Source organism: Psittacula echo (assembly GCF_963264785.1).
Source record: "Psittacula echo genome assembly, chromosome: 19".
Lineage (NCBI taxonomy): Eukaryota > Metazoa > Chordata > Aves > Psittaciformes > Psittacidae > Psittacula > Psittacula echo.
The window spans coordinates 3,793,942-3,925,297 of NC_137755.1; the positions used below are offsets into that span (position 1 = coordinate 3,793,942).

Here is a 131,356-nt window from a genome sequence, read left to right on the forward strand (position 1 = left end):
AGGCCTCCTTAGAATTAAATCTGGCGAGAGGGGTCAAGGACTGCAGAAAGAGCTTTTTCAAATACATAGCTGATAAAACTAACACCAGAGGCAAGGTTGGCCCACTGGTGAACAGTGATGAACTGGTGAACTGGTGATGGGTGCCCTGGTGACAGAAGATACAGAGATGGCAGAGTTATTGAATGCCTTCTTTGTCTCAGTCTACTCTGCCGGAGGCAGTCCTGAAGAGTGCAAACTGGCTGAAGGAGAGAAGCCAGAGAGTTGTAGTCTATGGGGCGGGGTCTAGTTGGAGGCCTGTATCTAGTGGAGTGCCTCAAGGGTCAGTACTGGGACCAGTATTATTTAATATATTCATCAATGATTTAGATGAGGGAATTGAGTGTACTATCAGCAAGTTTGCTGATGACACTAAGCTGGGAGGAGTGGCTGACACGCCAGAAGGCTGTGCTGCCATCCAGCGAGACCTGGACAGGCTGGAGAGTTGGGCAGGGAGAAACTTGATGAAATATAACAAGGGAAAGTGTAGAGTCCTGCATCTGGGCAGGAACAACCCCAGGTTCCAGTATAGGTTGGGGAACGACCTGTTAGAGAGTAGTGTAGGGGAGAGGGACCTGGGGGTCCTAGTGGATGGCAGGATGACCATGAGCCAACACTGTGCCCTTGTGGCCAAGAAGGCCAATGGCATCCTGGGGTGTATTAGAAGGGGGGTGGTCAGTAGGTCGAGAGAGGTCCTCCTTCCCCTCTACTCTGCCCTGGTGAGACCGCATCTGGAATATTGTGTCCAGTTCTGGGCCCCTCAGTTCAAGAAGGACAGGGACCTGCTGGAAAGAGTCCAGCGCAGGGCAACTAAGATGATTAAGGGAGTGGAGCATCTCCCTTATGAGGAAAGGCTGAGGGAGCTGGGTTTCTATAGTTTGGAGAAGAGGAGACTGCGGGGTGACCTTATTAGTGTATATAAATATATAAAGGGGGAGTGTCATGAGGATGGAGCCAGGCTCTTCTCAATGGCAAACAATGATAGGACAAGGGGTAATGGGTATAAACTGGAACACAAGAGGTTCCACTTAAACTTGAGAAGAAACTTCTTCTCAGTGAGGGTGACAGAACACTGGAACAGGCTGCCCAGGGAGGTTGTGGAGTCTCCTTCTCTGGAGACATTCAAAACCCGCCTGGACACATTCCTATGTAACCTTATCTAGGTATTCCTGCTCTGGCAGGGGGATAGGACTAGATGATCTTTTGAGGTCCCTTCCAATCTCTAACATACTGTGATACTGTGATACTCTGTGCCCTGGGCAACCCATTCCAGTGCCTCACCACCCTCACAGTAAAGAACTTCTTCCTTAGATCCAATCTAAACTTTCCCTGTTTATGTTTGAGCATGTTACCCCTTGTCCTATCACTACAGTCCCTAGTGAAGAGGCCCTCTCCAGCATACTTAAGGCCCCCTTCAGATACTGGAAGGCTGCTCTGAGGTCTCCACGCAGCCTTCTCTTCTCCAGGCTGAACAGCCCCAACTTTCTCAGCCTACCTTTATATAGGAGGTGCTCCAGTACTCTGATCATTCTCGTGGCCCTCCTCTGGACTTGTTCCAACAGTTCCATGTCCTTTTTATGTTGAGGACACCAGAACTGCACACAATACTCCAAGCGACTGCACACAGCCGGCTCATGTTCATTTTCTCATCAAAAATCATTTTGTCTGTGTTATTTATTTACCAGTATAACACTGCTGATATTTTTCCTTAGGTGTATAAAATATTCTACGGATGACTGAAAATCGGAAGAGTATTTATACAGTTGGAAGTTCTCAGCTCTTTCTAGCTTAGTGCAGAGCCACTAAGAGTCCTTTCCCATTCGACCACTGCTTACACTTGCACTGCCTTTAAGTTGCCTTCTAACACAGATTGATCTTAAGAACAACCAACCATCCTGTGCTGAGAGCAAGGGAGCAATGTTTCAAGGAGCAGATCACGGAGCTCTCATGGGGAGAAGCAAAGGACTGTGCCCAGCAGAGCATGGCCAGCAGCCACCTCCAGTGCCAGACACCAAGAGAGCTGCCTGAACGCAGCCTCCCCAGGCCTGGGCTGCACTTTCCCCCCACTCCCTGCCCATGTCTCTGCTGCCTGGAGCTGTCCCTGCCAGGAGCTGCTGCTCTGGGCCCAGCTCTGCTCCCTCTCAGTGCTCCCAGAGCCCATCCCATGGGCTGTGTGCTCAGCTCTGCCCTGCACACTGCTCCCGGCAGCAGGGCTCTGCCCAGGGGCAGCTCTGCCTCTGCAGGGGCTCAGCAGCAGCTCACACAAGTCCTGACAAGACTCTCGGTGCCTTCTCCAAAGCAGAGAAGGAAATTCCCAGCTCCCACTGCCCAACCTGCCCACCAAGAGTGGAAAACATCAGAGCTCAGGATCCTTCCCTATCAGGCAATCGCTGCCTCAGTGTCTTTCAGAAGGACCCTCTGAACTCAGAGTGATGTGGAGCTCTGAGCAGCCCTGACTCACACAGCACCCTCTCCAGTGCACAAGAACACTTTTCCTTCCCTGCCAGGTGTTGTTCCTTCCCCCCTAGCTTCTCCCCCAGCGCCGTGGGGAGCTCCCGGGCAGGCTGAGTGTGGGGGCTGGAATGCATCGAAACTGTCAGAGACCATGGGAAGGAGGAACTACAGCAGGCAATTAGGAGTGACCCGTCCCTGACTGGTACTTGGAAGATGTTGGAACTGGCAAGGAACAAGGACGTCGGAACTGGAAAGAGGATGTTGATAGACCTTTCGCCTGATGTAATTGCAAGGCAAACACAGATGTGCTTGGCTAATTGCTTGGAAGGATACAAATACCGTGTAACCTTTGCAATAAATGATCCAGCTTGTACTCTACCTCTGGGTCCGTGCCTTTCATCTTCATAGCTGAGTGCTGACCCTGGCAGGCAGCAGAGTCCCGGCCCCTGCACACAGCCCCTGGGCTGCAGGCACTCTGCTCGCAAGGACAGCGCTGGGCACCCCTGGCTGCACACCCACATTCACAGCCTGCAGCCAGCCCCGGGACAAAGGCCTGCCTTACACTGGCCATCGCACAGTGCATAGTGAAGCCCTGCTCTGCAGAACATCATCCTCCTCGTTATCGACATAGAGAACCCAAGAAAGTCCACCTGACAGATCCCATGGACTGTCCGAGGCTGCAGGCTCTGACAGGGAGGTAGAAGTTCTCCTGCCCTGACACCTTCTCAGCACCTCTGACACCAGCAGCTCCTGCACACAGAAGGCTCCTGCTTCGCCCCCAGCACCTCTGCAGGCAGAGCTGAGCTCCAAGCACAGGAACAAGCCCAGCGCCTCCTCCTCACCCAGCCCCTGCTCCTACAGCTGGGATGGCACCAGCACATCTCCTGACAGCTTCTCCTCCCTTTAGAGCACGCACCCACCATGTGTTTCAAGCCAACACTAAAAGAGGATTGCAAAGTCAAAGAACATGTACCTGGATGCGCAGGGCAGGCACGGGAGATGCAGCCTCCCGAGGGAGGGGTCTCCTCTGCACTGGTTCCTGCAGGGCTCTGGCTCCTTCAATAGCCCACGCTCAGCGTGGGGGTCCAGTGATGGCTGGAGAGAGCATGGAACTCTGTCTGCAGACAGGTGAGCAGTCAACAGAGAGTTTGTGTTCAGGGTTAAAGGAAGAACAGCTATGGGAGACATTACTGTGTACATCTGTATATATACATATATATATATATGTATATACCTTATGTTCTGGTACTGCATGGTAAGCATGATAGGTGTTCGATGAATGAGTATGAGCAGGCAGTACTTTTGTTAAGCAAGCAAAATTCTTTTAACCCCCCTGTACGAACCCCCTGTACATAAGCTAAAGCTCTGTATCAGAGACATCAATTTGATAGGTGGACCACTCGGTGGATAAAGAACTGGCTGGATTGTTGCACGCAAAGAGTTGTGGTCAACGTCTCAGTGTCCGGCTGGACACCAGTAACAAGTGGTGTCCCTCAGGGATGGGTGTTGGGACTGACCTTGTTCAACATCTTTGTTGATGACATGGACAGTGGGATTGAGTGCGCCCTCAGCAAACTTGCCAATGACACCAAGCTGTGTGGTTCAGTTTATACGCTGGAGGGAAGGGATGCCATCCAGAGCGATCTTGACACGCTTGTGAGGTGGGCTGATGCCAACCTCATGAAGTTTAACCATGCAAGGTCCTACACCTGGGTGGGATCAATCCCAGGCACAGCTACAGGTTGGGCAGAGCAGAGATCCAGAGCAGCTCTGTGGAGAAAGACTTGGGGGTGTTGGTCGATGAGAAAATGAACATGAGCCAGCTTCAGCTTGAGCTTGCAGCCCAGAAAGCCAAGCGTATCCTGGGCTGCATCAAGGTGAGCGTGGCGAGCAGGATGAAGGAGGTGATCCTGCCCCTCTGCTCTCGTGAGACCTCACTTGGAGTATTGTGTGCAGTTCTGGTGTCCTCAACGTAAAAAGGACATGGAACTGTTGGAACAAGTCTAGAGGAGGGCCATGAGGATGATCAGGGGACTGGAGCACCTCCCGTATGGAGAGAGGCTGAGAAAGTTGGGGCTGTTCAGCCTGGAGAAGAGAAGGCTGTGTGCAGATCTTACCCCGGCCTTCCCGTATCTGAAGGAGGGCTATAAGGATGCTGGGGATGGACTCTTCATTAGGGACTGTAGTGATAGGACAAGAGGCAATGGGTTAAAACTTAAACAGAGAAATTTAGTTTGTCTCTAAGGAAGAAATTTTTTACTGTAAGGGTGGTGAGGCACTGGAATAGGTTGCCCAGGGAAGTTGTGAATGCTCCATTCCTGGTGGTGTTCAAGGCCAGGTTGGATGAGGCCTTGGGTGGCATGGTTTAGTGGGAGGTGTCCCTGCCTGTGGCACGGGGGTTGGAACTAGATGATCTTAAGGTCCTTTCCAACACTAACTATTCTATGATTCTACGATTCTATGATTCTATTATTATTACTGGTGGGAGCGGCGGTGGTTTGTGTTATTCCTTAGTTACTGGACTGTTCTTATCTCAAACTGTGGGAGTTACATTTTTTTGATTCTCCTTCCCATCTCTCCAGGAGCTCGGAGGAGGAAGTGGGGGGAGTGAGCGAGCGACTACGTGGTTCTGAATTACTGACTGGACTTAAACCACGGCACCGCGGCAGCACATCGGGGCTACTGGAAGGCGGCGAAGGCCCTGCTGGGAAACTGGAAGGTTCCAGCAATGCCCATGGAAGTGCTTCCACCAGCACGCTTGGAAGGACACCCACCATTGCAGAACATGGCAGGGCCCTGGCAGTCTGCACCAACCCTGCAGAATCTCCTCAAGCATTCTAGATGGAGGCAGAGGCCTCAGCAGGCTCTGGCAAGACTGCGGAATAACAGCGGCCATTCCAGAATGCGCAGGTGCTCTGGAACTGTGCTGAAGCCCTCAGGAGCCTGACCGGCATTCAGGAAGGTGGCAAAAGCCCTGGAGGACCTTGGAAGCCCTCCAGGTATTCCAGACTCAGGGATCCTTATCAGACTTGCTCATGCTCCTTCACCATCAGAGCCACTTCCCATGGGAACTCCTGGAATTGTCACCAAGTGAGTCCAGAGTCTGTTCTCTGCTGCTGGCCTTCCTCATGCCCTTTAGCATCTGAGTCCCCACTACTGCATGCTCATGACAGCCAAGGCTGACACTGATGATCACATCCTGACCAGCTTTTCCAGGGGAGCGTCACCCTTGTTGGCCTGCCCTGCACCTGTGTTAACCGGTTGTGCCAAGACCCTCCACACTGTTGCACCCTGTTGCTTTGCATGGCCAGGGACTGCCAGGGCAATTACCTGCAAGGTACCTGCTCATTAGCCTGCAGGCTTCCTCAGGTGCTGACAAAAGACCTTTTCTGTTTCCCCTCCCTGAGGAAGTAGTTTGTAACTCTGAGCACAATGTCCCTCTTATCCATTCCTCTGATCCTCAGTCACAAAAGCCAACCCAACCTGTTCCCTGTCACACAGAGGACCTCCAGAAATCCGAGTTTCCCCTTCATGCAGGGGGCATCCACCCTCCTCATCCTTCTTGTCTCCATGCTACACCTCTTGGGCTTCCAGCCGTCAAAGGGACATGAGACTACCTGTACAATTCTCTCCTTACAGAGCTAGATCTAGGGAACAGCATTTTAAACAATGCCTCACAGAGTCCAGTGCATTTTTTCCTGGGACAGCAACAGACCAGGAGGTCCTGGTGAAAAACATTCTCTCAGCACCTTGGATGCTGCCCCTTTGGTCTCATGGACTGGTAAGGCTGTAGTCTGCAAAGACCCTAACCCCTGACTTGATCCCCATCCAGTGCCGGTTGTTCCCCTTTCCCATCCAGTGTCTTTTCTCAAAGCACAAAGTCCTGAGAGATCTTGCTGGTGGTAACTGAGGCAAAGAGGAGATAGGGTATCTGAGATCTACCTGCATGTACTCTTGCTTTATTTAGTGGTGGTCCTGTGTTACCTTGTTTCTTCTTTAACTGTTCCTGAAGTAGGAGCATCTCATCCTGGTGCTCTTCAATTACTGTTTGAGCTTGTCTGGGATTTGCTGTGACCCATCGCTGTGCATAAAGGATGCTGTCCCTGAAAGCCAGATGTAGCCAAGCACACAGTTAAAATGCTTGGGCTGTTCCTTAGCTGAATCATCAAGGGAGTGAGTAAAGACCCTGCAGTGATGTACTTTGTGTTCACTCAATGCCTGCAGCTAAAGGGTGGCAGAAAGGACAGACCTGGCATCACTGATAGCAACTGATGCCTGATGCCTCTGAGCGCTTACAAGAATATTCCCAACGATATTGTCTTGTCTCTATATCAGCCTGCACGTATCTTTGGCCTGTCTCTATAACTTGCATGTAACTTTGACCAGCCCTGTAATGCCAAATGTCACCAGAGATTTGCACCCAGACACCTCACTCCTGGCCCCCATCAATGTTAATGCTGAGACAAAGAGCTCCCTCATGTAGGTGCCTTTTCAAGGAAGACCTGACCAGAGGCAGGAGGAATCCTACCTCCTGTGGGTTTGTGGTTTTCATGGGAGGGAGCTGAGTCCCCTTCCAGTCCCAGGCCTACAGACTGAGGAGGACATGCCTCAACTAACCAGGGGGAATCCACTCCATCAGCAAGGGTAAAGGAGATCTCAGCCTGTTTTTGTCTGGCTGTCCAAATGATGGGACAAGAAACAGGCTGCCCACAGAAGTGGTTGTGTCACCATTCCTGGAGGCCTTTAAAAGACATGGAGATGTGGCACTTGTTGACATGGGTCAGTGGTGGACATGACAGTGTTTGGCTAATAGAGTTAAGAGTTAATCTTACGGGTCTTTTTGAATCTAAATGACTCTGTAATTTTGAGAAACTTTGTTTACACCAAACTCCATCTCTCATCAGAGAAATGACACTGCAGGCAGGCAGTGTGTCTGCCAGCTGAGGGAGGGAACAGCAGTGCTTGCTTCAGGCTGTTAACCATGGGGTTCCTCTAGAGCTCCAGGGAGCCCTGGAGGGAGCCCAGTGGGACAGAGGCAGAACCACCTTGGGCTGGGCCTCTCCTGATGAGCTGGGAGCAAGGGGAGACCTGCGAGCCTCAGAGAGCTTAAAGGCACTTGGCAGTGGAGGATGCTGAGAGCTCCCTGCAGGAGAAACCTTCCCAGCCCTGTGCATGGTAAGGCTCTGGGTGCAGGGCAATACAGCCGCAGTTCCTGGAGGGATCTGCTCAAGCTGCTGCCTCGGACAGTCCATGGGATCTGCCAGGAGGACTCTCTTGGTTTCTCTGTGTAGATAAGGAGCAGGATGTGCTGCAGAGCAGGGCTTCCCTCTGCACCATGCGAGGGACAGGACAAGGCAGGTCCCTTGTCCCGGGGCTGGCTGCAGGCTGTGAATGTGGGTGTGCAGGCAGGGGTGCCCAGCGCTGTCCTTGCCAGCAGGGTGCCTGCAGCCCAGGGGCTGTGTGCAGGGGCAGGGACTCTGCTGCCTGCCAGGGTCAGCACTCAGCCTGCCCGGGAGCTCCCCACGGCGCTGGGGGAGAGGCGCTGGAGGTAAGCAACAACCCCTGGCAGGGAAGTAGAAGCGTTCTTGTGCACTGGAGAGGGTGCTGTGTGGGTCAGGGCTGCTCAGAGAGATGTGGATCTCATCTCTCTGAGCACGTTTGCAGAGGGTCCTTCTGAAAGACACTGAGGCAGCGATTGCCTGATAGGGAAGGATCCTGAGCTCTGATGTTTTCCACTCTTGGTGGGCAGGTTGGGCAGTGGGAGCTGGGAATTTCCTTCTCTGCTTTGGAGAAGGCACCGAGAGTCTTGTCAGGACTTGTGTGAGCTGCTGCTGAGCCCCTGCAGAGGCAGAGCTGCCCCTGGGCAGAGCCCTGCTGCCGGGAGGGGTGTGCAGGGCAGAGCTGAGCACACAGCCCATGGGATGGGCTCTGGGAGCACTGAGAGGGAGCAGAGCTGGGCCCAGAGCAGCAGCTCCTGGCAGGGACAGCTCCAGGCAGCAGAGACATGGGCAGGGAGTGGGGGGAAAGTGCAGCCCAAGCCTGGGGAGGCTGCGTTCAGGCAGCTCTCTTGGTGTCTGGCACTGGAGGTGGCTGCTGGCCATGCTCTGCTGGGCAAGGAGCTGACTTTCCCTCTAGAAAGTGCAGGGCAACTGAGAACCAGACTGATGGACTCTGCAGCAACCTTGAGTAGGCACAAACCCACAGAAAGTTGTGCCCTTTTTTCTGCCCAATGCTCAGACTCTTCACAGTTGCCTTCAAAATACTTCTTAGCAAATTTATCCCTAAAATGTCACTTGTCAGCTGTGACACTGGGAAAACAAACAAACCAACCAACCTCAGAGATAATCACAACCAACTCACACTGAGCCTCTCTTCTGTAGCCTGAAAGTGTTCACAGTTGTGAGTGTGTAAATTGAACTTCTGTATCTGACATCCCTCCTGTCCTAACCTGTCACTGCCTTTTTCTCCTGTGACAGTGCCCCATGCCCAGAGGCAGCAGATGTCCAACGGCAGCTCCATCACCCACTTCCTCCTCCTGCCATTCGCAGCCAGGCGGGAGCTGCAGCTCTGGCACTTCTGGCTCTTCCTGGGCATCTTCCTGGCTGCGCTCCTGGGCAACGGCCTCATCATCACCAGCACAGCCTGCGACCAGCACCTCCACACCCCCATGTACTTCTTCCTCCTCAACCTCTCCCTGCTGGACCTGGGCTGCATCTCCACCACTGTCCCCAAATCCATGGCCAATTCCCTGTGGGACACCAGGGCCATCTCCTACACAGGTTGTGCTGCACAGCTCTGTTTCTTTCTCTTTTTCATGTCAGCAGAGTATTTTCTCCTCACCACCATGTCCTACGACCACTACGTTGCCATCTGCAAGCCCCTGCACTACGGGAGCCTCCTGGGCAGCAGAGCTTGTGTCCACATGGCAGCAGCTGCCTGGGGTGCTGGGTTTCTCACTGCTCTGCTGCACACAGCCAATACATTTTCACTCCCCCTCTGCCGAGGCAATGCTGTGGAGCAGTTCTTCTGTGAAATCCCTCAGATCCTCAAGCTCTCCTGCTCACATTCCTACCTCAGGAAAGTTGGGCTTCTTGTGCTAAGTTTCTGTTTGGCACTTGGCTGTTTTGTGTTCATTGTGGGGTCCTATGTGCAGATCTTCAGGGCTGTGCTGAGGATCCCCTCTGAGCAGGGACGCCACAAAGCCTTTTCCACGTGCCTCCCTCACCTGGCTGTGGTCTCCCTCTTTGTCAGCACTGGTACCTTTACCTATTTGAAGCCCCCCTCCATCTCCTCCCCATCCCTGGATCTGGTGCTGTCAGTGCTGTACTCGGTGGTGCCTCCAGCAGTGAACCCCTCATCTACAGCCTGAGGAACCAGGAGCTCAAGGATGCTGTGAGGAAGCTGCTGACTGGATGTGTTTCAGCAGCCATACACTGCCTGCTGTCCTCTCCAAAAGGCTTCCATTGTAGGTCATGACAGGCCAAGTCTGTCTTTCCTGCTTTACAGTTGTTTTCCTGTTTCAATTTTTTATGATGTTGTGTTCATAGAAATGTCAGTTTTTATCTCCTCCTGCTTAAGTAGCCGCCCGTGTTGTGTGACCCACAGACTTTGTGTCAGTGAAGGTCTCTCATTGTATTCAAGGGAAATAAATGATCCTGCAGCAACTTCTTCTCCGTGCTATTTCCTCCCATGGCAGGAATGAAGGGGAATGAAATCAGCTTTCTGGCTGCTCCAGCTCTGGGATGGCTGCTCTGTGCCTGGAGCAGGAAGAGCTCTTGAGGAGCCCAAGGGCCGGGGCTGTTGTGCTGGTGTGGGGAGATGGGATGGCATGGGGGGGCTGCAGAGCTCTCAGGGTGTCCTGGGCAGGAGAGCAGGGGACACAGGGGTCCCTGCAGGGGACTCCCCTGCAATGGCCCAGGCTGGGGCTGCCTGGCTGGGAGCAGCCCATGGGAAAGGTCTGGGTGGGCAGGAGCTGGACAGGAGGCAGCGTGTGCCCTGGCAGCAAGGGAGGACAGCACCATGGCGGGCTGTATGACCAGGAGCATGGCAGGAGAACAAGGGAAGGGATGCTCTGGAATACTCCATCCAGGTTTCAGATCCCCAATTCAGGAACGCTATTGGTAAGCAGGAGGTTGTTTATCAGTAGGCCCTGAGGACAGGCAGGGACTGGAGCAGGGTGCCTGTGGAGAGAGGCTGGGGGAGCTGGGCTTGTCCATCCTGGAGAAGGGAAGGCTGATGGGGACCTGAGATCTTGGGAAGGGAAGGCTGTCGGGGACTGGCTGCCTGTACCGGCAAGGAGGTCATGGAGAATACAGAGCCAGGCTCCTGACCATGGTGCCTGGTGGGAGGACAAAAGGCAATGGGGGATAGTGACAGAGGAGAGGTTGAGCCAGGACATAAGGAAATCTTGTTCCCATAGGCTCAGGCAAGTGTTGCATCAGGGCACCCAGAGAGGCTGTGCAGTCTCTGGCCTTGGGGACTTCCAACTCAGAGTGAATCAAGCCTTGAACCACTTTCCCTGACCCTGTTCCTGACAGGTTGGACTTGAGACCTCCTGGGGTCCCTTCCAACCTCTGATTTCTTATGATCTTACAATAATGGGCTTATGAAGGGTCTGAAAGATGCTCCAAGGGCTGGAGCACATCTCCAATCGTGACAGCTGAGAGAGCTGAGGGTGCCGAGCCTGGAGAAGAGAAGGCTCCAGGGAGATATCTTAGCAATCTGCCTATACTTAGTCAGGGCCTACAAGAAACCTGGAGAGGGGCTTTCTACAAGGGTGTGCAGTGACAGGACAAGGGGGAATGGCTTTACATGAAAAAAGGGAGATTTGGCTTGGACATTAGGAGGGCGTTTTTCCCTGTGAGGGTGCTGAGGTGCTCACAGGGGGTGCCCAGAGAAGCTGTCACTGCCCCATCCCTGGCAGTGTTCAAGGCCAGGTTGGATGGCAGTCAGGTTTCTCTGAAGCAGTGCTTTGCCCAGCTCTGACGTTCACAAGGGATGTCAGAGGAAATCCCAGAATCCTTTCATTTGAAAAGACCCTTGAGAACATCGAGTCCAGGCATTAACTGCTGTGCTCTAAGGGCTGGAGCACGTCTCTGATGAAGACAGGCTGAGAGAGATGGGGGTGTTCAGCCTGGAGAAGAGAAAGTTCCAAGGAGACATCTTAGCATCTGCCCATAGCTAAACAGGGCCTACGAGAAATCTGGAGAGGGGCTTTTTAGAAGGGTGTGCAGTGACAGGACGAGGGGGAATGGATTTAAGCTGAAAAAAGGGAGATTTAGCTTGGACATTTGGAGGAATTTTTTCTATTTGAGGGTGGTGGAACACTGGCACAGGGTGCCCAGAGGATCTGTGGCTGCCCCATTCCCAGCAGTGTTCAAGGCCAGGTTGGTTTGGAGTCATCTTATGTGTGAAGCAGTGCTTTGTCCAGCTCTGATGTTCACAAGGGATGTCAGATGAAATCCAACTTGATCGTAAAGTTCTCTGCATGTACTCATGACTCAGGTGAGTCTGGTCTGCACAAGAGAGGCTCAGCATGGCCTTAGAGTCACTTTGACTGTGTTATTTATTTACTGGTTTAACACTGATGAGTTTTCTTTTTTTGGGGGTGTGTTATAACACATTCTCTGTATGACTGAAAACCTGAAGAGTATTGAAACAGGGAGAAGTTCTCAGCTTTTTGCAGATTAGTGCAGAGCCAGGAGAGCTGCAGTGTCCATCAGTCCTTTCCCATTTGCCCTCTGCTCAAACTTCCACTGCCTGTAAGATGCCTTCACACACACATGGATTTCAAGAACCCTCACAAACACCTGTCCTGTGCTGAGAGCAGGGCAGCACGGTTTCAAAGGGCAGATCACGGAGCTCTCATGGGGAGAAGCAAAGGACTGTGCCCAGCAGAGCATGGCCAGCAGCCACCTCCAGTGCCAGACACCAAGAGAGCTGCCTGAACGCAGCCTCCCCAGGCCTGGGCTGCACTTTCCCCCCACTCCCTGCCCATGTCTCTGCTGCCTGGAGCTGTCCCTGCCAGGAGCTGCTGCTCTGGGCCCAGCTCTGCTCCCTCTCAGTGCTCCCAGAGCCCATCCCATGGGCTGTGTGCTCAGCTCTGCCCTGCACACCCCTCCCGGCAGCAGGGCTCTGCCCAGGGGCACCTCTGCCTCTGCAGGAACCTCACACCTGGCACTCCATGGATCCATCAATGGTCAATGGAGAAACATGGTCACCCCCTGAGGAAAGCCTGGAGAGCTTCTGAACTCTTCAGGGAGTTACTGGTGGCAATGAGCAGTGTGCAGGGAGGTGAGGGAGGGTGGAGGGAAGTCAGCAAGAAGCAAGGTGATGGTTCAGGGCTTTAACCAATCCTTACAAGCAGGACGGAGCCCAGCAATGGAGAGCAGTTGATGGCTGTAGGTGGAGGAGGAGGAGGTGCTCCTGGAGTGTGGCTGCAGAGCCTGGACAAACCAGAGGCTGTCTGAGAAGTTTCCCTCATGGGAACATGCCTCAGCGTGGCACATGGGGCATGCCCACTGCTGGGGGTGCCTGAACACTGCTCCTCATGCCCCATGAGCCGACCTTCCTGTCTGCCTCTCCTGCACTACCCAAACTTGCCTGGAATGCAGGATCCATCCCTGAGCCTGCAGAATGCAGGAACCTCCTGCAGTGAGGGGTCACTGCTGCAGGGGAAGTGCAAAGCTTCTGTGAGACACTTGTGAGTGTGGGCAGAGAGAGGGGTGTGCACAGCAGAGAGGGTGACACAGGCAGGAAGCTGTCCCAGATGGGGTGCCCTGTCCCCACAGCATGGGGTACCTTGCACCCAAGGACACCACCTTTCCTTCTGGCTCTTGCCAGGAAGTTCTCAATCCAGACCATTCCCTTTTCCCACTGCTCTCCCATGGTGCTTAGTTCTCTATCCTGATGGCATCACCCATTCCTCTAGAAGCCTCCTTTAGATGGCCTTGCTGAGGGATATTCACTCCACCTGCTGAATTGACACTATAGTAGCAGCCTACAACTACTTGAAATGTGGCTTCAGAGATGATGGAGGTTTTCTTGCTAGCTGGAAGAGAAGGAAACCTCTGCAAAGTGCAGCTTGGAAGGTTCAGACTCAAAGTCAGGAAAGAGAAATATCTGTCAAAAGGTGGAGTTGTGGTGCAAGAGGTCACCCAGAGGGAGTCTGGCTCAGCCCATGGCTTTGTGTTTCAAGGAGCAGACAGCGATGAGTGCAGAGATGTGACTGAAAGTACAGAAATGCCAGGTGAGAGCCAGGTGGGAAAGCAAGATGGGTGTCAAGAGCCTGAAGGGAAAGAGGTGCAGGCATGGGCCAGTGAAGGACAGCCTGCAGCAGAGATGAGTGAGGATTCTGGCAAGGCTGAAAGGCCCAAAAGAACAAAAGGTCTCTGTGCCCTGGGCTATGGCAGTTGCCTCTTTCATCAAGGCCTATCAGGAGAGCTTTCATTCTCAGGATTTCAGGCTCTACTTCTCCAAGGGCTCTGGTCAGGGCTTGGCCTTTCTGCTTCATCAAACAAACCAAGGGTTTTCTCACCACCAGACACCTGCATTTTGCCTTTGTCTCCCAGTAGTCACAGCCTGCAGTTACTTGCTTTAAGGAGTCCCTGGGGAGGCTTTGTCAGTAACAGCCCTCAGTGGGGCCCATTAATGCTGAAGGGACTTGGGGCTTTGTTTCTGACTTGGACTTCTTGAGAGGTTTCCTCAGCCTCCTCTCAGCACCTGAGGTTCATGGACTCAGCCCAAATACACCATGGGGCTCATTAAAACCTTTGGGTTTTGTCAAGCCTTGCAGATTGCACAGCACATTGGAGGTTTCCCAAGTGCAGGAAGATTGCAAAGAGCAACTGATAAAAGTTACGTGAAAGTGTTTATTTTCTTACTTTTCAGTTTAGGAATTTCTGTGACTTCTGCAATGCCTGGCACAGGGATCACTGGAACCTGCCAGGGCCCTGCCGCGTTCCGCAATGCCCGGGGGGCTTGCGCGGGCCTTGCCGGAGCCAGGCAGGTCCCCTTGTGCTGAGCTCCCAGGGACAGCACCAGCAGCTGCACTGCCCAGGGGCTGCTCCTGCCCTGACACCTTCTCAGCACCTCTGACACCAGCAGCTCCTGCACACAGAAGGCTCCTGCTTCGCCCCCAGCACCTCTGCAGGCAGAGCTCAGCTCCAAGCACATGAACAAGCCCAGCGCCTCCTCCTCACCCAGCCCCTGCTCCTACAGCTGGGATGGCACCAGCACATCTCCTGACAGCTTCTCCTCCCTTTAGAGCACGCACCCACCATGGGTTTCAAGCCAGCACTAAAAGAGGATTGCAAAGTCAAAGAACACGTACCTGGATGCGCAGGGCAGGCACGGGAGATGCAGCCTCCCGAGGGAGGGCTCTCCTCTGCACTGGTTCCTGCAGGGCTCTGGCTCCTTCAATAGCCCACGCTCAGCGTGGGGGCCCCGTCACAATGGGCGTCTCCACAGCGACCACCACGGCTTTGTGATGGCGGCAGCATCGTGCCCATGGCACTGGGCACCCAGGGGTGCTGCGGGAGTCACCATGGGGGACCAGCCTCTGCCCAGCCGGCTCGGGGACGCCCCTCTCAGGCTGCTCTTCCTCAGTGCCTTTGGTCCAGAGGTGGAGCATGCGAGGGGTCACAGCTCAACCTGGGTAATGGAACAGGGCATCACGGCCACCTACGAGAACTGGAGAGTGACCGACATTGGCACAGCAGAGAATCATGGAATCCCAGACTGGGTTGGGCTGGAAGGGACCTTAAAGCTCATCCAGCTCCAACCCTTGCCATGGGCAGGGACAGCTTCCACTAGAGCAGCTTGCTCCAAGCCCCTGTGTCCAACCTGGCCTTGAGCACTGCCAGGGATGGGGCAGCCACAGCTTCTCTGGGCAAGAGTCTGCCCCGTCTCACTACCTTGAATGTGAGGAATCTTTTCCTACTATGAAATGAAATTAAATGAGATAAATGAAATGAAATGAACTCCTGTTTCCACTTGGAACCATTGTGTATCCTTAAAAATTAATCTGGACCTGAAAAAACATTTGACATTTTAGTCAAATAACAGGCTCATCCTTATTTGACTGATTATCATTGCAGGGGTTAAATTGAAATAGCACAGCACAACACAGTACTGCACAGCAGAGCAGAGAACAACACAGCTATGGAGATCCTCCTGCCCTGATAGCTCAGTATCTGCCATTCTTCATTTCTTTTAAAAAGGAAGAAGTCCCAACAACTTGCTTTCTTAGCACAGGGAAAGTTCAACAACAGTTGTGCAAGGGAGCATTTGAAACCGATGGTTTGGGAGTCACAGCAGCAACGTGCTCAGCAGTAAACAACATGAATGTTTTCTGTCCTTTTCCTGCTTTCAAATCCATCTCCTACCAAACAAACCACAATCCCCACATGGCAGCACAGCAGCTGTGACTGACTTCACTGTGCTTGACAGGATACACTGAATATTGTTGATACGCTATCAGGAGGTGTGCAAGGATGGCTGCTTATTGTGAGCCAAACCCTTCAGGTGCGCTAAAAGAATCAACTGCCTTGAAAACAGAAGAGATTGGGAAAGAAAACAAACCCTGCTGCTGTTATTTTAAAAGGCAAGAGGAAAAGGATGAGCACCAGACAAAAATCAGGCAGCCCATGCCTTGGTGAATGTCTGGAGGGTCTCTGGGGGGTCACTTGGCAGGCAGATGTGGCTCGATGGGGGTCACTTGGGGGGTATTTGTGGGTCTGGGGAGTGTCATGGTTTAGCCCAGCCGGTAACTGAGAACCACGCAGCCGCTCGCTCACTCTCCTTCCTCTCCCCCCACCTCCCTCTGACCTCCATCCCCACCCCCCCCCCAGGCTCCAGAGGGAAGGGGAGGAGAATGGAAAGAATGTAACTGCCATGGGTTGAGATAAGAGCAGTCCAGTAACTAAGGGATAACTGAAACCCACTGCTGCTACCGCCAGTAACAATAATGGTGAGGGGAAGAACAAGGGGGGAGAATACAATTGCTCACCACTCGCCGACCAATACCCAGCCTGCCCCGAGGAGGGATCTGGGCGTCACGAGTGACTCCCCCCAGTTTCCCCCTGGGGCGGCTGCGGGGTCTCTCTGCCACCCTGCGGGATGGAGGGATGTGGGCAGGGGAGGGAAGGGCAGCGCAAGGGACGTGACCACGTTTGATGCCTACAGGAAAGCTGGAGGGGGATTCTTTACAAGGGTGTGTAGTGGTCAGACAAGTGGGAACGGCTTTAAGTTGACAGGGGGGTGAATAAGATGAGACCTTAGGGGGAAGTTCTTCCCTGTGAGCGTGGTGGGACACTGTCACAGGCTGCCCAGAATGACATTCATTCGGCAGCGGGTCTTTCCTGGTTCAAGGCAAGCAGAAAGGCAGCTTTTCCTGGATTTACCACAGATTTAATATAGATTGGATGAGAGGGAGAGAAATTCTATTGAATAAGGGTCAGGATGGAGAAAGTGCTCCCTGCTCATGGCAAGGTTGGAGTAAAAATCCAATAAACCCCAGGTTTGCCAGATTTGGGAGGGATTTGGTCTGTGGTGACACCCAAAGCACCCCCAGAGCATCCTCAGGATGCCCAGAGCAACCCAGGGATGCCCCTAGAGATGCCCAGAGAGTGCCTGCAGCACCTCCAGAGCACCCCATGGACCCAGTCAGGGTTCATGCATCACAATGACCTTGGGGGCATGGGGACCACAGGGGTGGCTGATTCTGGAACTCTCCGTATTCAGGTGTGCGAGGCCACGGAACCCCACGGAACCCTTCAGGAAGCCTTCAGAGTGCCCAGTGCCATGGGCACGATGCTGCCGCCATCACAAAGCCGTGGTGGTCGCTGTGGAGACGCCCATTGTGACAGGGCCCCCCCGCTGAGCGTGGGCTATTGAAGGAGCCAGAGCCCTGCAGGAACCAGTGCAGAGGAGAGCCCTCCCTCGGGAGGCTGCATCTCCCGTGCCTGCCCTGCGCATCCAGCAGCACGAGGCCGATGTGAAGCTGCTGCAGGGGCAGCAGCGCCGGGACCTGAAGGAGCAGCACAAGAAGCACCTCAAGAGGCTTTTGGCTCTGCATAAGCACCTGCAGCCAGGTGGGACCCCAGAACCCGGCACCCCAGGACCCAGCCCCCCCTGCACCCCAAAATCCCAGCGGGGAGCCCCGAATCCCCCAAACCCAAACCCTGCAGCTCCAAATCCGCCCCGGCTCAGCGTAGCTGCCAGGAGGTCCCTGAAAAAGGGGTGGTCTGAAAAGTGGGGTCCCCCCAGCACGTGCCCTGGGGTCCCCCCAGATGCTGTGGGGCCTCAAATCCACTGGGGGGACCCCATCATTGCTTTGGGCTCAGTAGTGAATTCAGGGTGTCGGGGGGCTTGGACCCTCCAAGAGTGGCACCCCAATAAAGGGCCCTGGAGGCAGCCAAAGCAATCGTGGTGCCCCCTAGAATCCTAGGGGACCCGAAATCTCCTTGAAGCAACAGACAAGCAGGCAGGACCCCCAAATGGGTGGCCTGTAGCACCTCCAAAGTGAACTGCACCCCACCATCACCATGGGCCCTGCCAAATGAACCCGAGGACCGAAAATCCTGGAGAGGCCCCACCAAACACCCCCACCCCCAACTGGAGGTGCCCCTAGAAAGCTGCTCCCTCCCTCCAATGCCACCCAGGCCCAAATTGCTCCTTGTTGCCCCCAAATCACACCCCATGGGGCACCCCAACTCCCCCCCTCTCTGCTATCAGGGAGTCGTCAGGGCCAGCCCCAGAGTGGGGGTTGCCTAATTTGGGGTGTCCCCCTGAAAAAGACCAAAGAGGTCATGTGGGGGATGAGCAGGAGCACCTGTGGCAGGGAGTGGGAGCACTGGGAGGGACTGGGAAGGACTGGGAGCACCTGCAGCAGGTAGTGGGAGCATTGGGAGGGACTGGGAGTTGAGCACAGCTGCAAGGGGGAAGACCTGCAGCAGGGACTGGGAACACTGGGATATTGAAACCCCAGCAGTATCTGGGGCCATAGTGGCCTATGTTGGTCTGTACTGGTGCAAACTGGTCCATACTGCTCCATACTGGGATGTGTAAATTTGCGGCCAACACCACGTTGGGTGGGAGCATTGATGTGCTGGTTTTTACTTGGTTTCTGACATTGCTCAGGTGGAACTTTGACATCCTGTAGTGTTTCCAACACTGCTGTTGCTGCTTCCCCTACCTCTGTGAGGTATCTCCTCTGATTAAGACATCTCTAGAATGGTACATTTTCACCTTCTGAGGAAGTGAGATCTCCTGTGGGTTTGTGGTGTTCATGGGAGGGAGCTGAGTCCCCTTCCAGCCCCAGGGCTACAATCCCGGGAGGAGATGCCTCAACTGAGCAGGCTGAATCCCTTCCTTCAGCAGGGGTAAAGGAGATCCCAGCCTGTCCTGGCCTGCCTGTCCTCTCTGATGATGGGACAAGAAACAGGCTGCCTGCTGGAGTGGTTGTGTCATCATCCCTGGAGGTATATAAAAGACATGTTCTAATGGACATGGTTCATGTGTTGACTTGCCAGTGTTCGGTTAATGGTGGACTCAATGTTCTTAAGGGTCTTTTCCAACATAAATGTTTCCATGATTCTACAAACTCTCATTGTTCAGACCAACCTCTGTCTCTCCTCATAGCAATGACACTGCAGGCAGGCAGTGTGTCTGCCAGCTGAGGGAGGGAACAGCAGTGCTTGCTTCAGGCTGTTTCCCATGGTGTTCCCTAGAGCCCCAGGCAGCCCCGGTGGGAGCTCAGCAGGGCAGAGGCAGAGCCACCTTGGGCTGGGCCTCTGCTGCTGAGCTGGGCCTGGCTCCTGGGATGCAGAGAGATGCTGGCAAGCGGGCAGCCCTGCAGAGAGACAGCTCTGGCCAGGAGCAGGGCTGGGGCACTGCCTGCAGGCACCCAGGGGAGACCTGCGAGCCTCAGAGAGCTTAAAGGCACTTGGCAGTGGAGGATGCTGAGAGCTCCCTGCAGGAGAAACCTTCCCAGCCCTGTGCATGGTAAGGCTCTGGGTGCAGGGCAATGCAGCCGCAGTTCCTGGAGGGATCTGCTCAAGCTGCTGCCTCGGACAGTCCATGGGATCTGTCAGGAGGACTCTCTTGGTTTCTCTGTGTAGATAAAGAGGAGGATGTGCTGCAGAGCAGGGCTTCCCTCTGCACCATGCGAGGGACACTGTTACAGGCCACCGGATCAGGGTGAGGAAGTTGACGAGGCCTTCTACAAGCAGCTGAGAGCAGCCTCACAGTCACAGGCCGTGGTCGTCGTGGGGGATTTTAATTTCCCTGATGTTTGCTGGAAGGACTACACAGCAACCCAGCCACAGTCCAGGAGGTTCCTCCAGTGTGTGGATGATAACTTCCTCATCCAAATGGTGGATCAGCCAACCAGGAGAGGAGCGCTGCTGGATCTCATCCTCACTAACAAGGAGGGTCTGGTCGAAGCAGTAAATGTTGAGGGCTGCCTTGGTTGCAGCGACCACGAGATGGTGGAATTCAGGATCTTGTGTGGTAGGACCAGTACAATAGCAAGTAGAATTGCAACCCTGGACTTCAGCAGGGCAAACTTTGGCCTTTTCAAGCAATTGCTAGGGGAAGTCCCATAGGCAAGGCTGCTTGAAGGTAAAAGGGCCCAAGATAGTTGGTTGGCATTCAAGGATTGCTTATTCCAAGCTCAAGAGCTGAGCATCCCGACACGTAGGAAGTCAAGGAAGAGGGCCAGGAGACCTGCGTGGCTGAATAAGGAACTGCTGGGTATGCTCAAGTGGAAGAGCAGAGTTTATAGGTCATGGAAGGAGGGGCTGGCCACTCGGGAGGAATATAAGGCTGCTGCTAGAGGATGTAGGAAGGCAGCTAGGATGGCTAAGGCCTCCTTAGAATTAAATCTGGCGAGAGGGGTCAAGGACAACAGAAAGAGCTTTTTCAAATACATAGCTGATAAAACTAACACCAGAGGCAAGGTTGGCTCACTGGTGAATGGGATGGGTGCCCTGGTGACAGAAGATACAGAGATGGCAGAGTTATTGAATGCCTTCTTTGTCTCAGTCTACTCTGCCGGAGGCAGTCCTGAAGAGCCCTGTACTCCTGAGACCTCAGATGAAGTCAGGTCACTGGAGCAGTTTGCCTTAGTCCATGAGGAATGGGTTAGGGACCAGTTGAGCAATCTGGACATCCATAAATCCATGGGTCCAGATGGGATGCACCCGCGGGTGCTGAGGGAACTGGCGGAAGTCATTGCTAGACCGCTCTCCATCATCTTTACCAAGTCTTGGGAAACGGGAGAGGTGCCTGAGGACTGGAGGAAAGCAAATGTCACTCCAGTCTTCAAAAAGGGCAAGAAGGAGGACCCGGGTAACTATAGACCGGTCAGCCTCACCTCCATCCCTGGAAAAGTGATGGAACACCTTATCCTTGATGCTATCTTAAGGCATGTCAAGGATAAGAGGGTTATGAGGGGCAGTCAACATGGCTTTACCAAGGGGAAGTCATGCTTGACCAACCTCATAGCCTTTTATGAGGAAATAACATTGTGGATGGATGATGGCAGAGCGGTGGATGTGGTCTACCTTGACTTCAGCAAATCATTTGACACAGTCTCCCACAGCATCCTCATAGCTAAATTGAGGAAGTGTGGCCTGGATGATCAGGTAGTGAGATGGACTGCGAACTGGCTGAAGGACAGAAGCCAGAGAGTTGTAGTCTATGGGGCGGAGTCCAGTTGGAGGCCTGTATCTAGTGGAGTGCCTCAAGGGTCAGTACTGGGACCAGTATTATTTAATATATTCATCAATGATTTAGATGAGGGAATTGAGTGTACTGTCAGCAAGTTTGCTGATGACACTAAGCTGGGAGGAGTGGCTGACATGCCAGAAGGCTGTGCTGCCATCCAGCGGGACCTGGACAGGCTGGAGAGTTGGGCAGGGAGAAACTTGATGAAATATAACAAGGGAAAGTGTAGAGTCCTGCATCTGGGCAGGAACAACCCCAGGTTCCAGTATAGGTTGGGGAACGACCTGTTAGAGAGTAGTGTAGGGGAGAGGGACCTGGGGGTCCTAGTGGATGGCAGGATGACCATGAGCCAACACTGTGCCCTTGTGGCCAAGAAGGCCAATGGCATCCTGGGGTGTATTAGAAGGGGGGTGGTCAGTAGGTCGAGAGAGGTCCTCCTTCCCCTCTACTCTGCCCTGGTGAGACCGAATCTGGAATATTGTGTCCAGTTCTGGGCCCCGCAGTTCAAGAAGGACGGGGACCTGCTGGAGAGAGTCCAGCGCAGGGCAACTAAGATGATGAAGGGAGTGGAGCATCTCCCTTATCAGGAAAGGCTGAGGGAGCTGGGTCTCTATAGTTTGGAGAAGAGGAGACTGCGGGGGGACCTTATTAGTGTCTATAAATATATAAAGGGGGAGTGTCACGAGGATGGAGCCAGGCTCTTCTCAATGGCAAACAATGATAAGACAAGGGGTAATGGGTATAAACTGGAACACAAGAGGTTCCACTTAAACTTGAGAAGAAACTTCTTCTCAGTGAGGGTGACAGAACACTGGAACAGGCTGCCCAGGGAGGTTGTGGAGTCTCCTTCTCTGGAGACATTCAAAACCCGCCTGGACACATTCCTGTGTAACCTTATCTAGGTGTTCCTGCTCTGGCAGGGGGATTGGACTAGATGATCTTTTGAGGTCCCTTCCAATCTCTAACATACTGTGATACTGTGATACTGTGACAGGACAAGGCAGGTCCCTTGTCCCGGGGCTGGCTGCAGGCTGTGAATGTGGGTGTGCAGGCAGGGGTGCCCAGCGCTGTCCTTGCGAGCAGGGTGCCTGCAGCCCAGGGGCTGTGTGCAGGGGCAGGGACTCTGCTGCCTGCCAGGGTCAGCACTCAGCCTGCCCGGGAGCTCCCCACGGCGCTGGGGGAGAGGCGCTGGAGGTAAGGAACAACCCCTGGCAGGGCAGTAGAAGTGTTCTTGTGCACTGGAGAGGGTGCTGTGTGGGTCAGGGCTGCTCAGAGCTCCACATCACTCTGAGGGTCCTTCTGAAAGACACTGAGGCAGTGATTGCCTGATAGGGAAGGATCCTGAGCTTTGACGTTTTCCACTCTTGGTGGGCAGGTTGGGCAGTGGGAGCTGGGAATTTCCTTCTCTGCTTTGGAGAAGGCACCGAGAGTCTTGTCAGGACTTGTGTGAGCTGCTCCTGAGACCCTGCAGAGGCAGAGATGCCCCTGGGCAGAGCCCTGCTGTCGGGAACCTCACACCTGGCACTCCATGGATCCATCAATGGTGAATGGAGAATACCAGAATCACAGAATCCCAAGGGTTGGAAGGGAGCTCAAAAGCTCATCTAGTCCAACCCCCCTGCAAGAGCAGGGTAACCTAGAGTACATCACACAGGAACTTGTCCAGCTGGGCCTTGAATATCTCCAACGTAGGATTTTCCACAACCCCCCTGGGCAACCTGTTCCAGTGCTCTGTCACTCTCACAGTAAAGAAGTTTTTCCTGATGTTCACATGGAACCTCTTATGCTCCAGTTTACACCCATTACCCCTTGTCCTATCCCTGGACATCACTGAGAAAAGCCTAGCTCCATCATCCTGACACTCATCCTTTACATGTTTGTAAACACTGATGAGTTCACCCCTCAGTCTCCTGTTCTCCAAGCTAAAGAGACCCAGCTCCCTCAGCCTCTCCTCATAAGGGAGATGTTCCACTCCCTTAATCATCTTAGTTGCCCTGCACTGGACTCTTTAAAGCAATTCCCCGTCCTTCTTGAACTGAGGGGCCCAGAACTGGACACAATATTCCAGATGCGGCCTCACCAAGGCAGAGTAGAGGGGGAGGAGAACCTCTCTTGACCTACTAACCACACCCTTTCTAATGCACCCTAGGATGCCATTGGCCTTCTTGGCCACAAGGGCACATTGCTGGCTCATGGTCATCCTCCTATCCACCAGGACCCCCAGGTCCCTTTCCCCTTCACTACTTTCCAGCAGGTCAACCCCCAACCTGTACTGGTACATGGGGTTGTTCCTCCCCACATGCAAGACTCTACACTTGCCCTTGTTGAATGTCATCAAGTTTCTCCCCGCCCAACTCTTCAGCCTGCCCAGGTATCGCTGAATGGCAACACAGCCTTCTGGTGTGTCAGCCACTCCTCCCAGTTTAGTGTCATCAGCAAACTTGCTGAGGGTACATTCAGTTCCCTCATCCAGGTCGTTGATGAAAATATTAAACAGCACTGGTCCCAGCACCCACCCCTGAGGGACTCCACTAGTCACAGACCTCCAGCTAGATTCTGCCCCATTGACCACAACTCTCTGCCTTCTTCCTTTCAACCAGTTCTTGATCCACCTCACTACCTGATCATCAAGCCCACACTTCCTTAGCTTATCTATGAGGATGCTGTGGGAGACAGTATCAAATGCCTTACTGAAATCAAGGAAAACCACATCCACCGCTCTACCATCATCCATCCACCTAGTTACTTCCTCATAGAAGGCTATAATGTTGGTCAAACATGACTTCCCCTTGGTAAAACCATGTTGGCTACTCTTAATGACCCCCTCATCCTTGATATGTCTAGAGATGGTGTCAAGACTAAGTTGTTCCATCACCTTTCCAGGGATGGAGGTAAGGCTGACTGGTCTATAATTACCCGCGTCCTCCTTTTGGCCCTTCTTATAGACTGGCATGACATTTGCCATCCTCCAATCCTCAGGCACCTCTCCTGTTTCCCACGACTTACCAAAGATGATGGAGAGTGGCCTAGCAATGACCTCCGCCAGCTCCCTCAGCACTCGTGGGCGTATTCCATCCGGACCCATCGATTTATAGATGTCCAGATTGCTTAACTGATCCCTAACCCAATCCTCATCTACCAAAGCAAACTCCTCCTTTATCCTGACTCTTTCTGGGGCAATGGGAATCTGGGGCCCCCGGGGAGAGTCTGCAGGAGTAAAGACAGAGGCAAAGAAGGCATTCAGCACCTCTGCCTTCTTTATATCCTCTGTCTCCAGGGCACCCTCCTCATTCAGCAGTGGGCCTATATTGCCTCTTGTGTTAGTTTTATCCGCTATGTATTTGAAGAAGCCCTTTCTATTGTCCTTAACCTGACTTGCAAGATTAAGTTAAAAGGAGGCCTTAGCTGTCCTAATTGCCTCCCTACATCCTCTAACAACAGTCCTATATTCCTCCCAAGCGGCCAGCCCCTCCTTCCATAATCCATAGATTCTCTTTTTCTGCATGAGTTTGCCCAGCAGTTCCTTGTTTAACCATGCTGGTCTCCAGGCTCCCTTACTTGATTTCCTACCCATTGGGACGCTCTGATCCTGAGCTTGAAAGAAGTGGTCCTTGAATGCTGACGAACTATCTTGAGCCCCTGTACCACCTAGTACCCTTTCCCATGAGACTTCCCTTAGCAATTGATTGAAGAGGCCAAAGTTGGCCCTTCGGAAATCCAGAATTGTGGCCTTGCTAGGTATTCTATTCCTCCCACACAGGATCCTAAACTCCACCATCTCATGGTCACTGCAGCCAAGGCTGCCATTGACCATCACCACTTCAACCAGACCCTCCTTGTTGGTGAGTACTAGATCCAGCAGCGCTCCTCTCCTAGTTGGTTTGTCCACCATTTGCATTAAGAAGTTATCAGTGCACTGGAGGAACCTGCTAGACTGTGAATGACTGGCTGTGTGAGTCTTCCAGCAAATATCGGGGTAGTTAAAATCCCCCATGAGGACCAAGGCATGTAGTTGAGAGGCTGCATTCAGTTGCCTGTAGAAAGCCTCATCAACTCCTTCATCCTCATCAGGAGGTCTATAATAGACCCCCACGACTGTATCACCTGTACCAGCCTGTCCCTGTTTCCAACTCTTTGAATCTAGAAGGTAAAGGAAATCTTCATCATGAGCAGACCATCATTACGCACAGCTTGACTTAAAGGTGCAATCACAGTTTCCCCTCATTTTCCCCTAGTTTGCCCTGCTGAAGGGCAAAATCCTTCAGCCAGCCCCTCCCCCCCCCAATATCTCTGGTGCCTGTGCTGGTGCTTGTGCTTGATTCTCATTGTCAGCACCTTCAGCCCCATTATTCACAGTACCCCTTCTCTAGGGAGCTGCCATCAAATCCAAATCCTCCTCTGCATTCCGCAGACGTTTAGTATCCTATGGTGCACAAAGAGCAACAGCATTTAAGCGACTTTCACTGTCTTTCTCCAAGGACAATACAGACAGGTCCTGGAGTGCAAAATTAAAACTGCAATCCTTTTGCCGTTCCAGATGATATCTCAAAGTGAAACACATTTCTGCATAAGATACTTCATCCCACTTTCCTTCTCCTCTCAAGGATAACATTCACCTCTGACCACCGCATTTTAGCAGAGTCTCCTGAGTAACCAAACCCCTCGGGGGTCCACCACTTTGTTCCAAAGTCTCCTGAGTGACCGAACCACGCGGGGGTTCACCGATTTGTTTCCAGTGTTGTGAAATGCAACCCAATGGGGATTTCTTCAACCACCCCCATGGAGGCAGTGGTTCTGACCTCCACCCAGATTGTTACAAAATGCAACCCAGTGGGGACCTTTTCAGGATGCCCCCTTTGGAGGCAGTGGTACCCATGATCCTGACCTCCACCAAATATCAAAATCCGGACGACCAAAACTAAACAGCCTTTTACCCACCGCGCAGGGCGTCCCTCTGTGCCTTACGTGGAAAGAGACCAAAAAGGATGCCCTTTTAAAGAAATTAAATCAAGGTCTCACCAAGGTCCTGAGATTGGTTCTGGGTTTCAGGAAAACTCCCCCAATGCTGGCGTGAAGGTCCCAGAGACTCCCCAGATCCATGGGAAACACGGCTGAGTGTCCCTGTTCAGGATTGTTACCATCAAAGTCAGTCAGAGAAACTCTCTAAGGCTCAATTTGGAGTTTCAGAAAGCAGCATTCTTTATTGCAGCACTGGGCGCACACGTAATCATTTCACAAAGGTGAGCACACCCGGTACTTGCCGACAGCAGCTCTATATTTAGCATAGTCATGCGTATTCACAGCTTTTTCAGGAACTAGTTATAATATTTGCATCCTGGTTACGCATGCGCTTTCTTGCTGAGTGGGCACCGATAGTCTTCCTCTGTGTTTACTGAATGACCTCAGTGGTTGCGCACGCTCGCAATGTCCTAGTGCCCAGTTAGCAGTTGGCATGTCCTTGCTTCTGCTCTGTTCCAGTCTCGCTCCACGCTGGGCGCCACTCTGCTATCCTGAAGGCTGGCATCCTTGGTGGTATTTACTGTCTCCTTAGCTGGTATCAGTCCCATGATGTTCCTTTCCCCATCAGCCAAACATTCCTTTCTCTCTACACATTAGTAAGAACAGTTTGGCCTATTCTACTATGCTAAAGGCACACGCACTATTGTTGGTTTAAGTTTTAAAGTTACAACACAGTGAGCACAGGGACGCGCTGGGGTCATGGGGACAGGGTGACCATAGGGATATGGTGGGTCACATGGGGACCATGGGGACACAGACATCACAATGACCATGGAGACATGGGACCACAGGGTTGGCTGATTCTGGAACACCCCATGTTCAGGTGTGCAAGGCCACAGAACCCCACAGAACCCTTCACCAGAGGCACATGGAGACGACAACTGCTCCTTGGAACACAAGCTACCGGTGGAGGAGGCAAGAGCAGCTCCTCTGGTGGTTCCGATCTTGGTGCCTGGGCACGCAGCGGGGCTGCTCTGACACACTGTGACATCACCTGCCACACACTGTGACGTCACCTGCCATGCACTAGGACATCACCGCTCCCACTGCTTATATTGCATGCAGTGACTCCCCAGGGCAGTCACTGTGCAGAGACGACTCTGAGAACTTCCCAAAGCAGCACCTGCAGCATCCTCGGGCAGCATCCAAGAGGAGGGACCTTCTGCACTGGCAGTGCCAGCATCCCCAGGTGCATCAACCCTACACGATGGCGCAAGGGTTCATGGGGAGCTTCCAGCCTCTCTCTGGGAGTCCCTGTTCCAGAGGCACCCACAGTTCCTCCGGTCGCTGCAGCCCTGTCTTGTCGTGGGAACTGGAGCAGTTCTTTGGTGTGAAGGGTTTGAAGGCTGCCTGGGCAGGCAGTGGGGCTGGTGCTGGCCTCAGGGCTGAGCTCTCATCCCCTGGTCAGGCAGCGGGATTGGCGCTGGCCTCAGGGCTGAGCTCCCATCCTCTGTTCAGGCAGCGGGGCTGGTGCTGACATCGGGGTTGAGCTGCCAGCCCCCTGGGTGGTGTTTTGGCTGAGATAGAATTAATTCTCTTTCCTGTAGCTGTGTTCTGGCTTTATTCTGGCAATAACACTGGTAACACACTGATGCTTCAGTTGTCGCTCAGTAGCTCTTACCCTGATCAAGGACTTTTCAGTCTCTCACGCTCTGCAGTGAGGAGGGGCACAAGAAGCCAGGAGGAAGCAGACAGGACACCTGACCCAAACTAGCCAAAGGGGTATTCCATCCCACAGCACGTCATGCCCAGGATAGAAACTGGGGGAGTCACCCTGAAGGGATGGGATTGGGTCAGGCTGGGTATCGCTCAGTGGGTACTGAGCAATTGCATTGGGCATCACTGCTGGTTAGTATTATACTCTCTCCTGTCTACTTTTATGCTCTGTTCCTTTTAAACCACAATAGCTCTACAGGAGCAAAGTTTGCTGTACAGCTCTTCATAGTGATTTTAGTGATAGAAGATTTTACCTTTTCTGTTGTTGTTGCTCCAGGTTTGGTTTTTCACTTCTTTTCATGACTTTGTTCTTGCATTTTTAAAGAGCTCTGGCTGGTGGGTGAGTTATTTCTCTCTCTATAATTCCTGCGGGTTTCCAACCCGCACCTTGCTCCTTCACCTGCTGATTGCCAGGTTTTCCATGTGGGTCCTTCTCTCTGTGTGCGTCCCATGCCCATTCCAGGACCGTCGCATTCCCGTCAGCAGCCTGGCAGAGGTGCGGAGCGGATCCTGCTCCCCAGCTCTCTGTGGTCACAGTTGTGGTCGCTGCCGTTTCGCTGGCACGGGCAGATTCTCAGTCTGCAGCTGAGGGTTGCTTTTCTGTGGGGGGGTCTTGTCTGGGGCTGGGGCAGGGTGGGGGCTAGCTCCAGAGGTCTCTGCTGTCAAGTCTGGCCATAGGACCACGTGTTGAGTTGGTGGGATTTGTGCTCACAGGAAATAGTGCACAGTGTAGGGAACGCAGGAATCTGGTTTGTTTTCCACGCGGATTAAAGTAAAAGGAAGCACTTGATGGGATGGAGCCATCCATTTCTTGTGAGGTTGCGGGATGAAGGATGCTGTGAGCGTGCGGGGTGCAGGGGAGCCCAGCATGGCTGCTGCGGGGCTGGAGGTTTGTCTCTTACTGAGACTGACTCTGCGGCTCTAGCAGCAGAGGGCAGAGGCTGGTCCCCCCACGGCCACTCCTGGAGCACCCCTGGGTGCCCAGTGCCATGGGCACGATGCTGCCGCCATCACAAAGCCGTGGTGGTCGCTGTGGAGACACCCATTGTGACGGGGCCCCTACGCTGAGCGTGGGCTCTTTAAGGAGCCAGAGCCCTGCAGGAACCAGTGCAGAGGAGACCCCTCCCTCGGGAGGCTGCATTTCCCGTGGCTGCCCTGAGCATAGAATCATAAAATCATAGAATAGTTAGGGTTGGTGCAGAGAGAAGCCCTGCTCTGCAGCACATCCTGCTCCTTATCTACACAGAGAAACCAAGAGAGTCCTCCTGACAGATCCCATGGACTGTCCGAGGCAGCAGCTTGAGCAGATCCCTCCAGGAACTGCAGCTGCATTGCCCTGCACCCAGAGCCTTACCATGCACAGGGCTGGGAAGGTTTCTCCTGCAGGGAGCTCTCAGCATCCTCCACTGCCAAGTGCCTTTAAGCTCTCTGAGGCTCGCAGGTCTCCCCTTGCTCCCAGCTCATCAGGAGAGGCCCAGCCCAAGGTGGTTCTGCCTCTGCCCCACTGGGCTCCCTCCAGGGCTCCCTGGACGCCAGAGGAACACCATGGGAAACAGCCTGAAGCAAGCCCTGCTGTTCCCTCCCTCAGCTGGCAGACACACTGCCTGCCTGCAGTGTCATTTCTCTGATGAGAGATGCAGTTTGGTGTAAACAAAGTTTCTCAGAATTACAGAATCATTTAGATTCAAAAAACACCCTCAACATCAACTCTTAACTCTCTTAACCAAACACTGTCATGTCCACCACTGACCCATGTCAACAAGTGCCACATCTCCATGTCTTTTAAAGGCCTCCAGGAATGGTGACACAACCACTTCTGTGGGCAGCCTGTTTCTTGTCCCATCATTAGGACAGCCAGACAAACACAGGCTGGGATCTCCTTTACCCTTGCTGATGGAGTGGATTCACCCTGGTTAGCTGAGGCATCTCCACCTAAGTCTGTAGGCCTGGGGCTGGAAGGGGACTCAGCTCCCTCCCATGAACACCACAAACCCACAGGAGGTAGGATTCCTCCTGCCTCTGGTCAGGTCTTCCTTGAAAAGGCACCTACATGAGGGAGCTTTGTCTCAGCATTAACATTGACGGGGGCCAGGAGTGACGTGTCTGGGTGCAAATCTCTGGTGACATTTGGCATTACAGGGCTGGTCAAAGTTACGTGCAAGTTATAGAGACAGGCCAAAGATACGTGCAGGCTGATATAGAGACAAGACAATGTTGTTGGGAATATTCTTGTAAGTGCTCAGAGGCTTCAGGCATCAGTTGCTATCAGTGATGCCAGGTCTGTCCTTTCTGCCACCCTGCAGCTGCAGGCATTGAGTGAACACAAAGTACATCACTGCAGGGTCTTTACTCACTCCCTTGATGATTCAGCTAAGGAACAGCCCAAGCATTTTAACTGTGTGCTTGGCTACATCTGGCTTTCAGAGACAGCGTCCTTTATGCACAGCGATGGGTCATAGCAAATCTCAGACAAGCTCAAACAGGAATTGAAGAGCACCAGGATGAGATGCTCCTACTTCAGGAACAGTTAAAGAAGAAACAAGATAACGCAGGACCACCACTAAATAAAGCAAGAGTACATGCAGGTAGATCTCAGATACCCTATCTCCTCATTGCCTCAGTTACCACCAGCAAGATCTCTCAGGACTTTGTGCTTTGAGAAGGGACCCTGGATGGGAAAGGGAAACAACCAGCACTGGATGGGGATCAAGTCAGGGGTTAGGGTCTTTGCAGACTACAGCCTTACCAGTCCATGAGACCAAATGGGCAGCATCCAAGGTGCTGAGAGAATGTTTTTCACCAGGACCTGCTGGTCTGTTGCTGTCCCAGGAGAAAATGCACTGGACTCTGTGAGGCATCATTTAAAATGCTGTTCCCTAGATCTAGCTCTGTAAGGAGAGAATTGTACAGGTAGTCTCATGTCCCTTTGATGGCTGGAACCCCAAGAGGCGTAGCATGGAGACAAGAAGGATGAGGAGGGTGGATGCCCCCTGCATGAAGGGGAAACTTGGATTTCTGGAGGTTCTCTGTGTGACAGGGAACAGGTTGGGTTGCCTTTTGTGACTGAGGATCAGAGGAGTGGATAAGAGGGACATTGTGCTCACAGTTACAAACTACTTGCTCAGGGAGGGGAAACAGAAAAGGTCTTTTGTCAGCAGCTGAGGAAGCCTCCAGGCTAATGAGCAGGTACCTTGCTGGTAATTGCCCTGGCAGTCCCTGGCCATGCAAAGCAACAGGGTGCAACAGTGTGGAGGGTCATGGCACAACCGGTTAACACAGGTGCAGGGCAGGCCAACAAGGGTGATGCTCCCCTGGAAAGGCTGCTCAGGATGTGATCATCAGTGTCAGCCTTGGCTGTCATGAGCATGCAATAGTGGGGACTCAGATGCTAAAGGGCATGAGGAAGGCCAGCAGCAGAGAACAGACTGGACTCACTTGGGGACAATTCCAGGAGTTTCCATGGGAAGCGGCTCTGATGGTGAAGGAGCCTGAGCAAGTCTGATAACGATCCCTGAGCCTGGAATACCTGGAGGGCTTCGAAGGTCCTCCAGGGCTTTTGCCACCTTCCTGAATGTCGGTCAGGCTCCTGAGGGCTTTAGCACAGTTCCAGAGCACCTGCGCATTCTGGAATGGCCCGTGTTATTCCGCAGCCTTGCCAGAGCCTGCTGAGGCCTCTGCCTCCATCTAGAATGCTTGAGGAGATTCTGCAGGGTTGGTGCAGACTGCCAGGGCCCTGCCATGTTCTGCAATGTTGGGTGTCCTTCCAAGCGTGCTGGTGGAAGCACTTAAACTCTGTTTAAGTTTGAACCCATTGCCCCTTGTCTTATCACTACAGTCCCTAATGAAGACTCCCTCCCCACCATCCTTATAGTCCACCTTCAGATACTGAAAGGCTGCTATGAGGTCTCCACGCAGCCTTCTCTTCTCCAGGCTGAGCAGCCCCAACTTTCTCAGCCTATCTTCATACGGGAGGTGCTCCAGTCCCCTGATCATCCTCGTGGCCCTCCTCTGGACTTGTTCCAACAGTTCCATGTCCTTTTGATGTTGAGGACACCAGAACTGCACACAATACTGCAAGTGAGGTCTCACGAGAGCAGAGGAGAGGGGCAGGATCACCTCCTTCGACCTGCTGGTCACGCTCCTTTTGATGCAGCCCAGGATACGCTTGGCTTTCTGGGCTGCGAGCTCACACTGCAGCTGGCTCATGTTCATTTTCTCATTGACCAACACCCCCAAGTCCTTCTCTGCAGGGCTGCTCTGAATCTCTTCTCTGCCCAACCTGTAGCTGTGCCTCGGATTGATCCCATCCAGGTGTAGGACCTTGCACTTGGCATGGTTAAACTTCATAAGGTTGGCATCAGCCCAACTCACAAGTGTGTCGAGGTCCCTCTGGATGGCATCCCTTCCCTCCAGCGTATCAACTGAACCACACAGCTCGGTGTCATCGGCAAGCTTGCTGAGGGCGCACTCAATCCCACTGTCTATGTCACTGAATAAGATGTTGAACAAGGTCGGTCCCAACACCCATCCCTGAGGGACACCACTCGTTACTGGTGTCCAGCCGGACACTGAGACATTAACCACAACTGTTTACATACAGCCATCCATCCAGATTTTTATCCACCGAGTGGTCCACCCATCAAATTGATGTCTCTCCAATGTAGAGACAAGGATGTCGTGTGGGACAGTGTCAAACGCTTTGCATAAGTCCAGGTAGATGACATCAACTGCTCTACCCCTGTCCATCAGTTCTGTAGCCCCATCATAGAAGGCCACTAAATTGGTCAGGCAGGATGTCCCCTTAGTGAAGCCATGCTGGCTGTCACCAACCACCTCCTTGTTTTTCATGTGCCTTAGCATGCCTTGCAGGAGAATCTGCTCCAAGATTTTGCCAGGCACAGAGGTGAGACTGACTGGTCTGTAATTCCCTGGGTCACCCATTTCCCCCTTCTTGAAAATGGGGGTTATATTTCCCTTTTCCCAGTCATCGGGAACTTCACCTGACTGCCATGTTCTTTCAAATATGATGGACAGTGGCTTAGCAACTTCATTTACCAGCTCCTTCAGGACCCATAGATGGATGTCATCAGGTCCCATGGACTTGTGCACGTTCAGGTTCTTAAGATGGTCTCGAACCAGATCCTCTTCTTCAGTGGGCCCAAGGTCTTCATTCTCACAGTCCCTGCTTCTGCCTTCCAAGACTTGGGTGATGTGGTCATGGACTTGGGGACAGTGAAGACTGAGGCAAAGAAGTCATTAAGAACCTCAGCCTTCTCCAAATCCCGGGTAGCCAGTTCTCCTACGTTGTCCCTAGCCTATCTTTCATTTGCAATGTAACTATAGAATCCCTTCCTGTTATGTTTCACACCTCTAGACAAGTTTAATTCTAACTGGGCCTTAGCTTTCCTAACCTGGTCCATAGCTTCTCAGACAACATCCTTGTATTCTTCCCAGGCTGCCTGTCCTTGCTTCCACCTTTTATAAGCCTCTTTTTTCCTTCGAAGTTTCCTCAGCAACTCCTTTTCCATCCAGTCAGGTCTCCTGGCCCTCCTGCTGCACTTCCTTCTAGTTGCGATGCAGCACTCCTGAGCTTGTAGTAGGAGATCCTTGAATATCAAGAACAGCCTTGGACCCCCTGCCCTCTAGAGTTATATCCCATGGAACCTTACTAAGCAGGTTCCTGAAGAGGCCAAAGTCTGCTCTCTTGAAGTCCAGGGCAATGAGCTCGCTGCACGCTCTTCTCACTGTCCTGAGGATGTCAAATTCGACCATTTCATGATCGCTGCAACCAAGGCTGCTCTGGAGCGTCACATTTCCAACCAGCCCTTCCCTGTTGGTGAGCACGAGGTCAAGCATGGCACCTCTCCTTGCTGGCTCCTCTATTACTTGCAGAAGGAAGTTGTTTTCCACATAATCGAGAAACCTCCTGGATTGCTTGTGCTGGGCCGTACCGTCCCTCCAACAGGTATCAGGGTGGTTGAAGTCCCCCATGAGAACAAGGACCTGTGAGCGTGAGGCTGTTCCTATCTGTCTGTAGAGTGCTTCATCCACAGAGTCCTCTTGATCAGACGGTCTGTAACAGATGCACACAGTAATGTCTCCCATAGCTGTTCTCCCTTTAAACCTGACCCATAAACTCTCTGTTGACTGCTCACCTGTCCAAAGGCAGAGTTCCATGCTCTCCAGCCATCACAAAGCCGTGGTGGTCGCTGTGGAGACGCCCATTGTGACGGGGCCCCCACGCTGAGCGTGGGCTATTGAAGGAGCCAGAGCCCTGCAGGAACCAGTGCAGAGGAGACCCCTCCCTCGGGAGGCTGCATCTCCCGTGCCTGCCCTGCGCATCCAGGTACGGGTTCTTTGACTTTGCAATCCTCTTTTAGTGTTGGCTTGAAACACATGGTGGGTGCATGCTCTAAAGGGAGGAGAAGCTGTCAGGAGATGTGCTGGTGCCATCCCAGCTGTAGGAGCAGGGGATGGGTGAGGAGGAGGCGCTGGGCTCGTTCATGTGCTTGGAGCTGAGCTCTGCCTGCAGAGGTGCTGGTGGCGAAGCAGGAGCCTTCTGTGTGCAGGAGCTGCTGGTGTCAGAGGTGCTGAGAAGGTGTCAGGGCAGGAGCAGCCCCTGGGCAGTGCAGCTGCTGGTGCTGTCCCTGGGAGCTCAGCACAAGGGGACCTGCCTGGCTCCGGCAAGGCCCGCGCAAGCCCCCCGGGCATTGCGGAAGGCAGGAGGGGTGCCGCGGGGCTCTGGGAAAGGCCAGGCCAGCGCCGGGCATTGCGCAAGGCTCCAGTGCTCTGCTGGGCTCTGCCAATGCATTCTGGAAGGTGACAAAGGCCCTGGCAGGCGCAGGCACAGCCCAGAAGCCCAGCGGGCATTGCGCAAGGTGGGAAGGAGCTGGTGGGCTCTGGGCACACCTGGGCAATCCTGACTGCGGCAATGCCCGCGGGAGCCCCTCTGCTCCCCCAGCAGCAGGGCCAGGACAGGAGCTGTTGCTGCGCCTTCCCTGCCCTTGGCAAGCACTGCCCCAGCCCCAGCAACACTGGGGAGCTGCGCTTCCTGAGCCAAGGAATGCTGCTTCCAGCTGCGTGCCCATACAAAGAGCCCAGCTCCAAGAGTGCAAACGTCCAGCCCCTGCTGCCACAGCAAAGGGGCCAGGACAGGGGCAGTGTTGAACCCCAGCCGGGAACTCAGCACCAGCAGCCGCTCGCTCAGCACCCGGGTGGGATGGGGAGGAGAACGGGAACAGTGTGAAACCCACAGGTGGAGATGAGAACAGGTCAGGAACTGAAATCAAGCACAATGTAATATTAGTGTTATTGTTATTAACAAGAATGGAAAGAAGAAGGGGAGAGATACAGAACCAAAAGGGGAAAGAAAAGACCTATAGCGAGCAGTGATGCCCAGTGCAATTGTTCAGCATGTTCTGAGCGACACCCAGCCTGAACCAAGCAGCAACTCATCCCTTCAGGACAGTTTCTATGGCCTGAGGTGTCATGGGCCCACTGGACTGAAAAGCATTTATATTAGTGTATAATTTATAATAGTTATATAGATAGACAAGCATTTCTATTAGTATAATAGATAATTTAGTTACATTCTATTACAATATTATAACATTATAAAAATCAGTGAGGGTTAAAATTAGGGTCAAGAACAGGGATTTCGTGTTTAGGGTTTGATTTATGCCACGGCATCACAGCAGGGGGAAGACAAGGACCTGAATGGTTTGGGGGATGCCAATGGTGTTTCGGGGGCTCTGGGGATGTTTCAAGGTGTCCTTCAGAAGTTGTAGGAGTGGTTTGGGGTTATTTTTGAGTTGTTTCACAGGTGTTTCTGGGTGTTACAGAGGTGTTTTATGGTGGTCCACTAGAGCAGGTTGCTCCAAGCCCCTGTGTCCAACCTTGCCTTGAACATTGTCATTGACGGGGCAGCCACAGCTTCTCTGGGCACCCTGTGCCAGTGTCCCACCACTGTCACAGGGAAGAATTCCTTCCTAATGTCTGATCTAAATCCCCCTCTTTCAGCTCAAAGCCATTCCCCCTTCTCCTGTCATTTCACACACTTGTAAAAAGCCCCTTTCCAGATTTCTTGTAGGCCGTGTTTAGAAATGGGCAGATTGCTAAGATGTATCCCTGGAACCTTGTCTTCTCCAGGCTGAACATCCCCAGCTCCCTCAGCCTGTCTTCGTCTGCAGGTGAAGTTGTCTGGACACGAGCTCCAGCCCTTGGAGCATCTTTCTGTAGCCCTTCATAAGCCCGTCATTGTAAGATCTTAAAAAAACCCCTCTCCTCTGCAGATGAGGGGGTTTCCTGCTGGAGGCACCACCGAGTACAGCACCACCATAGCCAGATCCTGGGAGGCGGAGGAGACGGAGAGGGGCTTTAGGTAGGCAAAGGTACCAGTGCTGACAAGCAGGGAGAGCACGGCCAGGTGAGGGAGGCCCTTGGAAAAGGCTTTGTGGGGTCCCTGCTCAGAGGGGATCCTCAGCACAGCCCTGAACATCTGCACGTAGGACCCCACAATGAAAACATAACAGCCAGATGTGACACAGGCACTAACCAAAAGAAGCCCCGTTTCCCTGTTTTAGGTATGTGAGCAAACACTTGGGTGACTTCCCATCTGCTTACCAGGCTAAGGACAAAATGAAGAGCCTTCACATTTCAGGGCAGGCCTGAAGTGCAAAAGGGCATTAATTCAAGGGAGAGTTTTTATTGGTTACTGTTCACTGGGTGCAGTTGTCCTGCCCCTTGTTTGGCTGGAAATAAAGACAGCTCCAGTGACAGTATGTCAGGGCACTGAGAGCTTTGGCTGTCAGAAGGTATTGCCAGCCTACTGGCACAAAAAGGCAAGAAGGAGAAACTCTCTTGAGTCGTGCGTGCACCTCTTTTGATTACACAGCTGATCTGTTCATTTGGTTTTAACATCTCAGCAACAATCTGGATCTTTTGATTCGCTCGAGATAAGTAAAAGAAATAATTCTAAAAATCTTCTTGACCATTTTTCCCCTCTTTCTTTTGGAAGTAGCACTTAAAGGCTGGAGTTCAGATTTATTCTGAGCCGTGTTTGCACAAGAAGCCTTCTTGTGGAATAAATCTGAGTGTCTTAGAGTCCTTCCTACGATTCCATTTCTGTTTTCATACATTTGTGTTTACAGAGCATTAAGCCTATTCAGGAGGGAGCTTCTGCCTTTTACCACCTCACCTCATCAGAATCTTCACTTCTGCAGAGTGCAAACCTCTGTCTCTGTATACAAAGAGGCGAGGATCTTGACTTCAAACTGATCCAAGAAGCAAACTAAATAATCCCAGCCTTCTGGCTAGGCAAAAGTCATTTCAATTTCCTAACAGAGGAAAGCAGCTGCAAGTCTACTGCCTGAGCAGCATGGTCTGAGCGGTTTCTTTGAGGTCACTGGGGGGCAGTTGTGGGTCTGGAGGTCATTGGGCAGTAGTTGTTGGTCTGGGGAATCACTTTGGGGTCATGTGGGCGGCACTTGTGGGTCTGGACGGTCACTTGGAGGGCAGTTGCAGGTCTGGGGTATCATTTCGGGGGCAGTTGTGGGTCTGGGTGGGTCACTTGGAGGGCAGTTGTGGGTATGGGGAGTCACTTGGGGAGGATGTGGGTCTGAGGGATCTCCTTCGGGTAACTGGGGAGGCAGTTGTGGGTCTGGGGTGTCGCTTTGGGGGGCAGTTGTGGGTCTGGAGGGTCACTTGGGGGGCAGTTGTGGGTATGGGGGGTCACTTGGGGCGGATGTGGGTCTGAGTGATCTCCTTCGGGTAACTGGGGAGGCAGTTGTGGATCTGCGGTGTCACTTTGGGGGGCAGTTGTGGGTCTGGAGGGTCACTTGGTGTCACTTGGTGCTGTCCTGGTTCAGCAGTAGCAGTCAGTTTTTCTCCTTAGTACCTGGTGCAGCGCTGTGTTTTTGACTTTCAGCCTGGGAACGGAGCTGATAACACCGATGTTTGGTCTGACCAAGGACTTTGTGAGTCTCAGGCTCTGCCAGGGAGGAGGGGAAGCCGGGAGGAAGCAGGGACAGGATACCTGACCCAACCTAGCCAGAGGTATTCCATACCGCAGCACGTCATGCCCGGGAGGTAACTGAGAGTTACCCGGAAGGGCTGGATCACTGCTGGGTGGGGGTGAGTTATCGGGCGGCGGGTGGTGAGGTGTTGTATTCTCTTCCCTTGTTATTTCCTTTATCACTATTATTATTGGTGGTAGCAGTAGTGATTTGTGTTATACCTTAGGTACTAAACTGTTCTTACCTCAACCTGTGGGAGTTACATTCTTTCAATTCTCCTTCCTATCTCTCTGGGAGCAGGGGGAGGGAAAGAAGTGGGGGGAGAGACTGTGTGGCTGATTGATGGCTGACTGGGTTTAAACCACGACAGTTCTTTTTTGGTGCCCAACGTGGGGCATGAAAGGTTGATGGGTGGACCACTCGGTGGATAAAGAACTGGCTGGATGGCCGCAAACAAAGAGTTGTGGTCAATGTCTCAGTGTCCGGCTGGACACCAGTAACGAGTGGTGTCCCTCAGGGATGGGTGTTGGGACCGACCTTGTTCAACATCTTATTCAGTGACATAGACAGTGGGATTGAGTGCGCCCTCAGCAAGCTTGCCGATGACACCGAGCTGTGTGGTTCAGTTGATACGCTGGAGGGAAGGGATGCCATCCAGAGGGACCTCGACACACTTGTGAGTTGGGCTGATGCCAACCTTATGAAGTTTAACCATGCCAAGTGCAAGGTCCTACACCTGGATGGGATCAATCCGAGGCACAGCTACAGGTTGGGCAGAGAAGAGATTCAGAGCAGCCCTGCAGAGAAGGACTTGGGGGTGTTGGTCAATGAGAAAATGAACATGAGCCGGCTGCAGTGTGAGCTCGCAGCCCAGAAAGCCAAGCGTATCCTGGGCTGCATCAAAAGGAGCGTGACCAGCAGGTCGAAGGAGGTGATCCTGCCCCTCTCCTCTGCTCTCGTGAGACCTCACTTGGAGTATTGTGTGCAGTTCTGGTGTCCTCAACATCAAAAGGACATGGAACTGTTGGAACAAGTCCAGAGGAGGGCCACGAGGATGATCAGGGGACTGGAGCACCTCCCGTATGAAGATAGGCTGAGAAAGTTGGGGCTGCTCAGCCTGGAGAAGAGAAGGCTGCGTGGAGACCTCATAGCAGCCTTTCAGTATCTGAAGGTGGACTATAAGGATGGTGGGGAGGGAGTCTTCATTAGGGACTGTAGTGATAAGACAAGGGGCAATGGGTTCAAACTTAAACAGAGTTTAAGTGCTTCCACCAGCACGCTTGGAAGGACACCCAACATTGCAGAACATGGCAGGGCCCTGGCAGTCTGCACCAACCCTGCAGAATCTCCTCAAGCATTCTAGATGGAGGCAGAGGCCTCAGCAGGCTCTGGCAAGGCTGCGGAATAACACGGGCCATTCCAGAATGCGCAGGTGCTCTGGAACTGTGCTAAAGCCCTCAGGAGCCTGACCGACATTCAGGAAGGTGGCAAAAGCCCTGGAGGACCTTCGAAGCCCTCCAGGTATTCCAGGCTCAGGGATCGTTATCAGACTTGCTCAGGCTCCTTCACCATCAGAGCCGCTTCCCATGGAAACTCCTGGAATTGTCCCCAAGTGAGTCCAGTCTGTTCTCTGCTGCTGGCCTTCCTCATGCCCTTTAGCATCTGAGTCCCCACTATTGCATGCTCATGACAGCCAAGGCTGACACTGATGATCACATCCTGAGCAGCCTTTCCAGGGGAGCATCACCCTTGTTGGCCTGCCCTGCACCTGTGTTAACCGGTTGTGCCAAGACCCTCCACACTGTTGCACCCTGTTGCTTTGCATGGCCAGGGACTGCCAGGGCAATTACCAGCAAGGTACCTGCTCATTAGCCTGGAGGCTTCCTCAGCTGCTGACAAAAGACCTTTTCTGTTTCCCCTCCCTGAGCAAGTAGTTTGTAACTGTGAGCACAATGTCCCTCTTATCCACTCCTCTGATCCTCAGTCACAAAAGGCAACCCAACCTGTTCCCTGTCACACAGAGAACCTCCAGAAATCCAAGTTTCCCCTTCATGCAGGGGGCATCCACCCTCCTCATCCTTCTTGTCTCCATGCTACGCCTCTTGGGGTTCCAGCCATCAAAGGGACATGAGACTACCTGTACAATTCTCTCCTTACAGAGCTAGATCTAGGGAACAGCATTTTAAATGATGCCTCACAGAGTCCAGTGCATTTTCTCCTGGGACAGCAACAGACCAGCAGGTCCTGGTGAAAAACATTCTCTCAGCACCTTGGATGCTGCCCCTTTGGTCTCATGGACTGGTAAGGCTGTAGTCTGCAAAGACCCTAACCCCTGACTTGATCCCCATCCAGTGCTGGTTGTTTCCCTTTCCCATCCAGGGTCCCTTCTCAAAGCACAAAGTCCTGAGAGATCTTGCTGGTGGTAACTGAGGCAATGAGGAGATAGGGTATCTGAGATCTACCTGCATGTACTCTTGCTTTATTTAGTGGTGGTCCTGCGTTATCTTGTTTCTTCTTTAACTGTTCCTGAAGTAGGAGCATCTCATCCTGGTGCTCTTCAATTCCTGTTTGAGCTTGTCTGAGATTTGCTATGACCCATCGCTGTGCATAAAGGACGCTGTCTCTGAAAGCCAGATGTAGCCAAGCACACAGTTAAAATGCTTGGGCTGTTCCTTAGCTGAATCATCAAGGGAGTGAGTAAAGACCCTGCAGTGATGTACTTTGTGTTCACTCAATGCCTGCAGCTGCAGGGTGGCAGAAAGGACAGACCTGGCATCACTGATAGCAACTGATGCCTGAAGCCTCTGAGCACTTACAAGAATATTCCCAACAACATTGTCTTGTCTCTATATCAGCCTGCACGTATCTTTGGCCTGTCTCTATAACTTGCACGTAACTTTGACCAGCCCTGTAATGCCAAATGTCACCAGAGATTTGCACCCAGACACGTCACTCCTGGCCCCCGTCAATGTTAATGCTGAGACAAAGCTCCCTCATGTAGGTGCCTTTTCAAGGAAGACCTGACCAGAGGCAGGAGGAATCCTACCTCCTGTGGGTTTGTGGTGTTCATGGGAGGGAGCTGAGTCCCCTTCCAGCCCCAGGCCTACAGACTTAGGTGGAGATGCCTCAGCTAACCAGGGTGAATCCACTCCATCAGCAAGGGTAAAGGAGATCCCAGCCTGTGTTTGTCTGGCTGTCCTAATGATGGGACAAGAAACAGGCTGCCCACAGAAGTGGTTGTGTCACCATTCCTGGAGGCCTTTAAAAGACATGGAGATGTGGCACTTGTTGACATGGGTCAGTGGTGGACATGACAGTGTTTGGTTAAGAGAGTTAAGAGTTGATGTTGAGGGTGTTTTTTGAATCTAAATGATTCTGTAATTCTGAGAAACTTTGTTTACACCAAACTGCATCTCTCATCAGAGAAATGACACTGCAGGCAGGCAGTGTGTCTGCCAGCTGAGGGAGGGAACAGCAGGGCTTGCTTCAGGCTGTTTCCCATGGTGTTCCTCTGGCGTCCAGGGAGCCCTGGAGGGAGCCCAGTGGGGCAGAGGCAGAACCACCTTGGGCTGGGCCTCTCCTGATGAGCTGGGAGCAAGGGGAGACCTGCGAGCCTCAGAGAGCTTAAAGGCACTTGGCAGTGGAGGATGCTGAGAGCTCCCTGCAGGAGAAACCTTCCCAGCCCTGTGCATGGTAAGGCTCTGGGTGCAGGGCAATGCAGCTGCAGTTCCTGGAGGGATCTGCTCAAGCTGCTGCCTCGGACAGTCCATGGGATCTGTCAGGAGGACTCTCTTGGTTTCTCTGTGTAGATAAGGAGCAGGATGTGCTGCAGAGCAGGGCTTCTCTCTGCACCAACCCTAACTATTCTATGATTTTATGATTCTATGCTCAGGGCAGCCACGGGAAATGCAGCCTCCCGAGGGAGGGGTCTCCTCTGCACTGGTTCCTGCAGGGCTCTGGCTCCTTAAAGAGCCCACGCTCAGCGTAGGGGCCCCGTCACAATGGGCGTCTCCACAGCGACCACCACGGCTTTGTGATGGCGGCAGCATCGTGCCCATGGCACTGGGCACCCAGGGGTGCTCCGGGAGTGGCCATGGGGGGACCAGCCTCTGCCCTCTGCTGCCAGAGCCGCAGAGTCAGTCTCAGTAAGAGACAAACTTCCAGCCCCGCAGCAGCCACGCTGGGCTCCCCTGCACCCCGCACACTCGCAGCATCCTTCATCCCGCAACCTCACAAGAAAGGGATGGCTCCATCCCATCAAGTGCTTCCTTTTACTTTAATCCGCGTGGAAAACAAACCAGATTCCTGCGTTCCCTACACTGTGCACTATTTCCTGTGAGCACAAATCCCACCAACTCAACACGTGGTCCTATGGCCAGACTTGACAGCAGAGACCTCTGGAGCTAGCCCCCACCCTGCCCCAGCCCCAGACAAGACCCCCCCACAGAAAAGCAACCCTCAGCTGCAGACTGAGAATCTGCCCGTGCCAGCGAAACGGCAGCGACCACAACTGTGACCACAGAGACCTGGGGAGCAGGATCCGCTCCGCACCTCCGCCAGGCTGCTGACGGGAATGCGACGGTCCTGGAATGGGCACGGGACGCACACAGAGAGAAGGACCCACATGGAAAACCTGGCAATCAGCAGCTGAAGGAGCAAGGTGCGGGTTGGAAACCCGCAGGAATTAGAGAGAGAGAAATAACTCACCCACCAGCCAGAGCTCTTTAAAAATACAAGAACAAAGTCATGAAAAGAAGTGAAAAACCAAACCTGGAGCAACAACAACAGAAAAGGTAAAATCTTCCATCACTAAAATCACTATGAAGAGCTGTACAGCAAACTTTGCTCCTGTAGAGCTATTGTGGTTTAAAAGGAACAGAGCATAAAAGTAGACAGGAGAGAGTATAATACTAACCAGCAGTGATGCCCAATGCAATTGCTCAGTACCCACTGAGCGATACCCAGCCTGACCCAATCCCATCCCTTCAGGGTGACTCTCCCAGTTTCTATCTTGGGCATGACGTGCTGTGGGATGGAATACCCCTTTGGCTAGTTTGGGTCAGGTGTCCTGTCTGCTTCCTCCTGGCTTCTTGTGCCCCTCCTCACTGCAGAGCGTGAGAGACTGAAAAGTCCTTGATCAGGGTAAGTGCTACTGAGCAACAACTAAAGCATCAGTGTGTTACCAGTGTTATTGCCAGAATAAAGCCAGAACACAGCTACAGGAAAGAGAATTAAATCTATCCCAGCCAAAACACCACCCAGGGTCTGGGTGCTCAACACCGATGTCAGCACCAGCCCCGCTGCCTGACCAGAGGATGGGAGCTCAGCCCTGAAGCCAGCGCCAATCCCGCTGCCTGACCAGGGGATGAGAGCTCAGCCCTGAGGCCAGCACCAGCCCCACTGCCTGCCCAGGCAGCCTTCAAACCCTTCACACCAAAGAACTGCTCCAGTTCCCACGACAAGACAGGGCTGCAGCGACCGGAGGAACTGTGGGTGCCTCTGGAACAGGGACTCCCAGAGAGAGGCTGGAAGCTCCCCATGAACCCTTGCGCCATCGTGTAGGGTTGATGCACCTGGGGATGCTGGCACTGCCAGTGCAGAAGGTCCCTCCTCTTGGATGCTGCCCGAGGATGCTGCAGGTGCTGCTTTGGGAAGTTCTCAGAGTCGTCTCTGCACAGTGACTGCCCTGGGGAGTCACTGCATGCAATATAAGCAGTGGGAGCGGTGATGTCCTAGTGCATGGCAGGTGACGTCACAGTGTGTGGCAGGTGATGTCACAGTGTGTCAGAGCAGCCCCGCTGCGTGCCCAGGCACCAAGATCGGAACCACCAGAGGAGCTGCTCTTGCCTCCTCCACCGGTAGCTTGTGTTCCAAGGAGCAGTTGTCGTCTCCATGTGCCTCTGGTGAAGGGTTCTGTGGGGTTCTGTGGCCTTGCACACCTGAACATGGGGTGTTCCAGAATCAGCCAACCCTGTGGTCCCATGTCTCCATGGTCATTGTGATGTCTGTGTCCCCATGGTCCCCATGTGACCCACCATATCCCTATGGTCACCCTGTCCCCATGACCCCAGCGCGTCCCTGTGCTCACTGTGTTGTAACTTTAAAACTTAAACCAACAATAGTGTGTGTGCCTTTAGCATAGTAGAATAGGCCAAACTGTTCTTACTAATGTGTAGAGAGAAAGGAATGTTTGGCTGATGGGGAAAGGAACATCACGGGACTGATACCAGCTAAGGAGACAGTAAATACCACCAAGGATGCCAGCCTTCAGGATAGCAGAGTGGCGCCCAGCGTGGAGCGAGCCTGGAACAGAGCAGAAGCAAGGACATACCAACTGCTAACTGGGCACTAGGACATTGCAAGCGTGCGCAACCACTGAGGTCATTCAGTAAACACAGAGGAAGACTATCGGTGCCCGCTCAGCAAGAAAGCGCATGCGTAACCAGGATGCAAATATTATAACTAGTTCCTGGAAAAGCTGTGAATATGCATGACTATGCTAAATATAGAGCTGCTGTCGGCAAGTACCGGGTGTGCTCACCTTTGTGAAACGATTCACGTGTGCGCCCAGCGCTGCAATAAAGAATGCTGCTTTCTGAAACTCCACATTGAGCCTTAGAGAGTTTCTCTGACTGACTTTGATGGTAACAATTTGGTGCCTGAACAGGGACACTCAGCCGTGTTTCCCACGGATCTGGGGAGTCTCTGGGACCTTCACGCCAGCATTGGGGGAGTTTTCCTGAAACCCAGAACCAATCTCAGGACCTTGGGGAGACCTTGATTTAATTTCTTTAAAAGGGCATCCTTTTTGGTCTCTTTCCACGTAAGGCACAGAGGGACGCCCTGCGCGGTGGGTAAAAGGCTGTTTAGTTTTGGTCGTCCGGATTTTGATATTTGGTGGAGGTCAGGATCATGGGTACCACTGCCTCCAAAGGGGGCATCCTGAAAAGGTCCCCACTGGGTTGCATTTTGTAACAATCTGGGTGGAGGTCAGAACCACTGCCTCCATGGGGGTGGTTGAAGAAATCCCCATTGGGTTGCATTTCACAACACTGGAAACAAATCGGTGAACCCCCGCGTGGTTCGGTCACTCAGGAGACTTTGGAACAAAGTGGTGGACCCCCGAGGGGTTTGGTTACTCAGGAGACTCTGCTAAAATGCGGTGGTCAGAGGTGAATGTTATCCTTGAGAGGAGAAGGAAAGTGGGATGAAGTAGCTTATGCAGAAATGTGTTTCACTTTGAGATATCATCTGGAACGGCAAAAGGATTGCAGTTTTAATTTTGCACTCCAGGACCTGTCTGTATTGTCCTTGGAGAAAGACAGTGAAATTTGCTTAAATGCTGTTGCTCTTTGTGCACCATAGGATACTAAACGTCTGCGGAATGCAGAGGAGGATTTGGATTTGATGGCAGCTCTCTAGAGAAGGGGTACTGTGAATAATGGGGCTGAAGGTGCTGACAATGAGAATCAAGCACAAGCACCAGCACAGGCACCAGAGATATTGGGGGGGGGAGGGGCTGGCTGAAGGATTTTGCCCTTCAGCAGGGCAAACTAGGGGAAAATGAGGGGAAACTGTGATTGCACCTTTAAGTCAAGCTGTGCGTAATGATGGTCTGCTCACGATGAAGATTTCCTTTACCTTCTAGATTCAAAGAGTTGGAAACAGGGGCAGGCTGGTACAGGTGATACAGTCGTGGGAGTCTATTATAGACCTCCTGATGAGGATGAAGGAGTTGATGAGGCTTTCTACAGGCAACTGAATGCAGCCTCTCAACTACATGCCTTGGTCCTCATGGGGGATTTTAACTACCCCGATATTTGCTGGAAGACTCACACAGCCAGTCATTCACAGTCTATCAGGTTCCTCCAGTGCACTGATAACTTCTTAATGCAAATGGTGGACAAACCAACTAGGAGAGGAGCGCTGCTGGATCTAGTACTCACCAACAAGGAGGGTCTGGTTGAAGTGGTGATGGTCAATGGCAGCCTTGGCTGCAGTGACCATGAGATGGTGGAGTTTAGGATCCTGTGTGGGAGGAATAGAATACCTAGCAAGGCCACAATTCTGGATTTCCGAAGGGCCAACTTTGGCCTCTTCAATCAATTGCTAAGGGAAGTCTCATGGGAAAGGGTACTAGGTGGTACAGGGGCTCAAGATAGTTCGTCAGCATTCAAGGACCACTTCTTTCAAGCTCAGGATCAGAGCGTCCCAATGGGTAGGAAATCAAGTAAGGGAGCCTGGAGACAAGCATGGTTAAACAAGGAACTGCTGGGCAAACTCATGCAGAAAAAGAGAATCTATGGATTATGGAAGGAGGGGCTGGCCACTTGGGAGGAATATAGGACTGTTGTTAGAGGATGTAGGGAGGCAATTAGGACAGCTAAGGCCTCCTTTTAACTTAATCTTGCAAGTCGGGTTAAGGACAATAGAAAGGGCTTCTTCAAATACATAGCGGATAAAACTAACACAAGAGGCAATATAGGCCCACTGCTGAATGAGGAGGGTGCCCTGGAGACAGAGGATATAAAGAAGGCAGAGGTGCTGAATGCCTTCTTTGCCTCTGTCTTTATTCCTGCAGACTCTCCCCGGGGGCCCCAGATTCCCATTGCCCCAGAAAGAGTCAGGATAAAGGAGGAGTTTGCTTTGGTAGATGAGGATTGGGTTAGGGATCAGTTAAGCAATCTGGACATCTATAAATCGATGGGTCCGGATGGAATACACCCACGAGTGCTGAGGGAGCTGGCGGAGGTCATTGCTAGGCCACTCTCCATCATCTTTGGTAAGTCGTGGGAAACAGGAGAGGTGCCTGAGGATTGGAGGATGGCAAATGTCATGCCAGTCTATAAGAAGGGCCAAAAGGAGGACGCGGGTAATTATAGACCAGTCAGCCTTACCTCCATCCCTGGAAAGGTGATGGAACAACTTAGTCTTGACACCATCTCTAGACATATCAAGGATGAGGGGGTCATTAAGAGTAGCCAACATGGTTTTACCAAGGGGAAGTCATGTTTGACCAACCTTATAGCCTTCTATGAGGAAGTAACTAGGTGGATGGATGATGGTAGAGCGGTGGATGTGGTTTTCCTTGATTTCAGTAAGGCATTTGATACTGTCTCCCACAGCATCCTCATAGATAAGCTAAGGAAGTGTGGGCTTGATGATCAGGTAGTGAGGTGGATCAAGAACTGGTTGAAAGGAAGAAGGCAGAGAGTTGTGGTCAATGGGGCAGAATCTAGCTGGAGGTCTGTGACTAGTGGAGTCCCTCAGGGGTGGGTGCTGGGACCAGTGCTGTTTAATATTTTCATCAACGACCTGGATGAGGGAACTGAATGTACCCTCAGCAAGTTTGCTGATGACACTAAACTGGGAGGAGTGGCTGACACACCAGAAGGCTGTGTTGCCATTCAGCGATACCTGGGCAGGCTGAAGAGTTGGGCGGGGAGAAACTTGATGACATTCAACAAGGGCAAGTGTAGAGTCTTGCATGTGGGGAGGAACAACCCCATGTACCAGTACAGGTTGGGGGTTGACCTGCTGGAAAGTAGTGAAGGGGAAAGGGACCTGGGGGTCCTGGTGGATAGGAAGATGACCATGAGCCAGCAATGTGCCCTTGTGGCCAAGAAGGCCAATGGCATCCTAGGGTGCATTAGAAAGGGTGTGGTTAGTAGGTCAAGAGAGGTTCTCCTCCCCCTCTACTCTGCCTTGGTGAGGCCGCATCTGGAATATTGTGTCCAGTTCTGGGCCCCTCAGTTCAAGAAGGACGGGGAATTGCTTTAAAGAGTCCAGTGCAGGGCAACTAAGATGATTAAGGGAGTGGAACATCTCCCTTATGAGGAGAGGCTGAGGGAGCTGGGTCTCTTTAGCTTGGAGAACAGGAGACTGAGGGGTGAACTCATCAGTGTTTACAAATATGTAAAGGATGAGTGTCAGGATGATGGAGCTAGGCTTTTCTCAGTGATGTCCAGGGATAGGACAAGGGGTAATGGGTGTAAACTGGAGCATAAGAGGTTCCATGTGAACATCAGGAAAAACTTCTTTACTGTATGAGTGACAGAGCACTGGAACAGGTTGCCCAGGGGGGTTGTGGAAAATCCTACGTTGGAGATATTCAAGGCCCAGCTGGACAAGTTCCTGTGTGATGTACTCTAGGTTACCCTGCTCTTGCAGGGGGGTTGGAGTAGATGAGCTTTTGAGCTCCCTTCCAACCCTTGGGATTCTGTGATTCTGGTATTCTCCATTCACCATTGATGGATCCATGGAGTGCCAGGTGTGAGGTTCCCGACAGCAGGGCTCTGCCCAGGGGCATCTCTGCCTCTGCAGGGTCTCAGGAGCAGCTCACACAAGTCCTGACAAGACTCTCGGTGCCTTCTCCAAAGCAGAGAAGGAAATTCCCAGCTCCCACTGCCCAACCTGCCCACCAAGAGTGGAAAACGTCAAAGCTCAGGATCCTTCCCTATCAGGCAATCACTGCCTCAGTGTCTTTCAGAAGGACCCTCAGAGTGATGTGGAGCTCTGAACAACTCTGACCCACACAGCACCCTCTCCAGTGCACAAGAACACTTTTCCTTCCCTGCCAGGGGTTCTTCCTTCCCCCACAGCTTTCCCTCTGGCACCATGGGGAGCTCCCGGGCAGGCTGAGTGCTGACCCTGGCAGGCAGCAGAGTCCCTGCCCCTGCACACAGCCCCTGGGCTGCAGGCACCCTGCTCGCAAGGACAGCGCTGGGCAACCCTGCCTGCACACCCACATTCACAGCCTGCAGCCAGCCCTGGGACAAGGGACCTGCCTTGTCCTGTCCCTCGCATGGTGCAGAGGGAAGCCCTGCTCTGCAGCACATCCTGCTCCTTATCTACACAGAGAAACCAAGAGAGTCCTCCTGACAGATCCCATGGACTGTCCGAGGCAGCAGCTTGAGCAGATCCCTCCAGGAACTGCAGCTGCATTGCCCTGCACCCAGAGCCTTACCATGCACAGGGCTGGGAAGGTTTCTCCTGCAGGGAGCTCTCAGCATCCTCCACTGCCAAGTGCCTTTAAGCTCTCTGAGGCTCGCAGGTCTCCCCTGGGTGCCTGCAGGCAGTGCCCCAGCCCTGCTCCTGGCCAGAGCTGTCTCTCTGCAGCACTGCCCGCTTGCCAGCATCTCTCTGCGTCCCAGGAGCCAGGCCCAGCTCAGCAGCAGAGGCCCAGCCCAAGGTGGCTCTGCCTCTGCCCTGCTGAGCTCCCACCGGGGCTGCCTGGGGCTCTAGGGAACACCATGGGAAACAGCCTGAAGCAAGCACTGCTGTTCCCTCCCTCAGCTGGCAGACACACTGCCTGCCTGCAGTGTCATTGCTATGAGGAGAGACAGAGGTTGGTCTGAACAATGAGAGTTTGTAGAATCATGGAAACATTTATGCTGGAAAAGACCCTTAAGAATATCGAGTCCACCATTAACCGAATGCTGGCAAGTCAACACATGAACCATGTCCATTAGAACATGTCTTTTATATACCTCCAGGGATGGTGACACAACCACTCCAGCAGGAAGCCAGTTTCTTATCCCATCATCAGAGAGGACAGGCAGGTCAGGACAGGCTGGGATCTCCTTTACCCCTGCTGAAGGAAGGGATTCAGCCTACTCAGTTGAGGCATCTCCTCCCGGGATTGTAGCCCTGGGGCTGGAAGGGGACTCAGCTCCCTCCCATGAACACCACAAACCCACAGGAGATCTCACTTCCTCAGAAGGTGAAAATGTACCATTCTAGAGATGATGTCTTAATCAGATGAGATACCTCACAGAGGTAGGGGAAGCAGCAACAGCAGTGTTGGAAACACTACATGATGTCAAAGTTCCACCTGAGCAATGTCAGAAACCAAGTAAAAACCAGCACATCAATGCTCCCACCCAACGTGGTGTTGGCCGCAAATTTACACGTCCCAGTATGGAGCAGTATGGACCAGTTTGCACCAGTACAGACCAACATAGGCCACTATGGCCCCAGATACTGCTGGGGTTTCAATATCCCAGTGTTCCCAGTCCCTGCTGCAGGTCTTCCCCCTTGCAGCTGTGCTCAACTCCCAATCCCTCCCAACGCTCCCACTACCTGCTGCAGGTGCTCCCAGTCCTTCCCAGTCCCTCCCAGTGCTCCCAGTCCCTGCCACAGGTGCTCCTGCTCATCCCCCACATGACCTCCTGCTCATCCCCCACATGACCTCCTTGGTCTTTTTCAGAAGGACACCCCAAATTAGGCAACCCCCACTCTGGGGCTGGCCCTGACGACTCCCTGATAGCAGAGGGGGGGAGTTGGGGTGCCCCATAGGGTGTGATCTGGGGGCAACAAGGAGCAATTTGGGGGTGGGTGGCTTTTGGGGGGGGAGCAGCTTTCTAGGGGCACCCCCAGTTGGGGGTGGGGGTGTTTGGTGGGGCCCCTCCAGGATTTTCCGTCCTCAGGTTCATTTGGCAGGGCCCATGGTGATGGTGGGGTGCAGTTCACTTTGGAGGTGCTACAGGCCACCCATTTGGGGGTCCTGCCTGCTTGTCTGTTGCTTCAAGGAGATTTCGGGTCCCCTAGGATTCTAGGGGGCACCACGATTGCTTTGGCTGCCTCCAGGGCCCTTTATTGGGGTGCCACTCTTGGAGGGTCCAAGCCCCCCGACACCCTGAATTCACTACTGAACCCAAAGCAATGTTGGGGTCCCCCCAGTGGATTTGAGGTCCCACAGCATTTGGGGGACCCCAGGGCACGTGCTGGGGGGACCCCACTTTTCAGACCACCCCTTTTTCAGGGACCTCCTGGCAGCTACGCTGAGCCGGGGCGGATTTGGAGCTGCAGGGTTTGGGTTTGGGGGATTCGGGGCTCCCCGCTGGGATTTTGGGGTGCAGGGGGGGCTGGGTCCTGGGGTGCCGGGTTCTGGGGTCCCACCTGGCTGCAGGTGCTTATGCAGAGCCAAAAGCCTCTTGAGGTGCTTCTTGTGCTGCTCCTTCAGGTCCCGGCGCTGCTGCCCCTGCAGCGGCTTCACTCGGCCTCGTGCTGCTGGATGCGCAGGGCAGGCACAGGAGATGCAGCCTCCGAGGGAGGGCTCTCCTCTGCACTGGTTCCTGCAGGGCTCTGGCTCCTTCAATAGCCCACGCTCAGCGTGGGGGCCCCGTCACAATGGGTGTCTCCACAGCGACCCCCAGGGCTTTGTGATGGTGGCAGCATCATGCCCATGGCACTGGGCACCCAGAGGGGCTTCCTGAAGGGTTCCGTGGGGTTCCGTGGCCTCGCACACCTGAATACGGAGTGTTCCAGAATCAGCCACCCCTGTGGTCCCCATGTCCCCAAGGTCATTGTGATGCATGAACCCTGACTGGGTCCATGGGGTGCTCTGGAGGTGCTGCAGGCACTCTCTGGGCATCTCTAGGGGCATCCCTGGGTTGCTCTGGGCATCCTGAGGATGCTCTGGGGGTGCTTTAGGTGTCACCACAGACCAAATCCCTCCCAAATCTGGCAAACCTGGGGTTTATTGGTTTTTTTACTCCAACCTTGCCATGAGCAGGGAGCACTTTCTCCATCCTGACCCTTATTCAATAGAATTTCTCTCCCTCTCATCCAATCTCTATTAAATCTGTGGTAAATCCAGGAAAAGCTGCCTCTCTGCTTGCCTTGAACCAGGAAAGACCCGCTGCCGAATGAATGTCATTCTGGGCAGCCTGTGACAGTGTCCCACATCGCTCACAGGGAAGAACTTCCTCCTAAGGTTTTATCTTATTCACCCCCCTGTCAACTTAAAGCCGTTCCCACTTGTCTGACCACTACACACCCTTGTAAAGAATCCCCCTCCAGCTTTCCTGTAGGCATCAAACGTGGTCACGTCCCTTGCGCTGCCCTTCCCTCCCCTGCCCACATCCCTCCATCCCGCAGGGGGGCAGAGAGACCCCGCAGCCGCTCCAGGGGAAAACTGGGGGGAGTCACTCGTGACGCCCAGATCCCTCCTCGGGGCAGGCTGGGTATTGGTCGGTGAGTGGTGAGCAATTGTATTCTCTCCCCTTGTTCTTCCCCTCACCATTATTGTTACTGGCGGTAGCAGCAGTGGGTTTCAGTTATCCCTTAGTTACTGGACTGCTCTTATCTCAACCCATGGCAGTTACATTCTTTTCATTCTCCTCCCCTTCCCTCTGGAGCCTGGGGGGGGTGGGGGTGGGGATGGAGGTCAGAGGGAGGTGGGGGGAGAGGAAGGAGAGTGAGCGAGCGGCTGTGTGGTTCTCAGTTACCGGCTGGGCTAAACCATGACACTCCCCAGACCCACAAATACCCCCCAAGTGACCCCCATCGAGCCACATCTGCCTGCCAAGTGACCCCCCAGAGACCCCCAGACACACAACTGCCCCCCATGTGACCCCAAATTGACTCCCCAGACCAACCACTGCGACCCAAGTGACCCTGAAGTGACCCTGCAGACCCACAACTGCCCCCAAATGACCACCAAGTAACCACCTAGACCCCCAACTGTCCCCAAATTGACCCCCACGTGACCCCCATCGAGCCACAGCTGTCCCCCAAGTGATGCCAAATTGACTCCCCAGACCCACAACTGCCTCACAAGTGACCCCCCCCATGTGACCACCCAGAGCCACAACTGCCCCCCAAGAGACCTGAAGTGACCACCCAGACACACAACTGCTCCCCAAGTGACCCCAAATTGACTCCCCAGACCCACAACTGCCCCACAAGTTACCCCAAGTAAGCACCCAGACCCACAAGTGCCCCACATGTGACCCTCCAGACCCACAAATGCCCCCCCAAGTGACTCCAAATTGACTCCATAGACCAAAAACTGCCCCTCAAGTGACCCCCCAGTGACTTCCAGAACCACAACTGCCCCCAAGTGACCCTAAAGATATCCCCATAGAGCCAAAAACTGCCCCCCAAGTGACCCCAAATTGACTCCCCAGACCCACATCTGCCTGCCAAGTGACCACCCAGGCAAACAACTGCCCCCCCAAGTGACTCCCCAGACTCAAAACTGCCTCCCAAGTGACACCCTAGACCCACAACTGCCCCCTAAGTGACCCCTGAGTAAACCCGCAGACCCACAACTGTCATTCAAGTGACCCCCCAGGTGTCCACCCAGACGCACAACAAACCCAAGTGACCCCCAAGTGGCACGTCAGACCTACACCTCCACCTCCAGTGACCTCCCAGTCACCCCCAAACCCACTCCTGCCCCCCAAATGACTCCCCAGACCTGCAACTGCCCAGCCAGTCACCCCCCCGACCTACAACTGCCCCTCAAGTGACCCCCAAGTGACCCCCAGACCCACAACTGCCCCCCAGGTTGGGGGTCAGAGAATCCTGGCATCCCGGAGGCACGGATGGGTTTGGGGGGAGCAAACTTTCCCGGTTGGTTCCATTTCAGCCTGAGCAGCGCCAGCAGGAACATCCAAAGAGCTTTTTGCTCCTCTTGTCCTGAGCCCTGCTCTGCGGGGCTGTCAGAGCCATGGCAGTGCAGCGCTGAGCTTCCTCTGCTGCCCCCTGCCGGCAGGCTGTGCACAAGGGCAGTGCCCATCAGCTCTCGTGGCTCTGCAGCAGCAGCAGCGGTGCTTTGGCTCCGCGCTCCGGTGAGCACAGGGTTTACACAGCTTGTCTGAACCGGAGCCCGTTGTGAACAGGAAGAGACCATTCGGGAGGAAAAAGGGGGTTAAACAGTGCCCGCATTGCCTTCTTCTCTGTGAGGCCGTGTTCTGCTCCTGCAATCCAGTCAGGCCGTGGTTGTGCTGATGACCTTCACCAAGGCATGGGCTGCCTGATTTTTGTCTGGTGCTCATCCTTTTCCTCTTGCCTTTTAAAATAACAGCAGCAGGGTTTGTTTTCTTTCCCAATCTCTTCTGTTTTCAAGGCAGTTGATTCTTTTAGGGCACCTGAAGGGTTTGGCTCAGAATAAGCAGCCATCCTTGCACACCTCCTGACAGCGTATCAACAATATTCAGTGAATCCTGTCAAGCACAGTCAAGTCTGTCACAGCTGCTGTGCTGCCATGTGGGGATTGTGGTTTGGTTGGTAGGAGATGGATTTGAAAGCAGGAAAAGGACAGAAAGCATTCATGTTGTTTACTGCCAAGCACGTTGCTGCTGTGACTCCCAAACCATCGGTTTCAAATGCTCCCTTGCACAACTGTTGTTGAACTTTCCCTGTGCTAAGAAAGTAAGTTGTTGGGACTTCTTCCTTTTTAAAAGAAATGAAGAATGGTGCAGAACTTCCAAGTGAACTGTTTGACCTGAATATGGATCTGGTTCCAGTGCTGTTATCCAGGAGATAAGAAACAGCTTCTTTTGTTCGACTAATTTTTACAAGTGGTGAACCGGTTCAGAATTGTGTGTTTCCTTCATAATTTTTTGGTCTGCTTTCCTTTATGGTTGTTTTTGAATGGTGTTCCCTAGGCCACAGTGGTGCTCAGTAGCTGTGCAGTAGTGTGCTTGCCTTGCTACAGGAAAAATCTTCCTCCTCCTGTTGTTTCACTCCAGAATAGGAAGGGTGAGCACCAGCTTCTGTCATCTGGATGAATGTGTCTGTGTGCTTACGCTTTTAAGATAGCTGGGTGATGTAGTTTCTCGCTACTCGTGTGATGAGGGACAGAAGCACTAGTTCCCTCCGAACTAGGGTCAAGACATAGAGCATTCACGGAATGCGGGTCAACAACGATTTATTGCGCAGTTACAATCCTTGTATCTGTTGCCCAAGGACCTCCCCAGAGTCAGCTGGTTCCTGTCCCTCCTGGCAACTTCCCTCACATCACGTGATCTTCCGTGCGCCAATCCCTACATCTCCCCCGCCTCAAGACTAGAAAACTCAGGGTTTTAACAGCTATTCCAGATAACAACTTATAACTCTAATTAACTAAGTAAGGAAGGTTCGTGTAACTAAGTATTCACACATGGTGCGTAACTCATAACTCTAATTAACCAAGTAAGAAAGGTTTGTGCAACTAAGTATTCACACACGGTGTGTATTACATAATCAAGCGAGAAAGAAACAAACATAAACACAGAGCGTCAGCCTAAAGGGACCTAGACGCAGATGTTTCCGGCCTGAGAGTTGTCATATTCAACGGCCGGCTACAAGGTTCGTAAGGCACGTTGTGACTGGATCCGTGAGTGAAGTCATCTGGACACACAAGGGCCAGGGATGTCATTTCGCACCTCTTTCCATCACTCTCTCCCAGATACAGCCCAGCGCCAGTCACCACCTGTGAAATATAGCTCAAATACAAACTTACAGGCACAACTACAAGTACGGTAATAACCATTTTGCCGGTACCCAGCGTAGCCCAGTCTCACCCTCTACACAGGCATAGCCCCACCCGTGAGCACGTAGGGCAAATGGACCTATCTTACCCTTTTCCGGATCTTTCACCCGTACCTGTGGATACGGGGGTTTGTCTAGAGGTGGGGCAAAGTGCGAGCTCATCGGGGATTGTTCACTTGATCCACGCGAGAATTGATTTAAACTAGTCAGAGCAGAAAGCAAAAGTCGGCGCACACGGCTTGCGGGATTTTCTCCGGGCACGGACTCCCCCGCCTCAAGACACACAAGGCGAGCTTTCAGAGTCCGGTGTGCACGTTCAACGATAACTTGGCCAGTGCTGTTATGAAGACAACCGGTCTTATGCTCAATGCCCCACTGTCGTAAAAACGAGGCCACCAGTTGACTTGAATATGCTGGGCCGTTGTCAGTCTTGATCTGGCTAGGGACTCCCAAAATCACCATGACCTCACGCCAATGCAAAATGGCCGCTTTGGCGTCTTGCTTGCGTTGTGCCGTAGCCAAGATGACACTGCTACAGGTATCAACCGTGACATGTAAATAGCGCATAAAAACTGGAGCGCAACAGTCAGGGACTGGCAGACCTTGTGCAACACGGTCTGCACTATTGTTACCTTCAGTTAGGAGTCCAGGGATGTGCGAATGACTATTACAGTGTTTTGGGCAAATTTCAGCAGCTCGCTCAGACAAAGCCTGAAAAAGGACTTGCGCACACTCCATCGTAGTCTCAATGGCTAATGGGGTCCGCAGACCACTGTCGTAGCACAGTAGCTACAGTATATGCTTCCAGAAATCGAACTGCTATTGGCTAGACGTAACCAGTATAGATTGTGATTGGCTCAGAAGTGCAGTCCACACATTTTGAAGCAGATAACAAGCTAGCTAAAATTATCCATTCGCTACCTTTCTCACATAACTTGCAGTTTCACCATCCCGCTCCCACATCTTGTTAGCCTTGAGCAAACGCCAGGTTCCTTATTCTACTGCACGTAACTGTCCTTTAGTAACCTAAGGCTAGGCCTTGCAGCCTGGGTAACTTGAATTCAGACCTTGCAACTTAACTCAGAGTTTGGCTAAGACCAAACTGCTGGGATTGCTCACATGTCGATTGTTCAGCTGTATTCTTCATAACCACCATCTCCTAAGGTTAAGACGTCTGGGTTGGTCACAAAATGTCCACCATCCCTTAGCGACTCCACAATTCCCTCTTTTTGTTTTTGAGCAAACCAGACGGATGTTTCTTAACCATAGATATCACACACCGCAACATATAACTTGCTACTAATACAAATAAAACTAACACACGTAATAAAAATATACAGAAACAAAATCAAAATCGTTAAAATGACAATAAACACCATTAGTCCACCTTTTACTGGAGCAACCAGCCAACCTGTCAGTCCCCATTCACCTAACAAATTGTCCAGCCAAAAGGCTTGCCCATCCTCATACACCATGTGTAAGATCTTAGCATGTTTCCATATTTCTTCAACATAGGCCAATCACAGGCTGCTGGGTCTGCCATTTTTCTCCTGGATGGCTCTCTGATAACAGGGGAGGCCATCCCCTCACATCAAGGTCTGGCATGGCATGTGTCCCCACCGCTCCACGCCTGCTGGGTTGCAGCCAGCAGCGGAGCTAAAGGTTCTTCTTGGTGGCAAACACAGAGGCCAACCCAGTCTTGCCCTTGACTGTGGCAGCAGGCATTTGGTCAACCTCAGTTCTTGTACCTTGTTGTCAATGCAGAGTTTCACCTGCTTCATCCAGTAACAAGTTGGTATTGTGGCTAAGCACACACAGATTGACATTACCAGAGTAACTATTACAGGTTACAACAGCATGTTGAAAATGCTGATGGCAGTGAGAAACCAGCCAAAGAACTTTCTTGCCAGTGGAGTTCTCCCTCCCTCTTAATTTGTTCCATTACCTGCTTTATAACACTACCATTGTATTAGAATCTTTCTAGCTTTTGTCTTAGCATTTTCTAGCAGCTGCTGCAAATTTGCATGCTCTAACATCTCTTTTACAAGTAACAAATCAACACAATACAAGGTATAGTTTCTCATTAGCAACTGGCTAGTAAATACAGGTGGTTTTATACACAAAATCACAGCCTCTAATAATAGCTACGTTACAAGCACACATATTCGAGTTGTTACTTTTCAGTTGCCCCCAAGTGATGTCCTGCAATCATTCATTTTTCTCCTCCTCTATCTCATTCTGCTCGGGGTATTCACTGTCAGCTCCTGTAGCTGAGGCATCGGGTTCCTCCACTTGTCTGTCCAGCTCATGGCAAGGCTTGACAAACTTTGCAGGCAGCTGCCATGCACCTGTAGGTAGGAGGACACAAACATACCCCCTCTCCCAGGCTATCAGCTCTTGAGAAGGAGTTGGGTTAAAGTGATTCAAAGACATCCTGATGGGAAAGGAATGTGAAGCTACAGCTGCCTGCCTGCTTAGCAGCAGCCATAAATACCTGCCAGCAACAGCACCTTGCATTAACCCTTTCTTGTCCAAAATGTTAATCTGCTACCCATTAAAACTTTTACACAAACCCAACAACAAAAAATATACAGAACACTGTCCGCCCTCAACACACACACACACACACACACACATATGGGATCCCACAAGCAAACTCTATACAATTACAATATTTGAAACACAAAACCCAGTCAATCACCTCTCCTACTACACGCAACGTGGCGTAAGGACCCTGTGAAGACAATCAAAAATCAGTTCCAAGCAGCATCATCGCAGTGTGAGGTGGCAGGCTCAACTTCAGCAGGCGTCCCCAGAGGCTCTGCCTCCCCCACATCGCATGAGCCTTGGGCTTTTACACTGACCAAAATGCACACTCGTTCCAATGCAGGTGGCCAGCCTACATCGGAAGAAGTGGTATCACAGTATCACAGTATGTTAGAGATTGGAAGGGACCTCAAAAGATCATCTAGTCCAATCCCCCTGCCAGAGCACGAACACCTAGGTAAGGTTACACGGGAATGTGTCCAGGCGGGTTTTGAATGTCTCCAGAGAAGGAGACTCCACAACCTCCCTGGGCAGCCTGTTCCAGTGCTCCGTCACCCTCACTGAGAAGAAGTTTCTTCTCAAGTTTAAGTGGAACCTCTTGTGTTCCAGTTTATACCCATTACCCCTTGTCTTATCACTGTTTGCCATTGAGAAGAGCCTGGCTCCATCCTCATGACACTCCCCCTTTATATATTTATAGACACTAATAAGGTCCCCCCGCAGTCTCCTCTTCTCCAAACTATAGAGACCCAGCTCCCTCAGCCTTTCCTCATAAGGGAGATGCTCCACTCCCTTAATCATCTTTGTCGCCCTGCGCTGGACTCTCTCCAGAAGGTCCCTGTCCTTCTTGAACTGAGGGGCCCAGAACTGGACACAATATTCCAGGTGCGGTCTCACCAGGGCAGAGTAGAGGGGAAGGAGGACCTCTCTCGACCTACTGACCACCCCCCTTCTAATACACCCCAGGATGCCATTGGCCTTCTTGGCCACAAGGGCACAGTGCTGGCTCATGGTCATCCTGCCGTCCACTAGGACCCCCAGGTCCCTCTCCCCTACACTACTCTCTAACAGGTCGTTCCCCAACCTATACTGGAACCTGGGGTTGTTCCTGCCCAGATGCAGGACTCTACACTTTCCCTTGTTATATTTCATCAAGTTTCTCCCTGCCCAACTCTCCAGCCTGTCCAGGTCTCGCTGGATGGCAGCACAGCCTTCTGGCGTGTCAGCCACTCCTCCCAGCTTAGTGTCATCAGCAAACTTGCTGACAGTACACTCAGTTCCCTCATCTAAATCATTGATGAATATATTAAATAATACTGGTCCCAGTACTGACCCTTGAGGCACTCCACTAGACACAGGCCTCCAACTAGACTCCGCCCCATAGGCTACAACTCTCTGGCTTCTCTCCTTCAGCCAGTTTGCAGTCCACCTCACCACCTGATCATTCAGACCACACTTCCTCAGTTTAGCTATGAGGATGCTGTGGGAGACTGTGTCAAATGATTTGCTGAAGTCAAGGTAGACCACATCCACCGCTCTGCCATCATCCATCCACCCACCGTGTTATTTCCTCATAAAAGGCTATGAGGTTGGTCAAGCATGACTTCCCCTTGGTAAAGCCATGTTGACTGCCCCTCATAACCCTCTTATCCTTGACATGCCTTAAGATGGCATCAAGGATAAGGTGTTCCATCACTTTTCCAGGGATGGAGGTGAGGCTGACCGGTCTATAGTTACCCGGGTCCTCCTTCTTGCCCTTTTTGAAGACTGGAGTGACATTTGCTTTCCTCCAGTCCTCAGGCACCTCTCCCGTTTCCCAAGACTTGGTAAAGATGATGGAGAGTGGCCTAGCAATGACTTCCGCCAGTTCCCTCAGCACCCGCGGGTGCATCCCATCTGGACCCATGGATTTATGGATGTCCAGATTGCTCAGCTGGTCTCTAACCCATTCCTCGTCGACTAAGGCAAACTGCTCCAGTGACCTGACTTCATCTGAGGTCTCAGGAGTACAGGGCTCTTCAGGACTGCCTCCGGCAGAGTAGACAGAGACAAAGAAGGCATTCAATAACTCTGACATCTCTGTATCTTCTGTCACCAGGGCACCCATCCCGTTCACCAGTGGGCCAACCTTGCCTCTGGTGTTAGTTTTATCAGCTATGTATTTGAAAAAGCTCTTTCTGCTGTCCTTGACCCCTCTTGCCAGATTTAATTCTAAGGAGGCCTTAGCCATCCTAGCTGCTTTCCTACATCCTCTAGCAGCAGCCTTATATTCCTCCCAAGTGGCCAGCCCCTCCTTCCATGACCTATAAACTCTTCCACTTGAGCATACCCAGCAGTTCCTTATTTAGCCACGCAGGTCTCCTGGCCCTCTTCCTTCACTTCCTACGTGTCGGGATGCTCTGCTCTTGAGCTTGGAATAAGCAATTCTTGAATGTCAACCAACTATCTTGGGCCCCTTTACCTTCAAGCAGCCTTGCCCATGGGATTTCCCCTAGCAATTGCTTGAAAAGGCCAAAGTTTGCCCTGCTGAAGTCCAGGGTTGCAATTCTACTTGCTATTCTACTGGTCCTACCACACAAGATCCTGAATTCCACCATCTCGTGGTCGCTGCAACCAAGGCAGCCCTCAACCTTTACTGCTTCGACCAGCCCCTCCTTGTTAGTGAGGATGAGATCCAGCAGCGCTCCTCTCCTGGTTGGCTCATCCACCATTTGCATGAGGAAGTTATCATCCATACACTGGAGGAACCTCCTGGACTGTGGCTGGGTTGCTGAGTAGTCCTTCCAGCAAACATCAGGGAAGTTAAAATCCCCCATGACGACCAGGGCCTGTGACTGTGAGGCCGCTCTCAGCTGCCTGTAGAAGGCCTCGTCAACTTCCTCACCCTGATCTGGTGGCCTGTAACAGACACCCACAACAGTATCACCCCTGCCAGCCTGCCCCTTAATTCTCACTCACAGACTCTCAACTCGCTCGTCCTCTGCCCCTGGACAGAACTCAGTACATTGCAGCTGGTCTCGCACATAAAGAGCAACCCCACCACCCCGCCTGGCTGGCCTGTCTTTCCTGAAAAGGACATAGCCCTCCATGAGTATATTCCAGTCATGTGAGCTGTCCCACCACGTCTCTGTAATTGCCACCAGATCATAATCTCCTGACTTAACACAGGTCTCCAACTCCTCCTGCGTATTTCCCATGCTGCACGCATTGGTGTACAGGCATTTCAAGGAGGGAGCTGAGCTCACCGATTCCACCCTAGGATTATAGGAGGCCTCCCAGTCTTCATCAATCCTAGAGTGCTGCCCCACTGGGGCAAGCCCAACTACAACCCCATCCCCCTTCGAATCTAGTTTAAAGCTCTCCAAATGAGCCCTGCTAATTCATGCCCCAGCATCCTTTTGCCTCGGTGAGTTAAACCTTTCCCACATGCCATCATCCGGACTGGAGCCTTATAAAACCAGCTGTTATCAAAGAATCCAAAGCCCTGCCTGCAGCACCAGTCTCGTAGCCAATTGTTTATGGACTGAATTTTCCCATTCAATCCCACATCATCACCGGAAGATGGAAGAAGTGAGGAGAAGATCACTTGAGCCCCAGACTCTTTCACCATCCGCCCCAAGGCCCTGTAGTCTTTCTTCATCCCCCTCAGACTGCGGGAAGCAGCTTCCCCCCCACCTGTCTGGAAGACCAGCAGCGGGTAGTAGTCTGTCGGGTGCACCAGGCTGGGGAGCGCCCTGGTGATATCCCTGATCGGGGCTCCAGGCAGACTACACGCTTCCCTATGATGAGGGTCAACTCTGCATATCGGGCCCTCTGTTCCTCTCAGAAGGGAATCGCCTAAGACAATGACCTTTCTTTCTTTCTTGTCAGAGGCAGTCTTGAGTCGTGAAGTCAACCGCCTTTTCTTATGTGACCTTGTAGTCTGGCCTTGCACCACATCCTCACTTACCTCTCCAGCAAGATCCAGGGCCTCAAACCTATTACAGAGGGGCACCTGGGGAAGCAGGGCAGGAAGGGAGGAAGGTTGCCCACGGTTCCGAACTGGAACTTGCTTCCAGCCCTCATCGTCTTTTTGGTCCCTTACCTCTGCGCGACAGCTACAGGGCAGGGGCTGTCTTGGGCCATCCCCCTCTGTCTGAGAGGACAGGGGGTCCATCCCCTTTTGGGGGGTATCTCCCTGGAACCGTTCCTGCTGGCATGCTAAGGAGTTACTCCACCAGTCGATCTCCCTTTCACACTCCCTGATGGTCCTCAGCGTCTCGACCTCCTCCTTAAGTTCTGCCACCAAGCTAAGCAGATCTTCTACCTGCTCACACCTCACACAGGTGAAATGCTGGCCTCCCTCCCTCGGCAGCAGCAGGCTCTGGCACTCCCTACAGCCAGAGACCTGAACAGCCACGGTTTGGGGCAGGGTCTCTGTCTGAGTTGCTACAGTCTCCTTACTGCAAGCTCTCCTTCTGGAGGCGACCATATTGGTCAGCAGTCTGGGACACCAGCAACAGGGCTCACAACACGACCGGCTTGTTCCTCCCTGTACCTGGTGCCCTCTCAGAGGCTCTTTCAAGGCAAGGGGCAGGGGTGCGGTCGCCGTTACTGTGGGAACGCCCCCTGCCACGTCAGCCGCTCTCTCGCAAGGGCTGCTGGGGCTTCGGGGATCGGGAGATGTCGGGAATCGCGATGTCTCTGCGCTGTCCCCTCTGATTTTCCTAATCTCTTCTGACCCTCGTGGTCTCTGCAGCGTGCCGGCTCCGGCTCTAGCTGTGCTAGCTCCGATCAGCTGACTGGTGTGGGTAGCCAGGGTCTGACGATCGGAAGATATCGCGCTGTACGGAAAGATAGGGCCCCTCTCCTAGTAGCCAATAGCACTTGATTTATGATGTAAGCAGACGGATGTGACGTTGTAAACCAAAGCTATATAACACCGTGCCATCAAGCAATAAACGCCATTTGCCGTCCACCACATTGGTGTTAGTGAGCTTATGGCCCGAGCGGCCCAGGGCTGGTCGCCGTGTCGTTCCTGAACCAGGTCGCTAAGTCTACGCGAAGGCAACAAGTGGTGCCGAAACCCGGGAACATCGCCTGGACGGGTGAACGTCGGCCGGAGCAGCGAGAGTAGCCCGGCGGGGAGGACGCTCCCAGACCCACAAGGAGGATGGAGTCCATTGTGAAGGTCGTATCCGAAATACATAAACAATGGGGTATTAGTTGTAAGCCCAAAGATTTTACTCTCGCAGTAGCGAGGCTTTTACAGCTCGGGGTCGTCGAGCAGCCGGTGGATATTCTCCACCCGGAGGTGTGGGATAAATGCACCAAAGCCTTAGCTGAGGAGACTATATCCTCGGGCTCTGGCAAGAGCCTTAAATCATGGGGGAAAGTTATGCAGGCCCTGCGGAAAGCCATACATGAGCAGGAAACCTGGCAGGCTGCGAAATCCTGCCTCCGAGACACCCCAAAACTGGGGATTGGAGCAGCCACGCAGAGTCCACACCCCCCTGACATTCCCCTCCCTGACATTCCCGGCTCTCCTGAGCCTGCTGTATCTCGGGAGGGCGACACCCCCCCCCAACTCTCGAACCCCGACACGTCTTCTAACCAACGGACAAATGCAGAATCTTTTTGGGGTGGGCTGGCCGAGGAAGCAAGAAATGCTGCACGGAATGCTGAGGCCACAGCAGGCTGGGCTGGGCCTCCACCCTATGCACCCCAAGATGGCGCCGAGCGCAAAGGCGGGGGGCGGGGCGAGGACATCTTTGGCGGGAACGGGGAGGAAAAGCCAGCTTTAACAAGCAAGCAGGAACAGGAGGGGGAGGAGAAAGCGAATGAGTGGGTATCCTGGGCTCCTTATGGGTGTAAACCCCCACCTATAAATAGAGGTGAAGAACCTTACTCTCTTTACGCCATGCCGGCATTTTATGGTACAAATTATTGCAAGCACCTCTATTTGAATGTAAGTAATCCTCAACATCCAAGTTGGCTCTTGGGAAAGATGTGGGGAGTTCGATATTATCAAACAGGAAAAGATAGAGGCGCCCGCATTCGTATCCAAAAAACATTGATTCCGGCTGATCCATTCCCAGTACACCCTAAACTAACATTTGCTGGTAAAACACTCCTACCAACCCCCGGTCAAAATCATATAGTCAGAAAACTAACTGAACCTGATGTACCTACAGCAAAATTTAGCACCGCATCCACAGTAATATGTAACACAGTGAGACCACACACCAATACAATTCCTTATGAAGATCCTCTCTGGGGAATGATGCAGGCCAGCTATCGAGTATTAAACAAGACCCATCCGAACTTTACAGAGCATTGCTGGCTATGCTATGGAATAAAACCACCCTTTTATGAGGCTGTAGGAGTAAGTGACATACCTATTCTAGCAAATGGTACAAATCCGCCCCAATGTACATGGGAGATGGAAAAACAAAGCATAACACTAGCACAGGTAGTAGGAAGCGGTGTATGTCTGGGTGCTGTCCCAGACAACAAACAACAGTTGTGTGTCAGTAAGATACAGGATAATATCTCAGCAAAATGGTTAATACCAGTCACCAATGCTAAATGGATCTGTTCTATTATTGGAGTCACACCCTGTTTATCCTTAGACAACTTTAACAAATTGGCGGAATACTGTGTCCAAGTGTCTATAATTCCCAAGATAATTTACCATCCTGAAGAATTTGTTTATCGCTCACATCTTACCCCGGAGCACCATTTGTTAAAACGAGAACCCCTTACAGCTATAACAATAGCCACCCTACTATTAGTAGGAGGTGCAGGATTAGGTACAGGCGTAACATCTTTAGTGCAACAGAGTTCAGAATTTCACGCTTTGAGAATGGCCGTCGATGAGGATCTAGCCAGAATCGAACAATCTATAACTGCATTAGAGCAATCAGTTAGATCATTATCTGAAGTAGTGCTACAGAACCGTAGAGGTCTAGATCTGATGTTTCTTCAACAAGGAGGAGTGTGTGCTGCATTGAAAGAAGAATGTTGCGTATATGCGGACCATACTGGAGTGGTAAGAGACACCATGGCAAAGTTACGAGAGGGTTTGGAAAAACGAAGACGGGAACGAGAAGCACTGCAAAGTTGGTATACATCCTGGTTTACCCAATCGCCATGGTTGACTTCCTTAATATCTACCCTGATGGGACCAATCATAATAATTCTCCTAGCTCTGATCTTCGGACCCTGTATATTGAATAAGCTTGTATCATTTGTTAAGAGCCGGTTAGAAACGGTTAATATTATGCTCGTAGAACGTCGACAATTACTTTAGTACTGTCTTTAGTTAATGATACCTCAAGTTATTATGTTTCACTTTAGCTGTTCGGACAAATCTGAACCTCTGGGAGACCTTTTTAGTCACTGTCATTTCCTCTTACCGCGTAGACTGGCCCCCTACGTGGTAACAGGTGTGCACTTTTTAAAACAATTGAAACACCTGAACCTCGCGCTGAGTGAAGGGAACATAAACTCATCACGGTCAGGTCAACGTTACCTGCGCGGGGACGCCCGCTAGGGTTGAGTCTGTCACCTCACACAGCAGTGATGCCTTTCGGAGCTACAGAGCATATAGGTTCAAGTTCAACTTTATCACAGAGATCTTGTCTTTTTAGTTACCTTTAACTCTACCTCGTTCTTTCAGTATACCTCTTCATTATCTACTACCTAATGTGCCTTCTGTCTTTACTCAGGAGTGTGCTTTATAGCGTAGACTTATTTTAAGGTGTGCAATCTAAATAAGATTCCTTTTTGATATAGTGTTCTTAGTGTTCTTTAAACTTATTGTTTAGGTTATATACTTATGCATAGGGAGGGGGGAAATGTGGGTAGCCAGGGTCTGACGATCGGAAGATATCGCGCTGTACGGAAAGATAGGGCCCCTCTCCTAGTAGCCAATAGCACTTGATTTATGATGTAAGCAGACGGATGTGACGTTGTAAACCAAAGCTATATAACACCGTGCCATCAAGCAATAAACGCCATTTGCCATCCACCACATTGGTGTTAGTGAGCTTATGGCCCGAGCGGCCCAGGGCTGGTCGCCGTGACGTTCCTGCACCAGGTCACTAAGCCTACGCAAAGGCAACAAAGCGGTCAGCAATATCCATAAGAAGTCTCCAAGGGCTAATAGAAAGATGGATATACTTATATTTGCCAACCTCTAGTACATGTGGATCACAGAGAAACTATCAAATGAGTTGCAGATGGGGTCCCAAGTCCACAGTCCGCCACGGCACTCACACAACGTTTTCAAAAGGCTGTAAGGGTACATTAAATTGCTGTGGGGCTTTTTTTTGTTTGTTTGTTTGTTTGTTTTTTCCTAGAAAATCAAAAACAAACTGAACACTCCGGCCTGGTAGCCAAGAATAAAGACAATGTCCTTAGTAGGGAGGATTCCCCCAGCGTAGGCTTTGAGGGTTGCTGTCGCTCGGTGTGGGGAACCCCCCTGTCCCCTGCCCTGTCGCACAAAGGGGAGTGTTACCAGGGCTCACAACGCTCCACTTCCCGTTTCCTTGCTGCTGCCGTTGTTGCTGTTGCCGCGGCTGCCGTTTCTGGCAGTCGCGCTGCAGCTCCAGCGCTGCCCGCTCGGCCGCGCGGCCCGGCGGCTCCGGCCGCGCCTCCCGGGGCACCTTCCTCCACAGCTCCTGCGCAAAGGTCTGCAGCCGCGGCTCCTCCACTCGCAGCGCCTCCGTGTCCCGCAGCCGCTCCAGCAGCTCCTCTCCTGGAGACAACTTTCTCAATGGCACCCCACGTCTCCCCTAGATCTCCTGCTTTCTTTTCCCCAGCCAAGACCGCTTCCAAAAGCTCTTGGCGGATCCATCCCCATCGGGAGGTATCTAATACGTCCACGGGGGCCTCCACCGTCCCCCGGCCTCCGAACCATTGGATGCAGTGGCCCGCTGGCCCCAAGTATATCGCCTTCGGCAACCCAGCTTGCTGCGCGAGGGCCTCCAGTACCTGTAGCACGTGGCTCACATCCATCGCTATCACGTCGGGGTCACCACTTGTAGTTTCTCGCTACTCGTGTGGTGAGGGACGGAAGCACTAGTTCCCTCCGAACTAGGGTCAAGACATAGAGCATTCACGGAATGCGGGTCATCAACGATTTATTGCGCAGTTAGAATTCCTTATATCTGCTGCCCAAGCATCTCCCCAGGGTCAGCTGGTTCCTGTCCCTCCTAGCAGCTTCCCGTCCATGCACCAATCCCTACAGTGCACAGCTCCTGAGGGGCAGCTTCTGCCACCCAGCAGTACTGAGGACTTGAAGATGTCACAGAAGCACGCAATGGTTTGGGTTCGGAGGAACCTTAAATTCATCCAGCTCCAATCCCTGCCATAGGCACGGACACCTTCCACAAGAGCAGCTCGCTCCAAGCCCCAGCCAACCTGGCCTTGAACACTGCCAGGGATGGGGCAGCCACAGTTTCTCTGGGGACCCTGGGCCAGTGTCCCATCACCCTCATAGGGAACAACTTCTAAGATCTCACCTCAATCTCCTCTCTGTCAGATTAAAGCCCTTCCCCCTTGTGCCATCCCCACAGGCCCTTCTTCTCTCCACAAGAAATGAGGCCAGATCCCAGGATTTAAGGCAGCTTCAGTGCTCCGCTGCCGGCTCAGCCAGCACAACTCACACACCGAGTCCGAAGCAGCCACTCTGGGGAAGTCACTTGAGGTGTTCTTGGCAACTCCTAAAGCACCCCAAGATCGCCATCGCCACCCACCTCGTTCCATGCTCCTGTGTCCACAGGTGTCACCGGCTTTCACACACCAAGACAGGAACCACCAGAGGAGCTGCTCTTGCCTCCTCCACTGGTAGCTTGTGTTCCATGAGGCAGCTGTTGTCTCCCGGTGCCTCCACTGAAGGGTTCCATGGGGTTCCGTGGCCTCGCACACGTGAACACGGGGAGTTCCATAATCAGCCACCCCTGAGTTCCCAATGTCCCCATGTTCATTGTGATGCATGAGCTCATTTTGGGCCCATGGATACTCTGGAGGTTCTGTAGGCATTCTCTGGGATTCTGTAGGGGTATCCCCGGGATACTCCGGGAGTGCATAAAGACACAGGGCCTTGGAGCAAGCTGCTCTAGTGGAAGGTGTCCCTGCCAGTGGCAGGGGCTGGACCTGGATGAGTTTTAAAGTCCCTTCCAGCCCAACCCAGTCTGGGATTCCATGATTCTCTGCTGTGCCAATGTCGGTCACCCTCCACTTGTCGTAGGTGGCCGTGATGCCCTGTTCCATTGCCCAGGTTGAGCTGTGACCCCTCGCATGCTCCACCTCCGGACTAAAAGGCACTGAAGAAGAGCAGCCCGTGAGGGACTTCCTTGAGCTGACTGGGCAGAGGCTGGTCCCCCTGAGGCCACTCCCAGAGCACCCCTGGGTGCCCAGTGCCATGGGCACGATGCTGCCGCCATCACAAAGCCGTGGTGGTCGCTGTGGAGACGCCCATTGTGACGGGGCCCCCACGCTGAGCGTGGGCTATTGAAGGAGCCAGAGCCCTGCAGGAACCAGTGCAGAGGAGAGCCCTCCCTCGGGAGGCTGCATCTCCCGTGCCTGCCCTGCGCATCCAGGTACGTGTTCTTTGACTTTGCAATCCTCTTTTAGTGTTGGCTTGAAACACATGGTGGGTGCATGCTCTAAAGGGAGGAGAAGCTGTCAGGAGATGTGCTGGTGCCATCCCAGCTGTAGGAGCAGGGGCTGGGTGAGGAGGAGGCGCTGGGCTTGTTCATGTGCTTGGAGCTGAGCTCTGCCTGCAGAGGTGCTGGGGGCGAAGCAGGAGCCTTCTGTGTGCAGGAGCTGCTGGTGTCAGAGGTGCTGAGAAGGTGTCAGGGCAGGAGCAGCCCCTGGGCAGTGCAGCTGCTGGTGCTGTCCCTGGGAGCTCAGCACAAGGGGACCTGCCTGGCTCTGGCAAGGCCCGCGCAAGCACATCAAGCATTGCGGAAGGCGGCAGGGCCCTGGCAGGTTCCAGTGATCCCTGTGCCAGGCATTGCAGAAGTCACAGAAATTTCTAAACTGAAAAGTAAGAAAAAAACCCCTGTCAAAATAACTTTTATCCATTGCTCTTTGCAATCTTCCTGCACTCAGAAACCTCCAATGTGCTGTGCAATCTGCAATGCTTGACGAAACCCAAAGATTTTAATGAGCCCCATGGTGTATTTGGGCTGAGTCCATGAACCTCAGGTGCTGAGAGGAGACTGAGGAAACCTCTCAAGAAGTCCAAGTCAGAAACAAAGCCCCAAGTCCCTTCAGCATTAATGGACCCCACTGAGGGCTGTTACTGACAAAGCCTCCCCAGGGACTCCTTAAAGCAAGTAACTGCAGGCTGTGACTACTGGGAGACAAAGGCAAAATGCAGGTGTCTGGTGGTGAGAAAACCCTTGGTTTGTTTGATGAAGCAGAAAGGCCAAGCCCTGACCACAGCCCTTGGAGAAGTAGAGCCTGAAATCCTGAGAATGAAAGTTCTCCTCATAGGCCTTGATGAAAGAGGCAACTGCCATAGCCCAGGGCACAGAGACCTTTTGTTCTTTTGGGCCTTTCAGCCTTGCCAGAATCCTCACTCATCTCTGCTGCAGGCTGTCCTTCACTGGCCCATGCCTGCACCTCTTTCCCTTCAGGCTCTTGACACCCATCTTGCTTTCCCACCTGGCTCTCACCTGGCATTTCTGTACCTTCAGTCACATCTCTGCACCCATCGCTGTCTGCTCCTTGAAACACAAAGCCATGGGCTGAGCCAGACTCCCTCTGGGTGACCTCTTGCATCACAGCTCCACCTTTTGAGAGACATTTCTCTTTCCTCACTTTTGAGTCTGAACCTTCCAAGCTGCACTTTGCAGAGGTTTCCTTCTCTTCCCGCTACAAAGAAAACCTCCATCATCTCTGAAGCCACATTTCAAGTAGTTGTAGGCTGCTACTATAGTGTCAATTCAGCAGGTGGAGTGAATATCCCTCAGCAAGGCCATCTAAAGGAGGCTTCTAGAGGAATGGGTGATGCCATCAGGATACAGAACTAAGCACCATGGGAGAGCAGTGGGAAAAGGGAATGGTCTGGATTGAGAACTTCCTGGCAAGAGTCAGAAGGAAAGGTGGTGTCCTTGGGTGCAAGGTACCCCATGCTGTGGGGACAGGGCACCTCATCTGGGACAGCTTCCTGCCTGTAGCACCCTCTCTGCTGTGCACACCCCACTCTCTGCCCGCACTCACAAGTGTCTCACAGAAGCTTTGCACTTCCCCTGCAGCAGTGACCCCTCACTGCAGGAGGTTCCTGCATTCTGCAGGCTCAGGGATGGATCCTGCATTCCAGGCAAGTTTGGGTAGTGCAGGAGAGGCAGACAGGAAGGTCGGCTCATGGGGCATGAGGAGCAGTGCTCAGGCACCCCCAGCAGTGGGCATTCCCCATGTGCCACGCTGAGGCATGTTCCCATGAGGAAACTTCTCAGACAGCCTCTGGTTTGTCCAGGCTCTGCAGCCACACTCCAGGAACACCTCCTCCTCCTCCACCTACAGCCATCAACTGCTCTCCATTGCTGGGCTCCATCCTGCTTATAAGGATTGGTTAAAGCCCTGAACCATCACCTTGCTTCTTGCTGACTTCCCTCCACCCTCCCTCACCTCCCTGCACACTGCTCATTGCCACCAGTAACTCACTGAAGAGTTAAGAAGCTCTCAAGGCTTTCCTCAGGGGGTGACCATGTTTCTCCATTGACCATTGATGGATCCATGGGGTGCCAGGTGTGAGGTTCGGGCAGAGGCAGAGCTGCCCCTGGGCAGAGCCCTGCTGCCGGGAGGGGTGTGCAGGGCAGAGCTGAGCACACAGCCCATGGGATGGGCTCTGGGAGCACTGAGAGGGAGCAGAGCTGGGCCCAGAGCAGCAGCTCCTGGCAGGGACAGCTCCAGGCAGCAGAGACATGGGCAGGGAGTGGGGGGAAAGTGCAGCCCAGGCCTTGGGAGGGTGCGTTCAGGCAGCTCTCTTGGTGTCTGGCACTGGAGGTGGCTGCTGGCCATGCTCTGCTGGGCACAGTCCTTTGCTTCTCCCCATGAGAGCTCCCTGATCTGCCCTTTGAAACCGTGCTGCCCTGCTCTCAGCACAGGACAGGTGTTTGTGGGGGTTCTTAAGATCAATTTGTGTGTGAAGGCATCTTACAGACACTGCAAGTGAAAGCAGAGGGCAAATGGGAAAGGTCTGATGGACACTGCAGCTCTCCTGGCTCTGCACTAATCTGCAAAAAAGCTGAGAACTTCTCCCTGTTTCAATACTCTTCAGGTTTTCAGTCATACAGAGAATGTTTTATAACACCTCCCCCCCAAAAAAAAACAAACCCTCAGCAGTGTTAAGCTGGTAAATAAATAACACAGTCAAAGTGACTCTAAACAGTGCTGAGCCTCTCTTGTGCAGATCAGACTCATCTTAGTCATGAGTATATGCAGAGAACTCTACAGTCATGTTGGATTTAATCTGACATCCCTTGTGAACATCAGAGCTGGACAAAGCACTGCTTCACACATAAGATGACGCCCAACCAACATGGCCATGAACACTATCGGGAATGGGGCAGCCACAGATCCTCTGGGCACCCTGTGCCAGTGTCCCACCACCCTCAAATAGAAAAAATTCCTCCGAATGTCCAAGCTAAATCTCCCTTTTTTCAACTTAAATCCATTGCCCCTCGTCCTGTCACTGCAAACCCTTCTAAAAAGCCCCTCTCCAGATTTCTCGTAGGCCCTGTTTAGCTATGGGGAGATGCTAAGATGTCTCCCTGGAACCTTCTCGTATTCAGCCTGAACAACTGCAGCTCTCTCAGCTTGTCTTCATCAGAGACGTGCTCCAGCCCTTAGAGCACAGCAGTTAATGGCTGGACTCGATGTTCTCAAGGGTCTTTTCAAATGAAAGGATTCTGGGATTTCATCAGACATCCCTTGTGAACGTCAGAGCTGGGCAAAGCACTGCTTCAGAGAAACCTGACTGGCATCCAACCTGGCCTTGAACACTGCCATTGATGGGGCAGCCACAGCTTCTCTGGGCACCCCCTGTGAGCACCTCAGCACCCTCACAGGGAAAAACGCCCTCCTAATGTCCAAGCCAAATCTCCCTTTTTTCATGTAAAGCCATTCCCCCTTGTCCTGTCACTGCACACCCTTGTAGAAAGCCCCTCTCCAGATTTCTTGTAGGCCCTGCCTAAGTATGGGCAGATTGCTAGGATGTCTCCCTGGAGCATTCTCTTCTCCAGGCTGAACACCCTCAGCTCTCTCAGCTGTCACCATTGGAGATGTGCTTCAGCCCTTGGAGCATCTTTCAGACCCTTCATAAGCCCATCATTGTAAGATCATATGAGAACAGAGGTTGGAAGGGACCCCAGGACGTTTCAAGTCTAATCCGTCAGGAGCAAGGTCAGAGGAAGCGGTTCAAGGCTTGATTCAGTCTGAGTTGGAAAACCCCAAAGCCACAGACTGCACAGCCTCTCTGGGTGACCTGATGCAGCACTTGCCTGAGCCTGTGGGAACAAGGTTTCCTTATGTCCTGGCTCAACGTCTCCTCTGTCACTATCCCCCATTGCCTTTTGTCCTCCCACCAGGCAACATTGTGAGGAACCTGGCTCTGTACTCTCCATGTTCTCCTTGGTGGTACAGGCAGCCAGTCCCCAACAGCCTTCCCTTCCCAAGATCTCAGGTCCCCATCAGCCTTCCCTTCTCTAGGCTGGACAAGCCCAGCTCCCACAGCCTCTCCCCACAGGCACCGTGCTCCAGTCCCTGCCTGTCCTCAGGGCCCGTTTTTAAACCCAAACCTGCTTGCCAATAGCATTCCTGAACTGGGGATCTGAAACCTGGATGGAGTATTCCAGATCATCCCTTCCCTTGTCCTCCTGCTGTGCTCCTGGTCATACAGCCTGCCATGCTGCTGTCCTCCTTGCTGCCAGGGCACACGCTGCCTCCTGTCCAGCTCCTGCCCACCCAGGCCTTTCCCATGGGCTGCTCCCAGCCAGGCAGCCCCAGCCTGGGCCATTGCAGGGGAGTCCCCTGCAGGGACCCCTGTGTCCCTTGCTCTCCTGCCCAGGACACCCTGAGAGCTCTGCAGACCCCCCATGCCATCCCATCTCCCCACACCAGCACAACAGCCCCAGCCCTTGGGCTCGCCAAGAGCTCTTCCTGCTCCAGGCACAGAGCAGCAATCCCAGAGCTGGAGCAGCCAGAAAGCTGATTTCATTCCCCTTCATTCCTGCCATGAGAGGACATAGCACAGAGAAGAAGTTGCTGCAGGATCATTTATTTAACTCAAATACTGTGAGAGACCTTCACTGACACAAAGTCTGTGGGTCACACAACATGGGTGGCTAGTTAAGCTGGAGGAGATGAAAACTGACATTTCTATGAAGACAACATCACCACAAATTGAAACAGGAAAACAAATGTAAAGCAGCAAAGACAGACTTGGCCTGTAATGACCTACAATGGAAGCCTTTTGCAGAGGACAGCAGGCAGTGTATGGCTGCTGAAACACATCCAGTCAGCAGCTTCCTCACAGCATCCTTGAGCTCCTGATTCCGCAGGCTATAGATGAGGGGATTCACTGCTGGAGGCACCACTGAGTAGAGCACTGACAGCACCAGATCCAGGGATGGGGAGGAGATGGAGGGGGGCTTCACGTAGGCAAATGCTGAAGTGCTGACAAGCAGAGAGAGCACAGCCAGGTGAGGGAGGCACATAGAAAAGGCTTTGTGGCGTCCCTGCTCAGAGGGGATCCTCAGCACGGCCCTGAAGATCTGCACAAAGGACCTCACAATGAACACAAAACAGCCAAGTCCCAAACAGAAACTTAGCACAAGAAGCCCAACTTTCCTGAGGTAGGAATGTGAGCAGGAGAGCTTGAGGATCTGGGGGATTTCACAGAAGAACTGCTCCACAGCATTGCCTCGGCAGAGGGGGAGTGAAAATGTATTGGCTGTGTGCAGCAGAGCATAGAGAAACGCAGCGCCCCAGGCAGCTGCTGCCATGTGGACACAAGCTCTGCTGCCCAGGAGGCTCCCGTAGTGCAGGGGCTTGCAGATGGCAACGTAGCGGTCGTAGGACATGACAGTGAGGAGGGAAAACTCGGCTGACATGAAAAAGACGAAGAAAAAGAGCTGTGCAGCACAACCTGTGTAGGAGATGACCCTTGTGGCCCAGAGGGAATTGACCATGGATTTGGGGACAGTGGTGGAGATGCAGCCCAGGTCCAGCAGGGAGAGGTTGAGTAGGAAGAAGTACATGGGGGTGTGGAGGTGCTGGTCGCAGGCTGTGCTGGTGATGATGAGGCCGTTGCCCAGGAGCGCAGCCAGGAAGATGCCCAGGAAGAGCCAGAAGTGCCAGAGCTGCAGCTCCCGCCTGTCTGCGAATGGCAGGAGGAGGAAGTGGGTGATGGAGCTGCCGTTGGACATCTGCTGCCTCTGGGCATGGGGCACTGTCAGAGCAGAAAAAGGCAGTGACAAGTTAGGACAGGAGGGATGTCAGATACAGAAGTTCAATTTACACACTCACGACTCTGAACATTTTCGGTCTGCATAGGAGAGGCTCAGCGTGACTTGGTAATGATTTTCTCTGAGGTTGTTTGGTTTGTTTGTTTTCCCAGTGTCACAGCTGACAAGTGACATTTTAGGGATAAATTTGCTAAGAAGTATTTTGAAGGCAACTGTGAAGAGTCTCAGCATTGGACAGAAAAAAGGGCACAAGTGTCTGTGGGTTTGTGCCTACTCAAATTGCTGCAGAGTCCATCAGTCTGGTTCTCAGCTGCCCTGCACTTTCTAGAGGGACAGTCAGCTCCTTGCCCAGCAGAGCATGGCCAGCAGCCACCTCCAGTGCCAGACACCAAGAGAGCTGCCTGAACGCACCCTCCCCAGGCCTGGGCTGCACTTTCCCCCCACTCCCTGCCCATGTCTCTGCCGCCTGGAGCTGTCCCTGCCAGGAGCTGCTGCTCTGGGCCCAGCTCTGCTCCCTCTCAGTGCTCCCAGAGCCCATCCCATGGGCTGTGTGCTCAGCTCTGCCCTGCACACCCCTCCCGGCAGCAGGGCTCTGCCCAGGGGCAGCTCTGCCTCTGCAGGGGCTCAGGAGCAGCTCACACAAGTCCTGACAAGACTCTCGGTGCCTTCTCCAAAGCAGAGAAGGAAATTCCCAGCTCCCACTGCCCAAACTGCCCACCAGGAGTGAAAAACATCAGAGCTCAGGATCCTTCCCTATCAGGCAATCGCTGCCTCAGTGTCTTTCAGAAGGACCCTCTGCAAACGTGCTCAGAGGGATGTGGAGCTCTGAGCAGCCCTGACCCACACAGCACCCTCTCCAGTGCACAAGAACACTTTTCCTTCCCTCCCAGGGTTTCTTCCTTCTCCCCCAGCTTCTCCCCCAGCCCCATGTGGAGCTCCCGGGCAGGCTGAGTGCTGACCCTGGCAGGCAGCAGAGTCCCTGCCCCTGCACACAGCCCCTGGGCTGCAGGCACCCTGCTGGCAAGGACAGCGCTGGGCACCCCTGCCTGCACACCCACATTCACAGCCTGCAGCCAGCCCTGGGACAAGGGACTTGCCTTGTCCTGTCCCTCGCATGGTGCAGAGGGAAGCCCTGCTCTGCAGCACATCCTGCTCCTTATCTACACAGAGAAACCAAGAGAGTCCTCCTGACAGATCCCATGGACTGTCCGAGGCAGCAGCTTGAGCAGATCCCTCCAGGAACTGCAGCTGCATTGCCCTGCACCCAGAGCCTTACCATGCACAGGGCTGGGAAGGTTTCTCCTGCAGGGAGCTCTCAGCATCCTCCACTGCCAAGTGCCTTTAAGCTCTCTGAGGCTCGCAGGTCTCCCCTTGCTCCCAGCTCATCAGGAGAGGCCCAGCCCAAGGTGGTTCTGCCTCTGCCCCACTGGGCTCCCTCCAGGGCCCACTGGGCTCCCTCCAGGGCTCCCTGGGCTCCAGAGGAACACCATGGGAAACAGCCTGAAGCAAGCCCTGCTGTTCCCTCCCTCAGCTGGCAGACACACTGCCTGCCTGCAGTGTCATTGCTCTGATGAGAGATGGAGTTTGGTGTAAACAAAGTTTCTCACAATTACAGAATCATTTAGATTCAAAAACACCTCAACATCAACTCTTAACTCTATTAGCCAAACACTGTCAAGTCCACCACTGACCCATGTCAACAAGTGCCACATCTCCATGTCTTTTAAAGTCCTCCAGGAATGGTGACACAACCACTTCTGTGGGCAGCCTGTTTCTTGTCCCATCATTAGGACAGCCAGGCAAGGACAGGCTGGGATCTCCTTTACCCTTGCTGATGGAGTGGATTCACCCTGGTTAGCTGAGGCATCTCCACCTAAGTCTGTAGGCCTGGGGCTGGAAGGGGACTCAGCTCCCTCCCATGAACACCACAAACCCACAGGAGGTAGGATTCCTCCTGCCTCTGGTCAGGTCTTCCTTGAAAAGGCACCTACATGAGGGAGCTTTGTCTCAGCATTAACATTGACGGGGGCCAGGAGTGACGTGTCTGGGTGCAAATCTCTGGTGACATTTGGCATTACAGGGCTGGTCAAAGTTACGTGCAAGTTATAGAGACAGGCCAAAGATACGTGCAGGCTGATATAGAGACAAGACAATGTTGTTGGGAATATTCTTGTAAGTGCTCAGAGGCATCAGGCATCAGTTGCTATCAGTGATGCCAGGTCTGTCCTTTCTGCCACCCTGCAGCTGCAGGCATTGAGTGAACACAAAGTACATCACTGCAGGGTCTTTACTCACTCCCTTGATGATTCAGCTAAGGAACAGCCCAAGCATTTTAACTGTGTGCTTGGCTACATCTGGCTTTCAGAGACAGCGTCCTTTATGCACAGCGATGGGTCATAGCAAATCTCAGACAAGCTCAAACAGGAATTGAAGAGCACCAGGATGAGATGCTCCTACTTCAGGAACAGTTAAAGAAGAAACAAGATAACGCAGGACCACCACTAAATAAAGCAAGAGTACATGCAGGTAGATCTCAGATACCCTATCTCCTCATTGCCTCAGTTACCACCAGCAAGATCTCTCAGGACTTTGTGCTTTGAGAAGGGACCCTGGATGGGAAAGGGAAACAACCAGCACTGGATGGGGATCAAGTCAGGGGTTAGGGTCTTTGCAGACTACAGCCTTACCAGTCCATGAGACCAAAGGGGCAGCATCCAAGGTGCTGAGAGAATGTTTTTCACCAGGACCTGCTGGTCTGTTGCTGTCCCAGGAGAAAATGCACTGGACTCTGTGAGGCATCATTTAAAATGCTGTTCCCTAGATCTAGCTCTGTAAGGAGAGAATTGTACAGGTAGTCTCATGTCCCTTTGATGGCTGGAACCCCAAGAGGCGTAGCATGGAGACAAGAAGGATGAGGAGGGTGGATGCCCCCTGCATGAAGGGGAAACTTGGATTTCTGGAGGTTCTCTGTGTGACAGGGAACAGGTTGGGTTGCCTTTTGTGACTGAGGATCAGAGGAGTGGATAAGAGGGACATTGTGCTCACAGTTACAAACTACTTGCTCAGGGAGGGGAAACAGAAAAGGTCTTTTGTCAGCAGCTGAGGAAGCCTCCAGGCTAATGAGCAGGTACCTTGCTGGTAATTGCCCTGGCAGTCCCTGGCCATGCAAAGCAACAGGGTGCAACAGTGTGGAGGGTCTTGGCACAACCGGTTAACACAGGTGCAGGGCAGGCCAACAAGGGTGATGCTCCCCTGGAAAGGCTGCTCAGGATGTGATCATCAGTGTCAGCCTTGGCTGTCATGAGCATGCAATAGTGGGGACTCAGATGCTAAAGGGCATGAGGAAGGCCAGCAGCAGAGAACAGACTGGACTCACTTGGGGACAATTCCAGGAGTTTCCATGGGAAGCGGCTCTGATGGTGAAGGAGCCTGAGCAAGTCTGATAACGATCCCTGAGCCTGGAATACCTGGAGGGCTTCGAAGGTCCTCCAGGGCTTTTGCCACCTTCCTGAATGTCGGTCAGGCTCCTGAGGGCTTTAGCACAGTTCCAGAGCACCTGCGCATTCTGGAATGGCCCGTGTTATTCCGCAGCCTTGCCAGAGCCTGCTGAGGCCTCTGCCTCCATCTAGAATGCTTGAGGAGATTCTGCAGGGTTGGTGCAGACTGCCAGGGCCCTGCCATGTTCTGCAATGTTGGGTGTCCTTCCAAGCGTGCTGGTGGAAGCACTTAAACTCTGTTTAAGTTTGAACCCATTGCCCCTTGTCTTATCACTACAGTCCCTAATGAAGACTCCCTCCCCACCATCCTTATAGTCCACCTTCAGATACTGAAAGGCTGCTATGAGGTCTCCACGCAGCCTTCTCTTCTCCAGGCTGAGCAGCCCCAACTTTCTCAGCCTATCTTCATACGGGAGGTGCTCCAGTCCCCTGATCATCCTCGTGGCCCTCCTCTGGACTTGTTCCAACAGTTCCATGTCCTTTTGATGTTGAGGACACCAGAACTGCACACAATACTCCAAGTGAGGTCTCACGAGAGCAGAGGAGAGGGGCAGGATCACCTCCTTCGACCTGCTGGTCACGCTCCTTTTGATGCAGCCCAGGATACGCTTGGCTTTCTGGGCTGCGAGCTCACACTGCAGCCGGCTCATGTTCATTTTCTCATTGACCAACACCCCCAAGTCCTTCTCTGCAGGGCTGCTCTGAATCTCTTCTCTGCCCAACCTGTAGCTGTGCCTCGGATTGATCCCATCCAGGTGTAGGACCTTGCACTTGGCATGGTTAAACTTCATAAGGTTGGCATCAGCCCAACTCACAAGTGTGTCGAGGTCCCTCTGGATGGCATCCCTTCCCTCCAGCGTATCAACTGAACCACACAGCTCGGTGTCATCGGCAAGCTTGCTGAGGGCGCACTCAATCCCACTGTCTATGTCACTGAATAAGATGTTGAACAAGGTCGGTCCCAACACCCATCCCTGAGGGACACCACTCGTTACTGGTGTCCAGCCGGACACTGAGACATTGACCACAACTCTTTGTTTGCGGCCATCCAGCCAGTTCTTTATCCACCGAGTGGTCCACCCATCAACCTTTCATGCCCCACGTTGGGCACCAAAAAAGAACTGTCGTGGTTTAAACCCAGTCAGCCATCAATCAGCCACACAGTCTCTCCCCCCACTTCTTTCCCTCCCCCTGCTCCCAGAGAGATAGGAAGGAGAATTGAAAGAATGTAACTCCCACAGGTTGAGGTAAGAACAGTTTAGTACCTAAGGTATAACACAAATCACTACTGCTACCACCAATAATAATAGTGATAAAGGAAATAACAAGGGAAGAGAATACAACACCTCACCACCCGCCGCCCGATAACTCACCCCCACCCAGCAGTGATCCAGCCCTTCCGGGTAACTCTCAGTTACCTCCCGGGCATGACGTGCTGCGGTATGGAATACCTCTGGCTAGGTTGGGTCAGGTATCCTGTCCCTGCTTCCTCCCGGCTTCCCCTCCTCCCTGGCAGAGCCTGAGACTCACAAAGTCCTTGGTCAGACCAAACATCGGTGTTATCAGCTCCGTTCCCAGGCTGAAAGTCAAAAACACAGCGCTGCACCAGGTACTAAGGAGAAAAACTGACTGCTACTGCTGAACCAGGACAGCACCAAGTGACACCAAGTGACCCTCCAGACCCACAACTGCCCCCCAAAGTGACACCGCAGATCCACAACTGCCTCCCCAGTTACCCGAAGGAGATCACTCAGACCCACATCCGCCCCAAGTGACCCCCCATACCCACAACTGCCCCCCAAGTGACCCTCCAGACCCACAACTGCCCCCCAAAGCGACACCCCAGACCCACAACTGCCTCCCCAGTTACCCGAAGGAGATCCCTCAGACCCACATCCTCCCCAAGTGACTCCCCATACCCACAACTGCCCTCCAAGTGACCCACCCAGACCCACAACTGCCCCCGAAATGATACCCCAGACCTGCAACTGCCCTCCAAGTGACCGTCCAGACCCACAAGTGCCGCCCACATGACCCCAAAGTGATTCCCCAGACCAACAACTACTGCCCAATGACCTCCAGACTCACAACTGCCCCCAAGTGATCATCCCAGACCCACAACTGCCCCCCAGTGACCTCAAAGAGACCGCTCAGACCATGCTGCTCAGGCAGTAGACTTGCAGCTGCTTTCCTCTGTTAGGAAATTGAAATGACTTTTGCCTAGCCAGAAGGCTGGGATTATTTAGTTTGCTTCTTGGATCAGTTTGAAGTCAAGATCCTCGCCTCTTTGTATACAGAGACAGAGGTTTGCACTCTGCAGAAGTGAAGATTCTGATGAGGTGAGGTGGTAAAAGGCAGAAGCTCCCTCCTGAATAGGCTTAATGCTCTGTAAACACAAATGTATGAAAACAGAAATGGAATCGTAGGAAGGACTCTAAGACACTCAGATTTATTCCACAAGAAGGCTTCTTGTGCAAACACGGCTCAGAATAAATCTGAACTCCAGCCTTTAAGTGCTACTTCCAAAAGAAAGAGGGGAAAAATGGTCAAGAAGATTTTTAGAATTATTTCTTTTACTTATCTCGAGCGAATCAAAAGATCCAGATTGTTGCTGAGATGTTAAAACCAAATGAACAGATCAGCTGTGTAATCAAAAGAGGTGCACGCACGACTCAAGAGAGTTTCTCCTTCTTGCCTTTTTGTGCCAGTAGGCTGGCAATACCTTCTGACAGCCAAAGCTCTCAGTGCCCTGACATACTGTCACTGGAGCTGTCTTTATTTCCAGCCAAACAAGGGGCAGGACAACTGCACCCAGTGAACAGTAACCAATAAAAACTCTCCCTTGAATTAATGCCCTTTTGCACTTCAGGCCTGCCCTGAAATGTGAAGGCTCTTCATTTTGTCCTTAGCCTGGTAAGCAGATGGGAAGTCACCCAAGTGTTTGCTCACATACCTAAAACAGGGAAACGGGGCTTCTTTTGGTTAGTGCCTGTGTCACATCTGGCTGTTATGTTTTCATTGTGGGGTCCTACGTGCAGATGTTCAGGGCTGTGCTGAGGATCCCCTCTGAGCAGGGACCCCACAAAGCCTTTTCCAAGGGCCTCCCTCACCTGGCCGTGCTCTCCCTGCTTGTCAGCACTGGTACCTTTGCCTACCTAAAGCCCCTCTCCGTCTCCTCCGCCTCCCAGGATCTGGCTATGGTGGTGCTGTACTCGGTGGTGCCTCCAGCAGGAAACCCCCTCATCTGCAGAGGAGAGGGGTTTTTTTAAGATCTTACAATGACGGGCTTATGAAGGGCTACAGAAAGATGCTCCAAGGGCTGGAGCTCGTGTCCAGACAACTTCACCTGCAGACAAAGACAGGCTGAGGGAGCTGGGGATGTTCAGCCTGGAGAAGACAAGGTTCCAGGGATACATCTTAGCAATCTGCCCATTTCTAAACACGGCCTACAAGAAATCTGGAAAGGGGCTTTTTACAAGTGTGTGAAATGACAGGAGAAGGGGGAATGGCTTTGAGCTGAAAGAGGGGGATTTAGATCAGACATTAGGAAGGAATTCTTCCCTGTGACAGTGGTGGGACACTGGCACAGGGTGCCCAGAGAAGCTGTGGCTGCCCCGTCAATGACAATGTTCAAGGCAAGGTTGGACACAGGGGCTTGGAGCAACCTGCTCTAGTGGACCACCATAAAACACCTCTGTAACACCCAGAAACACCTGTGAAACAACTCAAAAATAACCCCAAACCACTCCTACAACTTCTGAAGGACACCTTGAAACATCCCCAGAGCCCCCGAAACACCATTGGCATCCCCCCAAACCATTCAGGTCCTTGTCTTCCCCCTGCTGTGATGCCGTGGCATAAATCAAACCCTAAACACGAAATCCCTGTTCTTGACCCTAATTTTAACCCTCACTGATTTTTATAATGCTATATTATTGTAATAGAATGTAACTAAATTATCTATTATACTAATAGAAATGCTTGTCTATCTATATAACTATTATAAATTATACACTAATATAAATGCTTTTCAGTCCAGTGGGCCCATGACACCTCAGGCCATAGAAACTGTCCTGAAGGGATGAGTTGCTGCTTGGTTCAGGCTGGGTGTCGCTCAGAACATGCTGAACAATTGCACTGGGCATCACTGCTCGCTATAGGTCTTTTCTTTCCCCTTTTGGTTCTGTATCTCTCCCCTTCTTCTTTCCATTCTTGTTAATAACAATAACACTAATATTACATTGTGCTTGATTTCAGTTCCTGACCTGTTCTCATCTCCACCTGTGGGTTTCACACTGTTCCCGTTCTCCTCCCCATCCCACCCGGGTGCTGAGCGAGCGGCTGCTGGTGCTGAGTTCCCGGCTGGGGTTCAACACTGCCCCTGTCCTGGCCCCTTTGCTGTGGCAGCAGGGGCTGGACGTTTGCACTCTTGGAGCTGGGCTCTTTGTATGGGCACGCAGCTGGAAGCAGCATTCCTTGGCTCAGGAAGCGCAGCTCCCCAGTGTTGCTGGGGCTGGGGCAGTGCTTGCCAAGGGCAGGGAAGGCGCAGCAACAGCTCCTGTCCTGGCCCTGCTGCTGGGGGAGCAGAGGGGCTCCCGCGGGCATTGCCGCAGTCAGGATTGCCCAGGTGTGCCCAGAGCCCACCAGCTCCTTCCCACCTTGCGCAATGCCCGCTGGGCTTCTGGGCTGTGCCTGCGCCTGCCAGGGCCTTTGTCACCTTCCAGAATGCATTGGCAGAGCCCAGCAGAGCACTGGAGCCTTGCGCAATGCCCGGCGCTGGCCTGGCCTTTCCCAGAGCCCCGCGGCACCCCTCCTGCCTTCCGCAATGCCCGGGGGGCTTGCGCGGGCCTTGCCGGAGCCAGGCAGGTCCCCTTGTGCTGAGCTCCCAGGGACAGCACCAGCAGCTGCACTGCCCAGGGGCTGCTCCTGCCCTGACACCTTCTCAGCACCTCTGACACCAGCAGCTCCTGCACACAGAAGGCTCCTGCTTCGCCACCAGCACCTCTGCAGGCAGAGCTCAGCTCCAAGCACATGAACGAGCCCAGCCCCTCCTCCTCACCCAGCCCCTGCTCCTACAGCTGGGATGGCACCAGCACATCTCCTGACAGCTTCTCCTCCCTTTAGAGCATGCACCCACCATGTGTTTCAAGCCAACACTAAAAGAGGATTGCAAAGTCAAAGAACCCGTACCTGGATGCGCAGGGCAGGCACGGGAGATGCAGCCTCCCGAGGGAGGGGTCTCCTCTGCACTGGTTCCTGCAGGGCTCTGGCTCCTTCAATAGCCCACGCTCAGCGTGGGGGCCCCGTCACAATGGGCGTCTCCACAGTGACCACCACGGCTTTGTGATGGCTGGAGAGCATGGAACTCTGCCTTTGGACAGGTGAGCAGTCAACAGAGAGTTTATGGGTCAGGTTTAAAGGGAGAACAGCTATGGGAGACATTACTGTGTGCATCTGTTACAGACCGTCTGATCAAGAGGACTCTGTGGATGAAGCACTCTACAGACAGATAGGAACAGCCTCACGCTCACAGGTCCTTGTTCTCATGGGGGACTTCAACCACCCTGATACCTGTTGGAGGGACGGTACGGCCCAGCACAAGCAATCCAGGAGGTTTCTCGATTATGTGGAAAACAACTTCCTTCTGCAAGTAATAGAGGAGCCAGCAAGGAGAGGTGCCATGCTTGACCTCGTGCTCACCAACAGGGAAGGGCTGGTTGGAAATGTGACGCTCCAGAGCAGCCTTGGTTGCAGCGATCATGAAATGGTCGAATTTGACATCCTCAGGACAGTGAGAAGAGCGTGCAGCGAGCTCATTGCCCTGGACTTCAAGAGAGCAGACTTTGGCCTCTTCAGGAACCTGCTTAGTAAGGTTCCATGGGATATAGCTCTAGAGGGCAGGGGGTCCAAGGCTGTTCTTGATATTCAAGGATCTCCTACTACAAGCTCAGGAGTGCTGCATCCCAACTAGAAGGAAGTGCAGCAGGAGGGCCAGGAGACCTGACTGGATGGAAAAGGAGTTGCTGAGGAAACTTCGAAGGAAAAAAGAGGCTTATAAAAGGTGGAAGCAAGGACAGGCAGCCTGGGAAGAATACAAGGATGTTGTCTGAGAAGCTAGGGACCAGGTTAGGAAAGCTAAGGCCCAGTTAGAATTAAACTTGTCTAGAGGTGTGAAACATAACAGGAAGGGATTCTATAGTTACATTGCAAATGAAAGATAGGCTAGGGACAACGTAGGAGAACTGGCTACCCGGGATTTGGAGAAGGCTGAGGTTCTTAATGACTTCTTTGCCTCAGTCTTCACTGTCCCCAAGTCCATGACCACATCACCCAAGTCTTGGAAGGCAGAAGCAGGGACTGTGAGAATGAAGACCTTGGGCCCACTGAAGAAGAGGATCTGGTTCGAGACCATCTTAAGAACCTGAACGTGCACAAGTCCATGGGACCTGATGACATCCATCTATGGGTCCTGAAGGAGCTGGTAAATGAAGTTGCTAAGCCACTGTCCATCATATTTGAAAGAACATGGCAGTCAGGTGAAGTTCCCGATGACTGGGAAAAGGGAAATATAACCCCCATTTTCAAGAAGGGGGAAATGGGTGACCCAGGGAATTACAGACCAGTCAGTCTCACCTCTGTGCCTGGCAAAATCTTGGAGCAGATTCTCCTGCAAGGCATGCTAAGGCACATGAAAAACAAGGAGGTGGTTGGTGACAGCCAGCATGGCTTCACTAAGGGGACATCCTGCCTGACCAATTTAGTGGCCTTCTATGATGGGGCTACAGAACTGATGGACAGGGGTAGAGCAGTTGATGTCATCTACCTGGACTTATGCAAAGCGTTTGACACTGTCCCACACGACATCCTTGTCTCTACATTGGAGAGACATCAATTTGATGGGTGGACCACTCGGTGGATAAAAATCTGGATGGATGGCTGTATGTAAACAGTTGTGGTTAATGTCTCAGTGTCCGGCTGGACACCAGTAACGAGTGGTGTCCCTCAGGGATGGGTGTTGGGACCGACCTTGTTCAACATCTTATTCGGTGACATAGACAGTGGGATTGAGTGCGCCCTCAGCAAGCTTGCCGATGACACCGAGCTGTGTGGTTCAGTTGATACGCTGGAGGGAAGGGATGCCATCCAGAGGGACCTCGACACACTTGTGAGTTGGGCTGATGCCAACCTTATGAAGTTTAACCATGCCAAGTGCAAGGTCCTACACCTGGATGGGATCAATCCGAGGCACAGCTACAGGTTGGGCAGAGAAGAGATTCCGAGCAGCCCTGCAGAGAAGGACTTGGGGGTGTTGGTCAATGAGAAAATGAACATGAGCCAGCTGCATTGTGAGCTCGCAGCCCAGAAAGCCAAGCGTATCCTGGGCTGCATCAAAAGGAGCGTGACCAGCAGGTCGAAGGAGGTGATCCTGCCCCTCTCCTCTGCTCTCGTGAGACCTCACTTGCAGTATTGTGTGCAGTTCTGGTGTCCTCAACATCAAAAGGACATGGAACTGTTGGAACAAGTCCAGAGGAGGGCCACGAGGATGATCAGGGGACTGGAGCACCTCCCGTATGAAGATAGGCTGAGAAAGTTGGGGCTGCTCAGCCTGGAGAAGAGAAGGCTGCGTGGAGACCTCATAGCAGCCTTTCAGTATCTGAAGGTGGACTATAAGGATGGTGGGGAGGGAGTCTTCATTAGGGACTGTAGTGATAAGACAAGGGGCAATGGGTTCAAACTTAAACAGAGTTTAAGTGCTTCCACCAGCACGCTTGGAAGGACACCCAACATTGCAGAACATGGCAGGGCCCTGGCAGTCTGCACCAACCCTGCAGAATCTCCTCAAGCATTCTAGATGGAGGCAGAGGCCTCAGCAGGCTCTGGCAAGGCTGCGGAATAACACGGGCCATTCCAGAATGCGCAGGTGCTCTGGAACTGTGCTAAAGCCCTCAGGAGCCTGACCGACATTCAGGAAGGTGGCAAAAGCCCTGGAGGACCTTCGAAGCCCTCCAGGTATTCCAGGCTCAGGGATCGTTATCAGACTTGCTCAGGCTCCTTCACCATCAGAGCCGCTTCCCATGGAAACTCCTGGAATTGTCCCCAAGTGAGTCCAGTCTGTTCTCTGCTGCTGGCCTTCCTCATGCCCTTTAGCATCTGAGTCCCCACTATTGCATGCTCATGACAGCCAAGGCTGACACTGATGATCACATCCTAAGCAGCCTTTCCAGGGGAGCATCACCCTTGTTGGCCTGCCCTGCACCTGTGTTAACCGGTTGTGCCAAGACCCTCCACACTGTTGCACCCTGTTGCTTTGCATGGCCAGGGACTGCCAGGGCAATTACCAGCAAGGTACCTGCTCATTAGCCTGGAGGCTTCCTCAGCTGCTGACAAAAGACCTTTTCTGTTTCCCCTCCCTGAGCAAGTAGTTTGTAACTGTGAGCACAATGTCCCTCTTATCCACTCCTCTGATCCTCAGTCACAAAAGGCAACCCAACCTGTTCCCTGTCACACAGAGAACCTCCAGAAATCCAAGTTTCCCCTTCATGCAGGGGGCATCCACCCTCCTCATCCTTCTTGTCTCCATGCTACGCCTCTTGGGGTTCCAGCCATCAAAGGGACATGAGACTACCTGTACAATTCTCTCCTTACAGAGCTAGATCTAGGGAACAGCATTTTAAATGATGCCTCACAGAGTCCAGCGCATTTTCTCCTGGGACAGCAACAGACCAGCAGGTCCTGGTGAAAAACATTCTCTCAGCACCTTGGATGCTGCCCCTTTGGTCTCATGGACTGGTAAGGCTGTAGTCTGCAAAGACCCTAACCCCTGACTTGATCCCCATCCAGTGCTGGTTGTTTCCCTTTCCCATCCAGGGTCCCTTCTCAAAGCACAAAGTCCTGAGAGATCTTGCTGGTGGTAACTGAGGCAATGAGGAGATAGGGTATCTGAGATCTACCTGCATGTACTCTTGCTTTATTTAGTGGTGGTCCTGCGTTATCTTGTTTCTTCTTTAACTGTTCCTGAAGTAGGAGCATCTCATCCTGGTGCTCTTCAATTCCTGTTTGAGCTTGTCTGAGATTTGCTATGACCCATCGCTGTGCATAAAGGACGCTGTCTCTGAAAGCCAGATGTAGCCAAGCACACAGTTAAAATGCTTGGGCTGTTCCTTAGCTGAATCATCAAGGGAGTGAGTAAAGACCCTGCAGTGATGTACTTTGTGTTCACTCAATGCCTGCAGCTGCAGGGTGGCAGAAAGGACAGACCTGGCATCACTGATAGCAACTGATGCCTGATGCCTCTGAGCACTTACAAGAATATTCCCAACAACATTGTCTTGTCTCTATATCAGCCTGCACGTATCTTTGGCCTGTCTCTATAACTTGCACGTAACTTTGACCAGCCCTGTAATGCCAAATGTCACCAGAGATTTGCACCCAGACACGTCACTCCTGGCCCCCGTCAATGTTAATGCTGAGACAAAGCTCCCTCATGTAGGTGCCTTTTCAAGGAAGACCTGACCAGAGGCAGGAGGAATCCTACCTCCTGTGGGTTTGTGGTGTTCATGGGAGGGAGCTGAGTCCCCTTCCAGCCCCAGGCCTACAGACTTAGGTGGAGATGCCTCAGCTAACCAGGGTGAATCCACTCCATCAGCAAGGGTAAAGGAGATCCCAGCCTGTGTTTGTCTGGCTGTCCTAATGATGGGACAAGAAACAGGCTGCCCACAGAAGTGGTTGTGTCACCATTCCTGGAGGCCTTTAAAAGACATGGAGATGTGGCACTTGTTGACATGGGTCAGTGGTGGACATGACAGTGTTTGGTTAAGAGAGTTAAGAGTTGATGTTGAGGGTGTTTTTTGAATCTAAATGATTCTGTAATTCTGAGAAACTTTGTTTACACCAAACTGCATCTCTCATCAGAGAAATGACACTGCAGGCAGGCAGTGTGTCTGCCAGCTGAGGGAGGGAACAGCAGGGCTTGCTTCAGGCTGTTTCCCATGGTGTTCCTCTGGCGTCCAGGGAGCCCTGGAGGGAGCCCAGTGGGGCAGAGGCAGAACCACCTTGGGCTGGGCCTCTCCTGATGAGCTGGGAGCAAGGGGAGACCTGCGAGCCTCAGAGAGCTTAAAGGCACTTGGCAGTGGAGGATGCTGAGAGCTCCCTGCAGGAGAAACCTTCCCAGCCCTGTGCATGGTAAGGCTCTGGGTGCAGGGCAATGCAGCCGCAGTTCCTGGAGGGATCTCCTCAAGCTGCTGCCTGGGAGAGTCCATGGGATCTGTCAGGAGGACTCTCTTGGTTTCTCTGTGTAGATAAGGAGCAGGATGTGCTGCAGAGCAGGGCTTCCCTCTGCACCATGCGAGGGACAGGACAAGGCAGGTCCCTTGTCCCGGGGCTGGCTGCAGGCTGTGAATGTGGGTGTGCAGGCAGGGGTGCCCAGCGCTGTCCTTGCCAGCAGGGTGCCTGCAGCCCAGGGGCTGTGTGCAGGGGCAGGGACTCTGCTGCCTGCCAGGGTCAGCACTCAGCCTGCCCGGGAGCTCCACATGGGGCTGGGGGAGAAGCTGGGGGAGAAGGAAGAAACCCTGGGAGGGAAGGAAAAGTGTTCTTGTGCACTGGAGAGGGTGCTGTGTGGGTCAGGGCTGCTCAGAGCTCCACATCCCTCTGAGCACGTTTGCAGAGGGTCCTGCTGAAAGACACTGAGGCAGCGATTGCCTGATAGGGAAGGATCCTGAGCTCTGATGTTTTCCACTCTTGGTGGGCAGGTTGGGCAGTGGGAGCTGGGAATTTCCTTCTCTGCTTTGGAGAAGGCACCGAGAGTCTTGTCAGGACTTGTGTGAGCTGCTCCTGAGCCCCTGCAGAGGCAGAGCTGCCCCTGGGCAGAGCCCTGCTGCCGGGAGAGGTGTGCAGGGCAGAGCTGAGCACACAGCCCATGGGATGGGCTCTGGGAGCACTGAGAGGGAGCAGAGCTGGGCCCAGAGCAGCAGCTCCTGGCAGGGACAGCTCCAGGCGGCAGAGACATGGGCAGGGAGTGGGGGGAAAGTGCAGCCCAGGCCTGGGGAGGGTGCGTTCAGGCAGCTCTCTTGGTGTCTGGCACTGGAGGTGGCTGCTGGCCATGCTCTGCTGGGCAAGGAGCTGACTGTCCCTCTAGAAAGTGCAGGGCAGCTGAGAACCAGACTGATGGACTCTGCAGCAATTTGAGTAGGCACAAACCCACAGACACTTGTGCCCTTTTTTCTGTCCAATGCTGAGACTCTTCACAGTTGCCTTCAAAATACTTCTTAGCAAATTTATCCCTAAAATGTCACTTGTCAGCTGTGACACTGGGAAAACAAACAAACCAACCAACCTCAGAGAAAATCATTACCAAGTCACGCTGAGCCTCTCCTATGCAGACCGAAAATGTTCAGAGTCGTGAGTGTGTAAATTGAACTTCTGTATCTGACATCCCTCCTGTCCTAACCTGTCACTGCCTTTTTCTGCTCTGACAGTGCCCCATGCCCAGAGGCAGCAGATGTCCAACGGCAGCTCCATCACCCACTTCCTCCTCCTGCCATTCGCAGACAGGCGGGAGCTGCAGCTCTGGCACTTCTGGCTCTTCCTGGGCATCTTCCTGGCTGCGCTCCTGGGCAACGGCCTCATCATCACCAGCACAGCCTGCGACCAGCACCTCCACACCCCCATGTACTTCTTCCTACTCAACCTCTCCCTGCTGGACCTGGGCTGCATCTCCACCACTGTCCCCAAATCCATGGTCAATTCCCTCTGGGCCACAAGGGTCATCTCCTACACAGGTTGTGCTGCACAGCTCTTTTTCTTCGTCTTTTTCATGTCAGCCGAGTTTTCCCTCCTCACTGTCATGTCCTATGACCGCTACGTGGCCATCTGCAAGCCCCTGCACTACGGGAGCCTCCTGGGCAGCAGAGCTTGTGTCCACATGGCAGCAGCTGCCTGGGGCGCTGCGTTTCTCACTGCTCTGCTGCACACAGCCAATACATTTTCACTCCCCCTCTGCCGAGGCAATGCTGTGGAGCAGTTCTTCTGTGAAATCCCCCAGATCCTCAAGCTCTCCTGCTCACATTCCTACCTCAGGAAAGTTGGGCTTCTTGTGCTAAGTTTCTGTTTGGGACTTGGCTGTTTTGTGTTCATTGTGGGGTCCTATGTGCAGATCTTCAGGGCCGTGCTGAGGATCCCCTCTGAGCAGGGACGCCACAAAGCCTTTTCCACGTGCCTCCCTCACCTGGCTGTGCTCTCTCTGCTTGTCAGCACTTCAGCATTTACCTACGTGAAGCCCCCCTCCATCTCCTCCCCATCCCTGGATCTGGTGCTGTCAGTGCTCTACTCAGTGGTGCCTCCAGCAGTGAATCCCCTCATCTATAGCCTGCGGAATCAGGAGCTCAAGGATGCTGTGAGGAAGCTGCTGACTGGATGTGTTTCAGCAGCCATACACTGCCTGCTGTCCTCTGCAAAAGGCTTCCATTGTAGGTCATTACAGGCCAAGTCTGTCTCTGCTGCTTTACATTTGTTTTCCTGTTTCAATTTGTGGTGATGTTGTCTTCATAGAAATGTCAGTTTTCATCTCCTCCAGCTTAACTAGCCACCCATGTTGTGTGACCCACAGACTTTGTGTCAGTGAAGGTCTCTCACAGTATTTGAGTTAAATAAATGATCCTGCAGCAACTTCTTGTCTGTGCTATGTGCTCACATGGCAGGAATGAAGGGGAATGAAATCAGCTTTCTGGCTGCTCCAGCTCTGGGATTGCTGCTCTGTGCCTGGAGCAGGAAGAGCTCTTGGCGAGCCCAAGGGCTGGGGCTGTTGTGCTGGTGTGGGGAGATGGGATGGCATGGGGGGTCTGCAGAGCTCTCAGGGTGTCCTGGGCAGGAGAGCAGGGGACACAGGGGTCCCTGCAGGGGACTCCTCTGCAATGGCCCAGGCTGGGGCTGCCTGGCTGGGAGCAGCCCATGGGAAAGGTCTGGGTGGGCAGGAGCTGGACAGGAGGCAGCGTGTGCCCTGGCAGCAAGGGAGGACAGCAGCATGGCGGGCTGTATGACCAGGAGCATGGCAGGAGGACAAGGGAAGGGATGCTCTGGAATATTCCATCCAGGTTTCAGATCCCCAGTTCGGGAATGCTATTGGCAAGCAGGTTTGGGTTTAAAAACGGGCCCTGAGGACAGGCAGGGACTGGAGCACGGTGCCTGTGGGGAGAGGCTGGGGGAGCTGGGCTTGTCCAGCCTAGAGAAGGGAAGGCTGATGGGGACCTGAGATCTTGGGAAGGGAAGGCTGTTGGGGACTGGCTGCCTGTACCATCAAGGAGAACATGGAGAGTACAGAGCCAGGTTCCTCACAACGTTGCCTGGTGGGAGGACAAAAGGCAATGGGGGATAGTGACAGAGGAGACGTTGAGCCAGGACATAAGGAAACCTTGTTCCCACAGGCTCAGGCAAGTGTTACATCAGGTCACCCAGAGAGGCTGTGCAGTCTCTGGCCTTGGGGTTTTCCAACTCAAACTGAATCAAGCCTTGAACTGCTTCCTCTGACCTTGCTCCTGACGGATTAGACTTGAGACGTCCTGGGGTCCTTTCCAACCTCTGTTCTCATATGATCTTACAATGATGGGCTTATGAAGGGTCACAAAGATGCTCTAAGGGCTGAAGCACATCTCCAATGGTGACAGCTGAGAGAGCTGAGGGTGTTCAGCCTGGAGAAGAGAATGCTCCAGGGAGACATCCTAGCAATCTGCCCATACTTAGGCAGGGCCTACAAGAAATCTGGAGAGGGGCTTTCTACATGGGTGTGCAGTGACAGGACAAGGGGGAATGGCTTTACATGAAAAAAGGGAGATTTGGCTTGGACATTAGGAGGGCGTTTTTCCCTGTGAGGGTGCTGAGGTGCTCACAGGGGGTGCCCAGAGAAGCTGTGGCTGCCCCATCAATGGCAGTGTTCAAGGCCAGGTTGGATGGCAGTCAGGTTTCTCTGAAGCAGTGCTTTGCCCAGCTCTGACGTTCACAAGGGATGTCTGATGAAATCCCAGAATCATTTCATTTGAAAAGACCCTTGAGAACATCGAGTCCAGCCATTAACTGCTGTGCTCTAAGGGCTGGAGCACGTCTCTGATGAAGACAAGCTGAGAGAGCTGCAGTTGTTCAGGCTGGATACGAGAAGGTTCCAGGGAGACATCTTAGCATCTGCTCATAGCTAAACAGGGCCTACGAGAAATCTGGAGAGGGGCTTTTTAGAAGGGTTTGCAGTGACAGGACGAGGGGCAATGGATTTAAGCTGAAAAAAGGGAGATTTAGCTTGGACATTCGGAGGAATTTTTTCTATTTGAGGGTGGTGGGACACTGGCACAGGGTGCCCAGAGGATCTGTGGCTGCCCCATTCCCGATAGTGTTCATGGCCATGTTGGTTGGGCGTCATCTTATGTGTGAAGCAGTGCTTTGTCCAGCTCTGATGTTCACAAGGAATGTCAGATTAAATCCAACATGACTGTAGAGTTCTCTGCATATACTCATGACTAAGATGAGTCTGATCTGCACAAGAGAGGCTCAGCACTGTTTAGAGTCACTTTGACTGTGTTATTTATTTACCAGCTTAACACTGCTGAGGGTTTGTTTTTTTTTGGGGGGGGAGGGTGTTATAAAACATTCTCTGTATGACTGAAAACCTGAAGAGTATTGAAACAGGGAGAAGTTCTCAGCTTTTTTGTAGATTAGTGCAGAGCCAGGAGAGCTGCAGTGTCCATCAGACCTTTCCCATTTGCCCTCTGCTTTCACTTGCAGTGTCTGTAAGATGCCTTCACACACAAATTGATCTTAAGAACCCCCACAAACACCTGTCCTGTGCTGAGAGCAGGGCAGCACGGTTTCAAAGGGCAGATCAGGGAGCTCTCATGGGGAGAAGCAAAGGACTGTGCCCAGCAGAGCATGGCCAGCAGCCACCTCCAGTGCCAGACACCAAGAGAGCTGCCTGAACGCACCCTCCCCAGGCCTGGGCTGCACTTTCCCCCCACTCCCTGCCCATGTCTCTGCTGCCTGGAGCTGTCCCTGCCAGGAGCTGCTGCTCTGGGCCCAGCTCTGCTCCCTCTCAGTGCTCCCAGAGCCCATCCCATGGGCTGTGTGCTCAGCTCTGCCCTGCACACCCCTCCCGGCAGCAGGGCTCTGCCCAGGGGCAGCTCTGCCTCTGCCCGAACCTCACACCTGGCACCCCATGGATCCATCAATGGTCAATGGAGAAACATGGTCACCCCCTGAGGAAAGCCTTGAGAGCTTCTTAACTCTTCAGTGAGTTACTGGTGGCAATGAGCAGTGTGCAGGGAGGTGAGGGAGGGTGGAGGGAAGTCAGCAAGAAGCAAGGTGATGGTTCAGGGCTTTAACCAATCCTTACAAGCAGGACGGAGCCCAGCAATGGAGAGCAGTTGATGTCTGTAGGTGGAGGAGGAGGAGGTGTTCCTGGAGTGTGGCTGCAGAGCCTGGACAAACCAGAGGCTGTCTGAGAAGTTTCCCTCATGGGAACATGCCTCAGCGTGGCCCGTGGGGAATGGCCACTGCTGGGGGTGCCTGAACACTGCTTCTCATGCCCCATGAGCCGACCTTCCTGTCTGCCTCTCCTGCACTACCCAAACTTGCCTGGAATGCAGGATCCATCCCTGAGCCTGCAGAATGCAGGAACCTCCTGCAGTGAGGGGTCACTGCTGCAGGGGAAGTGCAAAGCTTCTGTGAGACACTTGTGAGTGCGGGCAGAGAGTGGGGTGTGCACAGCAGAGAGGGTGCTACAGGCAGGAAGCTGTCCCAGATGAGGTGCCCTGTCCCCACAGCATGGGGTACCTTGCACCCAAGGACACCACCTTTCCTTCTGGCTCTTGCCAGGAAGTTCTCAATCCAGACCATTCCCTTTTCCCACTGCTCTCCCATGGTGCTTAGTTCTGTATCCTGATGGCATCACCCATTCCTCTAGAAGACTCCTTTAGATGGCCTTGCTGAGGGATATTCACTCCACCTGCTGAATTGACACTATAGTAGCAGCCTACAACTACTTGAAATGTGGCTTCAGAGATGATGGAGGTTTTCTTTGTAGCGGGAAGAGAAGGAAACCTCTGCAAAGTGCAGCTTGGAAGGTTCAGACTCAAAAGTGAGGAAAGAGAAATGTCTCTCAAAAGGTGGAGCTGTGATGCAAGAGGTCACCCAGAGGGAGTCTGGCTCAGCCCATGGCTTTGTGTTTCAAGGAGCAGACAGCGATGGGTGCAGAGATGTGACTGAAGGTACAGAAATGCCAGGTGAGAGCCAGGTGGGAAAGCAAGATGGGTGTCAAGAGCCTGAAGGGAAAGAGGTGCAGGCATGGGCCAGTGAAGGACAGCCTGCAGCAGAGATGAGTGAGGATTCTGGCAAGGCTGAAAGGCCCAAAAGAACAAAAGGTCTCTGTGCCCTGGGCTATGGCAGTTGCCTCTTTCATCAAGGCCTATGAGGAGAACTTTCATTCTCAGGATTTCAGGCTCTACTTCTGCAAGGGCTGTGGTCAGGGCTTGGCCTTTCTGCTTCATCAAACAAACCAAGGGTTTTCTCACCACAAGACACCTGCATTTTGCCTTTGTCTCCCAGTAGTCACAGCCTGCAGTTACTTGCTTTAAGGAGTCCCTGGGGAGGCTTTGTCAGTAACAGCCCTCAGTGGGGCCCATTAATGCTGAAGGGACTTGGGGCTTTGTTTCTGACTTGGACTTCTTGAGAGGTTTCCTCAGTCTCCTCTCAGCACCTGAGGTTCATGGACTCAGCCCAAATACACCATGGGGCTCATTAAAATCTTCGGGTTTTGTCAATCCTTGCAGATTGCACAGCACATTGGAGGATTCCGAGCACAGGAAGATTGCAAAGAGCAACTGATAAAAATTATTTTGACAGGGTTTTTTTCTTACTTTTCAGTTTAGAAATTTCTGTATCTTCTGCAATGCCTGGCACAGGGATCACTGGAACCTGCCAGGGCCCTGCCGCCTTCCGCAATGCCCGGGGGGCTTGCGCGGGCCTTGCCGGAGCCAGGCAGGTCCCTTTGTGCTGAGCTCCCAGGGACAGCACCAGCAGCTGCACTGCCCAGGGGCTGCTCCTGCCCTGACACCTTCTCAGCACCTCTGACACCAGCAGCTCCTGCACACAGAAGGCTCCTGCTTCGCCCCCAGCACCTCTGCAGGCAGAGCTCAGCTCCAAGCACATGAACAAGCCCAGCGCCTCCTCCTCACCCATCCCCTGCTCCTACAGCTGGGATGGCACCAGCACATCTCCTGACAGCTTCTCCTCCCTTTAGAGCATGCACCCACCATGTGTTTCAAGCCAACACTAAAACAGGATTGCAAAGTCAAAGAACCCGTACCTGGATGCGCAGGGCAGGCACGGGAGATGCAGCCTCCCGAGGGAGGGCTCTCCTCTGCACTGGTTCCTGCAGGGCTCTGGCTCCTTCAATAGCCCACGCTCAGCGTGGGGGCCCCGTCACAATGGGCGTCTCCACAGCGACCACCACGGCTTTGTGATGGCGGCAGCATCGTGCCCATGGCACTGGGCACCCAGGGGCTTGCACTGGGTGAGCTTTAAGGTCCCTTCCACCCCAATTCAGGCTGTGACTGTATGACTGTAAAACACCATCTGCATTTGGCTGCAGAAGAGCTCTCAGCACTGAGTCAGTTCCAGGATCAGGTGCAGACATTTGTGCAGAACATCCTGTCTCTGCTGCTGGCCTTGGCAGAGCCCAGTGGAGACCCTTGAGGGCAGGTCAGGCCTGGAGAACAGCCAGGATCAAGGGCAACAGCACCACCTCCTCTGAAAGAAGCCTAGGGGCTGAGCCTTGAGGAAGCCCTGCTGTGCTGAATCAGCGCTGAGTTGATGACCAGTGTAAAAGATGTGTCTGCAGGATTAAAGAGTTGGTTACAGAAGGAAACACTTCCAGTACAGACATGTTTCCTGGCCCTTGAGGATCAGTTCCCAAGATCCGGAGTACATCTTTTTGCATTATAAAATGTTATTGAATTCAAATGGAATAAGTCATTCTTGAATTGTGTGACATGATAATGACTATGGAAATGATGCCAAGTCATGTCTGGCACCTGCTTCATAAGTGTTTTCTTAATGCATACAGAAGATAAGCTTTAGCAATGGCATTCTTGCCCATTGCAGGACCTCTTGTATCTATTCCGATGGCTGCAATGAAACAAGAGGCTGGCTCCAATGTGCCATTAGGGTGGAGAGGCTTCCCTGGGACTCCTTCCTATCGTGTATCAATGTGTGATGCTCAAGCTGTTTCCCTGGAACACATAGGAACCAGAGTTGAGCAAGGCGGGTCAAAGTGAAATGAAAGCAGCAGTGCTCATCTCAAGCTTTGTTCACTGTTCTCCAACAGGAGAGTAAGTTGGAATTGGGATGGCTGTTAGGACCTTGCTCTTTTCCAATGTGAAAATCATGCCATGAGGAATAACACTTTAAAGAAGCTGGTGTTCTCTCTTTGAAGAGAAACAAATGAAGACAGCAATCCCATTCGAAGAATCAGAATCAGAATCAGAATTACCAGGTTGGAAGGGACGTTCAAGATCATCGAGTCCAACCCATGCCCTACACCTCTACTAAACCATGTCACCAAGTGCCACATCCAATCTCTTTTTAAACACATCCAGGGATGGAGACTCCACCACCACCCTGGGCAGACCGTTCCAATATTTTGTTATTCTTTCTGTGAAAAATTTCTTCCTAATATCCAACCTGTACCTTCCTTGGCGCAGTTTGAGACTGTGTCCTCTCGTTCTGTCAGCTGCTGCCTGGTGAAAGAGACCAACCCCCACCTGTCTACAACCTCCTTTCAGGAAGTTGTAGAGAGTGATAAGGTCACCTCTGAGTCTCCTTTTCTCCAGGCTAAACAACTCCAACTCTCTCAATCGCTCCTCGTAGGGCTTGTGGTCCAAGCCCCTCACCAGCCTCGTTGCCCTCCTTTGGACGCGCTCCATCATTTCCACGTCCTTCTTAAACTGAGGAGCCCAGAACTGGACACAATACTCAAGGTGCGGCCTCACCAGTGCTGAGTACAGGGGAAGAATAACCTCCCTGTTTCTGCTGGCCACACCATTCCTAATGCAGGCTAGGATGCCATTGGCCTTCTTGGCCACCAGGGCACACTGCCGGCTCATATTCAGCTGGCCATCCACCAATACCCGCAGATCCCTTTCTGCCTGGACACTATCCAGCCACACTGTCCCCAACTTGTAACATTGCAAAGGGTTTTTATGGCCAAAATGTAGGACTCGGCACTTAGACTTATTAAACTTCATCTTATTGGATTCTGCCCATCTATCCAACCTATCCAGGTCTCTCTGCGGAGCCCTCCTTCCTTCCAAAAGATTGAGAGAAGCTCCCAGCTTAGTGTCATCTGCAAACTTACTGATGAAAGACTCAATACCCTCATCCATGTCATCAATAAAAATATTGAACAACACCGGTCCCAGCACAGACCCCTGAGGGACACCACTGGTGACTGGTTGCCAGCTGGATGCAACATCATTCACCATCACCCTCTGGGCCCGGCCATCCAGCCAGTTACTGACCCAGCAAAGAGTGCTCCTGTCCAGGCCGTGAGCTGCTAGCTTTTCCAGGAGTATGTTATGGGGGACAGTATCAAAAGCCTTGCTGAAATCCAAATAGACAACATCCACAGCCCTTCCCACATCCACCAGGCGGGTCACCTGATCATAAAAGGAAATCGGGTTGGTCAAGCATGACCTACCCTTCATAAACCCATGCTGGCTGGGTCTAATACCCTGGCCATTTCTTAAGTGCTGCTTAATAGCACTCAGTGTGAACTTTTCCATTAACTTTCCCGGCACTGAGGTCAGACTAACTGGCCTGTAATTACCAGGATCCTCCCTCCTACCCTTTTTATAAATGGGCATCACATTGGCCAGCTTCCAATCATCTGGAACCTCGCCAGTGAGCCACGACTGTTGGTAAGTGATGGAGAGTGGCTTTGCAAGCTCATCCGCCATCTCCCTCATCACCCTGGGATGGATCCCATCTGGTCCCATTGATTTATAAATGTTCAGGTGCCTCAACAATTCTCTAATTTCCTCTTCTTGAATAACAAGAGGACCATTCTGCTCCCTAACACCACCTACCAACCCCAAAGTACAGTTATCTTGAGGACAAGGTGTCTTCCTACTGAAAACTGAGGCAAAAAAGGCATTAAGCACTTCTGCTTTCTCCTCCTCTTTAGTTACTAAGTTTCCTGCCTCATCCAATAAGTAGCAAAGATCAGTCTTACCCTTCCTTTTACCATTGATATATTTATAAAAACTTTTTTTATTATTCTTTACAGAAGTTGCCAATTTTAGTTCAAACTGAGCTTTGGCCTCCCTAATTTTCTTTCTACATGCCCCAGCAGCCTCCTTAAACCCTCCCTGAGAAACCCTACCCTCCTCCCAAAGATGATACACCTTCTTTTTATTTCTAAGTTCCTTCATAACCTCAGTACCCATCCAGGCTGGACGCTTGCCTCATCGGCTCATCTTTCGGCACGCAGGAACAGACTTTTCCTGCGCCCTCAAGATCTCTGTTTTGAAGCACACCCATCTTTCCTGAACTCCTTTGTTTTCAAGGGCAGTTTCCCAAGGAACTCTCCGAATGAGCCTCTTAAACAGGCCAAAATCTGCCCTCTGGAAGTCCAAAGTATAGGTCTTATTGATGTTCCTCCTGATTTCCCTGAGTATTGAGAATTCTACAATTTCATGATCACTGTGCCCCAGGCAACCTCCAACCTTCACCTCACCCACCAGTCCATCTCTATTAGTGAACAACAGGTCTAACATAGACCCTCCCCTCGTAGTCTCGCTCACCAGCTGTGACAGAAAGTTATCCTCCACACACTCTAAAAACTTTCTGGACTGCCTTTTTTGAGCTGTATGAAATTCCCAACATATATCTGGTAGGTTGAAGTCGCCTACAAGAACAAGGGCTGAAGATCCAGAAATGTTCTCCAGTTGCTTATAAAACAAGTTGTCCACTTCTTCTTTCTGGTTGGGTGGATGGTAACAGACCCCCAATAGGATATCAGCCTTACCAGCCTTCCCCTTGATTCTTACCCATAAACATTCAACTTCATCATCATTAATTTCAATACCTATAACATCTAAGACCTCCCTAATATAAAGGGCCACCCCTCCACCCCTTCTCCCTTTTCTATCTCTTCTGAAGAGCTTGTAGCCATCCAATATGATGTTCCAGCTACTTGACTCATCCCAGCACGTTTCTGTGATGGTGACTACATCATAGCTATATTGATGCACCATGGCTTCCAGCTCTTCTTGTTTATTCCTCATACTACATGCATTAGTATACATGCACCTCAGCTGGTCCACCGATTTCACCACCAACCCAGGCTGATTACCCTTGGACCTGCTTCCAGTCAGCCCAGCTGCATCCCCTTCCCCCTTCAAACCTAGTTTAAAGCCCTTTCAATGAGTTCTGCCAATTCATGAGCAAAAATTCTTCTACCTTTAACAGAGAGATGCAACCCATCTGTGTCCAATAGGCCAGGTGCCGTAAAGGTTGTCCCATGGTCAAAGAACCCAATGTTCTGCCGACGACACCAACCCTTGAGCCACTTGTTAATAATATGGGCTCTCCTGTTCCTTTCATTAAATTTTCCTACCACCAAAGGGATCGAGGAAAGAAGGGGTCTGTACAGATACATCCTTTTTGGAGGGTTCCGTTAAGTTACTTACACTCATGCTCACTACAGGTTTTGATCGCGTAAGAACCATTACTTCCAAAAGCCCTGCTTGCCCTGCCTGCGTGAACTGCCGCGCAAACTGCCCCTCTATAATCCAATTACGACCCTGTTTGCCTACTCCTGTTCGCCGAGCTCCGGGTCACCGTGCTCCCTGGAAGCTCTTAGCCTTAAATACTGGAGCCAAGCCCCGTGCTCTGGGCCCTTTTAAAAGCCCCACCGAGTCTCCTCCTTCCAGCCTCTCCAAAGGCAAGCTGGGAAAATTTGCTTTCTTTAACCCTAATTGATGCATGTAATTTACTCAGTATATCTCTATCCAATGCCAGCATGGGGCACTCAGGCATGCAAAGAACTTGATGGCTCAACATCTGTTTGCCACTTTCTCAAATGTAAAGGAAGGCCAGGTTCCTGTCCACCTGTGGCACCAATGCCTGAAGCTGTTTGTTTGCTTAATTGCCCTTTACAAGTATTTATAACAGAATAAGTAGCTTCTGTTTCTACAAGGAATTTTACCTTCTCATTCCCCAACCTTGTTCCCACAGGCTCAGGCAAGTGTTGCATCAGGTAACCCACAGAGGCTGTGCAGTCTTTGGCCTTGGGGATTTCCAAGTAGGGCTGAATCAAGCCCTGACCCTGTTCCTGATGTTTTGGACTTGAGACGTCCTGGGGTCCCTTCCAACCTCTCTTCTCTTATGATCCTACAATGATGGGCTTATGAAGGGCCACAAAGATGCTCCAAAGGCTAGAGTACGTCTACAGTGAAGACAGGCTGAGAGAGCTGGGGGTGTTCAACCTGGAGAAGAGAAGGCTCCAGGGAAACATCTTAGCAATCTGCCCATACTTAGGCAGGGCCTACAAGAAATCTGGAGAGGGGCTTTTTGCAAAGCTGTGCAGTGACAGGACAAGGGGGAATGGCTTTAAGCTGAAAAAAAGGAGATTTAGCTTGGACATTTGGAGGAAGTTTTTCCCTTTGAGGCTGGTGGGACACTGGCACAGGGTGCCCAGAGAAGCGGTGGTAGCCCCATCCCTGGCAGTGTTCAAGGCCAGGTTGCATGGGACTCATCTTTGAAGCAGTGTTTTGCCCAGCTCTGAAGTTCACAAGGGATGTCAGATGAAATCCAACTTTATTGTAAAGTTCTCTATTTGTACTCATGACTTGGATGAGCCTTGGCTGACCAAGAGAAGCTCAGTATGGCCTTGGAGTCATTTTGCCTGTGTTATTTATTTACTGGCATAACCCTGCTGAGGTTTATTTCAGAGGTATAAAATATTCTTTGTATGACTAAAAACCAGAAGAGTATTGAAACAGGCAGAATGTCTCAGCTCTTTGAGGCTTAGTGAAGAGCCAGGAGATCTGCAGTGTCCATCAGTCCTTTTTCATTTGCCCTGTGCTTACACTTGCACTGCCTACAAGACGCTTTCAGGCTCTACTTCTCCAAGGGCTGTGGTCAGGGCTTGGCCTTTCTGCTACCTCAAACAAACCAAGGTTTTTCTCACCATCAGACACCTGCATTTGGCCTTTGTCTACCAGTAATCACAGCCTCCACTTACTTGCTTTAATGAGTCCCAGGGGAGGCTTTGTCAGTAACAGCCCTCAGTGGGGCCCATTAATGCTGAAGGGACCTGGGGCTTTGTTTCTGTCTTGGACATCTTGGGAGGTTTCTTCCATCTCCTCTCAGCACCTGAGGTTCATGGACTCAGCCCAAATACACCATGGGGCTCATTAAGCCCTGAGGAGCCATGTCTCACCCTGTGCTTTTTGTCAAGTCTTCCAGATTGTCTTCTCACCTTGTCACTGGCATTTGGGACCCTGGTTGGTGGGACCCACAAGGCATGTGATGAAAATTCTCTTCCTCTAACTACTAGAACAACCAGTCTTTCAAGTATTAATAGGTCTTTTATTTATACATGTGTCTCTATATATTTGTATGTACACTGTAATGTGATGAGGTAGTGGATTTTTCCTGGAAGCTTCATCCCAGCCCTGGAGCTAGGACTTTTCTTTAGGGTATCTTAGAGCTGTCTGTGAAGGAGAAGGGGTATTGCAGCCCAGCAGAAATAATGGCAGAATCCCAGCCCCTCCAGCATGTCTTTGAAACCTTCCCACTGTCCCGCACACCATTAATCAGTATCTCTTGCAGCACTGGCTCCAGGGGCATCTGCATCAATAGACAAGAGCAGGACTGCAGCAGAAGTAGCATGAGCACCTGGCAGAGTTGGACTAGGACTAGCAATTGGTAGTGAGGGTGCTAGTGCTCAGTCCAAGTGTGTGGTACGTGACCGTTTGAAGGGTGTGAGAGCGCTGTGTAAAACCACATTTGGGGTTCCCCAGTGTGTCTGGGACACCCTTGTAATTCTCTGCTTTGCATCCCAGCCTCTGGGCGCAGTGGGCACGGGCCACTCGCGGATTGTGGTGGCAGTTTGTCAAGGGAGATGGGACACAGCCGACTGCCTGAGCCAGCATCTCCCCAGAACCTGGGCCCTGATGATCCACACTGCTGGCTGGGGGTGAGTTCACCTCCAGATACTGAGCTGAGGGCAGTGGGTTCTCCATAGCTATGCTATGCTCTGCTGTTCTATGACATGCTGTGCCTTGCTATATGCTACATGCTGTGCTCGGGCCTCCCCGAGCCGGCTGGGCAGAGGCTGGTCCCCCTGAGGCCACTCCCGCAGCACCCCTGGGTGCCCAGTGCCATGGGCACGATGCTGCCGCCATCACAAAGCCGTGGGGGTCACTGTGGAGACGCCCATTGTGACGGGGCCCCCACGCTGAGCGTGGGCTATTGAAGGAGCCAGAGCCCTGCAGGAACCAGTGCAGAGGAGACCCCTCCCTTGGGAGGCTGCATCTCCCGTGCCTGCCCTGCGCATCCAGGTGCGTGTTCTTTGACTTTGCAATCCTCTTTTAGTGTTGGCTTGAAGCACATGGTGGGTGCAAAGCAGGAGCCTCCTGTGTGCAGGAGGCATGTGTGTAACCCACCATCCTTCATCGTGATTCTTGGCTCCTAAGACTAGGTAATTTCCCATCCTCTGTTTGATAACTTGGAACTTCATTACCCAAGCTCTGATACTTATGAGGCAATAGTAATGAAAGGTCTCCACCCACGGCTTCTTCGGCTGCTTTGTCAGCAATGTGATTACCAATATTCTCTGGAGTGTTATCAAACTGATGTGCCTCAAAAGCAAATTTTGACTTTCTGACGATTTCAGAAGTCTCAGTAGCACCATCAGCTCAGCTTTGTGTGATGATGTGTTGGGGGAGGAGGAATGCAGGGCTTTAGCCTCTATTATGTTTGGTTTAGCTCTATTACGTTATGGTCTGTAAACAGTTGTGAGTCAGCTCTCCTGCTTCTGGATCTGTTGTCAAAACCACTGCTGGTTCAAAAGGTTTGATATTCTCAAGTCTAAGTCCTCTTGTCACAGAAGCGCAGCCTGCTTGGGGAAAGCCAATGACTGCTTTTCTGTTCCAGAATGGTTGTTAGCATGTGAAGTACAAATACGGTCCAGTTTTGTCCCAAAGTATTTGATACATTTTTCTATTAGAGTCTCTAGTCCTTTCCTTGCTTCCAGTTTTGTAGGATCCTGTTTCTGTCTTAGCGGTGTGATGTTTGGTTTCAGAGGAATAGTTACTGCTTCTGCAGCTCATAACGGTCTCAATACTCTGGCAGCCCATACTTGCGGATAAACCCACTTCCTCTGGGATATCGGGCTCAGTGCCTGGTTTCTGTAACCTAAAAACTCGGGCCTCTACAGCCTTTTCATCAGGAACATGGACCTGAAATTTCTTGATTTAACCCTAATTGATGCATGTAATTTACTCAGTATATCTCTATCCAATGCCAGCACGGGGCACTCGGGCATGCAAAGAACTTGATGGCTCAACATCTGTTTGCCAGTTTCTCAAATGTAAAGGAAGGCCGGGTTCCTGTCCACCTGTGGCACCAATGCCTGAAGCTGTTTGTTTGCTTAATTGCCCTTTACAAGTATCTATAACAGAATAAGTAGCTTCTGTTTCTACAAGGAATTTTACCTTCTCATTCCCCAACCTAACTGTAACCAGGGGCTCTGCTGGAGAGGGATTCGAATCTTCCTCCTCTCCTCCTCAATCTTCATCTAAAGGAATCATTCTCTCTGCCTGTCCTGACCTTCCACTAAATCTCCAGTGTTTCTTTTGATTCTGAGGGCATTTTCCCTTCGAGTGCAACCTGTGGAGTCTGTTCACAACTCTTTCCATGTAATCCTTGTTTCCCCTCCTCCTGGGCCACTCTCCCCTCTCCTGGTTTCTTGTGGGATAGCTACAGGCAGCAATTTTTCTCTCTTGTTTTTCCCCTAAAGATTCCAGTTTCACTCTGGAGCTTATCTTATGCCCCCACATATACATTAACAAATTCCTAGTTGAAACCTGACACACTCTAACCCACAAAACACAATATTGTCTTATATTAATAATTATATGAATTCTTTTCATAATATATACATTAAGCATCAGGGACTGAAAGCCCTCCCCAGTACTATTGAACCATTTGAACCATTTCAGAGAGCTTGCACCAGAGCAATAGTGGTCCGATTGTGACAGATCTCCAAGGCCACATCCAGTATTTTTACCAAATCACATTGGTCCTCCCCCTGAAGCTTTTGTACCTTTTTCCTTATGTCCTTTGTGGACTGACTTTTTGTTAAATGGCCTCTTTCCTTCCTTCCTCTGATTCAGGATCAATATTAGTATATTTGTGCATCACATCTTTTAATCTTCCCACAAATCCAGAAGGTGACTCATTTACATCTTGCTTTATTTCATATAGCTTAGACCAGCTCACTGCCTTGGGGACCGCGTTCCTAATACCGAATAAAATCCACCTCCGATTTTGTTTCAAAGCTTGCCTGTCCCGATTAGGGTCCCAGTTAGGATCGGGGGTAGGTACGTGAAGATTCACTGTGCCTGTTGCTGTGCCTGCTGTTATTTGTTGTTCTACCACGATCCGAGCCCTACGAATAATCATATTTGTGTCAACACTCTGGAAAGCATGATGCATAATTACCAACCACTTGTTTCCAGCTCTTCAAATCTATAATGGTAAAGGGAATCTTCATCATGAGCAGATCATCATTACGCAGAGCTTGACTTAAAGGTGCAATCACAGTTTCCCATCATTTTCCCCTCGTTTGCCCTGCTGTATTGCAAAATCCTTCAGCCACACACCCCCCCCCCGCAATATCTCTGGTGCCTGTGCTGGTGCTTGTGCTTGATTCTCATTGTCAGCACCTTCAGCCCCATTATTCACAGTACCCCTTCTCCAGGGAGCTGCCATCAAATCTAAATCCTCCTCCACACTCCTCAAATGTTTAGTGCATAACCGCTCTATGGTGCACAAAGAGCAACAGCATTTAAGCAAATTTCACTGTCTTTCTCCAAGGACAATACAGACAGGTCCTGGAGTGCAAAATTAAAACTGCAATCCTTTTGCCGTTCCAGATGATATCTCAAAGTGAAACACATTTCTGCATAAGCTACTTCATCCCACATTCCTTCTCATCTCGAGAATAACATTCACCACTGTGGCGTATCAAAGACAAACCAGTTCTGGTGAAATCTGAAGACCTTTATTTCGCGTCTCGCATCCCTTTTATAGTCTACTAGGTGTTAAGCAGTAACTTTCCACTTTTTTACTCCTTTAGCATCCTGATTTAGCAAAACTACTAAGGGTTACAAATACACGTGAATCATTTAACAAAGGTGAGCACACCTGGTACTTGCCGACAGCAGCTTTATGTTTGCATACTTGTGCATATTCACAGCTTTTCCCAGGAACTAGTTATAATATTTGCATCCTAGTTACGCATGCGCTTTCTTGCTGAGTGTGGGTCTTTGGTGGGCACCGATAGTCTTCCTCACTGTGTTTAATGAATGACCTCAGTGCTTGCACACGCTTGCAAGGTCCTAGTGCCCAGTTAGCAGTTGGCATGTCCTTGCTTCTGCTCTGTTCCAGTCTCACTCCACGCTGGGCACCACTCTGCTATCTTGAAGGCTGGCATCCTTGGTCTTATTTACTGTCTCCTTAGCTGTTATCAGTCCCAGGATGTTCGTTCCCCCCAGGCAGTCACTGTGGGGAGACAACTCTGAGAACTTCCCAAAGCAGCACCTGCAGCATCATTGGGCAGCACCCAAAAGGAGGGACCTTCTGCACTGGCAGTGCCAGCATCCCCAGGTTCATCAACCCTACACAATGGCCCAAGAGTTCGTGGGGAGCTTCCAACCTCTGCCTGGGAGTCCCTGTTCCAGAGGCACCCACAGTTCCTCCGGTCGCTGCAGCCCTGTCTTGTCGTGGGAACTGGAGCAGTTCTTTGGTGTGAAGGGTTTCAAGGCTGCCTGGGCAGGCAGCGAGGCTGGTGCTGGCCTCAGGGCTGAGCTCCCATCCTCTGTTCAGGCAGCGGGGCTGGTGCTGACATCGGGGTTGAGCTGCCAGCCCCCTGGGTGGTGTTTTGGCTGAGATAGAATTAATTCTCTTCCCTGTAACTGGTGCAGTGCTGTGTTCTGGCTTTATTCTGGCAATAACACTGGTAACACACTGATGCTTCAGTTGTCGCTCAGTAGCTCTTACCCTGATCAAGGACTTTTCAGTCTCTCACGCTCTGCAGTGAGGAGGGGCACAAGAAGCCAGGAGGAAGCAGACAGGACCCCTGACCCAAACTAGCCAAAGGGGTTTTCCATCCCACAGCACGTCATGCCTAGGATAGAAACTGGGGGAGTCACCCTGAAGGGATGGAATTGGGTCAGGCTGGGTATCGCTCAGTGGGTACTGAGCAATTGCATTGGGCATCACCGCTGGTTAGCATTATCCTCTCTCCTGTATAGTTTTATGCTCAGTCCCTTTTAAACCACAACAGCTCTGCAGGAGCAAAGTTTGCTGTACAGCTCTTCATAGTGATTTTAGTGATAGAAGATTTCACCTTTTCTGTTGTTGTTGCTCCAGGTTTGGTTTTTCACTTCTTTTCATTACTTTGTTCTTGCATTTTTAAAGAGCTCTGGCTGGTGGGTGAGTTATTTCTCTCTCTCTAATTCCTGCGGGTTTCCAAACCGTGCCTTGCTCCTTCAGCTGCTGATTGCCAGGTTTTCCATGTGGGTCCTTCCCTCTGTGTGCATCCCGTGACCATCCTGGGTCCGTCTCGTTCCCATCAGCAGCCTGGCGGAGGTGCGGAGCGGGTCCTGCTCCCCAGCTCTCTGTGGCCATAGTTGTGGTCGCTGCCATTTCCCTGCCATGGGCAGATTCTCAGTCTGCAGCTGAGGGTTGCTTTTCCACAGCGGAGTCTTGTCTGGGGCTGGGGAAGGCTGGCAGCTGGACCTGGCAGTCTGCCCTGTCAGGTCTGGTCATAGGACTGTATGTTGAGTCGGTGGGATTTGTGCTCACAGTTAATAGTGCACAGTGTAGGAAACGCAGGAATCTGGTTTGTTTTCCACGCAGATTGAAGTAAAAGGAAGCACTTGATGACATGAAGCCATCCCTTTCTTGTGAGGTTGCGGGATGAAGGATGCTGCAAGCGTGCAAGGTGCAGGGGAGCTCAGCGTGGCTGCTGCAGGGCCGGAGGTTTGTCTCTTACTGAGACTGACTCTGTGGCTCTGGCAGCAGAGGGCAGAGGCTGGTCCCCCCGTGGCCACTCCCGCAGCACCCCTGAGTGCCCAGTGCCATGGGCACGATGCTGCCGCCATCACAAAGCCGTGGTGGTCGCTGTGGAGACACCCATTGTGACGGGGCCCCCACGCTGAGCGTGGGCTATTGAAGGAGCCAGAGCCCTGCAGGAACCAGTGCAGAGGAGAGCCCTCCCTCGGGAGGCTGCATCTCCCGTGCCTGCCCTGCGCATCCAGGTACGGGTTCTTTGACTTTGCAATCCTCTTTTAGTGTTGCCTTGAAACACATGGTGGGTGCGTGCTCTAAAGGGAGGAGAAGATGTCAGGAGATGTGCTGGTGCCATCCCAGCTGTAGGGACAGGGGCTGGGTGAGGAGGAGGCGCTGGGCTTGTTCATGTGCTTGGAGCTGAGCTCTGCCTGCAGAGGTGCTGGGGGCGAAGCAGGAGCCTTCTGTGTGCAGGAGCTGCTGGTGTCAGAGGTGCTGAGAAGGTGTCAGGACAGGAGAACTTCTACCTCCCTGTCAGAGCCTGCTGCCTTGGACAGTCCATGGGATCTGTCAGGAGGTCTCTCTTGGTTTCTCTGTGTAGATAAGGAGCAGGATGTGCTGCAGAGCAGGGCTTCCCTCTGCACCATGCGAGGGACAGGACAAGGCAGGTCCCTTGTCCCGGGCTGGCTGCAGGCTGTGAATGTGGGTGTGCAGGCAGGGTGCCCAGCGCTGTCCTTGCGAGCAGGGTGCCTGCAGCCCAGGAGCTGTGTGCAGGGGCAGGGACTCTGCTGCCTGCCAGGGTCAGCACTCAGCTATGAGGATGAAAGGCACAGACCCAGACGTAGAGTACAAGCTGGATCATTTATTGCAAAGGTTACACGGTATTTATATCCTTCCGAGCAATTAGCCAAGCACATCTGTGTTTGCCTTGCAATTACATCAGGCGAAAGGTCTATCAACATCCTCTTTCCAGTTCTGACGTCCTTTTTCCTTGCCAGTTCCAACATCTTCCAAGTACCAGTCAGGGACGGGTCACTCCTAATTGCCTCTCCAGAAGGAGAGCTTGCAGTAAGGAGACTGTAGCAACTCAGACAGAGACCCCGTCCCAAACCGTGGCTGTTCAGGTCTCTGGCTGCAGGGAGTGCCAGAGCCTGCTGCTGCCGAGGGAGGGAGGCCAGCATTCCTGCGTGAGGTGTGAGCAGGTAGAAGATCTGCTTAGCTTGGTGGCAGAACTTAAGGAGGAGGTCGAGACGCTGAGGACCATCAGGGAGTGTGAAAGGGAGATCGACTGGTGGAGTAACTCCCTGGCGTGCCAGCAGGAACGGTTCCAGGGAGATACCCCCCAAAAGGGAATGGACCCCCTGCCCTCTCTGACAGAGGGGGATGGCCCGAGACAGCCCCTGCCCTGTTGCTGTCGTGCAGAGGTAAGGGACCAAAAAGACGATGAGGGCTGGAAGCAAGTTCCAGTTCGGAGTCATGGGCAACCCTCCTCCCTTCCTGCCCTGCTTCCCCAGGTGCCCCTCCGTAATAGGTTTGAGGCCCTGGATCTTGCTGGAGAGAAAGGTGAGGATGTGGTGCAAGGGCAGACTACAAGGTCACATAGGAAAAGGCGGTCGACTTCGCACCTCAAGACTGCCTCTGATAAGAAAGAAAGAAGGATCATTGTCTTAGGCAATTCCCTTCTGAGAGGAACAGAGGGCCCGATATGCAGAGTTGACCCTCATCATAGGGAAGTGTGTAGTCTGCCTGGAGCCCGGATCAGGGATATCACCAGGGCGCTCCCCAGCCTGGTGCACCCGACAGACTACTACCCACTGCTGGTCTTCCAGACAGGTGGGGGGGAAGCTGCTTCCCGCAGTCTGAGGGGGATGAAGAAAGACTACAGGGCCTTGGGGCGGATGGTGAAAGAGTCTGGGGCTCAAGTGATCTTCTCCTCACTTCTTCCATCTTCCGGTGATGATGTGGGACTGAATGGGAAAATTCAGTCCATAAACAATTGGCTACGAGACTGGTGCTGCAGGCAGGGCTTTGGATTCTTTGATAATAGCTGGTTTTTTAAGGCTCCAGTCCGGATGATGGCACGTGGGAAAGGTTTATCTCACCGAGGCAAAAGGATGCTGGGGCATGAATTAGCAGGGCTCATTTGGAGAGCTTTAAACTAGATTCGAAGGGGGATGGGGTTGTAACTGGGCTTGCCCCAGTGGGGCAGCACTCTAGGATTGATGAAGACTGGGAGGCCTCCTATAATCCTAGGGTGAAATCGGTGAGCTCAGCTCCCTCCTTGAAATGCCTGTACACCAATGCGTGCAGCATGGGAAATAAGCAGGAGGAGTTGGAGACCTATGTTAAGTCAGGAGATTATGATCTGGTGGCAATTACAGAGACGTGGTGGGACAGCTCACATGACTGGAATATACTCATGGAGGGCTATGTCCTTTTCAGGAAAGACAGGCCAGCCAGGCGGGGTGGTGGGGATGCTCTTTATGTGCGAGAGCAGCTGCAATGTACTGAGTTCTGTCCAGGGGCAGAGGACGAGCGAGTTGAGAGTCTGTGGGTGAGAATTAAGGGGCAGGCTGGCAGGGGCGATACTGTTGTGGGTGTCTGTTACAGGCCACCAGATCAGGGTGAGGAAGTTGACGAGGCCTTCTACAGGCAGCTGAGAGCGGCCTCACAGTCACAGGCCGTGGTCATCGTGGGGGATTTTAACTTCCCTGATGTTTGCTGGAAGGACTACTCAGCAACCCAGCCACAGTCCAGGAGGTTCCTCCAGTGTGTGGATGATAACTTCCTCATGCAAATGGTGGATGAGCCAACCAGGAGAGGAGTGCTGCTGGATCCCATCCTCACTAACAAGGAGGGGCTGGTCGAAGCAGTAAAGGTTGAGGGCTGCCTTGGTTGCAGCGACCATGAGATGGTGGAATTCAGGATCTTGTGTGGTAGGGCCAGTACAATAGCAAGTAGAATTGCAACCCTGGACTTCAGCAAGGCAAACTTTGGCCTTTTCAAGCAATTGCTAGAGGAAATCCCATGGGCAAGGCTGCTTGAAGGTAAAGGGGCCCAAGATAGTTGGTTGGCATTCAAGGATTGCTTATTCCAAGCTCAAGAGCAGAGCATCCCGACACGTAGGAAGTGAAGGAAGAGGGCCAGGAGACCTGCGTGGCTAAATAAGGAACTGCTGGGTATGCTCAAGTGGAAGAGAAGAGTTTATAGGTCATGGAAGGAGGGGCTGGCCACTTGGGAGGAATATAAGGCTGCTGCTAGAGGATGTAGGAAGGCAGCTAGGATGGCTAAGGCCTCCTTAGAATTAAATCTGGCAAGAGGGGTCAAGGACAGCAGAAAGAGCTTTTTCAAATACATAGCTGATAAAACTAACACCAGAGGCAAGGTTGGCCCACTGGTGAACGGGATGGGTGCCCTGGTGACAGAAGATACAGAGATGTCAGAGTTATTGAATGCCTTCTTTGTGTCAGTCTACTCTGCCGGAGGCAGTCCTGAAGAGCCCTGTACTCCTGAGACCTCAGATGAAGTCAGGTCACTGGAGCAGTTTGCCTTAGTCGACGAGGAATGGGTTAGGGACCAGCTGAGCAATCTGGACATCCATAAATCCATGGGTCCAGATGGGATGCACCCGCGGGTGCTGAGGGAACTGGCGGAAGTCATTGCTAGGCCACTCTCCATCATCTTTACCAAGTCTTGGGAAACGGGAGAGGTGCCTGAGGACTGGAGGAAAGCAAATGTCACTCCAGTCTTCAAAAAAGGCAAGAAGGAGGACCCGGGTAACTATAGACTGGTCAGCCTCACCTCCATCCCTGGGAAAGTGATGGAACACCTTATCCTTGATGCCATCTTAAGGCATGTCAAGGATAAGAGGGTTATGAGGGGCAGTCAACATGGCTTTACCAAGGGGAAGTCATGCTTGACCAACCTCATAGCCTTTTATGAGGAAATAACACGGTGGGTGGATGGATGATGGCAGAGCGGTGGATGTGGTCTACCTTGACTTCAGCAAATCATTTGACACAGTCTCCCACAGCATCCTCATAGCTAAACTGAGGAAGTGTGGTCTGAATGATCAGGTGGTGAGGTGGACCACGAACTGGCTGAAGGAGAGAAGCCAGAGAGTTGCAGTCTATGGGGTGGAGTCTAGTTGGAGGCCTGTATCTAGTGGAGTGCCTCAAGGTTCAGTACTGGGACCAGTATTATTTAATATATTCATCAATGATTTAGATGAGGGAACTGAGTGTACTCTCAGCAAGTTTGCTGATGACACTAAGCTGGGAGGAGTGGCTGACACGCCAGAAGGCTGTGCTGCCATCCAGCGTGACCTGGACAGGCTGGAGAGCTGGGCAGGGAGTAACTTGATGAAATATAACAAGGGAAAATGTAGAGTCCTGCATCTGGACAGGAACAACCCCAGGTTCCAGTATAGGTTGGGGAACGACCTGTTAGAGAGCAGTGTAGGGGAGAGGGACCTGGGGGTCCTAGTGGATGGCAGGATGACCATGAGCCAACACCGTGCCCTTGTGGCCAAAAAGGCCAATGGCATCCTGGGGTGTATTAGAAGGGGGGTGGTCAGTAGGTCGAGAGAGGTCCTCCTTCCCCTCTACTCTGCCCTGGTGAGACCGCACCTGGAATCTTGTGTCCAGTTCTGGGCCCCTCAGTTCAAGAAGGACAGGGACCTGCTGGAGAGAGTCCAGCGCAGGGCAACTAAGATGATTAAGGGAGTGGAGCATCTCCCTTATGAGGAAAGGCTGAGGGAGCTGGGTCTCTATAGTCTGGAGAAGAGGAGTCTGAGGGGTGACCTTATTAGTGTATATAAATATATAAAGGGGGAGTGTCATGAGGATGGAGCCAGGCTCTTCTCAGTGGCAAACAATGATAGGACAAGGGGTAATGGGTACAAACTGGAACACAAGAGGTTCCACTTAAACTTGAGAAGAAACTTCTTCTCAGTGAGGGTGACGGAACACTGGAACAGGCTGCCCAGGGAGGTTGTGGAGTCTCCTTCTCTGGAGACATTCAAAACCCGCCTGGACACATTCCCGTGTAACCTTATCTAGGTGTTCCTGCTCTGGCAGGGGGATTGGACTAGATGATCTTTTGAGGTCCCTTCCAATCTCTAACATACTGTGTGATACTGTGTGTGATAACAGGAAAGGATTCTATAGGTACATTGCAAATGAAAGATAGACGAGGGACAACGTAGCCCTCCTCAGGAAGCTATCAGGAGAACTGCCTACCCTGGATTTGGAGAAGGCTGAGGTTCTTAATGACTTCTTTGCCTCAGTCTTCACTGGCAAACACTCTGACCACATCACCAAAGCCTTGGAAGGCGAACGCAGGGACTGTGAGAATGAAGACCTTGGGCCCACTGAAGAAGAGGATCTGTTTCGAGACCATCTTAAGAACCTGAATGTGCACAAGTCCATGGGACCTAATGAAATCCATCTACGGGTCCTGAAGGAGCTGGCAAATGAAGTTGCTAAGCCACTGTCCATCATAGTTGAAAGATCACAGCAGTTAGGTGAAGTTCCCAGTGACTGGACAAAGGGAAATATAACCCCCATTTTCAAGAAGGGGGAAATGGGTGACCCAGGGAATTACAGACCAGTCAGTCTCACCTCTGTGCCTGGCAAAATCTTGGAGCAGATTCTCCTGCAAGGCATGATAAGGCACATGAAAAACAAGGAGGTGGTTGGTGACAGCCAGCATAGCTTCACTAAGGGGACATCCTGCCTGACCAATTTGGTGGCCTTCTATGATGGGGCTATGGAACTGATGGACAGGGGTAAAGCAGTTGATGTCATCTACCTGGACATGTGCAAAGCCTTTGACACTGTCCCACATGACATCCTTGTCTCTCTAAACTCTAAAGAGTTGTGGTCAATGTCTCAGTGTTCGGATCGAGATCAGTAACAAGTGGTGTCCCCCAGGGATGGGTGTTGGGACCGGTCTTGTTCAACATCTTTGTTGATGACATGGACAGTGGGATTGAGTGCGCCCTCAGCAAGTTTGCCGATGACACCAAGCTGTGTGGTTCGGTTGATACGCCGGAGGGAAGGGATGCCATCCAGAGCGACCTCGACACACTTGTAGGTGGGCTGATGCCAACCTGATGAAGTTTAACCATGCCAAGTGCAAGGTCCTACACCTGGGTCAGAGCATTCCCAGGCACTGCTACAGATTGGGCAGAGCAGAGATCCAGAGCAGCTCTGTGGAGAAAGACTTGGGGGTGTTGGTCGATGAGAAAATGAACATGAACCGGCTACAGTGTGCGCTCGCAGCCCAGAAAGCAACTGTATCATGGGCTGCATCAAAAGAAGCGTGACCAGCAGGTCGAAGGAGGTGATCCTGCCCCTCTGCTCTGCTCTCCTGAGACCTCACTTGGAGTATTGTGTGCAGTTCTGGTGTCCTCAACATAAAAAGGACATGGAACTGTTGGAACAAGTCCAGATGAGGGCCACAAGGATGGTCAGGGGACTATATGAAGATAGGCTGAGCAAGTTGTGGCTGTTCAGCCTGGAGAAGAGAAGGCTGCTTGGAGACCTCACAGCAGCCTTCCAGTATCTGAAGGGGGACTACGAGAATGCTGGGGATGGACTCTTCATCAGGGACTGTAGTGATAGGACAAGGGGTAACGGGTTAAAACTTAAACAGAGAAGTTCAAATTGGATCTAAGGAAGAAATTCTTTACTGTGAGCGTGGTGAGGCACCGGAGTGGGCTGCCCAGAGAAGTTGTGAATGCTCCATCCCTGGGGGTGTTGAAGGCCAGGTTGGATGAGGCCTTGGGTGGCATGGTTTAGTGTGAGGTGTCCCTGCCTGTGGCACGGGGGTTGGAACTAGATGATCTTAAGGCCCTTTCCAACCCTAACTATTCTATGATTCTACGATTCTATTATTATTACTGGTGGTAGCGGCGGTGGTTTGTGTTATTCCTTAGTTACTGGACTGTTCTTATCTCAACCCGTGGGAGTTACATTTTTTCGATTCTCCTTCCCATCCCTCTGGGAGGGGGAGTGAGCGAGCGACTACGTGGTTCTGAATTACTGACTGGACTGAAACCATGGCACCGCGGCAACACATCGGGGCTGCTGGAAGGTGGCAAAGGCCCTGCTGGGAAACTGGGGGGTTCCAGCAATGCCCATGGAAGTGCTTCTGCCAGCACGCTTGGAAGGACACCCAACATTGCAGAACATGGCAGGGCCCTGGCAGTCTGCACCAACCCTGCAGAATCTCCTCAAGCATTCTAGATGGAGGCAGAGGCCTCAGCAGGCTCTGGCAAGGCTGCGGAATAACACCGGCCATTCCAGAATGCGCAGGTGCTCTGGAACTGTGCTAAAGCCCTCAGGAGCCTGACCGACATTCAGGAAGGTGGCAAAAGCCCTGGTGGGCCTTGGAAGCCCTCCAGGTATTCCAGGCTCAGGGATCCTTATCAGACTTGCTCATGCTCCTTCACCATCAGAGCCGCTTCCCATGGAAACTCCTGGAATTGTCCCCAAGTGAGTCCAGAGTCTGTTTTCTGCTGCTGGCTTTCCTCATGCCCTTTAGCATCTGAGTCCCCACTATTGCATGCTCATGACAGCCAAGGCTGACACTGATGATCACATCCTGAGCAGCTTTTCCAGGGCAGCATCACCCTTGTTGGCCCGCCCTGCACCTGTGTTAACCGGTTGTGCCAAGACCCTCCACACTGTTGCACCCTGTTGCTTTGCATGGCCAGGGACTGCCAGGGCAATTACCTGCAAGGTACCTGCTCATTAGCCTGGAGGCTTCCTCAGGTGCTGACAAAAGACCTTTTCTGTTTCCCCTCCCTGAGCAAGTAGTTTGTAACTGGGAGCACAATGTCCCTCTTATCAAATCCTCTAATCCTCAGTCACAAAAGGCAACCCAATCTGTTCCCTGTCACACAGAGGACCTCCAGAAATCCAAGTTTCCCCTTCATGCAGGGGGCATCCACCCTCCTCATCCTTCTTGTCTCCATGCTACGCCTCTTGGGGTTCCAGCCGTCAAAGGGACATGAGACTACCTGTACAATTCTCTCCTTACAGAGCTAGATCTAGGGAACAGCATTTTAAATGATGCCTCACAGAGTCCAGTGCATTTTATCCTGGGACAGCAACAGACCACCAGGTCCTGGTGAAAAACATTCTCTCAGCACCTTGGATGCTGCCCCTTTGGTCTCATGAACTGGTAAGGCTGTAGTCTGCAAAGACCCTAACCCCTGATCCCCATCCAGTGATGGTTTTTCCCCTTTCCCATCCAGGGTCCTTTCTCAAAGCACAAAGTCCTGAGAGATCTTGCTGGTGGTAACTGAGGCAAAGAGGAGATAGGCTACCTGAGATCTACCTGCATGTACTCTTGCTTTATTTAGTGGTGGTCCTGTGTTATCTTGTTTCTTCTTTAACTGTTCCTGAAGTAGGAGCATCTCATCCTGGTGCTCTTCAATTCCTGTTTGAGCTTGTCTGAGATTTGCTATGACCCATCGCTGTGCATAAAGGACGCTGTCTCTGAAAGCCAGATGTAGCCAAGCACACAGTTAAAATGCTTGGGCTGTTCCTTAGCTGAATCATCAAGGGAGTGAGTAAAGACCCTGCAGTGATGTACTTTGTGTTCACTCAATGCCTGCAGCTGCAGGGTGGCAGAAAGGACAGACCTGGCATCACTGATAGCAACTGATGCCTGATGCCTCTGAGCACTTACAAGAATATTCCCAACAACATTGTCTAGTCTCTATATCAGCCTGCACGTATCTTTGGCCTGTCTCTATAACTTGCACGTAATTTTGACCAGCCCTGTAATGGAAATGTCACCAGAGATTTGCACCCAGACACCTCACTCCTGGCCCCTGTCAATGTTAATGCTGAGACAAAGCTCCCTCATGTAGGTGCCTTTTCAAGGAAGACCTGACCAGAGGCAGGAGGAATCCTACCTCCTGTGGGTTTGTGGTGTTCATGGGAAGGAGCTGAGTCCCCTTCCAGCCCCAGGCCTACAGACTTAGGAGGAGATGCCTCAGCTAACCAGGGTGAATCCACTCCATCAGCAAGGGTAAAGGAGATCCCAGCCTGTCCTTGTCTGGCTGTCCTAATGATGGGACAGGAAACAGGCTGCCCACAGAAGTGGTTGTGTCACCATTCCTGGAGGCCTTTAAAAGACATGGAGATGTGGCACTTGTTGACATGGGTCAGTGGTGGACTTGACAGTGTTTGGCTAATAGAGTTAAGAGTTGATGTTGAGGTGGTTTTGAATCTAAATGATTCTGTAATTGTGAGAAACTTTGTTTACACCAAACTCCATCTCTCATCAGAGAAATGACACTGCAGGCAGGCAGTGTGTCTGCCAGCTGAGGGAGGGAACAGCAGTGCATGCTTCAGGCTGTTTCCCATGGTGTTCCTCTGGAGCCCAGGGAGCCCTGGAGGGAGCCCAGTGGGCCCTGGAGGGAGCCCAGTGGGGCAGAGGCAGAACCACCTTGGGCTGGGCCTCTCCTGATGAGCTGGGAGCAAGGGGAGACCTGCGAGCCTCAGAGAGCTTAAAGGCACTTGGCAGTGGAGGATGCTGAGAGCTCCCTGCAGGAGAAACCTTCCCAGCCCTGTGCATGGTAAGGCTCTGGGTGCAGGGCAATGCAGCTTCAGTTCCTGGAGGGATCTCCTCAAGCTGCTGCCTCGGACAGGCCATAGGATCTGTCAGGAGGACTCTCTTGGTTTCTCTGTGTAGATAAGGAGCAGGATGTGCTGCAGAGCAGGGCTTCCCTCTGCACCATGCAAGGGACAGGACAAGGCAGGTCCCTTGTCCCGGGGCTGGCTGCAGGCTGTGAATGTGGGTGTGCAGGCAGGGGTGCCCAGCGCTGTCCTTGCCAGCAGGGTGCCTGCAGCCCAGGGGCTGTGTGCAGGGGCAGGGACTCTGCTGCCTGCCAGGGTCAGCACTCAGCCTGCCCGGGAGCTCCCCATGGTGCTGGGGGAGAGGCGCTGGAGGTAAGGAACAACCCCTGGCAGGGCAGTAGAAGTGTTCTTGTGCACTGGAGAGGGTGCTGTGTGGGTCAGGGCTGCTCAGAGCTCCACATCCCTCTGAGCACGTTTGCAGAGGGTCCTTCTGAAAGACACTGAGGCAGCGATTGCCTGATAGGGAAGGATCTTGAGCTCTGATGTTTTCCACTCTTGGTGGGCAGGTTGGGCAGTGGGAGCTGGGAATTTCCTTCTCTGCTTTGGAGAAGGCACCGAGAGTCTTGTCAGGACTTGTGTGAGCTGCTCCTGAGCCCCTGCAGAGGCAGAGCTGCCCCTGGGCAGAGCCCTGCTGCCGGGAGGGGTGTGCAGGGCAGAGCTGAGCACACAGCCCATGGGATGGGCTCTGGGAGCACTGAGAGGGAGCAGAGCTGGGCCCAGAGCAGCAGCTCCTGGCAGGGACAGCTCCAGGCAGCAGAGACATGGGCAGGGAGTGGGGGGAAAGTGCAGCCCAGGCCTGGGGAGGGTGCGTTCAGGCAGCTCTCTTGGTGTCTGGCACTGGAGGTGGCTGCTGGCCATGCTCTGCTGGGCAAGGAGCTGACTGTCCCTCTAGAAAGTGCAGGGCAGCTGAGAACTAGACTGATGGACTCTGCAGCAACCTTGAGTAGTCACGAACCCACAGACAGTTGAGAACTTTTGTCTGTCTCACGCCGATACTCTTCACAGTTGCCTTCAAAAACTTAGGAATTTTATCCCTAATAGAGCCACAAAGAAACCCAAACAAACCAATCCACCAGCCTTACAGAAAAACATGACCAAGTCACGCTCAGCCTCTCCTATGCAGACCGAAAGTGCTCAGAGTCGTGAGTGCGTAAATTGAACTTCTGTATCTGACATCCCTCCTGTCCTAACCTGTCACTGCCTTTTTCTGCTCTGACAGTGCCCCATGCCCAGAGGCAGCAGATGTCCAACGGCAGCTCCATCACCCACTTCCTCCTCCTGCCATTCGCAGACAGGCGGGAGCTGCAGCTCTGGCACTTCTGGCTCTTCCTGGGCATCTCCCTGGCTGCGCTCCTGGGCAACAGCCTCATCATCACCAGCACAGCCTGCGACCAGCACCTCCACACCCCCATGTACTTCTTCCTCCTCAACCTCTCCCTGCTGGACCTGGGCTGCATCTCCACCACTGTCCCCAAATCCATGGCCAATTCCCTCTGGGACACCAGGGCCATCTCCTACACAGGTTGTGCTGCACAGATCTTTTTCTTTCTCTTTTTCATGTCAGCAGAGTATTTTCTCCTCACCGTCATGTCCTAAGACCGCTACGTGGCCATCTGCAAGCCCCTGCACTACGGGAGCCTCCTGGGCAGCAGAGCTTGTGTCCACATGGCAGCAGCTGCCTGGGGCGCTGGGTTTCTCTATGCTCTGCTGCACACAGCCAATACATTTTCACTGCCCCTCTGCCGAGGCAATGCTGTGGAGCAGTTCTTCTGTGAAATCCCCCAGATCCTCAAGCTCTCCTGCTCACATTCCTACCTCAGGGAAGTTGGGCTTCTTGTGCTAAGTTTCTGTTTGGGACTTGGCTGTTTTGTGTTCATTGTGGGGTCCTATGTGCAGATCTTCAGGGCTGTGCTGAGGATCCCCTCTGAGCAGGGACGCCACAAAGCCTTTTCCACGTGCCTCCCTCACCTGGCTGTGGTCTCCCTCTTTGTCAGCACTGCTACCTTTGCCTATTTGAAGCCCCCCTCCATCTCCTCCCCATCCCTGGATCTGGTGCTGTCAGTGCTGTACTCGGTGGTGCCTCCAGCAGTGAACCCCCTCATCTACAGCCTGAGGAACCAGGAGCTCAAGGATGCTGTGAGGAAGCTGCTGACTGGATGTGTTTCAGCAGCCATACACTGCCTGCTTTACCCTGGAAAGGGCTTCCAATGTTCATCATGACAGGCCACATCTGCCTTTCTTTCTTTACATTTGGTTTCCTGTTTCAATTTTTGGTGATGTTGTCTTCATAGAAATGTCAGTTTTCATCTCCTCCAGCTTAACTAGCCACCCATGTTGTGTGACCCACAGACTTTGTGTCAGTGAAGGTCTCGCACAGTATTTGAGTTAAATAAATGATCCTGCAGCAACTTCTTGTCTGTGCTGTGTGCTCACATGGCAGGAATGAAGGGGAATGAAATCAGCTTTCTGGCTGCTCCAGCTCTGGGATGGCTGCTCTGTGCCTGGAGCAGGAAGAGCTCTTGGCGAGCCCAAGGGCTGGGGCTGTTGTGCTGGTGTGGGGAGATGGGATGGCATGGGGGGTCTGCAGAGCTCTCAGGGTGTCCTGGGCAGGAGAGCAGGGGACACAGGGGTCCCTGCAGGGGATTCCCCTGCAATGGCCCAGGCTGGGGCTGCCTGGCTGGGAGCAGCCCATGGGAAAGGGCTGGGTGGGCAGGAGCTGGACAGGAGGCAGCGTGTGCCCTGGCAGCAAGGGAGGACAGCAGCATGGCGGGCTGTATGACCAGGAGCACGGCAGGAGGACAAGGGAAGGGATGCTCTGGAATACTCCATCCAGGTTTCAGATCCCCAATTCAGGAACACCATTGGCAAACAGGAGTGGGTTTAGCAACGGGCCCTGAGGACAGGCAGGGACTGGATTATGGTGCCTGTGGGGAGAGGCTGGGGGAGCTGGGCTTGTCCAGCCTGGAGAAGGGAAGGCTGATGGGGACCTGAGATCTTGGGAAGGGAAGGCTGTCCGGGACTGGCTGCCTGTACCAGCAAGGAGGCCATGGAGAATACAGAGCCAGGCTCCTCAGCATGGTGCCTGGTGGGAGGACAAAAGGCAATGGGAGATAGTGACAGAGGAGAGGTTCAGCCAGGACATAAGGAAACCTTGTTCCCATAGGCTCAGGCAAGGGCTGCATCAGGTCACCCAGAGAGGCTGTGCAGTCTCTGGCTTTGGGGATTTCCAACTCAGACTGAATCAAGCCTTGAACCACTTGCTCTGACCCTGTTACTGATGGGTTTGACTTGAGACCTCTTGATGTCCCTTCCAACTTCTCTTATGATGTTACAATGATGGGCTTACGAAGGGCCACAGAGGTGCTCTAAGGGCTGGAGAACATCTCTGATGAAGACAGGCTGAGAGAGCTGGGAGTGTTCAGCCTGGAGAAGGTCCCAGTTGGACATCTTAGCATCTGCTGTACGTAAGCAGGGTGTACAAGAAATCTGGAGAGGGGCTTTTTGCAAAGGTGTGCAGTGACAGGAAAAAGGGGAATGGCTTCAAGCTGAAAATAGGTAGATTTAGATCAGACATTAGGAGGAAGTTGTGCCCTTTGAGATGCCACGAGGGCTGAAGCAATTCTGTGATGAAGTCATGTTGACAGATTTGAGTGTTCAGCCTGGAGAATAGAAGGTTCTAGGGAGACATCTTAGCAATCTGCCCATATCTAACCAGGGCCTACAAGAAATCTGGAGAGGGTCTTTTTACAAGGGTGTGCAGTGACACGACGAGGGGGAATGGATTTAAGGTGAAAAAAGGGTGATTTAGCTTGGACATTCAGAGGAAGCTGTTCCCTCTGAGGATGGTGGGACACTGGCACAGGGTGCCCAGAGAAGCTGTGGCTGCCCCATCCCTGGCAGAATTCAAGGCCAGGTTGGATGTGACTCATCTCTGAAGCAGTGCTTTGCCCAGCTGTGATGTTCACAAGGGATGTCAGATGAAATCCAACTTCATTATAAAGTTCTCTACTTGTACTCATGACTCAGATGATTCGGGGTTGCATAAGAGAGGCTCAGCATGGCCTTAGAGTCATTTTGACTGTGTTATTTATTTACTGCCATAACATTGGTGAGGTGGTTTTTTAGGGTATAAAACATTCTTTGTATGACCGAAAACCTGAAGAGTATTGAAAGAGTGAGAAGTTCTCACCTCTTTGTAGCTTAGTGCAGAGCCAGGAGAGTTCTTTCCCATTTGCTCTATGCTTTAACCACATGTGTAAGATACCTTCACACACAAATTGATCCTAAGAACCCCCACAAACACCTGTCCTGTGCTGAGAGCAGGGCAGCACGGTTTCAAAGGGCAGATCACGGAGCTCTCATGGGGAGAAGCAAAGGACTGTGCCCAGCAGAGCATGGCCAGCAGCCACCTCCAGTGCCAGACACCAAGAGAGCTGCCTGAACGCACCCTCCCCAGGCCTGGGCTGCACTTTCCCCCCACTCCCTGCCCATGTCTCTGCTGCCTGGAGCTGTCCCTGCCAGGAGCTGCTGCTCTGGGCCCAGCTCTGCTCCCTCTCAGTGCTCCCAGAGCCCATCCCATGGGCTGTGTGCTCAGCTCTGCCCTGCACACCCCTCCCGGCAGCAGGGCTCTGCCCAGGGACAGCTCTGCCTCTGCAGGAACCTCACACCTGGCACCCCATGGATCCATCAATGGTCAATGGAGAAACATGGTCACCCCCTGAGGAAAGCCTTGAGAGCTTCTTAACTCTTCAGTGAGTTACTGGTGGCAATGAGCAGTGTGCAGGGAGGTGAGGGAGGGTGGAGGGAAGTCAGCAAGAAGCAAGGTGATGGTTCAGGGCTTTAACCAATCCTTACAAGCAGGATGGAGCCCAGCAATGGAGAGCAGTTGATGGCTGTAGGTGGAGGAGGAGGAGGTGTTCCTGGAGTGTGGCTGCAGAGCCTGGACAAACCAGAGGCTGTCTGAGAAGTTTCCTCATGGGAACATGCCTCAGCGTGGCCCATGGGGAATGGCCACTGCTGGGGGTGCCTGAACACTGCTCCTCATGCCCCATGAGCCGACCTTCCTGTCTGCCTCTCCTGCACTACCCAAACTTGCCTGGAATGCAGGATCCATCCCTGAGCCTGCAGAATGCAGGAACCTCCTGCAGTGAGGGGTCACTGCTGCAGGGGAAGTGCAAAGCTTCTGTGAGACACTTGTGAGTGCGGGCAGAGAGTGGGGTGTGCACAGCAGAGAGGGTGCTACAGGCAGGAAGCTGTCCCAGATGAGGTGCCCTGTCCCCACAGCATGGGGTACCTTGCACCCAAGGACACCACCTTTCCTTCTGGCTCTTGCCAGGAAGTTCTCAATCCAGACCATTCCCTTTTCCCACTGCTCTCCCATGGTGCTTAGTTCTCTATCCTGATGGCATCACCCATTCCTCTAGAAGCCTCCTTTAGATGGCCTTGCTGAGGGATATTCACTCCACCTGCTGAATTGACACTACAGTAGCAGCCTACAACTACTTGAAATGTGGCTTCAGAGATGATGGAGGTTTTCTTGCTAGCAGGAAGAGAAGGAAACCTCTGCAAAGTGCAGCTTGGAAGGTTCAGACTCATAAGTGAGGAAAGAGAAATGTCTCTCAAAAGGTGGAGCTGTGATGCAAGAGGTCACCCAGAGGGAGTCTGGCTCAGCCCATGGCTTTGTGTTTCCAGGAGCAGACAGCGATGGGTGCAGAGATGTGACTGAAGGTACAGAAATGCCAGGTGAGAGCCAGGTGGGAAAGCAAGATGGGTGTCAAGAGCCTGAAGGGAAAGAGGTGCAGGCATGGGCCAGTGCAGGACAGCCTGCAGCAGAGATGAGTGAGGATTCTGGCAAGGCTGAAAGGCCCAAAAGAACAAAAGGTCTCTGTGCCCTGGGCTATGGCAGTTGCCTCTTTCATCAAGGCCTATGAGGAGAACTTTCATTCTCAGGATTTCAGGCTCTACTTCTGCAAGGGCTGTGGTCAGGGCTTGGCCTTTCTGCTTCATCAAACAAACCAAGGGTTTTCTCACCACCAGACACCTGCATTTTGCCTTTGTCTCCCAGTAGTCACAGCCTGCAGTTACTTGCTTTAAGGAGTCCCTGGGGAGGCTTTGTCAGTAACAGCCCTCAGTGGGGTCCATTAATGCTGAAGGGACTTGGGGCTTTGCTTCTGACTTGGACTTCTTGAGAGGTTTCCTCAGTCTCCTCTCAGCACCTGAGGTTCATGGACTCAGCCCAAATACACCATGGGGCTCATTAAAATCTTTGGGTTTCGTCAAGCCTTGCAGATTGCACAGCACATTGGAGGTTTCTGAGTGCAGGAAGATTGCAAAGAGCAATGGATAAAAGTTATTTTGACAGGGTTTTTTTTCTTACTTTTCAGTTTAGAAATTTCTGTGACTTCTGCAATGCCTGGCACAGGGATCACTGGAACCTGCCAGGGCCCTGCCGCCTTCCGCAATGCTTGATGTGCTTGCGCGGGCCTTGCCAGAGCCAGGCAGGTCCCCTTGTGCTGAGCTCCCAGGGACAGCACCAGCAGCTGCACTGCCCAGGGGCTGCTCCTGCCCTGACACCTTCTCAGCACCTCTGACACCAGCAGCTCCTGCACACAGAAGGCTCCTGCTTCGCCCCCAGCACCTCTGCAGGCAGAGCTGAGCTCCAAGCACATGAACAAGCCCAGCGCCTCCTCCTCACCCATCCCCTGCTCCTACAGCTGGGATGGCACCAGCACATCTCCTGACAGCTTCTCCTCCCTTTAGAGCACGCACCCACCATGTGTTTCAAGCCAACACTAAAAGAGGATTGCAAAGTCAAAGAACCCGTACCTGGATGCGCAGGGCAGGCACGGGAGATGCAGCCTCCCAAGGGAGGGCTCTCCTCTGCACTGGTTCCTGCAGGGCTCTGGCTCCTTCAATAGCCCACACTCAGCGTGGGGGCCCCGTCACAATGGGCGTCTTCACAGCGACCACCACGGCTTTGTGATGGCGGCAGCATTGTGCCCATGGCACTGGGCACCCAGGGGTGCTCTGGTAGTTGTCACGGTGGGAGCAGCCTCTGCCCAGCCAGTCTGGGGACGTCCCTCATGGGCTGCTCTTCCTCAGTGCCTTTTAGTCCAGAGGTGGAGCATGCGAGGGGTCACAGCTCAACCTGGGCAATGGAACAGGGCATCACGGCCACCTACGACAAGTGGAGGGTGACCGACATTGGCACAGCAGAGAATCATGGAATCCCAGACTGGGTTGGGCTGGAAGGGACTTTAAAACTCATCCAGGTCCAGCCCCTGCCACTGGCAGGGACACCTTCCACTAGAGCAGCTTGCTCCAAGGCCCTGTGTCTTTATGCACTCCCAGAGTATCCCGGGGATACCCCTACAGAATCCCAGAGAATGCCTACAGAACCTCCAGAGTACCCATGGGCCCAAAATGAGCTCATGCATCACAATGAACATGGGGACATTGGGAACTCAGGGGTGGCTGATTATGGAACTCCCCGTGTTCACGTGTGCGAGGCCACGGAACCCCATGGAACCCTTCAGTGGAGGCACCGGGAGACAACAGCTGCCTCATGGAACACAAGCTACCAGTGGAGGAGGCAAGAGCAGCTCCTCTGGTGGTTCCTGTCTTGGTGTGTGAAAGCCGGTGACACCTGTGGACACAGGAGCATGGAACGAGGTGGGTGGCGATGGCGATCTTGGGGTGCTTTAGGAGTTGCCAAGAACACCTCAAGTGACTTCCCCAGAGTGGCTGCTTTGGACTCGGTGTGTGAGTTGTGCTGGCTGAGCCGGCAGCGGAGCATTGAAACTGCCTTAAATCCTGGGGTCTGGCCTCATTTCTTGTGGAGAGAAGAAGGGCCTGTGGGGATGGCACAAGGGGGAAGGGCTTTAATCTGACAGAGAGGAGATTGAGGTGAGATCTTAGAAGTTGTTCCCTATGAGGGTGATGGGACACTGGCACAGGGTGCCCAGAGAAACTGTGGCTGCCCCATCCCTGGCAGTGTTCAAGGCCAGGTTGGCTGGGGCTTGGAGCGAGCTGCTCTTGTGGAAGGTGTCCGTGCCTATGGCAGGGATTGGAGCTGGATGAATTTAAGGTTCCTCCGAACCCAAACCATTGCGTGCTTCTGTGACATCTTCAAGTCCTCAGTACTGCTGGGTGGCAGAAGCTGCCCCTCAGGAGCTGTGCACTGTAGGGATTGGTGCATGGACGGGAAGCTGCTAGGAGGGACAGGAACCAGCTGACCCTGGGGAGATGCTTGGGCAGCAGATATAAGGAATTCTAACTGCGCAATAAATCGTTGATGACCCGCATTCCGTGAATGCTCTATGTCTTGACCCTAGTTCAGAGGGAACTAGTGCTTCCGTCCCTCACCACACGAGTAGCGAGAAACTACAAGTGGTGACCCCGACGTGATAGCGATGGATGTGAGCCACGTGCTACAGGTACTGGAGGCCCTCGCGCAGCAAGCTGGGTTGCCAAAGGCGATATACTTGGGGCCAGCGGGCCACTGCATCCAATGGTTCGGAGGCCGGGGGACGGTGGAGGCCCCCGTGGACGTATTAGATACCTCCCGATGGGGATGGATCCGCCAAGAGCTTTTGGAAGCGGTCTTGGCTGGGGAAAAGAAAGCAGGAGATCTAGGGGAGACGTGGGGTGCCATTGAGAAAGGTATCTCCAGGAGAGGAGCTGCTGGAGCGGCTGCGGGACACGGAGGCGCTGCGAGTGGAGGAGCCGCGGCTGCAGACCTTTGCGCGGGAGCTGTGGAGGAAGGTGCCCCGGGAGGCGCGGCCGGAGCCGCCGGGCCACGCGGCCGAGCGGGCAGCGCTGGAGCTGCAGCGCGACTGCCAGAAACGGCGGCCGCGGCAACAGCAACAACGGCAGCAGCAAGGAAACGGGAAGTGGAGCGTTGTGAGCCCTGGTAACACTCCCCTTTGTGCGACAGGGCAGGGGACAGGGGGGTTCCCCACACCGAGCGACAGCAACCCTCAAAGCCTACGCTGGGGGAATCCTCCCTACTAAGGACATTGTCTTTATTCTTGGCTACCAGGCCGGAGTGTTCAGTTTGTTTTTGATTTTCTAGGAAAAAACAAACAAACAAACAAACAAAAAAAAGCCCCACAGCAATTTAATGTACCCTTACAGCCTTTTGAAAACGTTGTGTGAGTGCCGTGGCGGACTGTGGACTTGGGACCCCATCTGCAACTCATTTGATAGTTTCTCTGTGGTCCACATGTACTAGAGGTTGGCAAATATAAGTATATCCATCTTTCTATTAGCCCTTGGAGACTTCTTATGGATATTGCTGACCGCTTTGTTGCCTTTGCGTAGGCTTAGTGACCTGGTGCAGGAACGTCACGGCGACCAGCCCTGGGCCGCTCGGGCCATAAGCTCACTAACACCAATGTGGTGGATGGCAAATGGCGTTTATTGCTTGATGGCACGGTGTTATATAGCTTTGGTTTACAACGTCACATCCGTCTGCTTACATCATAAATCAAGTGCTATTGGCTACTAGGAGAGGGGCCCTATCTTTCCGTACAGCGCGATATCTTCCGATCGTCAGACCCTGGCTACCCACATTTCCCCCCTCCCTATGCATAAGTATATAACCTAAACAATAAGTTTAAAGAACACTAAGAACACTATATCAAAAAGGAATCTTATTTAGATTGCACACCTTAAAATAAGTCTACGCTATAAAGCACACTCCTGAGTAAAGACAGAAGGCACATTAGGTAGTAGATAATGAAGAGGTATACTGAAAGAACGAGGTAGAGTTAAAGGTAACTAAAAAGACAAGATCTCTGTGATAAAGTTGAACTTGAACCTATATGCTCTGTAGCTCCGAAAGGCATCACTGCTGTGTGAGGTGACAGACTCAACCCTAGCGGGCGTCCCCGCGCAGGTAACGTTGACCTGACCGTGATGAGTTTATGTTCCCTTCACTCAGCGCGAGGTTCAGGTGTTTCAATTGTTTTAAAAAGTGCACACCTGTTACCACGTAGGGGGCCAGTCTACGCGGTAAGAGGAAATGACAGTGACTAAAAAGGTCTCCCAGAGGTTCAGATTTGTCCGAACAGCTAAAGTGAAACATAATAACTTGAGGTATCATTAACTAAAGACAGTACTAAAGTAATTGTCGACGTTCTACGAGCATAATATTAACCGTTTCTAACCGGCTCTTAACAAATGATACAAGCTTATTCAATATACAGGGTCCGAAGATCAGAGCTAGGAGAATTATTATGATTGGTCCCATCAGGGTAGATATTAAGGAAGTCAACCATGGCGATTGGGTAAACCAGGATGTATACCAACTTTGCAGTGCTTCTCGTTCCCGTCTTCGTTTTTCCAAACCCTCTCGTAACTTTGCCATGGTGTCTCTTACCACTCCAGTATGGTCCGCATATACGCAACATTCTTCTTTCAATGCAGCACACACTCCTCCTTGTTGAAGAAACATCAGATCTAGACCTCTACGGTTCTGTAGCACTACTTCAGATAATGATCTAACTGATTGCTCTAATGCAGTTATAGATTGTTCGATTCTGGCTAGATCCTCATCGACGGCCATTCTCAAAGCGTGAAATTCTGAACTCTGTTGCACTAAAGATGTTACGCCTGTACCTAATCCTGCACCTCCTACTAATAGTAGGGTGGCTATTGTTATAGCTGTAAGGGGTTCTCGTTTTAACAAATGGTGCTCCGGGGTAAGATGTGAGCGATAAACAAATTCTTCAGGATGGTAAATTATCTTGGGAATTATAGACACTTGGACACAGTATTCCGCCAATTTGTTAAAGTTGTCTAAGGATAAACAGGGTGTGACTCCAATAATAGAACAGATCCATTTAGCATTGGTGACTGGTATTAACCATTTTGCTGAGATATTATCCTGTATCTTACTGACACACAACTGTTGTTTGTTGTCTGGGACAGCACCCAGACATACACCGCTTCCTACTACCTGTGCTAGTGTTATGCTTTGTTTTTCCATCTCCCATGTACATTGGGGCGGATTTGTACCATTTGCTAGAATAGGTATGTCACTTACTCCTACAGCCTCATAAAAGGGTGGTTTTATTCCATAGCATAGCCAGCAATGCTCTGTAAAGTTCGGATGGGTCTTGTTTAATACTCGATAGCTGGCCTGCATCATTCCCCAGAGAGGATCTTCATAAGGAATTGTATTGGTGTGTGGTCTCACTGTGTTACATATTACTGTGGATGCGGTGCTAAATTTTGCTGTAGGTACATCAGGTTCAGTTAGTTTTCTGACTATATGATTTTGACCGGGGGTTGGTAGGAGTGTTTTACCAGCAAATGTTAGTTTAGGGTGTACTGGGAATGGATCAGCCGGAATCAATGTTTTTTGGATACGAATGCGGGCGCCTCTATCTTTTCCTGTTTGATAATATCGAACTCCCCACATCTTTCCCAAGAGCCAACTTGGATGTTGAGGATTACTTACATTCAAATAGAGGTGCTTGCAATAATTTGTACCATAAAATGCCGGCATGGCGTAAAGAGAGTGAGGTTCTTCACCTCTATTTATAGGTGGGGGTTTACACCCATAAGGAGCCCAGGATACCCACTCATTCGCTTTCTCCTCCCCCTCCTGTTCCTGCTTGCTTGTTAAAGCTGGCTTTTCCTCCCCGTTCCCGCCAAAGATGTCCTCGCCCCGCCCCCCGCCTTTGCGCTCGGCGCCATCTTGGGGTGCATAGGGTGGAGGCCCAGCCCAGCCTGCTGTGGCCTCAGCATTCCGTGCAGCATTTCTTGCTTCCTCGGCCAGCCCACCCCAAAAAGATTCTGCATTTGTCCGTTGGTTAGAAGACGTGTCGGGGTTCGAGAGTTGGGGGGGGGTGTCGCCCTCCCGAGATACAGCAGGCTCAGGAGAGCCGGGAATGTCAGGGAGGGGAATGTCAGGGGGGTGTGGACTCTGCGTGGCTGCTCCAATCCCCAGTTTTGGGGTGTCTCGGAGGCAGGATTTCGCAGCCTGCCAGGTTTCCTGCTCATGTATGGCTTTCCGCAGGGCCTGCATAACTTTCCCCCATGATTTAAGGCTCTTGCCAGAGCCCGAGGATATAGTCTCCTCAGCTAAGGCTTTGGTGCATTTATCCCACACCTCCGGGTGGAGAATATCCACCGGCTGCTCGACGACCCCGAGCTGTAAAAGCCTCGCTACTGCGAGAGTAAAATCTTTGGGCTTACAACTAATACCCCATTGTTTATGTATTTCGGATACGACCTTCACAATGGACTCCATCCTCCTTGTGGGTCTGGGAGCGTCCTCCCCGCCGGGCTACTCTCGCTGCTCCGGCCGACGTTCACCCGTCCAGGCGATGTTCCCGGGTTTCGGCACCACTTGTTGCCTTCGCGTAGACTTAGCGACCTGGTTCAGGAACGACACGGCGACCAGCCCTGGGCCGCTCGGGCCATAAGCTCACTAACACCAATGTGGTGGACGGCAAATGGCGTTTATTGCTTGATGGCACGGTGTTATATAGCTTTGGTTTACAACGTCACATCCGTCTGCTTACATCATAAATCAAGTGCTATTGGCTACTAGGAGAGGGGCCCTATCTTTCCGTACAGCGCGATATCTTCCGATCGTCAGACCCTGGCTACCCACACCAGTCAGCTGATCGGAGCTAGCACAGCTAGAGCCGGAGCCGGCACGCTTCAGAGACCACGAGGGTCAGAAGAGATTAGGAAAATCAGAGGGGACAGCGCAGAGACATCGCGATTCCCGACATCTCCCGATCCCCGAAGCCCCAGCAGCCCTTGCGAGAGAGCGGCTGACGTGGCAGGGGGCGTTCCCACAGTAACGGCGACCGCACCCCTGCCCCTTGCCTTGAAAGAGCCTCTGAGAGGGCACCAGGTACAGGGAGGAACAAGCCGGTCGTGTTGTGAGCCCTGTTGCTGGTGTCCCAGACTGCTGACCAATATGGTCGCCTCCAGAAGGAGAGCTTGCAGTAAGGAGACTGTAGCAACTCAGACAGAGACCCCATCCCAAACCGTGGCTGTTCAGGTCTCTGGCTGCAGGGAGTGCCAGAGCCTGCTGCTGCCGAGGGAGGGAGGCCAGCATTTCACCTGTGTGAGGTGTGAGCAGGTAGAAGATCTGCTTAGCTTGGTGGCAGAACTTAAGGAGGAGGTCGAGACGCTGAGGACCATCAGGGAGTGTGAAAGGGAGATCGACTGGTGGAGTAACTCCTTAGCATGCCAGCAGGAACGGTTCCAGGGAGATACCCCCCAAAAGGGGATGGACCCCCTGTCCTCTCAGACAGAGGGGGATGGCCCGAGACAGCCCCTGCCCTGTAGCTGTCGCGCAGAGGTAAGGGACCAAAAAGACGATGAGGGCTGGAAGCAAGTTCCAGTTCGGAACCGTGGGCAACCTTCCTCCCTTCCTGCCCTGCTTCCCCAGGTGCCCCTCTGTAATAGGTTTGAGGCCCTGGATCTTGCTGGAGAGGTAAGTGAGGATGTGGTGCAAGGCCAGACTACAAGGTCACATAAGAAAAGGCGGTTGACTTCACGACTCAAGACTGCCTCTGACAAGAAAGAAAGAAAGGTCATTGTCTTAGGCGATTCCCTTCTGAGAGGAACAGAGGGCCCGATATGCAGAGTTGACCCTCATCATAGGGAAGCGTGTAGTCTGCCTGGAGCCCCGATCAGGGATATCACCAGGGTGCTCCGCAGCCTGGTGCACCCGACAGACTACTACCCGCTGCTGGTCTTCCAGACAGGTGGTGGGGAAGCTGCTTCCCGCAGTCTGAGGGGGATGAAGAAAGACTACAGGGCCTTGGGGCGGATGGTGAAAGAGTCTGGGGCTCAAGTGATCTTCTCCTCAGTTCTTCCATCTTCCAGTGATGATGTGGGATTGAATGGGAAAATTCAGTCCATAAACAATTGGCTATGAGACTGGTGCTTTAGGCAGGGCTTTGGGTTCTTTGATAACAGCTGGTTTTATAAGGCTCCAGTCCGGATGATGGCACGTGGGAAAGGTTTAACTCACAGAGGCAAAAGGATGCTGGGGCATGAATTAGCAGGGCTCATTTGGAGAGCTTTAAACTAGATTCGAAGGGGGATGGGGTTGTAACTGGGCTTGCCCCAGTGGGGCAGCACTCTAGGATTGATGAAGACTGGGAGGCCTCCTATAATCCTAGGGTGGAATCGGTGAGCTCAGCTCCCTCCTTGAAATGCCTGTACACCAATGCGTGCAGCATGGGAAATACGCAGGAGGAGTTGGAGACCTGTGTTAAGTCAGGAGATTATGATCTGGTGGCAATTACAGAGACGTGGTGGGACAGCTCACATGACTGGAATATAGTCATGGAGGGCTATGTCCTTTTCAGGAAAGACAGGCCAGCCAGGCAGGGTGGTGGGGTTGCTCTTTATGTGCGAGAGCAGCTGCAATGTACTGAGTTCTGTCCAGGGACAGGGGACGAGCGAGTTGAGAGTCTGTGGGTGAGAATTAAGGGGCAGGCTGGCAGGGGTGATACTGTTGTGGGTGTCTGTTACAGGCCACCAGATCAGGGTGAGGAAGTTGACGAGGCCTTCTACAGGCAGCTGAGAGCGGCCTCACAGTCACAGGCCGTGGTCCTCGTGGGGGATTTTAACTTCCCTGATGTTTGCTGGAA

The 131,356-nt window shown here is 52.5% G+C and overlaps 3 protein-coding genes and 1 pseudogene across 4 annotated transcripts; 3 read left to right on the plus strand and 1 right to left on the minus strand.

Annotated features, from left to right (window-relative positions):
- Nucleotides 1-8,989: 8,989 nt before the first annotated feature.
- Nucleotides 8,990-9,859, plus strand: LOC308228498 (olfactory receptor 14J1-like; the record flags this gene model as incomplete). The annotated part of the gene is made up of 1 exon (XM_080631885.1): nucleotides 8,990-9,859. The coding sequence occupies one exon, from the start codon at nucleotides 8,990-8,992 to the stop codon at nucleotides 9,857-9,859; it is 870 nt and encodes a 289-aa protein (XP_080488011.1).
- Nucleotides 9,860-25,585: 15,726 nt separating this feature from the next.
- Nucleotides 25,586-74,200, minus strand: LOC308228559 (olfactory receptor 14C36-like; the record flags this gene model as incomplete). The annotated part of the gene is made up of 5 exons (XM_080631939.1): nucleotides 25,586-25,642; nucleotides 42,519-42,614; nucleotides 44,134-44,270; nucleotides 50,868-50,978; nucleotides 73,234-74,200. 5 exons carry the CDS (start codon nucleotides 74,198-74,200, stop codon nucleotides 25,586-25,588), a joined length of 1,368 nt encoding a protein of 455 aa, XP_080488065.1.
- A 15,033-nt stretch (nucleotides 74,201-89,233) lies between these two features.
- Nucleotides 89,234-98,362, plus strand: LOC308228560 (olfactory receptor 14J1-like; the record flags this gene model as incomplete). Its single annotated transcript, XM_080631940.1, has 2 exons — nucleotides 89,234-90,200; nucleotides 98,334-98,362. 2 exons carry the CDS (start codon nucleotides 89,234-89,236, stop codon nucleotides 98,360-98,362), a joined length of 996 nt encoding a protein of 331 aa, XP_080488066.1.
- A 19,606-nt stretch (nucleotides 98,363-117,968) lies between these two features.
- On the plus strand, nucleotides 117,969-118,946 carry LOC308228561 (olfactory receptor 14C36-like; annotated as a pseudogene). The gene has a single exon. The product of its transcript is annotated as an olfactory receptor 14C36-like (transcript).
- Nucleotides 118,947-131,356: the final 12,410 nt, after the last annotated feature.